Raw genomic sequence first — 144,179 nt, forward strand, 5'->3', positions numbered from 1 at the left:
ATTTATCCTTGTTTTTAACAACAAGGGTAGTTTTTGCTATGTTCTAACTGTGGAGGGCATTTTCTGCAATTACATCAAACCCTAGGAATGGCCAAGGTAATTTACTCTACTTTATTATGCCATTAAAAATATAAAATAATTATTTTGTTAATTATCCTATCTCAAACATATCATCTCTTACTTTTTAAAAAATATCATGTCCTCGTGAAACTCTTTATAGTCAGAACGTGTGGGTACCACTGTAATTAGGCTAAACCTTAGGGGTACCAAGTATAATAGTCTTAAAAGTTTGAAACATGAAACTCTGTTTTGAATTTTGCAACAGCTAGTGGCAGTAGAAAATTTAAATAGTGAATCTGGTTTAGTGCCAAATCTAATTGGTTTCATTTGATCCAGATCCCACTCAATAACAAATGGGTCAATTCTACCAGGATGTAAAAGGACTAGATTTTGGTCGAATCCATATTAGGTCCAAGTGCAACCCATTAACAGCCTCAATTGTAACTGGAACACTGCTTTAAGTAGTACAAATCAGTTAGTTATATCTCTTAATCCAATTCAAAACATAACATTCTTTTATTATTTGAAATTGCTATCATGATGAATTTTTATATCTAATATCATGGCAAGTTACAGAATTAAACAAGAAGATGAGCAATGAACTACAGTAAATGTACCACACATTAAAAGTTGTTTTAGCTGATATCTTTGCATGCAAGATAAATCTATCTACCTCAAGCCTGTGACCTAGTGCTTCAAAGAAGAGATTAACCACTGTTTCACACACAATTTGGATGCCATTAAAGCAGATAGATAAAGAAGAAATAAGCACAAAATAAGACACAATTTTGCTGTTAAATCATTACTTCCCTTTCCCTCTTTGTTGGCTGCTAAATGTAGCCTAAGTGCAGATGAGAGCAACTTCATACTAACAAGAGACTGGTAACTGGGGCTTGGGGCAATGGCTCTCCATGCTCAGACTGACATGAAACCGTTCAGCATACATGTTCCAGTTTGCAGAAACCTCATCAGTTTTTAGGAGGTCATGGTAACTCAACTACATGAATGACACATTGATAATTTCATTCAAGAAACCATCTCCTTTTCAGTGAGCATTACTAGAGATGGAAACTAAGTAGACCCAAAATCCTGGCAAAACCCCTTTTGTTTCAAGGAAAAAAGCTGTCATTTGTTCTTCACAGTATTAGATAAGGACAGAAGAAATGTAGAATGTTTTGCTAGAAAAAATGAAGACTACAAAAATGCAAATGTTCTCGTATTGGTGATGAGCAATCAAAGTACCTGCATCAGGTGTCAATAGGATTGCATGATTCTTTTTCTTCTACATTTAACAGAAAGCAAAATGGGGCCAACAGACTAATGCTTTGGGTCGATAATATAGCACAGAAGTTCCACTAAATGACATATCAACTAAGATATGATTTATTTCTTCCTGTCTTCAGCAAAAAATTCTTGTATGATCTCTATAGTATACTTCTAAGCACAGATATCATAATGCTAAATACCAGCATGAATTGTGAAGGTGGCGGGGCAAGGCTTCATTGTGTTTGTCGAAACCTGATCTGATGATGCCTTAATCGCTCCATCAATTGCAGATGCAGGAGATACAATGGAGTTTGTTGCATCCCCTCTTTCTTGATCTTTTGATACTTTTTCTTCAGTCACACTGGAAAACTCTTGACTGTCAATCTCCTCTGACCAAGACGAAACAAGGGATTCCTCCTCTGAATCAAAGCTAACATCTTCAGAGAAGGAGGAATAACCAGATTCCCCCTCAGTCTCATCCGAATAACCAGATTCCTCACCAGTCTCATAAGAATAACCAGATTCCTCATCTGTCTCTTCTGAATAACCAGATTCCTCGCCAGTTTCATATGACATAATCGACAACACAATCTCATCTGCAACTAAAATCTTTTCTCCCTCTTCAACTTCCACGTCATGATCAGCTAATCCTTTTACAAATGAGTGATTCAAGAGCATTTCAGCAGTCAATCTATACATGGGCTTCCTAGCAAAACAACCCTTCAGAAATTCCTTCCCCTCAATCGATAAAGTACTGGGAAGTTTAGGCAATTCATTACCTTCACCAATCTGTCTCAGAAGAGCCTCAGAATCCAATTTTTTCTCCCCATCCCAGGGCGACTTCCCAGTGAGCATCTCAAGCACGATACAGCCAAAAGCCCATATATCAGAGGGTGGCTCTTGTATATTATCGGCCACAGCCTCCGGCGAAAGATACATAGGAGTGCCTCTCAAGTAGGGATCCAGCTTCTTCTTCTTGTTCTGTTTCACCTTCTTTGCCAACCCAAAATCACAAATCTTCACCCTGAATTCGGTACCGGCACCTGTGGAATTAGGCAAAAGCAGCATATTCTCCGGCTTCAAATCGCGGTGAACATAGCCACACGCGTGAATGTGATTGAGCCCTCGAAGGATCGACCTAGCATAGTACCTGACATCGGATTCAGGAAGCCCAGAGACGCCCGATTTCTTGATCAAACCATCTAGGGTTCCGCCAGAGCCATACTCCATCAGCAAATTATACACCATCTCACCATGTGAACCAGTGGTGATCTCTTCCCCAAAGCACCGAATTATGTACGGACACCTCCCAATGTTGTTCAGTACCTCTCTCTCCTTCTGAATCGAACCAGAAGCAGAGACCTCAGCCGACTTCACCGCCATAACCACAGGATAAAAGCCGTATCGCGATCTAGGTTTCTTCGAATTCGCCAAATAAACAGAACCGAAACTCCCCTTTCCGATCAATGCACCTCTGGACCACGCCAGTCCGCCTTCACCATGCTTGCTGAATCTCGCCGGCTCCACCTCATCTCCTGATTCTCCTCGCTTTCTCTTCATCTCTCCTTCACAGCACCGACCTCTTCACCCGCAATTCTTGCGAATGTGTTCTTGACCTCAGGGATTTCTTGGTGGTGAATTGGAATTAGGGTTTGGGGAGAAAAGTAAAGCCCACCAAGTGACACACGCGGCTTGGAACGATTCACATAGAGACCCAAGAACAATGCTTTAGGGTTAGAAGGGAGAGCTAGGTTTAAGAGTTGTTTTTCTCGGCTGTTTCCAATCCTCCCCTCTCTCTCTCTCTCTTATACGCAGCCGCGTTTTGCTTTTCCTCCTTAGGCTTTCGGGAATTTTAATTTAACGGAATAACGGTCATGTCTTTATATAACGTGCGGCAGGTGGAATGGTATGTTTGGTAAAATGGAAAAGAATAGAGAAAATATCCCCTCAAATTTTCTCTCCCGATTGCCTTGCAAGGGAAGAAAAGAAAGAACAGAGAATGTTTTGAGTGGAGATCACCATTGGGCTTTGGAGAATTATGCCTTTTCTTCTTCCCCTTCCTTTCATTTTCTGCCTGCCAAACAAGGAATAAGATTTTATCTCTCCGTCCAATGGCTGGTCCAATGCACCACATTCATAATGAATGTTAGGAACGCATTTGATGCTTGTATTAGATATTATTAAGAAGGGGGGCCTTTTTAATCTTGTGCCTAATAAGGAGTAGTTCATATTTTTTTAATTAATTTATTTTTTTTAATGACGTGACAAGTGATGATTGACTCATTTGCGACAAATCTGGCTATATTTCAAGGACATTTCAATTAATTTCACTTGACATATTATTACACAGACAAAAAATAAAGGCAATTTAATAGGAGGTATATTAAAAGAACTTTAGTCATGTGCTCTATTAAATAAGTAAATAATAATATTTATTAACTTATGCTTGTGCTATATATAGGCAATTTAAACGTGTCACTGCATTTTAAACTAATAATTAAATTAATGATGAGTATTCCACATGTTGAGTTGACCACATTCTTCTTAGTCTCCTATTTTTACAACAACAACAAATACTTTCCTTGTTTTCTTGTGTTTAGTATGAGGAAACAATAAAAAAGGAAATCATTTTTTAGTCAATAAATAGTGAAACGCTAAAACTTGAAAGAAATTTAGAAAGTGACTTCTAGAGTTCAAATTGAGAAGTCACTTTCTAGAGCTTCCAACGCCTTTTCCATCTCTATCCATCGGGCTCCTACTCACTCTGTCTACATTGATCAACCTTTCTTGGTCTTTGTCACATTCCGTTAACCTCCACTTTCATCGTCGTACTCATTGTCATCTCTGTTTAGCTCTGTCTATGTCCATCTCCTTTCAAATCCGACTTTCTACATCATCATATTGGTCATTGTCTTCGTTCTTTTTTACCTTTGTTCGTGTCCACCCCGCATTGTCATCATCATTCTCATTTGGCCCTTTATTCACCTTCCTCTTCCTTTTTTTGGTCTTTATTGTTAGGTATTTTGGGGATGAATTTATTGTGTTTAGTGATCTATTATTCATTTTGTTCTTCACTATCATCAAAACTTGATAATATTGTCTAATAATCTATTATTGATGTTGTTGCCTATTAGTGATCTATTATTTCTTGGGAATCTATTATTGATTTTTGTTGTTGTTATTATTGATGCTCTATATTGTTGTTGTCTGTTGGTGATACTTCATTCTTACATATTTTGTCCAACGTTGTTTTTGATTTGTGATGCTTTTGATGTTCTTATTGTTGCCTTAAAATACTGAATCAAAACTCTTTTTGATGTTTTATTATGCAAATATAATAGTGTTGGTCTAATTTGATCAAGTTTTAATGATAGTTTGTGATCTTATATTAATCTATTTGATATAGATGGATGGCCAATCTATTCGTTCCATATGCAAGATGGTTGTTGCAATTGTAATTGTCGTCAACGGTTTAGTCATTGATGAGTTTGTAATTGTTTTAAATGGTTTAGTCATTGATTGGTATGAAAAAAGTAATAGCATACCAAGACAATCTTATTAATGCAATCAATTTCAAAAAAAAAAATATGTCTTAGCTTATTAAATCGAGATGATAAGACATTATGTTGAACAACTCCGTATGACATTAAAAGCATTTCACCAGTTGTGTAATGTCCCAGCAAATGGTGATTTTCTTGCAAATAATAGGACACAATATTAGATTTTAGGTTTTTGGTGAAAAGTTCTACGAATCGATTAAAACTATACATCGTTATTTTAGAATTGTACTATATGCAATTCTAAAATTATACAAACATATCATTAAATACCTTGAAAGTGTCACACCTACACAAATAGTCAACAAGCTATTATCCTTATTTTAAAATAAGCGGTTGTTTCTATATGTTTATGTTTGCCAATTTAACAAAAGAAAAAGTTCCCACCAAGATATATATATTTTTTTTAATTAAGATTGTGTTGGAGCACTTGATGGAATTCATGTTCAAGTAACTAAACCTCTTGACCTTCAAGGAAAATTTCATAGTCAAAAGGATGAGACCACACAAAATGTGCTGACAACCATCCCTTTCAATTTAAAATTTACCTATATTTTAGCTGGTTGAGAAGGAAGTGCACATAATTCACGTGTTCTAAATGATGCATTATCAAGTGTAAGGGGGATTAAGATTCTAAAAAATATTCATAGAATTAAAAATCATTATATTCATACATATAATTATACAAAAATAGATATGTTTTAGTTGTAACATATTTTATATACGTGCAAGAAAATATTATCTTAGTGGGGCTAGTTATGGCACTAGAAATGGACTCTAATACTTGGTATTATATGGTGATAGAAAATATATAACTTTCAATTATTTTAAAAAGATCTCGAGTGGTTCAGGAAACTCAGAAGTCGGTTTCGAAGAATTATTTAATAAAATTTACCGAATCGAATGTAGGGAAAGCCCGGGACTTGGATGTCTAGGAAAAAAGGTATGAGATTGGTAAGTGTCTCGAGGTGAGCCTAATAACACTGGAAGTAGTTAGACCGGGAATAGTTTCTGAAATAATTTCTGTATAAGCCTGAATGGGTACCGGTACCGAATGGTCATAGGAGACCTCCGAGAAGTTGAGGGGACCCTAAGGGTGGTCTGGTTTTGCGAGTAAAGCAACCTTGAAGCATTTTTGGATGGAATAAAGGTCATGTGCAGGTGTAGGGATGAAATTGACTTTATCGAGTAAAATTGATTATTAATTTTTTAAGAAATCAAGATTTTTAGTGGTTTGAGGGTAATTAATTTAAGGCCTTTGAGGGTTCAAGTGCAAATAATAGATCCTCAAATGAAATTATGAAAAGTTTTTAAGTGTAATTATGGAGAATTAGTGGGATTAATGTGTAATAATTATATATAATTATGGCTTAGGACCTAACAGCATTGGATCCAAAACATGTTCTCTCATTGGAGAACTTAGTCGAGAGAATGAAGCAGAGAGAGCTCGAGTAGAGCTTTTAGCCATGAGAGATGAGAAAAGTTGAGATCGAGAGGGAGAGAGATGATCGGTGGAGGTGGTCAATCGTGGCTAGCCAGAGGCACGAGCAACAGTCGACGGCAATGGCCATGGAAGCAACAGCAGCAGCGAGGGAGGAGACCGTTGGAGGCTGTGCGCAAGGGCTGCGGTGGTCGCGGTGGCATGAAGGACGACTGAAGGCAATTGCAGCGGTGGCTCGGGAGGCTGGCTTAGCTGGTGTCAGTCGCTAGAACGGCTATGGAAGCTGTGCGCGCAAGTGGCTGCTCGCGAAGTGGGGCTGCTCGAGGCGGTGGGTTGCGCGGTGGTGAAAGACGGTTATCAGTGGCAGTACTGGTGGGTAGCAGCGACCGAAGGAAGCCAGGCGGTGGTACCCAATGGCTAGTGCGTGTGAGGGAGATGATGAACAGGGGAGAAAATTAAAGAAAATAAAATAAAAATATAAAGAAATTCTGAAAAAATGAGGAAAATAGCTAGAAGATTCCAGAAAATTGGGAAAAATTATGAAAATTAATTTGAGCCTCAAGGAGCATGCTAGAGGCTCGAAAATGGGGTTTTGAGCACAAGGTGACATCCCATGAGGTAACGCTGATATGGGCGTTTCTCAAATTTCTCCTCCAAATGACTGAGGTAAATTTATTTATTTCTTTTTGAGTTAATAGCATTATATGGGATAGTGTGAATTGTGAATTATTGGTTGGATTAAACCCTCAGTTGGGGTTGATTGGAAGTTGTTGTCGAGTGATTTTGCGGTGTATGGCAAAAATGAAGGCATTGGTTTAATGTTTAGTGTTGGGTTTTTGCCCAATTGTGCCTAGGTTCTACCGATGAAGTAGTGGTTTTAAAAGAGTTCGGAGTTCAGTTAAGCATTCTTGCCCGTGGCAGGAGAGGCTTCGAGCCAAATAAGGGATGACCCCAAGGGTGACGGCCTTGCAAATGGTTTGTAATATTGATAAATATATGTTATGCGTGACGCCCCAGCCCCCACTACCAAGTGTCACCGTAACATGTGGTTACAACCTCGGCCTATCTCGAAGAACGACTATGCCCTAACATCATAAAATATTAAAATAATATGGGCACCCTGGGTGGGGTCCAGGCTTCGCCGCCTTCGACTGTCTAGTATTTGGGTTCAAGTACATAGGTAATGAAAATTTACCCAACTCTCATACCCGACTAAGCCTTTAAAATACAAATCAAATTGATTATCAGCATGCTCAATAAAACACTTTAACAATTAAGCATATCACATACTCTGAATTACTCATAGCAAGAACCTTAACTTGATCCAAAGCAAACTTTATTTAAATCATAGCCGTCTTCCATAGTCAAGTACAGAGAGTATATAATTTACACAACCGACACGTACATGACCCACATTCTCATTACTCGCAATTACTATTAACTGGCGACTCTTCCATCATTACCGTTTTCCCTTTCTAAGACCTCGAACCATGACATTATAGATAAAATGTTGGGTTAGTGGGAGTGAAGAAGGTGAGTCCAAGGACTCAATAAAGGCAATATGCAATGCAATGAATTAATTAACATGACATTATAGATAAAAATAAAGTGCAGCATGCATGCAAGCCCGTCCACCGCACCTATCTTAGGCTCTAGGTGGCCCCTAGTGGTTTCCTCTATGACCTCGTCCTAAGACTCTCATGGTCAGAAATCCACAACCTCATGCCTAGGCACTCCCTCAACATCTTATGCAAGCCATGATAAGAGTAATTTACATACAGAGCATATTAAACCCTTACCTTGAATTATTTGATGCTCGGTGATCAACCCTATTTCGTTGTACAAATTGGTAGCGTACCCGCAACACCCTTATCACAATTATATATATACATAAGACTAAGTAATTTAATTACGAATTAAATTTACTAATTTAACTAATTTCAAATATTATCTACCAATTTAATTTAGCTAACTAATTAATTAACTAATCAAAATAAACTTAATTAATCTAATAAATCAGAACTCTTAAATATTCATACCTTTCTGTTGAACTCTTCCTCTCACGAACTGCTCATTCACCTTATGCTTCCTTCCTATGGCCGAGTTGCCTATTTATAGGCTTGGTCGTCCCTTGTTTTCTCCCAAAATCCATGGTTTTTATCCTCAATTTCTAGGTTGGTAATTACCTTGGCCACTGCTCCCTTACGTATAGGTGTCAAAAGGGCCGGCCCGGCCCGGCCCGGTCCGGCCCGAGTCGGCCCACGGGCTTTTTAAACGGGCCGGGCCGGCCCTTTTACTAAAAGGGCCGGGCCGGGCCCGGGCCCTTTTATCATTGAGTGGGCCCGGCCCGGCCCACGGCCCCCCTACAAAGGGGCCGGGCCGGGCCGGGCCGGGCCAGCCCGTGGGCTAGAGGGCCGGGCCGGGCCCTTAGCCCACAGGGCCTAACGGGCCGGGCCCGGTGGGCCCGGCCCTTTTTTTTTCTTTTTTTTTTTAAATAATTTTTTTAAAAATAATACATATAATATATACATATATAAAAATTAGTTTGTTTCTTTTTAAAATATTTTCTATCTTAATTCTTAAGTTTTAAATATTATTTCATTAATTTATATTCCTTATAATTTTTCTTGTGAATTGATATGAAAAATAATGTACATATAAAAAGGAGAATGTTTATTTATAATTTAAATATATAAAAAATTTAACTTAAAAATTTTAAATAAATTAATTGATGGTTATTATTTATATATATTGCGAAATTAAATTTTTTAATATCCAATATCAATAATTACTAAATAATAACAAAATTAAAAAAAAAAATCAATAAGGGCCTCATGGGCCCGGCCCATAAGGGCCCAACGGGCCACGGGCCGGGCCGGGCTGGGCCCTTAGACGGGCCGGGCCGGGCCGGGCCGTGGGCCCAATTTTTTTGGCCCAGCCCGGCCCCCCAATGGGGGCCGGGCCGAGCCCGGCCCGTATGAACAGTAACGGGCCGGGCCAAAGCCCGGCCCGTCACGGGCTGGGCCGGGCGGCCCACGGGCCGCCCGGCCCTTTTGACACCTCTACCCTTACGTGGTGGTAAATTGGCTACACAATGAGGGTATGGAAGCCGTGAAATGGAGGGGAAATTGGCAACTGGCAGAAACCAAAATTAAGGTCAATTGTTGCTGACGCATGGTTGCAACTTGGCAACTTCTTGGGCTTCACTGAAACGGCACTGTTTTGCTCCATCAATTTGCTGAAAATTCTAGCTTTCTGCCCCAAAATCTGCCTTTAAAAATTTTTCCCCATTCTTGGAACGAACCCATGGCCAAAGAGAAGCTCATGTGAGTGTACAACCAGCTTGGCTGAAAGCCCCTTCAATTCCTTGCTTGCATTTGTATATTTAACTTGTTCCTTGGTTGTTCCTTAATAATATTCCAAAATTTCCAGCATCTTGCGCGTCCCAAGGTTTGAACTTTCCAACATTCCATGCACACTTGCACTTCCAACCATTAAGCTACAAGCTCCCTTATTGCTTTATCTTACCTAACTTAATTTTATATTAATTAAGTGCTCAATTTTCCCACTTTGTAGTCAACCCAAGAACTTTCATAATTTCTTATTTACTTTCCTTATTCAAAACACATTAGATTTAAAATTACTTTCCTTAAAAACAAATATACTCATAAATTACTTTCAATGCACCAGATCACTTATTTTATTTTTCCAAGGTCGAGGATATTACATTGTGTGCAGTTGTGTGCTGTGCATGTTCTATATGTGGTCTAGTGGAGTCTTATTGTAATGACCAAAAACTCCAATACGAAAGGCTCTATCACCAAACTACGAGGTCCTGCCTCCGGAAGTCCCGCTAGCAAAGGAATTCTGAGGGAAAGTCCACATAAGATGGGGCCAGAGTGTAACTCAACCAAGGTTGCTCATACCAATAACAACATATAGAAATGATTTTGCTCTTTTTCATATAGGACAAAACAAACATATCCATCTACATTCCATTAGGCTATCCCAAAGGAGGTACAAAAAGCCCAAATAATAAAATGTACAATCACTAGCATGACACAAACCAACCATGTCCCCAAGACCTTTTGTTCGAGTGAGCTCTATACACATCTAAGCCAATAGATCATACCCCTCTAAAATTCTCCTCATCCTTTACTTTACATGTACTTGGAATGATGCAAAAAGAAAGAATGAGCTGCAAGGCTCAGCAAGTATAATACAACGGAATACAACATGACTATAGCATAATGAAGACTCAATAGGCAAACATAGGCAATACATGGTAGGATCATAACGTAGCGCACTACTGATAGAATAGAAACAAGGAGCACCACAAGAAAGACATAACATAAATCATTGTAGTCCACCCAAACCAGCTCCTGCCATAATCTAAGTATAAACCGGTGACCCTTCCCCCACATAGTAGTATCCAAAACCCACATAATGCTCTAATGCTCTTAGCAACACACTCACTATCTCACCATAACATAGTATTCATGCCACAAGGCACCCTATTCTGGGCCCATAAATCCTATCCATTCTGCAGCACTAGCACATATCTACGGTACCACACGTCAACTATGTAGTGGCCTCACCATAACGGTGCCCTCAGCCTTCTCATAACTCAGTGGCACTAGCACACATCTACGATACCACACGTCAACTATGTAGTGGCCTCACCGTAACGGTGCCCTCATCCTTCTCATAACTCAATGGCACTAGCACACACCTATAATACCACACGCCAAGTATGCAGTGACCTCATCATAGTAGTGCCCTTAGTCCACACCTCAGTCCCCTACTATCCAGCACCCACCTATGATACCACACGCCAAGTATGCAGTGGCCTCATCATAGTGGTGCCCTCAACCAGCTTAGCTCTGCGACACCGACACACATCTATGATACCACACGCCAAGTATGCAGTGGCCTCATCATAGCAGCGCACTCTCGGTCCACTCCCAACTCACCCTCATTAAGCTGGCACCCTCCAATGATACCACACGCCAAGTATGCAATGGTCTCATCGTCGTGGTGATCTAGCCAAGAAGGGAGGTCAACCCATATGTACACCCACATAGTTGTCGCATGCGCATGGACTCATACCTCACTCCATATCTTTTCTTGAAACCACAACTTGACTCATGGCACATACTTCACATTCACACCCACTCTCATGTTCCTGAGCAACTCCCAAGACAAGTATTCTCGTATTACCAGTACATACCCACAAATGCTACGTCCCAACTTGTAGCGTTATACGACCCAACCCTACTTAGACATTGAATACAAAACGCATCAATAATGCTCAAGAAAACCCTTCTAACCTCTCAAGGAATTATATCTAGAAGCATTATCATTTATTCTATAAACGTATCTCATCATAGTCCAATCATACACCAAATTAAGTTATTTATTACCCAAAAATCATATCAATGCAGATCGCTCAAAATGGAAGAAATCTATATTCTAGGCCAAGATTGACAGGGTTTCCATGACTTCAAAACATAACCAAATGATCCAAGATATATACCAAAACAAAGCTTAATAAGTCTAGTTTATGGGACAAAAAGAGGATTCCAATTTGGATAATACCATAGGAAGTTATGCCCCAAAATCGGAGCGCTATCGAATTCAAACAGAAATCCCAGATTTCAAGATGGTACTTCACAGGGAATATAAAGGCTCCATACTTATCCAAATAACCCAAATATTATATCAAAACAAATTATATTGAGTCTAGTTTACAACTCTTCAAACGTTTCGCAAATTCGATATTTCTACAAAAAGTTATGCTCAAAACAGCAGAGCATACGCAGGCTGTAAATGCGAAAAACGGTCGACCGATGGGAAGGAAACGATCGACCGACAATGGCTTTAACACCCAAACTGTTGACCGTTTAAGGCAACGGTCGACCAGCAAAACCCTCTGCACCCAACTGTCGATCGATTATGGACAAACGGTCGACCGGCAGCAAGGAAAAACCCCCGAACACATCAAAAAACAACAAAAATAGGGGAAAAGCACACACAAGTCATCCCTTAACCCAAAATCACCATTCCTTTTAGGATTGTAGGGTGAAACTAACCCTACTTTGAGGCCCAAATAAGACCAACAAGATTAAACCAACCACAAAAGAGATTTACAAAGGTTTCTACATAACTCTCCAACACAACCATACTTTAGGAAAACATAGAATTTTCATGCTTAGATCCCCAAACACCAAAGGTAAAGCTTACACTAGAGATAAGAGGAACTAGAATTTTCCTTAGAAACCTCTCTTGATGATCATTCTTAAGCCAAAAAGCCTCCAAGTCCTTTTACTTTACACACTCAACAAGAAACTAGCAAAAAGAGAAGGAAAATGAGAAGATGAAGGTAACCTTACTCTCCAACTCCTTTGGAAACACAACAATCAACAAGAAGAAGAAGAGAACCCTTACCTTTCTTGATGACTCTCTCCAGAAAGCCCTCATTCCCTTCTCTTCCTTTGCCTTCTCGTTCCTTCCTTCTTGCAAAAATGAAACCCCTTTAGCTTAATATATATATATACATATTTCCTCCAAATGACTTAAATGCCCTTAGCACTTAAATGAAACCCCCTCTATGATTAATTGATAGCTTAAGCTCTAATTAAACATCACCCACACCCTACAAAATTCCCACATATACCTTAAACCATAGTAGGTCCCACTACCATTTTAGTCAAACCTTTGACTTTCCACTTTCATTACACATCAACTAAAAATATCACATATAATTCACCAAAACATTTCACTAATAAAAAAATCATCTCATTCCAATATATAAATCACTCGGACCCACTAACGGGTCATTACACCTATGGCCATGGGAGAGACTAGATGCATGCTAAGGGTAATTTGGGAGATTAATGCCTCGAACAGGTGGGTTCGGAGGATAATCATGCCTCGCCATTCATGCATACTTACTTGTCATTGCATCTCATATATTATCTTATTTACATTCATTTACACCCTTATTGAGTCATTGTGACTCATGAGGTTTTACCTCGTGTTGTACATGTTACGAGTTCAAATGCAAGCATGGATGATGTCTGGAGGTTGAAGTGGTGACTAGCGTTGTTACCCGTGTTGTGAATTGTATTATCTCCTATATGTATTCATGTGGTGGTATGTATATATATCCTTATGGGTGAATGTGTATGTTCTTGGGGGCTGGATGGTATCCAATTTGTTGTAATCGGTATAATGTAGTATATGATTGTGTAGACTTCTTGTTGTTAGTGGCTTGTTTGGTGGAGCCAAGTTTTATGATCAAGTAAGGTTCAAAGAGGTACTTCCCATAAATCCCCAGAACTCAGTAAATATTTGATGTGTTAGTTTTGTGCCTGGGTCACCTTTGGCTTGTGATGAGACGAGCTGAAGAAAGGTGAAGCTCACTCGGGTTTCTGGGTCCCATCCATTGTGCTTCTTTTTATGTTTTGGAACTGACTTCTCGAGTGGAGCGAAGGGAATGACGAAACCTAGTCCCCACCTAGGACGTTTCCTGATGAAACATAGTCCATCTCTTCATTAGTTTGGTGTTATGTGAGTAATCCGGGCAATTATTCACCGGTAGCGCCCGTAGGTGAGAGCGGGTCGTTACCTGGACTAAGGCTAAAAATGATAAACTAGTATTGTCTCTAAGAGCTAAGGTTTCTTGGAGACTCAAAACGTCTTTGAGATACCAGACTGGAAAAATCAAGAGACTGTCAAGTCTCCTAGAGACCATCCCATGAGACTCTTACAGTCTCCCGAAGACTCTAACAAGCTCAAGGAAACTATAATGTCCCAAATCTTGTCTTGTAAACTTCCCTTTGGTTGGAAAGGGTCCTAAATAAAATACAAACGAGATAACTTCGACATCCAAAAATTCATTCGAGAGTTTTGCGAAAATAATAAACATATCCATAAGAACCCTAATCCTAGTGGACCTTAAAATACCATGATAAATATTATCTATAAGAATCCTAATTCTAGTAGATCTCAAAATACCAAGGATACTTATCATAAAACTCCATACTCCTCTATAAATATATGAGCCATTGTTCCAAAAGAGGTACGCTTCTAATACTGATTTCAATACTATATTCAAGTCTCCAATAAAGCTTAGTGTCTAAGTTAAGTATCAGAGTGTTTGCGCGGGAACTGTCCTACCCCTATGATCGTTATTTTTCTTGTAGAGTCTCAATGGTTTGATGACGAGGTTTACAGTAAATAAATTCATTGCTATGTTTGAGTAACAACAATTGGTGTTGTCTATAGGAAATGTTCAAAAAGCCTATGGATACTAAAATGGTTCACACAAGATCTCAAACCACATATAACAAACATGACAAAGAGGGTCGTAATGTTGATAGTCCTCTTAATCCTAGACTTCAAGAGATTGCTCTATCTGAAGTTCATGAAGCCTCCGACACGATTCCTCTAACTGTCCAACTCAATGAATATGGAGCTTTAAAGAGACATCATGAAGAGAATACTAAAGCTCTCTGAGAGATGGCCACATTCCTTCAAAATGCTCTCTCGCATACTCTATTACCTCCTATATTACAAAACTAAACATCATGGCCTTAAAAAAATGAAGTATAAACACATCTCCGGAAGATTAAAGGAAAGTTCCAAGAGATTGTTCATCAAAGGATTCCACAAGAAGAAAATCAAGGGACTATTCTAGAAAGAGATCTTCAAGAGAACCTTCTAGAAGACCATCTTTGGGAGAACCTTCCCTAAGAACCTCTGCAGGAGATTGTTCACCGAGAGGGTCTCTAGGAGATCATATCACGAGAACATTTGGATATACCTCAGGTGACTCTAATCAAAAGTTAAAGAGTCATCCCATATCCAGGGAAAAAATATCATGAAGTGGTTGAAAGTACGACAGTTGGATTAACATTTAAGTTGCAGCCAAATCAATCTAATATCACTGTCAAAGATGCTGAAGATATGAAAAGAATAGTCGAGCAAGTATTGGAACGAAGAAAATTGGTAACTGTAGAAGAAGATTAGGATGGAATAAAAACTCCCTTCACCATAGAAATCATGGAAAACTGTTTCCTATGAAATTTAAAATGTCACATATCAATTCTTGCTCTGACAAGACAAATCCCCATGATCACATACAAAACTATGAGTATGTCATGATGCTACATAGTTGGGAGGATGCTATTATGTGTTAGGCTTTCTCATTAACTTTAACATATCATACTTAGATTTGGTTTAACAGTCTTACTAAAGGGTCTATCTCTTTCTTTAAACAATTAAGGAAAGAATTTATAAAGGCATTCATCATAAATTGTCAATGTAAAAAAAATGTTACTTATTTACTCAGTATTCGATAGGGAAGTAAAGAAACTTTAAGATAATAAGTGGATCATTTCAGAAATGACACATTAGAAATTCGAGATTTGCATGTCGACATGGTGGTTATGGTAATGCTTTAAGGCACTAAGTCTATACCTTTACAAGATTCGTTGGCTTTAAAGTAACCAATATCATTAGCCAATTTATTTGTACACGCCAATGAATATATATTGCAAGATGAATTAATGAAAGTGGTTGTTGGTAATGAAGAAAAAAAAAGAGAAGAAAAGACAGAGACTCAGATGATCCGAGGATTAAAAAAGAAAGAGAGAGAGAGAAATCCAGAAAAAGAGATGGTCCCCAAAAATTGCAATATAAGAACTATACTCGGCTTTCTAAGCCTCAATCTCACATCTTAACTGTAAGTGAAAGATCAAATCTTTTAAGATTTCCCAAAAGAACAAATCGACCTATGGGGAAAGATAGAAATATTTATTGTAGATTCTATAGAACATATGGACATACTATAGACAAATGTCAATATTTAATGAATCAAATTGAATCCCTAATAAGAGGTGAAAGGCTCTAAAGGTATATTCGAACAGAAGACAATGATAAAAGAAATGATAGGAGATATGAAGAAGGGTCAGAAAGACTAGACAAGCATACTAAAGAAAGATGATATGAAGAAGAAGAAGAAGAAGAAGAAGAAGAAGAAGAAGAGATAAAACACAAAATCCCTCTTCCTGACAATGAACCTACCAATCAAGCTATTTATGTAATATTAAGAGGAGAAACCATGGCAGACCATACTTCATCCTCAAAAAGGCTTATGCAATACAAGCCTGTCAAGTCAATTTCGTAATGCCTATATAAGAAAATAAAGAAGTCATTACTTTTACGCATGTAAATCAAGGAAATGTCATAATGCCCCATGATGATCCATGGTCATTTTGATGGTGATTGCCAAGCACTCCATTAGAAAAATATTGATAAATAGTGTCAACTCAATAAATTTGATATATTGGAATTATTTTGAGAAGATGAATATTTTCCTAGACCATCTAAAACCTGTCCACTCACCTTTGTTCAGTTTTACGAGGGAATCAGTTCCTATAAATAGGGCAGTACAACTAGCAATTACATTAGGAATAGAATCTCAAAGTACTACCAAATTGGATAATTTCATATTGGTTAGAACCTTCTACACCCAACTGTCGACCAATTATAGACAAATGGTCAACCGACAGCAAGGAAAAACCCCCGAACACACCCAAAAGCAACAAAAATGGGGGAGAAGCACACACAAGTCATCCCTTAACCCAAAAGCATCATTCATTTTAAGAGTGTAGGGTGAAACAAACCCTACTTTGAGGCCCAAAGAAGACCAACAAGATTAAACCAACCATAAGAGAGATTTACAAAGGTTTTTACATAACCCTTCACCACAACCATACTTTAGGAAAACATAGAATTTTCATGCTTAAATCCCCAAACATCAAAGCTAAAGCTCACAAGAGAGATAAGGGGAACTAGAACTTGCCTTAGAAACCTCTCTTGATGATCATTCTTGAGCCAACAAGCCTCCAAAACCCTTTTACTTTACATTTCTAACAAGAAACTAGTAAGAAAGGAAAAAAGAAGAGGAAGATAAGGATACTTGAACTCCCACACCCCTCTTGAATCATTAACAAGCAAGAAATAGAAAGAAGATAAGGAAACCCTACTTGTAATACCCAGTATTTAATATCAAAGGTATTTTTGGAAGTTATTGGGTCAAAATGGAATTTATCAAAGTTTTGGGCCAATATGTAATATTCAAAACTTGAATGAAAAGGCAAGCGACCAAACCAAGTTGAAACTTGGAGGGTAAACATGTTTAAAGAGTCATAGAATGTCAAAAACAAGATATTTACAAAGGTTTGGGGTCGAAATTGCGCGATTAGGGGCATTCGGGTCAAAGTACAGAATCTAGAAATTGATGGAAGGTGGTCAAAATGAGGGTTTTTCTAGACTTTCAAGGGTGTAGTGACACATCCTAAACTTGAGGGGTCTAATGGAATAAGTGAAAAGTCTAGGGTTTGAGTGATAGGAGCAGAAGCATGAAATATCAAAAATAGGGGGTGAAAATGCAATTACTGAAAATCAGGTGTGAAACCTGCAAACCACAGGCCAACTTTGTGACGGTAGTCGTTGGAACTTGCAAGAGGCACCAAGATGTGCTCTAGGCCATGATGGTTCGAATGAACCTATCCATTGGCCGAGATCTATGGTATATCGATGGGAATTTATTTTTAAAGAAAAACTAAATCTGACTGAAAATTTTAAAGCAATTTCATCGCGATTTAGCCTGATTTCGAGCTTGTAATGATCATATTCGAGGCTTAGGAGGTAGGAAAGCTTGTGATGGTCGAAGAACATGTCAAAATCGGGTATAAATAAGGCTCTTGAGGCTGAGGGTTTCAAAACAAAATCGAAGTAAATTGGCCTCATTTTAGCTTGAATCGAGCCTAAAAAATAAGGGGCTTTTGTTCCTTGGATGCTAGGGAGTGTTTCTGAAAAATTTGGGAGCATTTGGTATAGGTTTCAAGGGGTTTTGAGAGTTGGCTGGAAAATCGGGCCTCGCCGAAGCTAAGACCTACAACTGCCCGTTTGAGGCTTTTCTGGTGGCTTTTTCCTATGGTTGAGGGTACCCCTAGGATCACTTCTTCAAGTACTTCAAGACCCTGTAGCTTGTTTGGCCGTTGGAGTTCGTCGCCGATGGCTGTCGTCGAAGAAGACAATCGAAGGTTGGCGCGTGAGGAACAGGAAAAATTCGAAATTAATTATATTACTTTAGTAAAATTATTTTATGAATATTTATGTAAAAATATTTGGAGAAACTAGGTGTTTGATATTTATTATGGATTTCCAAAGGAAATAAAGGTTTGAAAAAATAGTGAAAAATAAGAAAAATTGAGAAAATTATGGAAAAAATAGAAATATTGATTTTTATAACCATAATGGTAATTAAGAGACGACTTGACTATTAGAAGGAAGGATTACACGATTTTCAAGGTGTGACTAAGGGTGAGCAATCGGTTATAACCGAACTGAACCGGCCAAAAATTGTGAACCGAACCGAACCGACCGACTAACCTCAACAAACCGAACTAACTGAAATCTAAACCGTGCTACCCGAACTGAACCAAATAACAGAACTGAAACATAAAATAACCAAGAAAACAGCCTTGCTGTTGCTGCCGGCCGGCGATTCCGATGATCAGAACCGATCATCAGATTCCCCCAACCACAGTGACCCACGTACCCAAAAATTAAAAGCATTTATTGGTTGGATTTTAGTAGATCTAAGTTTCAAAGTTTCAATGTAAAAGAGAAGTAGCCGAAAAACTTACCGAAAAATCATCGGCATCGTCTTCGTCTTTGTCTCCGGCCTTCATCTTCTTCTTCGCCAACGGCGATGACGACGGATGGTGGAGGAAGAGAGAAGAGATGAAAACGAAGAGCCTTCGGCCAGTGCTAATCTACGAAGCAACGAAGAACCTTCGTCTTCGTCTTCGCCATCGCAAGATCTGTGGGCGGCCAGTGCTGATCTACGAAGCATCGAAGAGGCAAAAGCCTTTGTCTTCGCCATCACCAGATCTGTGAAGACTCGAACTCGAAGAGAGTCTTCGTCTTTGCCATCGCTAGAACTTGAAGACTCGAAGTCGAAGAGAAGACGAAATGGGGTGTCGCGCCCGCGTGCGTGAGGGGGGGCGGTCAGTTCGGTCCGCACGGGGGGGGGGGATTCGGTTCGTCTATTTGCTACATATACGATTCGGTTCGATTTTTGAGTTTTTTTATCAAAATAACTGAACCGAACCGAATAACCAATTTTTAAAAGAAAATATAACCGAACCGAACCACTTTTTATGAAAAACCGAACCGATCGAACTTTTTGGTTCGGTTCAGTTAGTTTGGTTTAACCGAACTTTTGCTCACCCCTAGGTGTGACACGTTTTTCGAGGCAAAAATTAGCTTTTTCAGAATTAAGGTGAGAGGTTCGAATCCAGTCTTACTGTTGTTTTGAAAGTATCTTGATGTGTGTGTAGTGAGTTCAGGTGAGCGGTTATACCCTTCAGAACTTGAGATATATCATATAGGTATTTTACTTATGTACTTGTGGCATCATATGCATATTGTTCATTTGGAATATTGCATCTATTGTTTTATTTATGAAAAGTCGGTGCATGGTACGTGTTTTTCTCATATCATCGAGGTCTTAATTTTGTGTTATTGTTATTGGGGTGGGGTCTTCTTGAGAATGGGGCAAGGTTAATCCTAGTGATCGGGTGACATGGTAGGGCACTCGGGGATTAAGTATGTCGCGGCAAGGTCAACCCTAATGGTGTGTGGAATGGATTTTTCACAGGAGGTTGAGTATCCAAGGGAGATTTTTCAAGTTAGCCGTGTTGAATGTGATATTTGTTTATATATGTCATGTTCATGTGTTATTCATGCATTCAGTAAACTATATCTTGCCATCACTTAGATGTTTTATCATCTAATTTGGGTTATGCCCCTGAAACATTCTACGTTCCAGCCAGGGACTGCTGCAAGGGCAAGGATGTGGCCAGTTGAGGGCCAATGGAGTTTGGTGTGATAGCTGACGTACTGTTTTTGGGTCATTAGTATTTATTTTTGGTATATGTATGGACGGGTGCATGATAGCGTTATTATCCTTTTATAGCATTGTAATACGTATCTTGCTATGTATGAACCCCATGGAAGGCCACGATATTTGATGTTATGATATTTTTTTCTGCTGCGTATGTTATGACTCGTTTAGTTTGAAACTATGGATCTTGTTAGCTAAATGGGCAAGACTGGGGTTTCCGAGATTTCATCTGCATATGAAGATTGTTCTTGAAATTACCGCGGGTGCCGGCCTGTGTATGCATGTGAGATTGTTCGTTGGACCGTTGAATGTGTCAGGCATTTTGAAAGTTGTTCTTGTTGCACCACGCGTGATAATCAAGAAAAAAAAATCCTAGGAAATTTCCCTTATAGTGGCACACTCGACGAGGCGGGGTGTTACACTACCTCTTTGCTCTCTCTCCCGAATGGCTTCTCCTCCTCCTCTTCTCTGCTTTTCTCGTTCCTTCCTTCTTGCAAAAATGAACCTTTCCCCTTATATATATACACAAACCCACACACAATTACTTAAATACCCTTGGTGCCAAAACACTTAAATGAGGATTCCATATGCTTAAATAATAACTCAACATCATATAATATTTCCACACATACCTTAAGCCATTGTGGGTCCCACTACCGTTTAAGTCAACCATTTGACTTTTCCACTTCCATCGGACATCAACTAAAAATATCACATATAATTCACTGAAACATTACTCTAATAAAATAATCATCTCATTTCAATATATAAATCACTCGGACCTACTAACGGGTCATTACAAGAAGTGGCCATGGCAATTTGAGAGCTAAGCAAACAAACACTTATGTTGATGTTCTATTTGAAATTGTGATAAAAGTAGAAGGTTTTGATGGAGTTACCCTGGCCTCTATCTTTCATTACTTTATTGAGAATGAGAAGATTACGAAAGCTTTTTTTGGTCAAGAGTGATAGACTAAGGAAGCTTTAGGCGAAAACATTTATAAAGGGAGATGGTGGATCTGGATCGACATCATAGGAAGTTGATATTATCAATGGTGATACTTGAATTTAAACTTCTACTTTTTTTTATCTTATTGTGGGCATACAATTATTAATATTGTAAAACTTAGACTCAAACTACTTAACTTGTTACTTTTATTATGCAGAACTTTTAATACTGTAGAACTTAAGATTATTGGCGAACTTGTTTGGATGATATATGATATTATTATATTTTGATCTTCATTGCTATTATGTGTTTATTATACTTTTTTGTCTTTATGTTGTGGATTTGATGATTAGGAAAAAAATATTATAATTTTCTAAAGTGCTAGCCAAACACTAGAAAATGTTTTCCGATAACACTTTGAGATTGCAACCAAACAACAGAAAACACATTTTAAGACAACACTTTTCAAGAAACCATTTTTCAAAAAAAAAAATGCTTTTTTTTAGGAAAACACTTTCCTACAAACAAACAAAGCTTTAAACTCCATTAAGAGCTAAAAAAAATGAAAATTCCATTGAGATCTAGCTAGAAAATTTTGGTCTTACAAGTATGAAATTTTGGGATTAAATTGTAGTTTTAATATTTGGGTCATTTTATATAATAAATTTTTATGAGTTTTCATGAGATAAAGAGAGTTTAATTGAGTTTAAATTGAGTCTAGTTTTGAGTTGTTTGAAAACAACTTTTTTCATTTACAACCTCATTAATTATAAAAAATACATTAGCCACAGTCAATGTGCTTGGATATTATTAATTACATTTTAATTGCCATATTCATTCATGAATTTTTCCAAAAGGATAAAATAAGGGCACTTTATGACTTCATGATGGGAGGAGTCCCTCTAAAATTCTATATAAAAAAGATATTTAGTCACTTCTCTATTCAATTTAAATTGACAAAATATATATTTTAACTCTTATACTTATATGTTTTTTTTATTTAGATATTTAAATTTTTCGTTATTTCAATTATATCCCTAAACTATATAATTTTGAGTCAATTGTACCCTTAAATTTTTTATTATTTTAATTACACTCTCGAACTAAGGTTAATTCATTATTCTCAATAAATTTGATGAGATGTATAATTGATTTGAAATTACATAATTCAAATGTTCAATTGAAATAACAAAAAGTTCAAGTGTTTAAATAAAAAAAACATACAAATACAAGAGTTAAAATATATATTTGGTCACTTAAATTTGTATCATCACACCACATAGAGCAAACATTAAATAGAGGAGGGAGAATATTGGACCTTATCAAATTGATGATCATATTTCAAGCAAAAGGAATAATTAACGATCAATAAGAAAATCCAAATCCTTAATCACTTAAATGTATTTGATTATGCATGTTCACAATAAGAAGTATGATTTATGATTTGAGAAGTGTAGCTAAAGATTCTTCGATTTCAAAAAAAAATTGTTCCTTTCAATTAAAAATTATTATTCAATTAAATTCAATTTATTAATTGATTAATTTTTCTATATCTTGTAATCCTAATAAACCTTACTCGAATAATGTTTGAAAGTTAGTTAAAACTAACATTTTCAAACATAATTACTATATTAAAATGAATTTTCACTTGAATAAAATATATATTAATCGATTAAATTTGACATATTTTTGAATTAATATCTTGTTTTCAATTTAAATATATGTTTTGTGAAAAACGTCAAAATCAAGGATTCAACACTTTCATTCCTATTGCTTGTGTGTGTATAATGGCTCGGGTTCATTCATTAAATTCTAGTAATTGTTAGAACTCGCTTAATAATGATCGACACTAGTTATTAGCCATCACTAGCAAAAATTTGTGTTTTTTTTTTTCTATTTTTTTTGAAACAAAAAAGAAGGGATCAGAGGGGTGAGGGCAGAAAGAAAGAAAATATAGGGATAAAATGGTATTTTTCTTCGGGAGAGGTTTTGTAGTTTCTCCAAAAATATAAAAGGAATTTGCAAAAATGTGATTTGCTTCTGTTGTATGTGAAAAAAAGGAAAACATGTTAAAAAGAATTGCCAAAAATGAATAATAAAAATAGGATATGTATGAGTTATAGATTGATGGCTATGTTTTATTATAAAAGAAATTAAAATTTTCTCAAAAGTTCTCATGATTGCTAATTTTGAAGGAGATAAAGTAATTTTTATATTGGTATGATAGGTATTGATATTGGCTTATTTTAATACTATTTTAGATATATCGTTATATTTTTTTGTCTTTTAAAAATTAAACAAGATTAAAAAAATTAATAATTAGTCATCAGTCTTATTCAGTTTGATTCGATTATCCTCTTTCCCCAAATCAATAAAAAATAAGTAGTCAAATCTTGAACTGACAAATCTATCTTGGTTCGATTATCTTTTTTTCCCAAATCAAAAACAATGTAAGACATTGTTGAAATATCGAAACTCATGAAGATCCAGTTGTTGGAAAAAAATTTGATGCACCCGCTAGGTTCTCTAAATCTAGTTAGACTTCGGTAAATTTTTCTTGAATTTTGGACTTTTAGTAAATTTAAACATTTAATAAGTTATTTTTAACATTTAAATTAATAATTAATATTTAACAAATATTAAATCAATTAAAAATACTACATCACTAAATTTACAAACCTGATAACTTCCTATAGCAACATCCCCAATAGTTAGTGTTTGAACTAGACATTGATTAACTTAGAACTAGATCTTTTATTAGTTGTTGCTATTATCGAACGTCATAATAATTATTGTCTGAAAAGGGTTAGATAGAACGAAAATAATCTAACATTTGTTGAGTTCACTCTTTCTCTATCTCTCTCTCGTCCCTCTTTCTTTCTCAACTCTCTACCATTTTTTTTAAAGTTTGATATTCCTTATGTTGGGTCAACTATTTTTTGTATACTTGTTTTATAAAGAAAAAAAACTCGTGTGATTTATATAAAACAAACCTGCTAAGTTCTATAAATCTAGTTAGATAGAGTTTGGTAACTTTGTCTCCAATTTTAGACTTTTAGTATGCTTTAACACTTAATAAGTTACTTTTAACATTTAAATTAGTAATTAATGTTTAACAAATACTAAATCAACTAAAAATACCACATCACCAAATTTACAAACTAAATAAGTTCCTATAGCAACATGAACTAGGAATTGACCTTCAACTATATATATATATTTTTAGTTGTTGCTATCAATGGATGCCAAAATACTTATTATCACAAAAGGGTTAGATAAACCGAAAATAATCTAACATTTACTTAATTCACTCTTTCTCTCTCATCTCTCATTCTTTCTCTCCCAACTCTCAAACGTTATTCTTCAAGGTCAAAGTTCTTTGAGTTGGGTCGACTATTTTTGTATACTTTTTTTATAAAGAAAAATTTTCATGTGGTTTATATAAAACAAATCGGCATTTTTGTACAACATTTTTTTATAAAATTGTTTTCACATAATTTTTATTGTCTATGATCAATTTAAAATAATTGAAGACTTAAAACTAAGAACTAATTTTGCAAACTATTTCAATATTATATTAATAGTTTTTTATGATCATAATTTTAATTATTATATCTATTTATTTATTTGATAAAAAACATTCTAATTTTCTAACCTTTATAATATGATATTACTTGTTTTTATTTTATTCAATATTAAATTATTTTATAGCAATATTATTGAATGTATCATATAGGTAAATTAACAATATAAAAAACATCATCCTATAAAGGAAAAAGTTTATATATATATATGCACACATATAAACAAAATATATATAATTTTATTTAAAAATTAATAAAACCTAGGGCAACAAAGACCTACCCCTACTACTACTCGCTGTCGTTGGAGCCTCCTCTATTGTTGGCAACAACCTATCTTGCAACTCTACCTCATTGCAAAGTCCCCTCCTTTCACTGTTTTCTTCATCTCTATAAGTAGTTTGTGCTGAATATAAAAACCCAACAAATTATAGATTAAACATAATTAAATGATTAAGAAATAAGAAATGGCATTGCTATAATCACAAAACAAGCTAGATTGTTCTGCAACACTATCTTGGAAGAGAGAACACCAAAACATAAATAGGAAAATGAAATCAAGGGAAAGAGTGACAAAATATGAATTTCAACTAGCGAAAAATGGTGATAGAACCTAAAAAGTGGTGCATTGGATGGATCGGTATTGTGATCATTTGAATCACACATGCATTAGAGATAGGGTTTTTGTAACGCCTCGTTATTATGGTACGATTATGTTATTATTTTGGGACATTTCCTCTTACTTGAGATAACACTAATTTGGGAATTTAGTTTGGTAGGTTGAAGTGAAAGAAATTTAAAGTCAAGGGAGGTTGAATATTCAAAGTCAATGAGAGGTGAGCAAGTCAAACCAAGGGTTAAGGTTGAAATAAGGGGTAAGTAGTCTTTAATTCATAAGAAATGAAATAAAAATGAAGGGAAATGAAGAATTAAAGTGGGTTGGAAATTTATTGATTAAATTAAAGTAGAATATTGGAAAGTATAAATAAGAGAGAGAAGTTAAAGAGGGAGAGAATAGTGGGGCGGTGGCGAGCTTCGGGAGAGCATTTTCAACAACTAGGGTTCTTCTTCTCCACTCATCTTCTCTTCTCGAGACAGCTAAAGAGTTCAAGAGGTTGTTCAAGATAGGAAATCTATCTAATAACCCTTCTCTAGCTTAGAGTCCAGCTTGTCCCCTATTTTGTAGCTAAGAGAAGCTGGAAATTTCCATGTTTGGCAGGTTACATGAGGTGTTAAGGGTCAAGAAAGGCTAGGTAGTGTGAGATAAGGAATCTAATGCAAGTTCTAACTCTTGTTTATGGTTTAAAATCTGAAATTTCAGTTGTTAAAAATGATTTCTATCAAAACCCTCTGTTTTGGGGGTAAATTCCTACATACTTGTAACAAACTTGTTTTCCTTCATTTAATCTCTTCTTTGATGCTTCCAAGGGGATTTGTTCTCCCCAGTCTTGCTTGGGAATGATGTGTTTTGTTGGATTAAAGATTTGGTAAGAGCTTAAGCCATCTTGCCTAGGATTCGGGTGTAAAAAGCATAGGAGTCAGGCATTTTTGGGATCTGATAGTCGACATATTGGAAACAATCTGTCGACAGATGCCAAGGCATCTATCGACTATCAGCCTCCCTATTTTGGCTTAAAACCCTCTTGCAAGTTTGATTTCCTTTTTTTTCCCTTGGCTCGGGTTTCCTTATACAAAAACACATCTTATGCATATTGTCCATGATTAAATGAGTGAGCTAGCCTTATACACCTAAAGTGAAGAGATCTTGTGGATGTATCATGTGTACGTCGTTTACTTTATAAATCATGGTTATGAGCATTAAGCATGTTATATGTGTGTGTAAATGTCCCCTACAGTGCTACATCGTCAAGCTTGAGTGGCTTGACAACCGGACTCATTCAAGCTCAAGTAGGCCGTAAAGCCGAGCTCGTGTGGGACCCAGATTACCTTGTTATATGTGTTGTGATGGTAATGTAAAAGCATACATCTTGCCTATGTACACATTATGATGACTTGAACTTACATGTACACGTTTTCCTTCCTCATTCCACGCTTCAGTGAGATATTTATGGTTACCTATGGATGATTCTCCTCGCTCTTCTTGTCTTTTATTCTATGTTACTTGTTGAGCTTTGTAGCTCATTCGTTTTTGCATCATTCCAAGCAGGGTCCAGCGTCTAGGTGTGTATAGAGCCGTCCATGACCAAAAGATCTTCAGGATTTTTGGCGCGTGCTTGGACTGCAGATATATAGTTTTGTGGGCCTTATTTTGTCTTTTGTTGTAATCTTACAGATGTATGACCCATTGTACATGGTAGCTTGTTGCTTAGGTATTTATAAAGTTTTGTTATCTTTTCTAGTCTTGTGTGTATGTATTTCTCCATAGCCTAACAGGTATCGTTTCTTTCTGACACTTTTCCCTTGGTGCCTCGACCGGGGTGTCCAAGGGCGGGGTTGTCATAGTTTTACTTCGACTATGGTGATCTCAAAATGCAAATCTAAACCCAACCTTTCTTGATTAAACTCTCTTTTATTTTTTAGAATAAATTTGCAATTGTAGAAAGAGAAAGAAGAATAACATGAATAGCTAAGGTAGAGGCAAAGAGCTATGTTTTTGTTATCATCTACTCAAATCGTAATTTTCAAATTCAATCAACTCATAACCTTCTAAAATCGCAAATCTTGAAACAAAACTAAATTGCATATGTATCGAATTTGATTGTGTAAAATGAGAGATCTTTGTATGATTCTCTATTTCAATACCTTTTACGAATAGGGATTGTATTTCTCGACAACGATTGACCACCATGGCTAGAGGTTAAAATTATTTATTTTTTTAATTTTTAAATAAAATTATATATTTAATTTAGTTTATATACGTATATCAAAGTTTATATATACACATACTATGTTTATGGATTTAAGTTTTAACTTACGAAAATATAATAATGGTTTAAAATTATAATAAAATTAAAATTGAACACTATTATTAAAAAAAATTAAAAATCCAACCCAAAATTAATACAAAAGTAAAATATGAGTTTTTTTTTTTTTTTTTTGCAATTTGTCCCTAATAATAGTATGTATTAACAAAATATTCAAAAAAAGTTGGTTTGCTAGAAAAGAAATCCCCCTTCCTTGAATGGGAAAAAGAAATTTAGAAAACAAAAAGAAAACCTAACCAAATGAAAGATAAATTTATAAAATATTTACATAGATACAAAGCAAGATAACAAGATCGAAAAGTTTTTATACCGATTGAAAAAAAGTCAAACTAAATTGATCTTATCCCTTTAATTTATGTTATGGGTATACCCAAACTAGTAGTCACCCTTAATTCCTAGGTCGTAAAATTTTGTTTATGAGAAAGATAGTAATGAATGTAATGAAAATGAGTAGAATGAACGTTTATAAGGTATCAACGATCTTGAGTCGGGTTAATTCAATTTTACATAAATTCATATTTAAATTAATTGTAATTAGATTTAAAATTTTAGACCCAAAACTAGCTCATTCAAATTATCAAAACTAAACCAATCAAACTTAATCAAATTCATTCTCAATTCCAAAATATTTATAATTTAAAACTTGTGACATATCAAAATACTAAAATTAATATCATGATGAGAAATAAATAACATATAAGTTGAACAAAAGTTAGACATTTTTGAAATAACTACTAGGGATCGACATTTTTAAAATGCAAAAGTTGAAATGACAAATATTTCTATTTATTTTGGAGAGAAATGGATGAAAAGTAATTTCTTTTTATTCAAGAAAATGATGAAAATTAAAAATAGGTAGAGTGAAAAATTATTAAACAATAAATCACAATTATACACTCGTAATAGATATATAAAATAGATGAATATTGGATTTTTGTACAAATATTCAAGATAATTGTGTGCACAATAACACAACTTTCCATCAATTTCATTCTATTTCATCATTTAAACATACACTAGATCTATTATACGACACTTCATCATTTTCTATAGTATTTTCTATATATTATTTTATTTAAGAAAAATTCAACAATCAAATGAGATGAACATATAACATTTAAGTCGTAATAAAACAAAAATAATTTTATTGTTATATAGAGAAACTCGTCTTCACTTAAACTTTGCCCAAAAAAAGAAAAAAAAAAACTAGACTAAACCTTCAAGTATTAGGTTTTGTTTAAATTTTTTATTCATATGTGTACAGCATAAGCTACCGTTCTAGTCACTGATATGTCTTCAAAATAAGTTAAAAAAAATATTATTGATACATCATTATGTATATCTTGGACTACACAATAATATTAAAATGTCTAAAATACTTCTCATCTAAGAAGGTGAGGTGAGACGATGAGGCGTGAGGAGTATTTTTGTCATTTATATATATTATGTAACTCAAAATGTACATAAATAATGTACCAATAGATAACTCATGAGTTAAACCTTCTCTTTCATTTTATTCTTTGAATTTTAGAAAGTATTGTGGTGTTTTATCTGAAAAAAAGAATTATGAGGGGAAATTTTCTTATTTTAAAGAACGTGAGGGTCAAAATGCAATTCAAACATTTGTGTCAATCGTCTTCGAGCTCGAGAACCAGAAACAATGGTTCGATCAGACGGAGGCGCAACTTCACTACCCATGGAGAGCAAAAGGAGGAAGAAGCTTCAACAGCACAGCGAGGGAAACGACACCGTTTCATCAGCCCCGCCGTGGCAGGCTTTTCTGGTCCATCCGATCTCCGGCCTAGGGCTAGCATCGGCTCTCTGGATGGCCCGCAATTTCTACTCTCTCAATCTGATCTCCGATCCTTTTCGGACGCTCCGTCTGGTTTGGGTACAATCATCACAGTCATGTCATTGTGAAGCTACAACGCTTCTGTTCGATTCAATCTTTCTATTTCCTGAACGTCTGCCTCTCCTGCTAATTTCAGATTATCATGGCCCCAATAGTGATTCTTCTTCACAGTATTGTTCGGCAAAGTCCAGAGAAATGCTCGGTATTTACATCCATCTGTTTTTCTGTTGCTTGTTTTTGATTTTTTTTCTTGCTTATTTTGGCTTAGATTATCATGATTTATGCGACATGACAGTACTGGAAAGCTGTAGGGCGAGGCGTATTGGGACTGCCTGCTGGTTAGTATTTTCCATTTGCTATTTGTATGTAGATATATGTAATGATTATTTACGTGAACTGCGAATTCAATTTTCTATTCTGCTATGTATTTGTATTGCTTTTATGGTTCATAAACTGGAAAAAAAAAAAAACCTTGTTTTCTTTCTGTTGGGAAATATAGACATTGATTTTCTGTTAATTAACTAAAGATTAGAACAATGCCAGTAAGGCAAGGAGAAAATTGACAAAGTTTAAAGAAGGCTGCAAATGAGGATACATGGAGGCGCCCATGCTGCATCATCCCAAGAGTAGGTACGATAGTGGTTTAGAATGTCTCTCTCCCAGATACAACTCTCTGTCTGGCTGCTCTTGTGTTGTAGAACCTCTCCTATATATATTTTTCTCTCGAGTCCCAACATGCTCCAAAAACAACATATGTGTCACGACCCTAGGGTAAATCTGTAAAGGGGCCGGTAGTAGTCGTGACAGTATTATTCTCCAATGATCCTTCTTCTTACTGCCGTAGGATACTTATAGATCCTCTAGCAACTTGTCAGATCTTAAGAGATCTGATGAGAATTCTTTAGAATTCTCCGAAGAATTATGGAGAATGCGAGAAACAGAGAGAGAATGGAGAAGAAATGGAAGAGAATAGAGAGAATTAGAGAGAGAGAGAGAGGAGGGGGGGGGGGGGGGGAATAAGAGAATGATTCAATTCAATTTCTGGATGCCTCCTTACATGTGCTCAGGTCCTTTATATAGGATCCCGCAATTACATTCCCGCCAACCATCTTATTTACATAATTACCCTCTTCTAGAGTTAGCTAGTTGCTTCCCTCAACTACCACATGTATATGCTCCCCTTTTACACGACATCTTTTACTTCTACATATTAGGATCGTGACAAATCCCCCCCGGCTTGAGATAATTCTTATCCTCGAGAATGCTAAGCAGGCTGGCTGCTTGAGGGAATTGCCTTGGCAGGTCAGGCAAATATTCCTAGGTGCTACTATCAGGGGAGAGGTTCGACCATTTCACCAACACCTGGATGATAGGGGCTCCGTGCTTGTACAATACTCGCCTGTCTAGGATAGAGTTGGGAACTGCCGTGACATCTGCATCGACAGAGAGCTGTGGTAAATTGGAGGATGTTTCCTGTGTTCCCACTAATCTATTGAGCAGAGAGACGTGGAAAACCGGGTGAATTTTGGATCCTTTAGGGAGCTGTAGTTGGTATGCTACCTTTTCCACCTTGGCTTCAATCACATAAGGGCCGTAATACGTGTGTTGGGTTTTTGCATGGAGGATTATTTCTAGAAGATGAAGATTAGAACCTGTTAGAATGAAGATGAAGTTCAACTATTTTATTCTAAGTTAGATTAGTTAACTTAGTTATTCTATTATGAGGGATATATTAGTCTTTTGTATAGGCTAAGTAGTTAGCCTTGTAATTACCGCCCCTATAGGTTATAAATAGGAGGCGAGAGGCTTGCAGTCGGTCATAACAAATCATTCTATAGTTTCTCTGTACCCAAGTGATATTGCCGAGAGAGAGAAAAAGGCTTAGAGGGAAAGTTTGTCCTTGCATTCTCTTGTGTGAGGTAGAGAAAGAAGGTTCTTGTATCTTGTTTCAAGCGGTTTCTAGTGGATGTCTCTCGAGATAAGGTTGGATGTAGGATTGCACTTTGCATTTTGAACCAGGATAATTTTGCACCTCTTGATTGGTTTGATTGCTCTTTTATTTCAGTTTCTTTGCTGTTTACATTTCCTGTTATCTATATTCTGTTGTGGGTTTGATTTCCGGGAGGATTTGGGGGTGTTGAGAGAGACCTATATTGTCTAAGGGTAATACCGCACAGTCCTAGGTTAACAACCTGGGGCTTAGTTTGTTCACCTGACCCTTAGCAATGGCCTTAAGGTGGGCTGGCTTGACTTTGAGGTATACTCTTTCCCCCATGTTGAACTCCCTTTCGCTCTTCTTCTTATCAGCATACTGCTTCATACGATTTTGAACTAATGCCAACTCTTCTTTGAGCTGTTGCAAAACTCTCTGTCTCTTCTCTAAGTATGCCTTTACAGTGGCCACTGTGGTGTGCTCCCCATTGCTGGGAGTAGCGGAGGCTGATATCCAAATATTGCTTTGAAGGGGGTTCTTTTGATAGATGCATGGTAGTTGGTATTGTACCACCATTGTGCCAGGGAAATCCACCTGAAATAGCCTTCCACACATTGATTAACCCTTTCCGTCTAGCCATATGTTTGAGGATGGTAAGCTGTAGACATTTTAAGCTTCACCCCTCGGGATTTCATCAGCTCCTGCCAGAACAAACTTGTAAAGATCTTGTCCCTATCTGAAATTATCAACCTGGGAATCCCATGTAGTTTCATCACCTAATCCAAGAATGCTCTAGCTACTTCTTGGGCATAGTAGGGATGGGTTAGGTCAATGAAGTGTGCATACTTAGTGAATCGGTCCACCACCACTAAGATGCAGTCCCTCCCTTCTGACTTAGGAAGACCTTCAATGAAATCCATACTTATGCTCTCCCAAGCTTGTGTAGGTTTGGGTAAGGGCTGTAACAAGCCTGGTTGGGCCACGGTTTCATATTTACATCTGCTACACACGTCACACGCCATCACATGCTCGGTCACATATCGTTTGAGGTGGGGCTAATAAAAAATTTGCTTCACCTTATGATGTGTGTTTTGAATTTCCGAGTGCCCTCCCACTAGATACTCATGAAGGGAACTCAGTATCTTCTTTCTCAATTTCTCATTCCCACCTATTATGACTCTGCCTTTGTACCTCAATATCCCTTAATGCAATGTATATCCCGGCTTTCCCTCGGGACTTAGAATCAACTGTTCCAATAACTCTTTCATTTTGTCGTCTCCTTCATAGCTTGCCTCAACTTCCCGGTACCATTCGGGGGTGACCACAATAAGGGCGGCTACTTCTCCCTCTTCTAGGCTTCTAGATAGGGCATCAATGACTACATTGTCAAGTCCTTGAATTAGGACTTGGCAATTTTCGTAATTTCCGATCGAGAAAGAGAGGGAAAAGAGAATTAGAATAGAGAGATTAGAAAGATCAAAGAGAGAAAGATTTATTCATCAATCAATTGGTAGTTGTCCATGTGCCGTAGGTCTCCTTATTAAGAAGACCTCTAGCTATACAATGATTATTCTAACCTCCTAACTGTTTCCAGAGGCTGTTATAACAGCCTCTCCCGCCTCCTAACTTGCGCAACAGTTTAATAGAGGTAGAGATTACAAAATAACCCTCAAGATCATAACAATCCCTTCCTCTTGAAAGAATTCTTGTCCTCAAGAATTTAGAGAAGTCCCATGGCCCGCAGAAACTGCTTCAACAGGTTTGGAAGGTATTCCCAAGTAGTGTGGTCTGGATGAAGGTGTGACCACTGGACTAATACTTGTGTCAAGGGTACTTTTCCTTCGTACATTATCCTCTTCTGTAGAATAGCGCGGGGTTCTATGATTTCTTCTGTTTCTTCCGCATTGGGTGGTAATTCTGTTTGAGTAGAATCAGGTGCTGTTGTAGCCTTCTTTAACAAAGAAACATGGAACACTGGATGATTTGTCACTCCTTCAGGTAGCTGCAATCTATAGGCGACTGGACCTATTTTGGCCACAATAGGATAGGGTCCAAAATATTTGGGGCTCAACTTAGAGGGTGGCACTGCTGTATAGGGCTGTTGCAAGAACCTCCTTACCTTGAGATAGACCAAATCACCTATCTCGAAAGTCCTGTCACTCCTCCTTCTGTCTGCTATTTGCTTCATTTGGTTCCGGGCATTAGCCAATTCTTGTTTTGGGACAGTTAACAGTTGCTGCCTCTGCTAGAAATAATGCCCCACTTCTGCCATGGTAGGGGAAGACTCAGAAATAGCAGGCAGCAGCATGGGTCTATACCCAAACATGGCTTCAAAAGGACTCCTCCGAATAGCACTGTGGTAGGTGGTATTATACCACCATTGTGCCAAAGATAGCCCCCGATTCCAGCTCTTAGGATTTGTGAAGCACATGCACCTTAGATATGCCTCTAAGCATTGATTGACCCTTTCCGTTTGACCATCCGTTTGAGGGTGGTATGCAGTGGACAAACACAAGCCTACTCCCAATTTCCGGAACAATTCCTGCCAAAATGAACTTGTAAATACCTTGTCTCTATCCGAGACAATAGTCTTAGGAATTCCGTGGATGTTAGCTATTCTGTCCAAAAATACTCTTGCCACCTCTTGTGCAGTAAATGGATGAGATAGACTAATGAAATGGCCAAATTTTGTCAAACGATCCACCACCACCATGATTACATCCTTGCCTTCCGATCGGGGTAGACCCTCCACAAAGTCCATAGAAATTCCTTCCCAAGCTTGATTAGGTATTGCCAAGGGCTGTAATAATCCCAGGTAAGCCACGTTTTCATGTTTACATCGCTGACACACTATGCAAGACATCACACAAATTTCACTACATCTGGCTTTTGTTTAGGCCAAAAGAATAATTGTTTGACCTTTTGATAAGTAGCTCTTATCCCTGAATGACCCCCCACCGGTGAAGCATGAAGTGCTCCTATTATTCTCTCCTTTAATGCACTGTCATCCCCCACTACCAACCTACCTTTGTACCTGATCAGACCGTTGGATAATGTATAATCTGCTATTGCAGTAGGTTGGACTGCCAATTGTGTTAGGATACCTTGAAGCCATTCTGACTGGCCATAGCTAGCTTCTAATTCCCCCATCCATTCAGGTACTACTGCTGTGATAGCTTGGCAGGCTACAGTTTCACTGCGTCTAGATAATGCATCAGCTACTATGTTTTCTTTTCCTCTGCGGTACTGAATAATATAATCCAGCCCCATGAGTTTAGAAACCCCTTTCCTTTGCAGCTGAGTATGCAATCTCTGTTGGCCCAAGAATTGTAAACTCTCATGGTCCGTGCAGATCACAATTGGCTGGCTTTCTAGGTGGTGTCGCCATTTGTCAACTGCTCCAAGCACTGCTAACAATTCTTTGTCATACACACTTAATCCTAAATGCCTTTGAGATAATGCTTGACTTATAAAAGCCAATGGTCGCCCTTCTTGTATTAACACAGCTCCCACCCCCGTGTCACAAGCATTCGTCTCAACTGTAAATGGCTTCGAAAAATCTGGCAGAGCTAATACTGGAGCTGTAGACATGGATTTCTTAAGGGCCAAGAATGCTACTTTTGCTTTCGGATTCCACTGGAACCCTTCTTTTTTTAGCAACTTATTGAGAGGTTTGCTGATAATACCATAGTGTTGCACAAATTTTCGGTAATACCCTGTCAATCCCAAGAAACTTCTTAGCTCCTTCACATTTTTAGGCCACTCTAACATTGCTTCCACTTTCTTTGGATCTGTTCGTACCCCTTCTCCACAAATAATATGTCCCAAATATTCCACTTCCTTCACAGCAAAGGTACATTTGGAGAGTTTAACATACAATTGGTGAGATTTAAGGGTCTCAAATGTAGTGCGGAGGTGTATAATATGGTGTTCAATATTGGGGCTGTACACAAGGATATCATCAAAGAAAACGAGGATGAATTTCCTTAAATAGGGTAGAAAAATCTGATTCATCAAAGCTTGGAATGTGGCAGGGGCATTAGTCAAACCAAAGGGCATAACAGTGAATTCATATAACCCTTGGTGAGTTCTAAATGCTGTTTTATGGATATCAGATGGTGTCATTCTGATTTGATGATAACCAGACCTAAGATCTAGTTTAGAAAAAATTTGGGCACCATATAACTCATCCAATAGGTCATCAATCAAAGGTATAGGAAACTTATTTTTGATTGTATTGGAATTAAGCTGTCTATAGTCTATGCAAAACCTCCAAGTTCCATCTTTTTTTTTAACAAGGAGGGCTGGAGAAGCATAGGGGCTTTGGCTGGGCTGAATAATGGCTGAGTCTAGCATTGTTTTAACTTGTTTCTCAATTTCAGTTTTCTGCACAAGAGGGTATCGATAGGCTCTAATGTTGATAGGTTCTGAATTTGGTTTAAGGTGAATTGAATGGTCCAATGGTCTTTGGGGTGGTAAAGAGCTGGGTTCTACAAATAGATCCTTAAATTCTACCAATAGTGAATGCAAGTTCTCCGATAAACCTACCTTATTTGTGAGTTGGGAACCAATGTCAGCATTGGTGAGTTGCAATTCTGCCTTCACTTCATTGTCATTCTCTATTTCTTTTGCTTGTATAGAATAGATTTGGGCTATCTTTCCTCCCTTCTTCGACATCATTTTCTGTAGCCTTTTCCCTCCAATTAACTTGCACTCTCCTTGCTCCAAATTTCCCAGCAAGGTTAACTTTTGTCCGTCGATTACCACTGTGACTTCTAACTTGTTGAAGTCAAAAGTCAGAGGACTTACAGTCCTCATCCAATCTATGCCAAGGACTATGTCACATCCACCCAAGTCTAAGATCCTCAAGTTAGCCACAAATTCTTGCCCTTGCATGATCCATGTAAATCCGAGACATTTATAGTGACTGTACATTCTATTTCCATTGGCTATCGTTACCGACAAAGGTGTTGTGGCTGTCATGGGGCACTGGAGGCTTGTTGCTGTGGCTTCACTGAGGAAGCTATGGGTGCTTCCACTATCGATAAGCACCATCAGTCTTCGTTTTCCCACCTGTCCTTTTACTTTTATAATCTGCCCCATAGGGCTTCCTTTCAATGCATGGAACGAGATCTCTCCTCCTTCCTCCCTTAGCTTTTCTTCTTCTTCTTGCTCCAGTAACTCTTCACCAATGGTTTCCCTAGTTTCTATTTCTTCTTCCATCTTTTCTCCGTCAACTCCTTCCATGTTCATCAGCTGTCTTTTGCATTGATGACCCGGACCGTATTTTTCTCCGCATTTGAAGCACAACCCTAGCTGCCTTCGCTGCTCTATCAAATTCCCTTTACTCCCGTTATTATTTACGGGTGTTTTGGAATTTTGTTGACTATGCCATGTTAGCAATGGCCTTGCGTTTCCCCCTCCATACTGTCCTGCTAAAATACTGGGTTTATAAGGAACCTTATGTTTCTTGAAGATGGCTTTTAAGGCCAATTCTTGAAGTCTTGCTTTTTCCGCTGCTTGTTTAACGGATGTTGGAGTCATCATCTTCACCATGGGCCGCAGTTCTTCCCTCAATCTGCTAATGAAGACTGATACCAAGTACTGTTCGGTAAGTCCAGGTTGTACCGTACTCACCAGAGATCTCAATTCTTCAAATCGGCTTTGGTATTCAATCACCGTTCCTTCTTGTTTCAACTTGCTGAATTCTTCTACTACATCGGTCATGTTTTTCTCCCCGAACCGTTCACATAACCCTTCAGCAAATTCGGCCCAGCTTCCTTGCATTCCTCCATCTTGAATCTATCCTTGATACCAGGAATCTGCTTCTTCATTCAAATAAGCCGCCGCCAAATTTACCTTTTGCTCCCTTGGAATTCGGTAAAATTGGAAGAATCGTCCACACCTCCTCACCCACCATCGTGGTTTCTTCCCTTCGAACATCGGAATCTCCAATCTTGGCATAGGAACATGGTTCTGAATCCCTAGCTGGTGATTCCTTCCCATAACTCCTTGCACCGTACCCTGGTCTGCTTCCTCAAGAATCCCTTGTGTGCCCAGACGATTGCCCTAGTGTGGTAGAATCGGTTCCGACGACTGTCGTGGTGGATATTCTGGTGGTAAATAGAATTGGGGTAGTGAAGACAGCATGCTTAGCAAGCTGTCCATCCTCCGCCCTTGCATCTCTACCGATTCTTGGCATCGATTTGTTGCTTCTTGCTGTTTCTCCATAGCTGTTTGCATTACTTCCCTCCATTCAGTCAATTCTTCTCGCGTTTGTCGTAGGGTCTCTTGGGTTTGGGTCGCGCCCAACTCTACTGATTCTAACCGGATCTCCCATTGCTTCAGACTTGTGCCTTCCGCCATTGCGCCCTGGAATCTGAACCTCACAGCCGAATCGTACGGCTTTGATACCACTTGTCAAGTCCTTGAATTTAGGACTTGGCAATTTCCGTAATTTCCGATTGAGAAAGAGAGGGAAAAGAGAATTAGAATAGAGAGATTAGAAAGATCAAAGAGAGAAAGATTTATTCATCAATCAATCGGTAGTCGTCCATGTGCCGTAGGTCTCCTTATTAAGAAGACCTCTAGCTATACAATGATTATTCTAACCTCCTAACTGTTTCCAGAGGCTGTTATAACAGCCTCTCTCGCCTCCTAACTTGCCCAACAGTTTAATAGAGGTAGAGATTACAAAATAACCCTCAAGATCATAACATACATTTTCTCTTCCCTTCTTGTATTGTATGTTGTAGTCTAGACCCATCAGCTTAGACATTCCCTTCCTTTGAAGGTGGGTAATGAAGCTTCTGTTGTAACAAGAATTTAAGACTTTCGTGGTCAGTTCTAATTATGAGCTGACCTCCTTCCAAATAATGCCGCCACCTTTCAACCGCCATTATTACTGCCAAGAGCTCCTTTTCATATATACTTAGTCCCAAATGTCTAGGGGACAAGGCTTGACTAAGATAAGCCAACGGTTTTCCTTCTTGCATTAACACAGCTACCACCCCCGTGCTACATGCGTCAGTCTCTAGTATAAATGGCTTACTGAAGTCTAGTAGCCCGAGCACTGGAGCCTTGCTCATAGCTACCTTTAATTGCTCAAATGCCTTCTTCGCCTTTGGTCCCTAATGAAATCTCTCTTTTTTTAACTGCTCTGTCAAGGGGTGACTAATAATACCATAATTCTTTACAAACCTCCTATAGTACCCTGTCAAACCCAAGAAACCCTGCAAGGCCTTAATGTTGGTAGGCCTTGGCCAAGCCATCATAGAAACCACTTTCCTTGGGTCGATACTCACCCTTGTTCCCAATATAACATGCCCCAGATACTCCACTTGCTTCTGACCGAAGACACATTTAGACCTCTTAATATACAATTGGCTGTTTCTGAGAACCTCAAGTGTAGTCCTTAGGTGTTTCAAGTGTTGGCTGAAAGTTGGGTTGTATATTAAGATATCATCAAAGAAAACCAGAATAAAGTGGCGAAGGTAAGGTTCAAAAACTTGGTTCATGAGTGATTGAAAAGTGGCTGGGGCATTGGTGAGCCCGAAGGGCATCACCAAGAACTCATAATGGCCGTGATGGGTTTTAAAGGCTGTTTTGTAGATATCATCAGCATTCATGCGGATCTAATGATAACCTGAGCGAAGGTCTAACTTGGAAAAATAGGTGGCATTATTTAATTCATCGAGTAGGTCTTCGATTATGGGAATGGGAAATTTATCCTTTATGGTTAAGGCATTAAGCTTTCGATAGCTTATACAAAAATGCCACGTTTTGTCTTTTTTCTTGAAAAGGAGGACAGGGGAAGCGTATGGGCTTTGGCTAGGTTGAATTAAGGACTGTTGAAGCATGTCCTTAACCATTCTTTCAATCTCAGTTTTCTGGTGTGGGTGGTATTTGTAAGATCTGATATTAACGGGCTCAGAGTTGGGTTAAAGGTTGATTGAGTGGTCAAAGGCTCTTTTGAGAGGTGGGGAGTTAGATTCTACAAATAGGTCCTCATACTCAGCCAAAAGCATATTAAGTTGGTGTAAGAATGGTACCTCCGATTTGTTTGAATCTGTAGTGTGGGTGGCCATTTTCAGCTCCCCTTCTTGCTCTTTCCCATCTTCCATCTCTTCTAGTGTTTGTATGGAGAATAATTGGGCTACCTGAGCCCATTTACTTCGGAGCAATCTTTGAAATTTCCTTCATGTGATCATCTTGCATGTACCATTCTCTCTGCTACCGGTAAGGGTCAGCTTCTTTCCCTCATTTTCAAATGTTACTTCCATCGATTGAAATCAAAGCTGATAGGGCTCACTTGTTTCATTCAATCCACCCCAAGTACTACATTGCAGTCCCCTAGCTTAAGCAACCTTAGGTCAATCTCAGACAACTCCCTTTGCATCTCCCAACAAAATCCAGTGCAAGCTGATTTGCTTAGCACCCTATGGCCATTAGCAACTGTCACAGATAGTGGCTGGGTCCCTGTTAGCTTGCATTGGAGTCTCTTAGTAGTACCCTCGCCTAAGAAACTGTGGGTACTCCCACTATCGATCAGGATCATTAGGCTCCTCTCCTGAACCCTTCCTTCCACTTTGATAATTTTATTGTTGGCTAGCCTCTTACGGGTGTGCAACGATATTTCTCTGTTATCATCCCCTGCTACTTCTATCACTTCTTCTACTCCATCTCCTTCTTCTTCTACTTCTTCATCCTCTCCATTCAGTAAGAGTAGCTGCCTCTTGCATTGGTGTCCTGGGAAATATCGGTCACCACATTTGAAACAGAGTCCTAGTTACCTTATTTGATCTGTTAACCAATCTGTCCTGTTGAGGAAGGAACAGGTGCGGTAACTGTGACTTCTCTGCCTTGGATTCACCTTTACCATCTCCCTATTGTACCCTTTCACCATCGGTCTTGCCAATCTTATACCGACTCCCCTACTTTGCTGTCTCTGCTTTTTCATGATGGCTTCTATCAAAACCTCCTGTAGCCTAGCATCTTCAGCTGCCTGTTCCACCGTCGCAGGTCGTAACATCTTGAACATAGGCTTGAGCTCCTCACTTAAGCCACTCATGAAGCTGGAGACAAAGTAAGCTTCAGAGAGGTGGGGGTTTAGGGTGACCATTATTGATCTGAGCTCCTCGAATCGGGTCTGATAAGATTACACTCCTCCTTCTTGTCTGAGTTTATTGAATTCCTCCACCACGTCCATTCTATTTCTATCTCTAAACCTCTCACACAGTTTCTCAACAAACTCCTCCCATAGACATTCTCCTCTAGCCTGTGACCACCCTTGGTACCAGGCCCCTGCATCATTAAGGTAGGCAGTCGCCAATGCTACCCGACGCTCCTCTGGAACATTGTGCCAACCAAACATCCATTCACATCTTCTTACCCACCACTTGGGATTACTTCTTCAAACAGGGGAATATCTAATTTAGGCATAGGAAACCCCGGTTGATTAACTGTAACCGGTCCTTCCCACCTTAGATCCATCCCTATTTCCCTTTCTTCTCTTGAAGCAACCTCAATTTCAGAGAGTCTGGCATTCTCATTCCTCACTCCTTGCCCGGTTAGCACCGGTTCGGTTCTTTCCCTAGGGGAAAAATTAGGTGATAGACTTACTTGATTCTGGCGTGTAAACATCACCATAAAATTCTACAGTTGGTCTTTGATCTGAGCTCCAACTTCATCCTTGATTCCATCCAATCTTTTCTCCAAACCCCCTAACGATGCGTCCATCTTTCGATCCATCGCCAGTCGCCACGATTGCTTCGTGATTGCAGTTAGATCCAATTTCCAGCAACTCTACTCGAGCTTGCAAGTCAGTCATCGTCGAATAAAATTGGTGCACCTGCGACTCTAAGTTCTTCATTCGAGTTCCCTTCGCCATTGCTATTATCGACTTCTCTTGGCTCGGATTTGCTCTGATACCAAATTGTCAGATCTTAAGAGATCTGATGAGAATTCTCTGAAGAATTCTAGAGAATGAGAGAAATAGAGAGAGAATGGAGAAGAAATGGAAGAGAATAGAGAGAATGAGAGAGAGAGAGATGAGAGGGAAATAAGAGAATGATTCAATTCAATGTCTGATTGCCTCCTTACATGTGCTCGGGTCCTTTATATAGGATCCCGCAATTACATTCTCGCCAACCATCTTATTTACATAGTTACCCTCTTCTAGAGTTAGCTAGTTGCTTCCCTCAACTAACGCACGTATATGCTCCCCTTTTACACGATATCTTCTACTTCTACATATTAGGACCGTGACACAACCCTAACAACAAGTACAACAATGTAACAACACAGCTAACTAATCATAACAGTAAAACACTAAGCTGTTGCAGAGTCAACTAACTTAACTAACCTCCTAACCCCTCAGCTAGTTAACAACTAACGACTACTATCGGCCCCTTTACAAATTTACCCCTAGGAATATGAACGAAAGAAAAATTGAAAATTGTGTGTAGGAGTTTCTTTAGCTGAAGAAAAGAAGGAATCGGGCTTCTTTTGTGCTCTCTTTAGCTGCTGTATTTTACAGGGTTCAAGTAACAATGAATAGGCCATTTTTTAAGGAAAAGTTGAGATTGGGAAGAATAGGGAAGTGATAGAGAAAAAGTAAGATTTTTTAATCTTTAAAAATCTTCAAAATTTAATGCAATCCCACCTCTTTCTGGATCCTATAGTTGTATTTTATAGAAGACGAGGTTTAAAAGTCTAAAAAACAAGAATGAAGTTAAAAATTTGGATAAGTCCAAGCATAAAAATTTCAAGACAGGACCTAATAACACTAACAATAATAACAATAAGGTGAAAGAAAAAGTAGTTTAGAAAAACAAAGTAGCTACTTTGCTAGACATGTTAAACTTTATGTTGATTAGTTCTAATTTTTCCTAATAATTTATAGGGTGAGGCTTTATATTCTACGTGTCATATTTTGAGTAGAGTTCCTTACAAGAACCCAAATAAATTTCCACATGAGTTTTAAAAAAAATAAAAAACACAATTTTAAATGCCTTAATAGTGTGGGGATGTTTATTGAGGTTCTTTCCCACTAATAAAAAGTGAAAGTTTGGTTCTAGAGCTATTGATTATGCTTTTAGTAGACATTCTTTGAATAATAGTGCCATTGAAAAAGACTTGCTTATGATATTTGCGTACTTGGAAAGGGCCTATGATAGAGTCCCTAGAGAAGTCTTATGGATGGAGTTGGAGAAAGAAGGTGTCTGGATTGTTTATATACTAGGTATCAAGGACATGCATCATTAGGCATAAACATAATTTAGAACTTATGGAGGATATACTATGTCCTATTCAATTACAATTGTTAATTGATTGCATCATGGATCTATATTGATTCCTTACCTTTTTGCTCTTGTGATAGATAAACTCATAAAATGCTTCCTAGAAAAAAGTGCTTAGGTGCGTGCTATTTGCTGCTAATATTATTTTGGTGGATGAGACAAAAGATGTAACAATCATAATTTTCACCTCGATTTTTATTTACAACAGCGGAAGCAGACTGACAAAAATTACACATTTCAGGGGCTTGTACATACGTGCCATAGCATCAGCTAAACAAATCTAACATAACACTCCATCTGAGCCCCTGCCCACACTCACCTCCAAGGATCTTTTCGGTCAGGAGAGCCCCGTACATAGCTATCGGCAAGGATCTGATACCACTAAACTTGACCTCGAACTTTCCCTTCCTTAACCTGTAATGATGTTAAAACAACATCAGCCACGAGACTCAGCAAGCATATCTAAAATAAATGGGCATCATATTCATAATTATGGGAATGGCCAATCAGGTCGAGTTCCAATTGTGTGTCGTGCACCGACATGCACGTTCATGTTCACATTACTTTTTATATCATGCACATGCTTAATAAAATACAAATAGCCCTTAGGCTCAATATGCTCAACAATATCATGTATAACATCAAAGCTCATACTATTCATTAATCATACGTCACCCTCTTTGGCATGATAGCACACGCCTAACCTGCCCGAACGTCACCGGCACAGCGATAACAGTGCCCTCGCTCAAAGGCCGAGAAGACAAATACCCGTCATAAACTTCACTTGATAACATATATACAATATCATGCATGATTATATGCAACTCACACCACCATGCATATGCAAGGTCATTTTGATAGTTCCAGGCAAAAGCCCATATGTTCCACGTTATGCAAATTACATCATTGATCTCATATTGGTATGTTCCCAACCCATTTATGGCATAAGGCATTAGCTCCAATATTTGCAGGCCGACATATTGATATCCTATATGATTCTGGGGTCAAGGTAGGAACCCCTATACGACGTAAGTATTTGTACCACTTTACTTTCGGGATTACTGATAACGCACTTTGTTACTCACAATATTGGCTGGTCCCATATATTTGATAATATTAAATATTGAACGGAAGCTGGTCAGTTGATTGCCACAATTATATCGAGTCTCCCCAACTCTCTAAGAACCTAGCCCCAACGGGTTTGACATCATTCCCAAGAAAAGTAGGGGGTGATACAAAACCCCGTGACGGTTAGAAATAAATATCTCTAGGAGTCACGTATATAGTTTCAACAACAACTCGCATATTATAAGATGGTTATCACGCGTATTTACATAATTAATACGTGAAACCGAATCATGGTAAGGGGGAGAATAAATTATGGAAAATAACGGAGATTTGCATAGGGATTACAAAACATAAAAAGAGGGTAAAGAGCTTGCCTTCAAATGACCAATTCTTACTTTCTTTGCTTTCTCGCTTAGTGCCAAAATTCCTTCTCCTCAAGCTCTACTTCTTCCAAAATCCTCTTTGCTTCCTTTTGATCTCAATTTCACAGCCGCATACCTCTATTTATAGGCAAATTTGCCCTGGCCATCAAGCCTCAGCCCATAGTTTTCTCCAATTTACCACGGATTTAAGCCCCTTGATTTCCTTCCTAATCATGACATTCATGTGTAGCCCATTGATTTATGTCATTTGCTCACCAAGCACACATATACATATATATAATATTATAATATGGCCAAACTTGGCCTTGATGCACACCACGCACCATATTTATATGTAAATATAACTAGCCCATTGTTTCCCATTTATTTTAAGTCACCATTTGCCCACAAATTCCTTGGTTCATGCCCACATAATGCATACACACATACATGAATAATATATTTATATATTGCTTTCCAATCTCCTTTTCATGCTTTCAATTATGCTTCAATGTGCTCTCAACCCACAAAATCTCTCCTTGGTTTACGCACACATCATTACACACACACACACACACACATATATATATTATGTACTTTTATTTATATATAATTTATTATATAATTATATATAAATTCATAAATTATATTCTTAATCTCACTCCAACCTTTCACTTTGCAATTACACCCTCAAATAACAATTTTATTTGGATTAAACTATCAAAACCCAAAATTAATAATCTAAGGTTACTCGATAAGGTCGATTTTGTCCTTGCGCCCTCACGGGACCCTTGTTTCATCCCGAAACCACCTCAGGGTTGATCGTCACAAAAAATCGGAGCCCCCTCAGGGTTTCGTTGACTTCTCGGGAGTCCCTACGATGATTCAGTTTTTCGGCCTAAATCGAAGTTGTATCGAAAATTGTCTCGATTCCAATTTATTTTAATACCGTAAATTCTGACTCAGGACGCTCGTCAATACCGTATTATTTTCCTTAGACATCTAGGCTTTAGGACACTCCCTGCAGTCGATTCGGTACTGAAAACTATAAAAAGATTATATAACCCCAATATTCCAAAGTAAGAGTACCTGTTTCTCCAAAGAAAAATAACTTTTTATTTTCTTCTAAATTCTCAAACATTCATTAATTACCTCAAATACTAGAATTAATAATTGCTATTTATCTCCAAAATTCTGGGATGTTACAATTCAAACCTAAAGAGTGACCCTATGGCGCGAGATGCCGGGTGAGATACTGGAAAATGATGATATGGAGTGTCCTAAAAGAGATGTTGGGTAATATCATAGGAGCTGCGAATGTATCTCAAGGAAATGGATCGAGTACGAAATTAAATTGGGGGGGGGGGGGGGGGGGGGGGGGAATTGTAACATCCCAGAATTTTGGAGACAAATAACAATTATTAATTTTGGTGTTTGAAGTAATTAATGAATGTTTGAGAATTTAGAAGAAAATAATAAGTTATTTTGCTTTGGAGAAATAGGTACTCTTACTTTGGAATTTTGGGTTTATATAATCTCCTTACAATTTTTAGTACTGAATCGACTACAGGGAGTGTCCTAGAACCTAGATGTCTAAGGAAAATAGTACGGTATTGACGAGCGTCTCGAGTCAAAATTTATGGTATTAAAAGAAATTAGAATCAAGACAATTTTCGGTACAATTTCGATTTAGACCGAAAAATTGAATCATCATAGGGGACTCCCGGGCAGTCAACGGAACCCTGAGAGGGCTCCAACTTTTTGTGACGATCAACCCTGAGGTGGTTTCAGGATGAAACAAGGGTCCCGTGAGGGCGCAAGGACAAAATTGACCTTATCGATTAACCTTAGATTATTAATTTTGGGTTTTGATGGTTTAATCCAAATAAAATTGTTATTTGAGGGTGTAATTGCAAAGTGAAAGGTTGGAGTGAGATTAAGAATATAATTTATGAATTTATATATAATTATATATAAATAAAAGTACATAATATATATATAAATGTGTGTGTAAACCACTGAGAGAATTTGTGGGTTGAGAGCACATTGAAGCATAATTAAAGCATGAAAAGGAGATTGGAAAGCAATGTATAAATATATTATTCATGTATGTGTGTATGCATTATGTGGGCGTGAACCAAGGAATTTGTGGGCAAATGGTGACTTGAAATAAGTGGGAAACAATAGGCTAGTTATATTTATATATAAATGTGGTGTGCGTAAAGGCCAAGTTTGGCCATATTATAATATTATATATATGTGTATGTGTGCTTGGTGAGCAAATAACATAAATCAATGGGCTACACATGAATGTCATGATTAGGAAGGAAATCAAGGGGCTTAAATCCGTGGTAAATTGGAGAAAACTATGGGCTGAGGCTTGATGGCCAGGGCAAATTTGCTTATAAATAGAGGTATGCGGCTGTGAAATTGAGATCAAAAGGAAGCAAAGAGGATTTTGGAAGAAGTGGAGCTTGAGGAGAAGGAATTTTGGCACTAAGCGGGAAGGCAAAGAAAGTAAGAATTGGTCATTTGAAGGCAAGCTCCTTACCCTCTTCTTATGTTTTGTAATCCCTATGCAAATCTCCGTTATTTTCCATAATTTATTCTCTCCCTTACCATGATTCGGTTTCACGTATTAATTATGTAAATACGCGTGATAACCATCTTATAATATGCGAGTTGTTGTTGAAACTATATACGTGACTCCTGGAGATATTTATTTCTAACTGTCACGGGATTTTGTATCACCCCTACTTTTCTTGGGAATGATGCCAAACTCGTTGGGGCTAGGTTCTTAGAGAGTTGGGGAGACTCGATGTAATTGTGGCAGTCAACTGACCAGATTCCGTTCAATATTTAATATTATCAAATATGCGGGACCAACCAATATTGTGAGTAACAAAGTGTGTTATTAGTAATCCCGAAAGTAAAGTGATGCAAATACTTACGTCATATAGGGGTTCCTATCTTGACCCCGGAATCATATGGGATATCAATATGTCGCCCTGCAAATATTGGAGTTAATGCCTTATGCCATAAATGGGTTGGGAACGTACCAACATGAGATCAATGACGTAATTTGCATAACGTGGAACATATGGGCTTTTGCCTGGAACTATCAGAATGACCTTGCATATACATGGTGGTGTGAGTTGCATATGATCATGCATGATATTGTATATATGTTATTAAGTGAAGTTTATGAGTATTCGTCTCCTCGGCCTTTGAGCGAGGGCACTGTTATCGCTGTGCCGGTGACGTCCGGACAAGTTAGGCGTGTGCTGTCATGTCAAAGAGGGTGACATATGGTTAATGAATAGTATGAGCTTTGATGTTATACATGATATTGTTGAGCATATTGAGCCTAAGGGCTATTTGTATTTTATTAAGCATGTGCATGATATAAAAGGTAATGTGAACATGAACGTGTGTGTCGGTGCACGACACACAATAGGAACTCGGCCTGATTGGCCATTCCCATAATTATGAATATGATGCCGATTTATTTTAGATATGCTTGTTGAGCCTCATGGCTCATGTTGTTTTAACATCATTCCAGGTTAAGGAAGGGAAAGTTCGAGGTCAAGTTTGGTGGTATTAGATCCTTGCCGATAGCTATGTGTACGAGGCTCTCCCGACCGAAAAGATCCTTGGAGGTGAGTGTGGACAGGGGCTCAGATGGAGTGTTTTGTTAGATTTGTTTAGTTGATACTATGACATGTATGTACGGGCCCCTGAAATGTGTAATTTTTGTCAGTGTGCTTTCACTGTTGTAAATAAATATCGAAGTGAAAATTTATGGTTGTTACAAAGTTGGTATCAGAGCATTGTGTTTAATTTATGGTCGTTACAAAAGAAGTAAATAATAAATTTGAATTATAAAGAAACACTCTAGAATCCAAAAATTTTAAGTTCAGTAGATTCAAGATTGAATATGTGGAATGTAAGTTTAGTAAAAATAGAAATGTGGATGATTGCATTGTGAGACATAGTGATTAAGTTACCCCATGAGAAAATCAATTTCAATATCTTGGAACAATTGTTTAAAAATGGAGGGAGATTGTGGAGAGGATGTTATTCTTAGAATCAAGACATGATAGTTAAAGTAGAGAAGTGTGAGTGTCCAGCATTTGATGCCATTGTAAAGTCCTATTAAAGCTAAAAGGAAGTTTATCCAATGCTATAATACCATCTTTCTTATATGGCTCAAAATATCAGGTAATTAAGTACTAAAATATGAGTGTAGCTGAGATGAGAATGTTACGATAGATGTACGCGCATACAACAAAAAGAAAAATAAAAAATGATATCATACATGATAAGGTTGAATTGGTGCCTATTGAAAATAAGATGCGGGATATGTGATTAATTTAGACATGTGAGAAGAAGACTGATAGATGCATTTGTGAGACAAGTGGATGGAGGTATATAATTCATGTGTCTAATCCCTCCTAGAGGGATTTAAGGCTTGTGATTGTTGTAATAGTTAGTACTTATAGATTGTTGGTTATTAATTTTGAAATTCCTGACATTAGTAAGAATTCTATTATTGAAGCTCTTGATGCTTTTTTTTTTTGGTATGATATTATTTTGCAACATTCTCTGCTTGTCAGATCAAGATTACCAATAGAGTCAATAGTATTAGTTGCTAAACTCTGTTTATCTAGATAAGAAATTTACAATCATTAACAAAATCAATACGCATAATTAGTACACATTCTTGAATTTTAACAGTTTCTTTTTCCTTGAGAATCCCATAGTTCAATAGTAGCATCTATTGTCTCATTAGAAGTGAAATTGGCATGTGAGGCTATCCTTCATATAATTGAAAAGCTAAATTGTAAAATTACTTGTCTAACTAATTTTGTCTAGAAGTTTGATTACCAACTAATGAGGAATAAAAAATTTCTTATTTAATTATAATCTCTGTAAAGAAGTCATCATATGCATCGAGTGCAAAATATTCAAGTGAAAATTTACATGTAAAGTAATGCTTAAGTGGTTAGTCAAAGAAGTGATAATAATGAGGTGATACTCTATTTGCAAGTTAAGTGAAGAGGTCTAGTTTATTTCCTCAGAGAAAACCTCCGTTGTATTTTACAGGCACTTGTGTTTATCTTTTTCCACTTTGCCTCAAGAATATTTTCCCAGTTATTCTTTGCATTTGATTTTCCCTTTGAAATTTTTAGTGGTTATCAAACTTGTGGGGCTAGAATATAAAGCTGCATCTACGATTATGACATGGATTTTCAATGCCAAAATTTGAAATCTTTTTGTGCCCTTAATCTATTTATTCTGTTTATTTACTTTTTATGTGGAAGTTAGCTTAGTATGAGTTACATTTAAACCTGTAGGGGCAGTAGTGAATGCGCTTGGAGCTATTGCTTTGGGAGCACCTGTTGGCATTAAGTATGTGAAATAAGGGGTTTATCAGCTATTTTTTTTAAATATATTATTTATAAAAACTGAAGTCATATGGAAGTAAATGATTTTACGTTTGGAACTGACATTGGATTCCTCATTTGTTTTCATTCATCTTTCCTACTTTTTGTTTTTGCTACAAGCAAACATGGTGTAGCAAATCATTTGGGATATTTACTTCTTGATCAATTTTTCTCTCTAACCTAAACTATGGCATGTTTTCAAGGTACAAACAACCGAAACATATTTTATGTAACTCAAGTAATTTCATGCTTGGTACTGAATGTACGCATACAATATTTATTGATTTTTAATTTCATATTTTGGACACAGGTACTTAATGAGGACCCTTAACTGGTCAATGTTGATGTCATTGTTCACTGTAAGTTAGTTGTCTAATTAATGCTTATTGTTCTGCAGGAACGTTCATCCATATATTATTCATAAAATTTCCTAGGAAATTTTTATCTCCTACCCAAGAAGCAAGGAAACTTCTTGAAGATGTCTTATTGTATCTGAAACCTTGTTCTTATTGGACAGTTCCAAATGCATGTATGACATTTATCTAAATTTATCTCATTATTATTTTAATTCTTTTAAATTGATCTCTAAGGGGGGCAACATTTACATCCCAGGAACTTGCCTGTTATCATGACCCTAGGAGCAATAGAGGGGCAATACTGTAATAGGGTTATAATAGTTTGTTAGGAGATATTTTGTAATATGTTAGGAGCACATGGGTGTTATTATGAATTCAGTTAACAGGCAACTATGCCTATAAAAGGGCTACTTGTAAGAGGATGGGATATTATGTGAAATGATATTGAAATCCTTTTCTTCTAATTCTCTCCATCCCTCTCTCAGTTCTTTTTTATTTCTCCCTCCCTTTCTGCTAATTTCTCTCCCTCGTTTCAATTCTCTCGTTCCAATTTCCCCCTTAATTCTAGTCTCAACCCTAGGAAACCCTAGGAATGTGATAATTGGTATTAGAGCTAATCGATTCTCGACTATGATTCCTGCAATTCATGGTAGTTCTTGGCTTGGAATTGAAGATGAACTAAGCCAATCGTCCACAGCTGTGAACCCTGGTTGTCTTTGTTCAACTTTTGAAGACGAAATAGGACAATGATCATCGGCTAGGAAATTTGGAAGTTTCTAGTAGTGATTGAGGTCTGCATTGTGAAGGCGAAATAGACCCATCAACTTCGATGGTGATTCTGGAGCGACTAGATCTAGGTCGCAACAGCTGACTGAAGTGATTCAGTGAAGCTCATTCAGGTCAATCCTTCGACAATCTAGGTTGCGAAGCAACACCTAGGCGAACTCTCATGAAGTTACATTAGAGCCGGTGGTCCTCGGCTATGGATTTGAGGTAGCAGTGAGAAGGGAAGCACGGTCGGAAGCGAATTTGACAAATTGAGGAAGCCAAGCCAGGTGATTCCCAATCAACGCTTGGTTCAAACTTGAAGCCAAAATAGAGCCAACCGTTCCTTGGTTGAGATTTTAGGTGGACATCGACTACTGAAGTAAAGTAGAGTTGGGCAACGTCTGGTAGTGATTCCAGCGACGTTTTTTAACTACGTCAGTGCTGATCGAATAGGAATCCGGACTTGATGATTGATCTCGGCTGATAATTGAGGCTCACATTTGAAGGCGAGTAGGAGGTTCAAACTCAGTTTTGAAAGGCAAAGCAGATCAAAGCAAATTTTAGCTCGGAATTGAAGGCGAAGCAGGCCAAGCACCTATAGGTTTGAATTGCGAAGGTGAAGTAGTAGGATTTCTTGGCTATATAACCTGGGCGACTGCTGTGAGGTGGTCGATTCTCCTAGGCGATTACTGTGAGGCAATCAACTATCCAACGGATCTAGGTAGCTGCTTGCGCGGCGATTTCGAATGGAATTTTGGTGTCTTTGGAAACTAAGGGTAGGCGATGGAGAGCATGACAAATTCTTAGGTGAACTACAGAAGCTTGCCGTTCCCTAGAAGCTGATCAAAGATGTTTAGATTAACGATTTTCAGAAGTAATTGTGCAATGGAAGTTTTGGTTTCAGAGTTGCGCAGTGGAAGTGTTGGTTCAGAAGTTGCGTGGCAGGTTTCCGAAGTTGATTAGAACAGGTTCTCTTTTGAAACTGTTCAAAGCCAGTCGGTTGTTTGAGGTTGACTCGAAAATTGATTTGGAGGTTGTTCAGCAGTAGCTAAAGGCTGATTTAGATCTAGGCTACTGCTAGCGACAATGTTTGAAGTGGATTAGGGTTACTAAACTAGAAGCAACAATTGCAGTGGCTTGGGTTTACTGAATTTTAGTACCGGAACAAGTTTTTGAAGGGTCCTTAGAACTTGATCAAGAGGCTATTATAGTGGTGAATTTTCAAGGATTGAACCTATCAAGATGGCTGAGGGACTTATTGAAAGTGCACAGCCATTTGGGAAAATTAAGGAAGAATGTGATGCAACGAGGAAAGTAATCAAGGACATCAGTAGAAAGTTGGACGACTTTTTGATTCTATTTTCACATAAATTTCAGGTTAGTATTCCGGCCGAATGCTTTTCTAAGGAGTACTCTGCTTCCTTAAATCAACTTAGAGATGAATTCAAGAACCTAACGCAAGAAGGGTCTGTAATGGATTATAAGGTCAAATTTGAGGAATTGAAAGCATTGATGCTTAATTCTCAACCGACCTTGATGGAATCTTACTTTGTGTTGAAATTTATTAATGGTTTTAACGATGTGTTGAGACCTATTGTGAAAATGATGTGTCCTGCCATGATAGAACAAGCGGCTGAGAGGGCGAGGCTTCATGAAACGGCACTGGAAGCCATTTCTAGAAAGCAAAAGCAGTAGCCTAACAGTTATACTGAGAGCAACCAGCAAATTGGAGGTAATCCTAAGACTATTGAGGCCTTAAGAATGGGATTGGTTGTTGCAATAAGTGAGGAAAGACTTGAAATGGAGCAGGCCATTCCAGATGACAAGGGAGGAAGGGCAGCTATTGGAGGAATTATTGAGGCTCCACTGGAGGAGAAATCCATTGAATTGAATCCTGTTACAATTGCCAAGAAATTTGAAGGACAACTAATAAATCATGATGAAGTAGCATGGGAACAAAACACTGATTCAATTGTGATGTAGGCTAAAGATCAGGCCAAAGATGAGTTGGACTAGGGTCTTGACCCTCTCGAAATGGTTGGAGTTTCTTTAGATCGTACTAGCCAAGTTGGTGCCTATTTTTACATTGCATTGGAAATTAAGGGGTGGCCAAAGATCGATGAAAAGGTTGACATACACAGTTTAAGGGTTGTCTTCTTTGAGTTATGGCAACCATTTGGAACAGCTATGGAGGGGCATATTGTTCTTTTTTTATCTTAAACAGATGGGTGAACTTCCTCCAGCAGGGGTTGTTGAATTTCCAGATCCGGTATCCTTGTTACAACGCTTGATTTCCCTAAGTCCTACAGATCTTCCACTTGCCGTTGAACTACTCCAACATGCTTTGCCTTTGCGAATGGAATATGAATTGTTAGACAATATTGTCAGATCCTCGATCTGATTAGGGTCTCTCTCGTAATTGAGAGAAGGCCGATTAGGCGGGAAAGAGAAATGAGGGAGGGAAAAGAGAGAAAGAGAGAGACAGAATTTGAGAGAGGAAAAGGAGGGAAAAGATCAATGTAGAATTCTCACATGATCCCCATCCTCGGTAGCCTTCTTTATTTATACGAGAGACGGTTATTACATCTTCTGGAACAACCAAGTTGCCCGCCAAGTGGCCATGTGCAGTTAGCTATGATTCTCTACAACCGTTAGTTCATACACTCAAGTAACTACCCAACTAACTGAAGGACTAATTACAAGTTTACCCCTTAGGCTGTGATAACTCCCCCTCCTTGATTTATTTCTTGTTCCCAAGAAATTAAAGGAGACTAGTAGCCCGAGGGAACCGCTGCAGAACATCGGGGAGGTACTCCCAAGTTGTGTGGTCGGGATGCAAGTGTGTCCACTACACTGGAACTTGTGTGAATGGCAAAGAGTTTGGGTACGTCACCCGCTTCTCCAGTATGGCTTTAGGCTCAGCTTCAACGATGGGATCTTCCTAGAGTTCTGGTAGCTCCTGGCTGATTCCTGTTGTGGTGCCAGTCGCTTTCTTTAAGAGAGAGACATGAAAGACTGGGTGCAACCCCACACCCTCTGGAAGAAGTAGCCAGTATGCCACTGTTTCGACCTTCTCGATAATCTTGAAGGGTCTATAGTACTTAGGACTGATTTTAGATATAGGCCCCTTGGTAAAAAAATGTTGTTGGAACCGCTTAACTTTCAGAAGAACTTCGTCGCCTACCTCAAAGTTGCGGTCCATGCGGTGCCTATCCGCCAACTGTTTCATGCGATGTTGGGCTGAAGTAAGCTCTTGTTTAATAACTTGCAAGGCCGCTTGTTTGGCCTGTAAGTATTGGTCTGCTGTAGTTTTAGCAGGGCTATAGTGTACGATAGCCGGAATTATGGGAGAGGGATATCCGAATAGAGCTTCAAAGGGAGTCCTCTTGTGGGTAGTGTGGTAATTGGTGTTGTACCACCACTAGGCCAATGCTATCCACCTATTCCAGCTCCTTGGTCGGTTAAAGCATAGGCACCTTAGGTATGTTTCGAGGCATTGATTAACCATTTCTGTTTAGCCGTCGGTCTCCGGATGGTAAGCTGATAACAACCGTAACCCAATTCCCAGTCCATGAAGTAGGGTTTTCCAGAATTGGCTAGTGAAAATCTTGTCTCTATATGAGATGATGGCCTGTGGCACTCCGTGTAGTTTGAACACATGGTCCATTAATTTTCGGGCTACCTCTGTAGCCGTGAAGGGATGCACCAGTGTAATGAAGTGACCAAACTTGGTGACCCGATCGACCACCACCAATATAGTGTCAAAGCCTTCAGACTTGGGCAGCCCTTTAATAAAGTCAATGGTTATCTGCTCCCACACTTGGGAAGGTATCTCTAAGGGCTGGAGGAGGCTGGGGTAGGGCACCTACTCATGTTTACATCGTTGGCAGGTGGTACATCTGATGACATGCTGAGTTACATCCTTCTTGAGCCCCGGCTAGTAGAAGAGTTGCTTCACCCGATGATATGTTACATTTAGTCCCGAATGTCCCCCTATAGGGGAGTCATGTAGAGATTGTAGGATCTTTTTCTTCAACTGCTCATCCTCCCCAATGACCACCCTGCCATTTTATCAGAGCAAGCCTTCTTTCAATGTATTCCTCGAGTCCTCTTGGGTTTGTATCGTTAATTGAACTAGTAAATTTTGGATCCAGTTGGTCTTCTTGTAACTAGCGGTTATGCCTTGCACCCAGTCTGGTATCAAGGCTGAAATGGCATGGGCACTACCTTGTACTTCTTTCTTGACAAAGCGTCTGCTACCACATTTTCGCGCCCCTTCCTGTATTGGATGACATAATCAAATCCCATGAGCTTTGAAATCCCTTTCCATTGTAGTTGATTGTGAGCCCTTTGTTGGGATAGGAATTTAAGGCTCTCGTGGTCGGTCCAAATGGTGAAAGGCCTGCCTTCTAAGTAATATCTCCACTTTTCCACTGCCATAAGGACAGCTAGCAGTTCCTTGTCGTAAATACTTAGGCCTACATGTCTTGGAGCTAGAGCTTGACTCAAATATGATATCGGCCTTCCCCCTTGGATTAGGACTGCCCCGACCCCTGAATCATAGGCATCCGTCTCCAATATAAATTCCTTGGAGAAGTTCGGTAGTGCCAAAATGGGTGCCTTGGTCATGGCCTCTTTAAGAGAAGCAAAAGCATGGTCAGCCTCCACTCCCCATTGGAAGCTGTTCTTTTTCAGCAAACTGGTGAGGGGTTTACTGATCAAGCCATATCCTTGTATGAATCCTTGTATGAACCTTCAATAGTAGCATGTAAGGCCTAGGAATCCCCTCAATTCCTTGAGGGTCTTGGGTTTGGGCCATTGGGACATAGCTGCAATTTTCTGAGGGTCTGTACTTACCCCTTGCCCTGAGATGATATGACCAAGATATTCCACCCTTGCTTTTGCGAAGGTACACTTGGACCTTTTCACATAGAGCTGATGGTGTTTGAGGATTTCAAAAGCCTTCCTTAAGTGGGTTATGTGCTAGTTGAGGTTGGAACTATATACTAAAATGTCATAAAAAAAACCAACACAAATTTCCGGAGGTAGGGAGCAAAGATATGGTTCATGAGGGCTTGAAAGGTTGCAGGGGCATTTGTGAGGCCAAAGGATATGACCAAGAACTCATAATGTCCTTGGTGGGTACGGAAAGTTGTTTTGTGATAGTCTTTTGGGTTCATTCGGATTTGATGGTATCTTGAGGTGAGGTCCAGTTTGGAAAAAACAGATGCTCCTGCTAGCTCGTCAAGGAGATCTTCGATAATGGGAATGGAAAATTTGTTTTTGACGGTGATAGAGTTAAGTTGGCGGTAATCCACATAAAACCTCCATGACCCGTCTTTTTTCTTTACTAATAAAACCGGAGATGCAAGTGGACTTTGGCTGGGTTGAATCAAGGATTTGGATAGCATTTCCTTGATTAGTTTTTCAATTTCAGCTTTCTGTATAGGAGAGTAATGGTAGGCTCGAAGGTTTATGGGTGCACTGTTTGGTTTAAGGTGTATGGAATGGTCAAGGAATCGGGAAGGAGGGAGTGTGGTAGGTGTGGCAAATAAATCCTCAAACTCTGTTAACAATGTGTGAATTGGGCCATTAGAATGTACTTGATTTTCTGTCGATGGTATAGATTTGGCCAAGTGCTGCTTCCCACTACCCCATCTACCTGGTGCAACTTCCTCATCTTCACCGGCATCCATTTCTCGGGCATATAGGGAGTGTAACTGCCCTATGGTCGTTCCCCCTTGCTCCAACAGTCTTTGCAGTCTTTTTGCCGTTACTGCCTTGCACTCCCCTATTCCTTGGCATCCCACTAGAGTTATCTTCTGACCTTCCCTGTCAAAGGTGACCTCCAATGTATTGAAATCAAAGACCAAGGGACTTACCGTTCACATCCAGTCCACCCCTAGGACCACATGACATCCCCCTAACCTCAGAATTCGTAGATTAGCAGAGAACTCATGCCCATTCATCACCCATTTGAACCCCATGCATTTTGATTGACTCACCATCCGGCTTCTGTTGGCTATCAATACAGAGAGTGGAGCGGTCTCCTGTAAAGGGCATTGTAACGCAGTGGCTGTTTCCTCATCAAGGAAACTATGAGTGCTACCACTGTCAATGAGGACTACCAACGCCCTTTTCCCTGCTAGTCCCTTCACCTTGAGCACCTTGCCCGAGGTCTGGCCTTGCAGCGCATGCATAGACAATTCACCTCCTTTCTCATTCTCGACAGGTTCCCCTTGTTCTTCCTCCTCAACTTCCTCCCTATCTTCCTCTCCCGGCCTTTCCATTGTCAACAACATCCTTTTACATTGGTGGCCCGCTCCATACTTTTCTCCGCATCTGAAGCAAAGTCCCAGTTGCCTCTTCTGTTCTATGGGTAGAGACTTGGCGGGTAATTGGACCGGTGGATTTCTTCCTGATGTACCATTCCTTGGCCAGGATTGGTTGTTACTTCTATTCATCCTAGTGTAGGAGGTATCCTCCCTCCCGCCTTTCGCCGGCAATCGATGCCTCTTGGCAAAGGTTTCCAGTGACAATTCGTGGAGTCTGGCCTGTTCCGCAGCTTGCCCTACTGATGTTGGGTAAAGCATCTTGACCGTAGGTCGGATCAAGTCATCCAACCCGCTGATGAAGCTAGATACAAAATAACTTTCATCCAGGGATGGGTGAGCTAGCGACAATAGTGATCATAGCTCTTCGAATCGTATCTAGTATTCCTCCACCGTCCCCCTTTGTTTCAGCTTATTGAATTCTTCAATAACGTCCGTTCTGGTCTTCTCCCCAAACCGACTATAGAGTCCATTAATGAACTTTGGCCAACTCCACTCAGCCCTATCCCGGCTCCAATTCTGGAACCAACCGTCCACTACATCGTCCAAGTACGCGGCTGCGGTGTTCACCTTCTCTCATTCAACCACCCGATATTGGTAAAAAACTCTCTCACATCGCATGATCCACCATCGCGGCCTATCCCTTTCGAACGGAGGGATGTCCATTCTTGGTCCTTGTAATGTGAAGTGATTTCCACCTCCTCCACGGTTCAGATTAGGTTGATCAGTTTCCATTCCTTCTTCGATCTCTCCATGTTCGTTATATCTCCGTCTCTCCCTTGGTGTCATCAGAATTGGCGTCGAAGATGCTCTGGGAGGAAAATCCGTGGGTAAGCTAGCGTGCGGTTGTTGAGCAAAGAGGCTTAAGGCAGCACTCAATTGCTGATTAAGCTGTTGGCTGAGCCCCGCAATCTCCTCTCGTAACCCAGTCATTGCTCGATCCACTGTCCTATCCAAATTAGTAGTGTATTCCGATCGACTTCGATTAATCTCCTCCTGTGTGTTTCGAATGCCCAGCTCTAATAGATCCAATCGGTCCTCCACCTGCTCCCGATATTGTCGCATTCCACCCTCCATCGCATCCAATCTAGATTCTGTCTGTTTCGCCCTGGTGCCGTCAACCATCCTCAGCGCTCAGGTCACTGGCTTTGATACCAATTGTCAGATCCTCGATTTGATTAGGGTCCCTCTCGTAATTGAGAGAAGGCCGGTTAGGCGGGAAAGAGAAATGAGGGAGGAAAAAGAGATAGATTGAGAGAGACAAGATTTGAGAGAGGAAAATGAGGGAAAAGATCAATGTAGAATTCTCACATGATCCCCATTCTCGATAGCCTTCTTTATTTATAAGAGAGACGATTATTACATCTTCTGGAACAACCAAGTTGCCCGCCAAGTGTCCATGTGCAGTTAGCTATGATTCTCTACAACCATTAGTTCATACACCCGAGTAACTACCCAACTAACTGAAGGACTAATTACAAGTTTACCCCTTAGGTTGTGACAAATATGTTGCAAACAATGCATAATTCAGAAGACCCCAGTGATTATGATAAAGCTGTGAGTGCTATATTGAATGAGGAGATTCTAAGCACCAAAGACCACCATGAGAATGTCAGAAGATTAGTTTTGTCTAGAAAGGATACTTTCCCTATCTAGTACGCAGATTTTGACACTGAAAACTGGGCCAAGGTTGTCGCAATAGCAGTGGAAGTAATCAAACAGCATTGTAGTAAGCATTTGGAGATAATACCTATGAGGTTGATGGGAGATTCTCCACAGCTAAATTGGAGTGCTAGTTAAACTTTTGATTCATGGGGAGACAAGACTGAGCTTGGCCACGAGCTGCAATTAACCTTTGTGAATTGGGTTGTTGCAGTTGGGAAGATGTTGGAAGAAAAGGTTGTTGCTAGACTATTAGTTGCTACCATGCACTGGCATAGTTCATGTATGAAGATCCAAGACATTACAAGGACTTATAGATCAATGGGAAAAGAAAGACTTTCCATGGAGATATGCGACGACAACATTTTACAAGTGCAGGAAAAACAAAAGAGAAGGAACATAAAAGCAAAGAGGAATGGGCCTAAGAGGAGAAAGAGAGATTAAACAGACACTGAGAATGGGAATTGGGTGAAGAAACAACAGCTCAACTGGTAATATATTTCTTGGAACAAGAAACTTCTTAAGGAAGGGGGAATTGTCATGACCCTAGGAACAATAGAGGGGCAATACTGTAATAGGGTTACAATAGTTTGTTAGGAGATATTTTGTAATTCGTTAGAGCACATAAGTGCTGTTACGAATTCAGTTAGTAGTCAGCTATGCCTATAAAAAGGCTACTTGTAGAAGATGGGATATTATGTGAAATGATATTGAAATTCTTTCCTTCTAATTCTCTCTACCCCTCTCTTGGTTCACTTTGATTTATCCCTCCCTTTATGCTAATTTCTCTCCCCCCTTTCAATTCTCTCGTTTCGATTTCCCCCCTAATTCCAATGTCAACCCTAGGAATGTGACACCTGTCTCTCAGAATAAATCCAACTGTATTTATATGTCAAAAAAATAAGTTGAAAAATCAACTATAGGAAGAAAACAACATAGATTTTTTCATGACCCCCTCTACAGGTTGTGCGACCAGCCATGAACCCTAACTATGATAATCCATATCATCACAATTTTCCCTCTTATTTATCTCTTTCTAAAAATTCAGGTGTTACAATTGTTACAGATTTACCTTTAGTAGGTTTCCATCCTTAAGAGGTCAAACTTGATTTTTAAAACTTTTAATTTGTTTATAAATTCAGTTTTTCAAAATACGTATTTTTTTTATTTATAATATATATCTAAAATAATATTTTGTAAAGTACTCTGTTAGGTGCCCATGTTTTTGGAGTTTGTGTTTATGTTTGGTGTCAGTGTACTCCTACTTCTTAGGCTCCTCAATAGTTTTATATTGCATGTTCTACCTATGGGAACCTGAGGAAGAGAGGCCTTCCAACTTGTAGACCTTTAAGGGTGTGATTTCTAAGTAGTGTCTTAGTTGCACGTGTATCTCAATACTAAATGTAGAATTCATTTTGCTGACTAACTTCAAGTTCATTTTGCTATTGTTGTGTTTTGGCAGGTTGTCCCTGCAGCTTCTGTTTTTGGCTCATCATGGACTGATTGGCAACGAATACTTGCACATACAAAGTATTTTTCTCGTTATATAATGTTTATTGATAGGCCATATATTTGCCATGCTGGGGCTCTTTTTCAATAAGAGATGCATTCTAGTTATTTCTAATTTACTGTTTTTCTACATTTATGATCAGATTGTGGTTAGATGCCAATATTTCTAAGTAACGTGATTAAATAGCCATTGTGATGTTTACTTATAAGAAACCTATTATGATGTTTTGCATTATTCATCCTCAGGCCAATGAGCTCTATCGATTATATGATTTGTCTACCTGCGCATGGAGCTGTCATTGGAGCTTGGTTTGGGGCCTGGCCAATGCCACTTGACTGGGAAAGGCCATGGCAGGTATATTGCCTTATAAACTTGAATTTTCTTCTTCCTTTTCTGTTTGATAAGAAACAATATTATATAATGAGAAAGATGCTGCCTAGAAGGGGCAACCCTGTCGAAAAGAGTAAAACTGAGCCTCACCAACGGAACTAATACAATTGAAGATCATCAAGAAAGAAAAAATGAATCTGAGGAAAAGGGAGCTTGCTCCCATAACTTGAGGTAAAAGGGAACCTGCCTGCCGCACCGCGGGACGGGGGGGGGGGGGGGCGCGTACATAATTGCCAAAGGAATCATTTTGAACTTTACAGTGAGCCGACTCCTAATATTATTAAATAAGCGATAAGATCCTTGGTAAATTTGGTGATATTGGCAATGAATTAATGTTCTACTTATGAAAGAAAGAAAGATTGAAGATTATGGATGGAATGATTAGAAGGTTCTTGCAAAGAGGATGAGGATGAGGAACAACAAGAAAAATTTGGTGGGAAACTGTTAGGCATTATAAGCTTTGTAATGGCCTTGCAGAAGATTAAGCTTTATAGAGATAATTGGTGAGTTAGAAACCATATAGGTGATCCCAACTAGTGGGATTAAGGCTTGATATGTTGTTGTTATGTTCTAGGAACTTAACATAAACACTTATCAAAGAAGGGTGTTATTTCATTTATAGGCAAAGGGAATATAGAATGGTTAGTAAAACTAGAATTGTCCCTCTCTTAGCTTGGCCTATATTATGAGAAAGGTGGATATTTATTCATTCTAAAGGGTTGTTGATTTACTCTTCTCAACTTAATCTAAAACCCTTTGTCCTAATTCATTGAAGTTAGCTTATATGGACCTTCTTCTTGTTGACTTAAATTCATTTAAGTTTAAAAGCAATTATATTCTTCCATCTCTTGTTTTGGTGCAAGTGCTTTCAAAATTGTTCTCTGAAAGTCCCCAGATGTCCCTCTAAATCTCCATGAGAACAGGCAGACTTTGTTGCATTCACTTTGTTCTTTATTCAAGACACTTTTTTCTGTCAGGACCTAAGCTTGCAGTACCAAAAAGAAGGGCATCCCAGTGCCCGAAACAACTTGACCTGTGACCTTCCAGTCACTACTGAGGGTCATATTTATATATAAGTGTACTTTGTATGTAAAATTTGCAACTTGGTTGAGTCAGGTACAAATACAAATCGCCATCTCATAATTGTCAAAGGAGTGCCTAGATGTGAGGTGCAACTCTATGTGCCTAACCTACATGGAGGTGCAGGGCCATACAAAAGGTGTCAGGAAGGCACATGAGGTGCGCTCTTCGACAAGGGTGCAAGGCATGAACTTCATGCCTTTTGTCTGATTGTTTTTAAACCCTAAAACAAATTCAAACTTCTCCTCCTTAAAAAGTGAAAACCCTTGTCAGCTATCAGCTCCTTTTCTTCAGTGACTCAGAACTTCTTCAACAATTTGACTCAACTGCCAAAAAAGCGAGGTCTTTATTTTTTTTGTGTCCGAAACTCTTTAAATCTATTTGTCATCATAGAAGTAGATTCTTGTCGATTTGCATATTGGTGTCAGCCAAGCCTGCTGGTGGCAGCCAGATGTTTGCTGGATCCTTCATGTGCTGGCAGCTTTCTGCATGAGTCACACGCCGATGAACAACTGATGTGTGTGGGCATTTGAGCTTCAGTGCCAGCCACCTGTTTTCATTGTCAAGGTTGCTAAGGCAGGCGAATATCCTCTGGAAACCGATTTTGTAATGCCTATTGTTTGTGTTGTTTTCCACCAATATTTTTGCTGCTGCTACTTGCATCCTGCTGTTGTTTACAGTGGCTGTTGAAGTGGCACTTTGAATAAATGTGTTAATGGTATTCTATAAGCGTTTTGAATAAATGTGCGCCCCATGTGCACGAGGCTTGCGCTTAGCCTCGCACCTATGCCCCAAGCACTCTTTGCAACTCAGTGGGCCTTGTGCTTTAGACAAATAATCCCCAGCTTGTCTCAAGATTATATTTGGGACTAGACCTCTCTCAAAGCTTGACTCGAGTGGTTATGCGATCCCTAACTATATAAAAACTGAAGAGTAAACTCATTGGAAGTTTAATGAATGAAATAATTTCCAAAAAATTCATTGAATCATGGGATGTAAATTTATACAAAGAGGTTCTTAAGAAAACTCCTAAAATTTAGGACTAGATTACATGCCTAATATTTAGGTATAGATTACAACAATCATTCTTTAGATTTAGATCAATTTAAATCAGAATTTCTTTATCTGATTTTAAGGAATATCCTTATCTTTGTAGCTAGATCTCTCCTTCATCTCTATCTTTAATATCTCCTCTTCTTATCCTCTCGGTCATAGGTTAGATTTTTTTCTTTATCTTCTTCAACACTCCCCCTCAAGTTGGTGAATAGATATTTATCATTCCCAGCTTGCCTCGAATAGATTCAAATCCTTGCTTATGCACTGCTTTAGTAAGGATGTCTGCCTCTTGAAACTCGGTAGGGATATAGGTTAGACTTATATCTCCTTTTTCTATTTCTTACTTGACAAAGTGTCTGTCAATTCTCACGTGTTTCATTCGGTCATGTTGTACCAGATTATTCACAATGCTAATAGTCAACTTGCTGTCACAATAAAGAACTTTTGGTGAGAATACTAAAAGTTGCAAGTCTTCCATCATTTTCTCCACCCAAATAACCTCACATATCCCTTGTGCAGTGGCTCTAAACTCTACATCTGCATTGCTCCTTGCCACCACTGATTGCTTTTTGCTTCTCCAAGTTACCAAATTCCCCTATAGTTTTGTACAAAAAAACAGATGTAGACCTGTTGTCTTCAATAGGACCAGCCCAATCAACATCCACAAAACCATTGATTCCTCCATCTTGGTTCTTCTTAAACAAGAGTCATTTCTCGGGTGTTCCTTTTAGGTTCCTAAGAATATGATAGGCTACCTTAAGATGCCTTTTTTTAGGAGAATGCATGAACTAACTTACTATGCTTATAGCATATGTAATATCAAGTATTGTAAGTGATAAATAGATCAACTTGCCTACCAAACGTTGATATCTTCCTTTGTCGACTTGATACTCTTGTTTGTTGTTCTCTTTATTCTTCTAGTTAGGTTCTAAGGGAGTATTAGCAAGTTTGCATCCAAGCTTACCAATTTCTTTCAATAGATCAATAGTATATTTTCTTTGAGATATGCAGATCCCTTTCTTGCTTCTGGCTACTTCCATCCCTAAAAAATATTTTAATTCTCCCAAGTCTTTTATTTCAAATGTAGCCCTTAACTTTCCTTTTAGATGTTCAATTTCTAGTGTATTGTCTCCTGTGATGATAATGTCATCCACATAGACAATAAGAACTCTCTTCTTGCCATCTACTTCAATTTTTGTAAAAAGGGTATGGCTTGCCTGCCCTTGTTTATAACCCAACTAAATAATGGCGTCATTAGATCATTTGAACTAGGCCCTTGGAGACTATTTTAGACCATATAGTGACTTATTTAACTTGCATACCTTTCCTCTTGTGTTTTCTGTCTCAAAACCTAGGGATCCTCATATAAATTTTCTCTTCTAGCTCCCCATTCAAGAATACATTCTTGACGTCCAGCTGATGCAATTTCCAATCTAGGTTAATAACCACTAAAAGCAACACTCAAATAGAATTAAGTTTGGCAACCAGAGCAAAAGTCTCCTCATAATCGAGTCCTTGGGTTTGGGTAAACCCTTGGGCTACTAATCTTGCCTTATATCTGTCAATGCTTCCATTAGATTGGTATTTAACTGTAAATACCCACTTGCTGCCAACAACTTTCTGTTCAACTAGTAGATTGATAATATCCCAAGTGCCATTAGCTTCTAGGGCTTGCATCTCATTCATTATTGTCAATGATTGGGAAGACTGATCTTGTCCTTATTATCTGACAAGATTAGATCAGCATTGATTGACACTGATTATTATTTGTTTCCTAAAATAGAGAATGTATACTCTAGATTTGGATTGTTGTATCTTTCTATTATTAGTTGTATCCTTCCATTAGTTGTTGTATCCTAAAGTTGTATGAGTTTCCAAAACCAGATATGGAAACTCTCTTATTTAGTTTCTTAGAAACTTCCTAATTTAGTAAGGGAGTTTTGTATATAATTTGATCTACTTGTTAAAAGGAATAAGATTGAAAACATTCTTTTCCAGGTCTTCTTTGACATGGTATCAGAGCCATAGATTGAAAACATTCTTTTCCAGGTCTTCTTTGACATGGTATCAGAGCCATAGAATAGTCACCGTTCTTTGGGACTATTAAGGCCTTCATCAATCTTCTTCATTCAATATTATGTCTACTACTCCTAACCCTAATCCTATGTCGGATTTGGCTGATTCTAGCAGTGCAACGGAAATTCCATTTGCTAGAACCAATAGTGTAGGCTCGGGTGGGGAATTGTAGAATATTCAAGTGGCTTACTAATTGAATGGTAAGAACTACTTGAAGTGGTCTCAACTAATTCACACTTTTCTAAAGGGAAAAGGAAAGTTAAGTCACCTTTTGGCGACTGGTCCTAAGGAGGGAGATCCCACGTTTGCAGCATGGGATGAGGAGGACTCTCTAGTGATGTCTTGGCTGTGGAACTCCATGGTTCTGGAGATCAGTGACACTGTGATGTTCCTCACGACAGCAAAGGACATTTGGGAGGCAGTAAGGCTCACCTTGTAGCACCCGAGATTTTTGTTTCTTTTCTTTTTGAGTTCAAATATGTAATATCCAAGAACTTTAAATTGAGATATATACCAGGGATCTTTAAGTTCAGATATATGACGAAATGAGATATTTTCAAGGGGTTACGAAAGTCCTAAGACAAAAATTTAGTTTTTGAACTAGTGGCAAAATCGTAATTACTAAGTCTGGGTAAAAGTGAAATTTTTAGAAAAACTCGGGCACAAGTGTAATTTACTAAAACCGTGGGGTATTAATGTAATAAATCATTTCTCCAGGGCAAAAGTGCAATTAAAAGATGGCTAGAGACCAACTCGCAAGGGTCTAAGCGCAATTACCCAAAAAGTTTGGGCCAAAGTGTAATATTGATAAACTAGCCAAAATATCAACCAAAAATATCAAGGATTAACCAATCAGCACCCTCCAAGTGTCCGTGTGAGGTGGAAGCATCCTATTGGGTGTTTAAGGATAAGATGAACGACGACGTGACACAAATCTATTGGTTCGAATTTCAAATAACTTTCAAATTCAACTTTGGATTTCAAATAATTCTTCAATTCTACTTTGGATTCCAAAGCTTATTTAAATGTAGCTTAAGACACATGTCAAGATTTGATTTGGGCATTATGGCAAGCTTTCATTGCCCACACATGGAAGTAATGATTTTATGGGATACATGTCATAATTTGAATGGAAACACATGGATAGAAAAGTCTTTTCCAAGTCTTTACTTAACCTCCAAGTTTGGGACACATGGCACCCTTTGGATGGAAACACATGGAAGTAATGGTGAGTCCCAAATAATTACGGTGACACATGGCATGTTATGATTTGTCGGGTAATTCTATAAATAAGCTTGAAATCTATTTTCCCAAGCCATTTCAAAATTTTGTGAGCCGAATCCATGCCACTTTGAGAGCACTTTTAGAGAGAGATAAGATATTGAGTGTGAGGGGGAAGTTTTGTAAAAAGAAAGAGAGAGTCGGTGAAAAACAAGGGAGAAAGCGAAAGAGAGGCAAAGGCTTGAAGAAAAACGGACATAAACTCGGAGAGGTAAGTCTGATTTCTTTCCATAATCATATAGAGGACTGAAATAGGAGTTCGTAGCTTCAAACGGAAGTCAAATCGGAGTTAAAATGAGGAAGATATGACAAAAATACGAAAGGGTGTCGAATTTGCCACCAACGCGTGCAAATATGCACCATCTCTTCTTGGGGCGCGTGGAAGCCCTTTTTCCCACGAAATTTTCTATCTTTTCTCCTATTTAAATACCCTACAACTTTATTTAAAAACAATTTAAGTTTGGCTTATGAAAACCCATGTTTTCTGCAGAGAAACAAACCCATTAAGGTGTGAAGGCCTTAAACCTTAGAAAAATCTTGACCAACCAAGTTGAGGTAAGTACATTATGAACTATTTATGATGTTTAAGCATACCTATGAATTATGTTATGTGATCTCTCATGTTATGTTATGTTCACGCAAGTTTCGAGATCGGAGGCTACGCAAGGGTTCGTGCCCCCGTAGTTGGTGGAACCTCTCGTGTCTTCTTATGATGTGTTATGTTATGTCATGCCTTGCTTAAATACATATGATGGTTCTCTTGTACCTACTGAGACTCGCATGAATCTCATCCCATATTTTCCCCCCCAGGTGATAGCAGATGAGGAGATTGGAGGACAGACGTGGAACTTGGTGGCTTCTTTAAAAAGGGATTTTCATAAATCTAAAATTAGTCTTTCTTTCATTTATCAAAACAAGTTTTCAAGGTTAAAATCTAAATGTTATGAGAAAGGTTGTTTAAAAGACAAGTTTATGTTACGTTTTCTGTCTTGACAAATCCGGATATCCTTATCATCCCTTTATGAATGAAAAACCCCGCTTCCTTTGACACTAAATTCTAATTTTATAATCAATTGAAGCTATGGGATTATGAGGGTGTTTTTTGAATTTTCATCTAAGATTCTCAAACAAAGTTTTAAACTTCTTGTATTCCTGATATCTGAAAGCTATATATGTACCTATACCTCTTACTTTTCAAAAAGTATAAGAGTTATAATTAACACATATATATGTATATGTATATGTATATATAACAAAAGAAAAAAAGAATATGAAGAAATTTGACCGCTTGCCCTATGTTTATGTTTACGCAAGTTAAGGGTGTCACACACCTACTCCAAGGTTCACGATGCTTCACAAATTTATGAGATAAAAACCAAAGTTGCAGCCACCAAGCAAGGGGCAGGATCCATCACAAAGTATGCAAATGTATTATAGATCTTATGGCAGGAATTGGATCATTACCAATGCCTAAAGATGAAGTACAGTGAAGATGTTGCATTACAAAAGAGATTTGTGGAGAAGGAGAGGACATACGACTTCCTAGTCGGACTTGACATGGAGTTTGATCCGGTAAGAGTTCAAATCCTTGGTAAGGAGGATTTACCCTCTCTAAATGAAGTGATTTCTATGGTTCATTCTGAAGAAGGGAGTAATGCTGGATAATTCTCCAATAGAGAGTTCTGCCTTAGTGTCTCTAAAGGTTCCTAACAAAGGACCTAGAGAGGAGAAGAAGGCTGGGGATAGAGATAGAGACTCCTTATGGTGTACCTATTGTAAAAAACCTAGGCTCACCATAGAGAAGTGATGGAAGCTACACGAAAAGCCATCCAAAGGAGGACAACTGAGGGGCCAAAGTCAAGTCTATATGGCTAGCAGCCACCAGCAAGCTAAACGAAAGGGTTAGAGCAAGGAGATGGCTTAGAGCTTAACAAGGCTGAAATTGAGAGACTGAGGAGCTTTTTGGAATCCCTTGACAAGAAAGCTAAGAAAGGTACATGTTCTCTCATACTTACAGGTATTTCCTCTCATTCTCTTACCCTACATGCTTCGGGAATAACCCAACCTAACTCATGGATCTTAGATTCTTGGGCAACAGATCACATGACCCCTTCCTCACATCCTTTTATAACCTATGGTCCTTGTTCAAGCTCTAGAAAAATTGTTATAGAAAATGGTTCTTTAACCACTGTTGCTGACTAAAGGGTTGTTATCCTTAATGAACATCTCACTCTTAAAAATGTCCTTCATGTTCCTAAATTATTCACTAACCTCATCTCTATCCAAAAGCTTATCCTAGATACCAATTACAGTGTTCATTTCTATTCTACTCTCTGTGAGATTCAAGAATAGGACGCGAAGAGAATGATTGGGCTTGCTAAAGCTAGGGTTGGTCTATACTATCTTGAGGAATCGGGTGAGCAGGAGAAAAAGGAGGAGGTTCCCCTTGTGTCATGCTTGGCCCAATCCAACAAAGATCAGCTATGGTTACATTACTATCGTCTCGGTTATCCTTCTTTTTTTACTCTTAGGGTCATGTTTCCAGCTTTATTTAAGGGTCTTGATGTTAAGACACTTTCATTGTTTTGTATGTGAACTTACTAAGCATAAAAGAGTGACCTATCATTTATCTAATAAAAGAACTTCTCTTCCCTTCTCTCTAATTTATAGTGATGTTTGGAGCCCTTCAACTATCCCCAATATTTTTGGGGCACGATGGTTCATAGTCTTTGATGATGATTGCGCTAGGGTAGTGTGGCTATACCTATACTTGCTGAAAAATAAATTTGGAATGAGTACAATTTTTCCTATGTTCTATAACATGGTCAAAAATCAGTTTGGGGTGAAAATTAAGAAACTTAGGTATGATAATGCCAAAGACTTCTTCAATCAAACCCTATCAAGTTTCTTTCAACAAAAAGGGATCATTCATGAGTCTTCCTGCCCTTATACTCCTCAACAAAATGAAGTGACCGAGAGGAAGAATGGTCATGTACTTGCTATATCAGAGCTCTTATGTTCTATCATAATGTTCTTAAACATTATTGGGGAGAAGCAACTCTAATAGCCACTTTTCTTATCAACAAATTGCCTTCTCAAACTCTCGAATCTCATAGTCCCATTCAACTCCTAACCAAACACTTTCCTGATGTTCATGTTACTAGCTGTTAGAAACCTAAAATCTTTGGGTGTGTATCATTTGCTCATGTCCATACTCCTAATAGAGGCAAATTAGATCTTCATGCTCTAAAATGCATCTTCATTGGATACTTCTCTACCTAAAAAGGTTATCGATGTTATCACCCCCCTTCTAAAAAATTCTGTGTCAACTGATGTGACTTTTGCTGAAAACATGCCTTTGGCCATTCTCATCAAAGTCAGAATCTATTGTTAGTAGAAAGGGATCAGATTCCTTCTCTACCTGATCCTGACCTGTTATCATCCTTCTTTCCATCAACTGGTCCTAAGGATTCATCAGGTATGATCCTGGAGAAGCCCTTACCTAGTACTCCTCGCCCACTACAGGTATACTCAAGGAAGAAATGGCTGGTTTCTTCCCCTATGCAGGTTCCAACATCCAATTCTAGTCCTGAACATGCTGATGCCAACACTGACAAGTCCAACAGTTCTCTTGACAACTTTCCAGGTAATTCTTCTGCTGAACATTATATACCTGTTGATGAGCCTATTAAACCCTCGCATGAAACAGAAACCTCTAAGTCTAATCTTGATTGGCCTATCACCCTTAGAAAGGGCACTAGAACCTGTACCAAGCATCCTTTACATCTGTTTCTATCTATTCTAGATTATCATCTCCACATAAAACCTTTCTGACCAGCTTTCATACCATTCCTATTCCCAAAACTTTTCCTGAAGCTATAGGGAATGAGAATTGGAAGAATGCTATGGAAGTCGAGATGGCAGCCCTAGAAAAGAATCAAACATGGGAGCTTGTTCAATTGCCTAAAGGGAAACACCCGGTGGGTTGTAAATGGGTTTATATAGTGAAATATAAGTTTGATGGGACATTGGACAAATATAAGGCAAGGCTGGTGGCCAAGGGATACATTCAAGTGTATGGGGTAGATTACCTAGATACCTTTGCACCAGTTGTAAAGTTAAATACAGTCAAGGTTATCTTATCCTTGGCTGCTAATCTAGGATGGCCATTGCAGCAATATGATATAAAAAATGCATTTTTGTGTGGGGATCTAGAGGAAGAAGTTTACATGGACTTACCACCAAGATATGGCCTAACCACTCAGGAGAATGTAGTGTGCAAACTGAAAAAGGCTCTATGTGACCTAAAACAATCCCCAAGGGGTTGGTTTGGCCAGTTACAAAAGTGATGCTTACTCTAGGGTATAGACAAAGCCAAGGGAATAAACTCAGAGAATGTTTGATTAATGAGTTTGAAATAAACAGTATTCTAAAACGCGCTAAGCGTTAGTCGGGCGCCAAACCAGGGCCTAGTGCCTAGGGGGCCTAGGCGGAGCCTAGGAAAACTGCTATTTTCAGCACATAAACCTGCATTATTTTGTAACATTGGTTGCTTTCTTGCATTATTTTGTGCTTTTCATCTAATAGTAAATCACAGACAAATTAAATTATTATATTAACAATAATTTAACCCATGTGTTGTACTTTTCTTGACTTTTTTTCCCACAAATTTCTCCCAAGTTTCCTACCAGCTGCCCATTCAACTTTTTGACCAATGCTTGCTTTGGTCTCTCTCTCTCTCTCTCTCTCTCCCCCCTCCCTAAATTTCTCTTGTCTCCCAGACGAGTTCCATACTTCCATCTACTTTAGAAATTTCTCTCCCCTAAATTTCTCCAAGAGATCCATTCTTCTCTGCTTCCTCTGTTCAATGACTACTATAAGAGGCAAAGAGCCCGCCTCATCCTCTTCCGTTTCTCGGAGCAGCAACAACTATGACGTGTCCTTGAGATTCAGAGGTGAGGACACTTTGTCCACCATCTCTACACGACTCTTACAAATCGTTGCAGCCAGGTCGCGCGCGACCCAGGTAGGTAGGGTTGCCTGGGCCGCCTAGGTGCCGATTGGGCCAGATTAATTGGCCTGGTGCCTAGGATGCTAATTAAGGCTTAATCACGGCGGCCAAGGGCCACCTAGCACCTGGGCGGCTGCCTTGGCTGCATTTTAGAACACTAGAAATAAAGGAATTGGGGACACTAAAATACTTCTTGGGCATAGAAGTAGCACACTCAAAGGAGGGCATCTTTATTTCTCGACAGAAATATATTGTGGACCTCCTAACCAAAACTAGATTGCTAGGTTGTAAGGCAACAGATACTCCAGTTGAACCTAATCACAAGTTGGGAGAGGTTCTGAAGATAGTGTGATTGATAAGGGGCTCCTATCAAAGGCTAGTGGGAAGGTTGATTTGCCTAGCCCATACTTGGCCAGACATTACATATGCAGTAGGAGTGGTTAGCCAATTCATGCATAATCCTAAAGAAACTCACCTAAGGGCAATGTATAGGATACTGCATTACTTGAAAAGGACACTCGAGAAAGGATTCATGTTCAAGAAAGGAGAATGCATGTCACTTGAGGCCTACACGGATGTAGATTATGTAGGGTATAGTGGATAGGAGATCCACATAAGGCTATTGTACTTTCCTAGGGGGCAACCTTGTGACATAGAAGAGCAAAAAACAAAGTATAGTGGCTTGGTCAAGTGTAGAAGCCGAATTCAAATCTATGGCTCTAGGAGTGTGTGAGTTACTTTGGTTGAAAATATTGCTTGATGATCTGAAAATCAAGTGGACAGCACCTATAAGACTTTATTGTGACAATAAATCAACAATAAGTATTGCTCACAATCCAGTCCTAACATGAGAGAACTAAGCATATTGAAGTAAATAGGCATTTTATCAAGGAGAAGTTAGATAGTGGCCTGATTTGTACTCCATACATCTCCACTAATGATCAGCTGGAAAATATTTTAACTAAAAGGTTACATGCAGCCATGTGTCAAAGGATGATCAGCAAGCATGGAATGGATGACATCCATTCTCAGAGAGAGTGTCAACGATTGGGAAGAGTGATCTTGTCCTTATTCTCGGACAAGATCAAATCAGCATTGATTGGCACTGATTATTACTTGTTTCCTAAAATAGAGAATGCATATTCTAGATTTGGATTGCTATATCTTTCTATTATTAGTTGTATTCTTCCATTAGTTGTATCCTAAAGTTGTATGAGCTTCCAAAACTAGATTTGGAAACTCTCTTATTTAGTTTCTTAGAAACTTCTTAATTTAGTAAGGAAGCGTCAAGCCCTTGAATTAGGGCTGGCAAATTGGTAGTATATGAATGTAAGAATGAGAGAGAGAAAGAGAACAAAAAGAAAGAGGGAGAGAAATAGAGAATTGAAGAGAGAGGAATTGATTATTCATTTCAACGATACCTCTCAAAGTGTCGCAAGTCCCTATTTATAGGACCTCTAGCTATATCAACAATCTCCTAACTACCTCAACAACCACAGTTAGCCATTTGAACAGTTCCCCACTCCACCTAATAACTCCCTGATTTCCTCATTTCGACCCTATCATCTTACAATATTACACACTACTCCCTAGGGTTGTGACATTAAGTTTTGTATATAATTTGATCTACTCGTTAAAGGGGAATAAGATTGAAAACATTCTTTTCCAAGTCTTCTTTGACAATTACTGCTTCCTTCCACTTTTCATCTTGTAACACATGATGTATATCCTTAGGAATCACTACATCATCAATGCTGACTCTGAAGGCCTTGAATTGTGGAGATAGCTTTGAATATCCCACATAATTTGCAATAGGATGCTTTGTACACGATCTCATCCCTTTCCTTCTGTCATGACCCTAGGGTTTAGAAAGGGAATTGGAAGAATTCGGTAGAGAAATAGAGAAGAATTGGAAGGAGAGACAGAACATGAGTAGAGATAATTGAGGGATAAGAGAGGAAGAACCGAGGGAGAGTTAGGAAAATTAATAGAGAGAACAGAATTCCAATTCATTCATTCATCAACCTAACCCTATCCTTCTACAAGTAGCCTTTTATGGGCATCAACTAACAGCTAATTGAAGCATATTCTAGAATAACAGCACGCATGTGCTGCTAACAGAATTACAAAATATCTCATAACAAACAATTGTAATTCAATTACAATTTTGCCCCTTTAATACCCCTAGGGTCGTGACAATTTCCCTTCCTTAAAAGGTTTCTTGTCCCCAAAAAACTTATTACAATTGAGCTGTTGTTGCTTCACCCAATGCCCATCTTCACCATCTGGTTTCTTCTTCGCCTTTTTTTATTCTTATCTCTTATTTTCCTTTTTTTTTGCTTTCCCTTTTCTTTTTCCTCAACACTAACAGTACTATGTGTTGCTGTAACACCAAGTCCAGCCATCCACCTCTTCCCTATACCATTGAAAATGGTTCCAATTGATATGTCATTCCTACAACCATATCATTTCCAATCATAGAAAGGAATTCCAACTTCTCTGTGAGCCAAAATCTAATTTGACGCGATAGCTTTCCAACTGAAATAGGAATAAACAAAACAGCAAGAGTTTTGTTCCCCTCAACAAGAATTTCTTCCACCATTTTCTCTTCATCTCGTTTCGCTTTTTCCTTCTTCATCCTTCTCTGCTCCAGATCAAGAATATAATGCTGGAAGGTTTCAACATGATCAATTTCTTCCAAGTGCGAGTATCCTTTTTCAATCTCTAACCACCTCTAAACTGTACTCCATTGGTCATTCACTTTGATTATAGCATCGATTCCCTCACCATTGTCTGCTTTTTTAGTCAACATTACCCGATCTAATGTAGGTAATTCAGCAACTTCTTCTAGTCTTGGTGATTAAAGGTCTATGCCTTCACGAAAAACAGACTTACAATCTTCAAACTCCAAGATCGGTGTAGTCGTATCCTCTCCCATCTTCACAACCTCTTCTCCTTCCTCATCTTTAGTAGAGACCTCCTCAAGTGGAGTGTCTTTTACTTTCTGATTGTTGGAGTACACCAAAGGCTCACCTTTAGTAGATTTTTCCTCCAATGGAATCTCAATAGCTTCTTCAACAATTACCATTCCTTTCTTGTTATCTTGAATTGCTAAATCCAATTAAGGTTTTTTCCCATTCTTTGCATCATCCATTCCTAATCTTAAGGACATAGCAGCCTTAGGAATACCTCAAATCTGCTAGCTGCTCTTAGTATAATCTTTAGGTTGTAGCCCATGCTTTTCATTGCAACTTTCATCTCCAATCTGACTTAAGGAAGCAGAATATTCCTTGGAAAAATATTCAGCTGGAATACTAATCTAAAATTTATGTGAAAATAGGATCAAAAGTCATCCAACTGTCTCCTAAGGTCCTTGATTCCTTTTACTGTCGCAGTGCATTCTTCCATGATTGCTTTTCTTGTTGCGGCGCATTTTGCTCAATAGCAAATTGCCTTCACTCGGAGCTGCTTGACACCAATTACTAGACTATTCATCCTAGTTTCCAATCGTTCCATCCTCATTTCCTCTGCCATGGCCACAAATCAACAAGCCCTCAATCCAATTCTAGAACCGAGGATTGTTGGAATGAGCTCCACTGAATCACCTTAGTAACCTACAACGACCTAGATTTGAATTTCCTTTTTTTTTTTTTTTAAACAAACCTAGATCTGAATTTCAACGCCTCTGATCTAAGTCCTCTTCTTGGATTGCACTGTTAGTTGTTTTGTTAAGCAATTGCTCAATATTCGCTTCCACTGAGCCACTCTGATTTGCCTTCGAATTCAACTCGGTATCCTGTCGGAACTCTTTTAGGCCTATGTTGTCTTCAATTCGAGCCGAAGTTGGCTTTGCTCAGCTTCACTCTGATTTGCCTTCGAATTCAACTCGGTATCCTGTCGAAACTCTTCTGGCCTGCATTGTCTTCAATTCCGAGCCAAAGTTGGCTTTGCTTAGCTTCACCTTTCAAATCGGATTTCAATTTCGATTAACTGGATCGGCGATAGACCTCGATTAATTGGATTAGCGATGGAAATTACCTCCTCGTTCGATCGACACTAATCTGGCTCGCTGAAAATCGCTCAACACTATTTCGACTAACAACAGAGAAACAACCTCTAAATATCACTCCTATCCATTTCAACAACCAAAATTCTAGCCACGAGGCTACCACCTGCTTCCCCCTCAAGATTCAAACAGGAGTGCCCAAATTCACAGGCGACAATCGCCTCTCATCAGTCGCCTAGGGGAATTGCTCACCCAATCACCGTCCAATGGCTCTGGAATCACCGAAATTCACTTATCTTTGCTTCGTTGGATCAGTTGATAAACATTGCCGGAATCACTGCTAAAAGTCACTGGCCTTGATCAACCAATAATCAACTTCCTGTGATTTAATCGGCTCTGTTACAGTTCTTCAAGTCGCCTCTAAAGTGAGTCTTGTCCTGGTCTTCAGCAACCTAATTCGCCTCCGACATTGCTACTTGAATTTGCCGAAAACGATGCACAACTTCTAAAACAAACTTGCACTTCGCAATTTTAAAACCAGCATTTGATAAGTGCTGACCTATTGAATTTTCGAAAATCGTTGATCTGCGATCAGCTTCTAGAAAACGGCAGGCGAAGAGCTTTTGAGAACTGGTAGCTTTGATACCAAATGTCATGACCCTAGGGTTTGGCTAGGGTTTGGAAAGGGAATTGGAAGAATTCAGGAGATAAATAGAGAAGAATTGGAGGAGAGACAGAACAAGAGAAGAGATAATTGAGGGAGAAGAGAGGAAGAACCGAGGGAGAGTTAGGAGAATTAAGAGAGAAAACAGAATTCCACTTCATTCACTCATCAACATAACCCCATCCTCCTACAAGTAGCCTTTTATAGGCATCAACTAACAACTAACTGAAGCATATTCTAGAATAACAACACCCATGCGCTACTAACAAAACTACGAAATATCTCCAAATAAACAATTGTAATTCAATTACAGTTTTTCCCCTCTAAATACTCCTAGGGTCGTGACACCATAGAGCTATTGGGATATCAAGATCATCAAACATGTTGGAAGTAGCCTTTTTCATGCTATCATTGTCCTTAGTTTCTATTTATGAATAGGGTTCCATTGTTCCTTTGCACTAGACCTTTGTTCGGGCAAAGAAGTGGTATGAAAAAATGGTTGATGTTCAAGGAAGGACACATCACATCACATGATACAAGGAAACATCTTGTAGAAGGATGGTAGCACTTATAGCCTTGTTAAGTGGGAGAATACCCAACAAATATGCATTTAAGGGCTTTAGGTTCAAGTTTGGATTGAGAGGGTTGATATTTATGAATAAACACAGTGCACCCAAAGACTTTTGGTGATAAGGAGTTTAGAACCTGTTTGAAATGAGGATAGGAATCAAGGACACTCAAAGGGATTCTAAATGAAAGAACTTTGGAGGGAAGAAGGTTAATAAGGTAAGAAGAAGTAAGAACAATTTCTCCCCAATAGGCATTAGGGACTGAATTGGTGAACAAAATTGCCCTTGCAGTTTCAAGAAGGTGGCGGTTTTTCCTTTCTGTCACCCCATTTTGTTGGGGATTGTAAGGGCATGAATTTTGATGAATGATCCTATGTTTAGTTAGATAATGATTGAATTCATTCAAGAAATATTCTCTACCATTATCTGAACGTAAAACATGGATTGAGGATTGAAAAATATTTTTGATCATTTGATGAAACCTTTTAAATATAACATAGGCTTCAAATTTGTCTTTCGTTAGGAACACCCAACTAACCCTTGTGTGGTCATCTAAGAATGTGATAAACCACCTAGTGTTAGTCAAATTAGAAGTTCTTGCTAGCCCCCAGATATCACTATGAATCAAATATAATAGTTTGGTAGGTTTATATGCATGAGATGGATAAGAAATTTTGGTTTGTTTGGCAAGAATGCATTGCTCACAATGGAAGGAATGACTTCTTTTATTAATGAAAAGATAGGGATACAAGACTTTGAGAAAATTGAAAATAGGGTGTCCTAAACGCTGGTGTATAGCATAAGCTTAGAATCTAAAATAGTAGACAAAGAAGTTAGGGTTTGAGACCTGGACCCAAGGGATTGACCATTCTTTTGCAATATAGTAGAGGAAGCAGGGACTAACCATTCTTTTGCAATATAGTAGAGGCCTCCTCTCTCCTCAGCACTACCAATCATTCTCCCCGAATATAGATCCTGAAATTCACAATAGGAAGGAAAGAATGTCACCAAACACTTCTCTTCTTTGGTTAACTTACTTACTGATAGTAAGTTGCACTTTAAATTAGGTATAAACAGCACTAATTTCAGTTTTAGGCCTACCACATTAGCTATACCTTTCCCTTGTGCCATGGTTGTGGTACCATCAGCCATTGAGATTGATAAACCTTGATCACAAGGTTCATAGGCTGATAGTACTTTCAAAGATCCAATCATGTGATTTGAGGCACCTGTGTCGATTATCTAGCAATGTATAGGTATAACTTTCCTTACTTCATCAAGATCAGAATTTAGACTATGCAAAAAATCAAACTCTCTTTTTTTTCTATCATCTTTTCATACTTCTTTCCTCCAACACACTCCCATTTAGTCTCATGGAATAAATCCATTTCTTGTCACAATTCAGTTAAGGCATTATAATACTCAATAACTGAACTATTACTTTGCCTTGTTGTCCGGATAATAGAACGAATTTCGAAACTTTGGGCAGTGTTCTCCAAGTTCGAGTAGATTTCTTGCACAGCTTCTCATATCTTCTGAGCAGTCTTGTAGAACAAGTAGGTCCTTCCAATCTTTGGCTCTATAGAATTGACTAACCATGCCATTATAATCGAGTTTTCATCCTCCCACACACCATAATTTGCCTAATTAGCACTTGGCTTAGAAATCATCCCATTTAGATATGCAATTGTTACGACGCTAGGGTTTGACTAGGGTTTAGGAAGTCAATTGGTAAGAATGCGAGAAAGAAAGAGCAGAAAGGGAGAGAGAGAGAGAACAGACAAAGAGAATTGAGGGAGAAGAGAGGCAAATCTAGGAGAGTTAGGATAATTGAGAGAGGCAAATAGAATTCAATTGTCATTCAAATCATGCCTTCCTCTAACTACGCCAGCCTCTTTATAGGCTTACAATTGAAGGAAATAACAGAAAATACAACTAATTAACTACTCTAACAGCCCTGCTAACTATTTATACAGGAGTTAGTTATTCTTGCCTAATCTCTAAACTTCTACAGTTAGCCCTAACAACTTATACACCATAGATTTCCCCTCAATTACATTCATATCCCCTAGGTCGTGACAATCCCTGCCTCTTCAAACAATTCTTGTCCCCAAGAATTGACAGTTGTTGACCATTCTCTTCATCCAATTCTAGCCTTAACAATCTGATTTATTCTTCTCCTTTTTTTCCTTGCACTCCTACATCTAAGCTTTGTCCCATCTTCCTTACATTCTGTTGCTTTTGTTTTTCCTGCACAAATGAAGTGTAGACTCCAAGGATCACCATGTCAAGGCTCCCCTATCCAATGTCAAATCTCCCGAACCAGATGGTAGCAACCTCCTCTTCCACAATATCAAAACTCTCGAACCAAATGGCAGCACCCTTCTCTTCCTTCACCTTCCGACTCTTGTCTACACCAAGTAACATGATAGCAATACTGTCATATTGCCTGATATCAAAATTATTCACAACAGCAGGAGAATTTTCTTCGGCTGGAATTATCTTAACCTATGACTCTTTCGTCTTTTCCAAAATCAAAGGCAAGGAAGCCATTCTCTTAGAATCTGCTTCGTCAAAACCATTCTTGCCTTCAACCTCCAGTTTTTGCCTTTGGTTTAAGTCCTCATCGATTGCTTGTTCCCCCTTAATAGCTTTAGTATCAACTTTCTTAGAGTTGTTGTAAAGTTGTTTCAATCTAGATTGTTCCATTAAAGCTCCTTTAGCTACATATGGTCCTTTACAAACTTGAGAGCTGCTCTTATGATAACTTTTCGGTGGGAGTCCATGCTTTCTGCAAATGACTTTTAGTGCCAATTCTTGCAGCCTTGCTTTCTCCACTGCTTGTTCCATCGTAGTTGGGCAAAACATTTTCACATTGAGCCTTAACGCATCATCAAGACCATTAATGAATCTTGATACAAAATAATCCTCTGTCTGGTCTGGCTGAAAGCTCCACATTAGGGACCTTAGCTCCTCAAATCTAACATGATAATCTGTCACTGATCCCCCTTGCCTTAATTTGTTTAACTCCTCAATCACATCAATCATGTTCTTCTCCCCAAATCAGTCACACAGATCTTTAGCAAAGTCAGTCCACCTGACCTCCCCTTCCCTAAGCATTGGGGTATGACTGGGAGTGTGGGAAAATGATCATCTTACCTGAATTTCCGATTCCAAGGCCCAGAGTTCCTCTATCTCTTGTAGTCCATAGATCATAGCAAGGATGCCATGGTTAGGCAAAATTGGATCAGCTATTGCCTTGGGGAGGAGAAACCAGTGATAAGTGGAATTGAGGTAGCGAAGACAGCATGTTGATCATGTTGTTGATCTACTGACCCTGTTGCTCGATCATCTTCGGATGCCTCTCCCAGTCTCTCTGCACTCCTTCTTGAGAGGCAACTAGATTCTCCTGCATGTTTTCTTTGTTGGCCGCACTTTCCTCCCGGCTGTGGGTCACCTTCTCCTACGTTACCTGAGATTCCTTAGCTTCAGAATTCCTCTTTTTAAAATGACCAATAGCCACAGAAAATCAATCTTCCACAGATCGTTGTTCTATACAATCTTCCTGAATCTTTGGTTTAGAAACAACCTCCAAAGTTCAGTTGTTGTTGAACAGCCTCCAATAATCGCCTGAATCACCTGCGAGACCAATCTTCGAGTCTGATTTTCTTCGTTGAACTTTTTGAATTTGCTGGAATTGCAAGAATCATTACCCAATCAATATCGTCATCTACTACGATGTAGCAGTCGAAAATTGGCTGCTACGAATACGCCTTCCCAGAATCTGCTTCGCTTACTATTTCCAAATACATGTTACTTCTTCAAATAATTCTCAATCTGGACCTAGCGTTGTGTAACGAACGACTGGAGCTACTCCTTGGCCTGATTGCCAATTCTAATCGAAATTGCTATAGATCAGCAATAGCCCGACCTCTATAATAGCTTCCAAAGACCACAAACTACTTTTCGAGAAAAAGAAATCGATTCTCTTCTCAACACTTCCACCGCACCTTTCTTCTCACCTCAACCTCAATTCAATATCGGAGGACCTCCGGAATCTGTCACGGTCTGAGAATTCGCTGGCTCTCAGTTTCACTTCTTGACCCATTTTTTATCCAATATTTGTTACGCCACTCTAATTTGACTTCAAATTCAACTCAGTATCATTGTCGGCACTCTCCCGGCTTGCGTTGTCTTCAATTTCGAGCCGAAGTGGCTTTGCTCGTCTTTGCTTTTCAAATCCAAGTTTGCTTGCTCGGCTACGGCTTTCAAATCCAAGTTCAATTCCAATTAACTGGATCAGCGCGACGGAAATTACCTCGTTCAATCGACGCTAATCTAGCTTGTCGAAAGTCATTCTGCACTATTTCGACCAATCAGCAGAGAAACAACCTCAATATATTGCCACTATCAATTTCAACAACCAAAATTCTAGCCACGAGGCTACCATCTACTTCCCCCTTAAGATTCAAATAGGAGTGCCTAGATTGACAGGTGACAATCGTCTCACATCAGTCGCCTAGGGAATCATTCACCCTATCACCATCCAATGGTTCTGTAGTCACCAAAATTCGTGGCTTCTTGAATTGTCCAGAACCAATTCAATAGTTGAGGACCGACGCTCAGCTGCAGTCGAACTGATCAAATCCTCAGGCTGAACAAGATCGCTTAATCATCAATTGCGGAAATTGTTGTGGACAGTTTCTAATCTCAATTGCTCTAGACTCTGCTTCAATCGTGCCTTCACTACTCGCCAGATCGAAGTGATTCATGATCGCCACCCAATCATCGTCCAATTCAAGCCTGTATCGTCGGAAATCACTACTTCAACTCTCAAACCTACTGACCAAGGATTGTCAAAATTACTCCCACTTTTGGAAACGCCTACCGCCTTGATCAATTCCGCAATCACTCGTCTAAACTCGCTTGCTGCTACCGGATTCCATTATAGCCTTCAAATTCCGAGAATCAACCTCTATCAGAATTTGCTGCACGGAATCCCCTTGGCCAATTGCTACAACTTCTCGATCATAGCCAAGAATCGTTGGCTCTGATACCAAATGTTACGACCATAGGGTTTGACTAGGGTTTAGGAAGTAAATTGGTAAGAATGCGAGAAAGAAAGAGCAGAAAGGGAGGGAGAGAAAGAACTGAACAAAGAGAATTGAGGGAGAAGAGAGGGAAATCTAGGAGAGTAAGGAGAATTGAGAGAGGGAAATGGAATTCAATTGTCATTCAAATCATGCCTTCCTCTAACTACGCCAGCCTCTTTATAGGCTTACAATTGAAGGAAATAATAGAAAATACAACCAACTAACTACTCTAACAGCCCTGCTAACTATTCATACAAGAGTTAGTTATTCTCACCTAACCTCTAAACTTGCACAATTAGCCCTAATAGCTTATACACTGTGGATTTCCCCCCACTTACAATCATATCCCCAAGTTCGTGACACCAATCTTGCCCTTTCCTCAGATCACCAACAAAACTGATTGGAACCATTCTCTGTAGTTGGTTCCATTCAGCTTCTAGGTGATCTGGAGAGAATAATTATCGAGAGTGATTAGAGGTTGTGGAACTTGAGGGTTCCTTGTTGTGGTTGGTAGATTGGTGGCAGTTTCACTCGCTGACAGATTTTCAACCATAGTGTGAACTTGCAAAGTTCTACCAACTGAAGGAGAAGAAAAAATAGGTGCAAACCCTATTATGGATCTATGGCTCTGATACCATGAAGAGTAAACTCACTAGAAGTTAAAAGAATGAAATAACTTCCATAAAATTCATTGAACTGTGGGATGCAAATATATACAAAGAGTTTCCTAAGAAAACTCTTAAAATTTAGGACTAGATTACACTCCTAATATTTAGGTATAGATTACAACAATCATTCTTTAGATAAAGATCAATTTTAATCAGGATTTCCTTACCTGATTTTAAGGAATATCCTTATCTTTGCAGCTGGAACTCTCCTTCATCTCTATCTTTAATATCTCCTCTTCTTATCCTTTTGGTCGTAGCTCAGATTTTCTCCTTTATCTTCTCCGACAAAAACATAGGTGGACTTGATAAGCTGTTAATGTTACACTTACTAAATTCACACGGTTTTAAGAAATATGAGTCAAGCGCAACTACATTTCTCTAGAAGTTCTTGTGAAGCTATTTATTTTCTTAGGTTTACATCTTCTTCTTGAAACTGTTTAATACGTGTTCATTTTCATGTGAAAGGAAGCACATCTAATGACACATTTTCAAAAGTTTCCTCAACCTCTTTAAACAGCATTCACAATGATGTTTTCCAATTTGAGAAGTTTAAGTTTGGGCACTAAAGCTCCAGGGATTATTATTTTTACATAAAAAGTAACCACTTAAAATTTATACTGTAAGTAAACAATCAGCTAAAATGTCTAAAGAGATTACAACTTGGCCATATCAATTGCCATGACAGCATATTGTTTTCTGACCAACTAGAGGTGCATGACAATCCCAATGGACAAATATGGAAATTTATATATGCAAGTAGAAACAATTAAACCAAATGTGCATACGAAATAATCAAAAACCAAAGCACGCAAAGATTTACATGGAAAGTCAATTATCTAGAGAGAAATCAAGGATAATCACACCGGATCAAACAAGCCTTCTAAGGCATACAAGATGAATGACTTGTAATCTAATCTGATTGTTAAAATCCGCCACCTAAGGTAGAAAGTTCCCACTTATTAGGTTAAGGCTTACAATTCAACGTTGTCCATGCTTGTTGAATGCTGTTGCCACCTTTCTAGAACCAACAAGATGAAAGAAAATTTGTGTTATGTTCATACCCTTTGTAATATGAAGGCACCCTTTTCTTTTCAAAGATCTCTCTGTTGTTGGTGATCTTTTTGTCTGAATCTAATGTTAGCGACCTTCAAGAGTTCATCCATATTTATATACTTTTAGACTTTGGAAGGTTTAGGCCTGTGAACCAAGTTTTGAAAGTTGGTTAGGAGTGGATTTAGGCCCTTGAAGCAAGTTTTGAAAGTTGGCTAGGAGTATGTTTTAAGTTAGGTTCCTGTTTTTCTATTTTAGCAGAATGTTGGTGCATTTGAACATCCTAAAGAAACTACTTTTGCTGTGCTGTTAGGATTTTGAGACTATCTGAACATCCTGAGAAGGTGCAATTCCAATTACCATCCAAACATTAGATGAATCTTTCAAATGGCTACATTAACTAATTTTGCATGCTCTCAAGACTGTTTGAACATCCTGAGGAGTTACGCTCCAACAGTGACCATCTCTGCATATCTCGAGAACATCCTAAGAAGGTGTGTTCCAACACTTACTATCCAAACGCATAGAAGCATTCAAATGGTTGCCTGAACTAATTTTGCATGTCCTGGGAAGGTGCATTCCATCCAAATGCATAGATGAAACGTTTGATCCTAATGTGGGAACACCCAAGATGGGTTCAGAAGCATTGAAACATCAGCCAATTTCCAGCTTATTCTTCAATCTCCCATGTTGCACCTTTTGATTTCGAGAATCAATATAATGATACCTTCTACATATTACAGAATTTTCAGTCCCAAAATTCAAGTTTTTATACACAATTTGCCAACACTGTTATAGCAATATGTTTTAACTTTACTATAAATTCTCAGCTGACAATTGCAAAACTTTAACAAAGTCAATGAATATGCTAGAAACATAAATGCATATCCTTAAAAATTTAAAGGATAGAGTTGGTTATCAGTAGTTTCTACTACTATACTTTTTTATTCCAGTTTGCGTCCCTTGGTTGATGATTACTAGGTGAGTTAGCTGAACCAATGGTAGTTTTCCTTTTCTTTTTTCTGGTTTTATGATGCTTCTAATTCCTGGCACCATACGCACTGCCTGCCTCCTTTAACATCTGTTTATTTGCTACAGTTTTTTGCATCTTTACTGCAATACCTCTTAAAGAAGTTTAACAGGGATGTATATCATTTGAATCAGCCCTCATTGGCTATCAATTAATCTTTCCAGATGCATTTATCCAGTCTTCCAGTTCAGTTAAACTTGAAATTTACCTCTTCATTTGTGGTGCTGTTAAGCCTCGAGGCTGAGGCTTGGTGTTCACGGGAATTAAAGAAGATCCGAGAGTGAGAGAGAGAGAGATTAGAAATGGAGGGAGAATTTGAAAGAAAGGAGGGAGAATTCAGAGAGAGAAAAGTGAGGGAAAGAGATTTTAGAGGGAAAGAATTTGTTATTAATCTCAACATAATTCCCATCCTCTACATTGTAGCCTTTTATAGGCTCTTCTTTTCAGTTGTAAAGCTTAACTGAAAGGGTACAAGCAGTTACAGCAGTAACTATCAATTGCAAGTAGTTTATGCATTGGCAGCCAAAAGACTGGTATGCCCCTAGGGTTGTGACATTCCCTTCCTTGAAAATTTCTTGTCCCCAAAAAATTATAGCAATTGAGCTGCCTTTGGGAACTGTTTCAGCAGATCTGACAAGTACTCCTAGGTGATATGGTTGGGGTGCAGGTGTGTCCATTGTACCAGCACTTGGGTCAGGGGTAGTGTGTCTTGGTATATCACCCTTTTCTCTACAATAGCCTGGGGTTCCTCTACTTCAAGATCTTCATCCATAGGTGGAAGGCGAGGACTGGTGGTTGCATTAGGTTCCACCTATTTCTTCAATAGGGACACAGGAAACACCAGATGGACTCACCTCGGCAAGAAGCTACAGCTTGTCAGCCACTTTTCCCACTTTGGCCTCTAAGGGAAAAGGCCCAAAGTATTTAGAGCTCAGCTTGGAGGTTGGAGTGGCAAAGAATGAGTGCCATTGAAATCTTTTTACCTTCAAACACACCTTATCCCCTACGTTGAATGCTCTGTCACTTCTTTTCCTGTCAGTAGTTTGCTTCATTCGATAATAGGGGAGGGTTGTATCCAAGCATTCTCTCAAAAGGGATCTCTTAATGGCATTGTGGTAGCTGGAGTTGTACCACCATTGTGCCAATGATAGCCATCTATTCCAGCTTTTCGATTTGGAAAAACACATGCACCTTAGATAGGCTTTTAGACATTGGTTAACCCTTTCGGTTTGCCCATTGGTTTCAAGGTGGTAGGCGGGAAAGTTGTCATGTACCTAGGGTTCAACCTAGGGTTTAAGAGATAATTGGAAGGAATTGGAGAGAGATAGATCAGAAGAAAAGGGAGGGAAATTGAGAAGAATTGAATCAGTGAGAGAGATTAGGGAGAACCAAGAGAAAGAGAGGGAAATTGAGAGAGATTGAAATCAGATTTCATTCAATAATGTTCTTGTGTCCTTGAATTAAATTGGATCAAGCTTATATACTGATCTAGTAGCTAAGGTTTGGCGCCAATAGGGCTGCCAAATATTCAAATCTATACAACTAAAGGCAGTTGTCTTTTTAGGTAGTAACCACTACAACTAAACTACAATGCAACTAAAAGAAATTCATCTATTATCTAATTACTATTATGTCTGTGGGTTATGACAAATGTGCTTGTGAAGATCTTATCCCTGTTTGATACAATAGATTTTAGGATCCCATGGATTTTTGCTACTAAATCTAGGAACGGCTAGGCCACCTCTTGTGCTGTAAAGGGATGAATCAATTGTCCACCTCTACCAAGATCACATCCTTCCCTTCAGATTTTGGTAGTCCTTCTACAAAGTCCATGAAAATTCCCTCCCAAGCTTGTTCGAGAATGGCCAATGGTTGTAGTAAACCCAGATAGGCTAGCTGCTCATGCTTATAGCATTGGCAGGTTGCACATGACAACACAAACTCCACCACATCTTTCTTTTGACCAAGCTAAGAAAATAGTTGTCTCACCTTGTAGTAAGTTGCTCTTACTCCTTAATGGCCTCCCAAGGGGGAGTTGTGTAGTGTTTGTAAAATTCTTCCCTTCAACAACTTGTCATCTCCCACTACCAACCTCCCCTTGAACCCGATCAATCATTCAAGAGTGTGTATCCTAGGCTTGTAGCTAGTTGGACAGTTTGTTGGGTTAGGAGGTCCTTCAACTAATCTGTCTGCTCATAGCTTTCAACTATATATTTCACCCAATCTGGCACAACAGCAGTGATGGCCTAACAGGCTCCCTTTTCTTACCTTCTTGAGAGAGCATCGACCATTACATTCTCCTTCCCCTTCGATAATGTATGGTATAATCCAAACCCAATAGCTTTGAAACTTCCTTCCTCTGTAATTGAGTGTGTAACCTTTGTTGTAACAAGAATCTGAGGCGTTCATTGTCTGTTTTGATCATAAATCAGTTTCTTTCCAGGTAGTGTCTCCACTTGTCTAATGCCACCAACGCAATAATGAGCTCCTTGTCATACACACTTAATCCTAAGTGCTTTGGGGCAAGAGCCTGGCTAATGTAGGCCAATGGCTTTCCCTCTTGCATTAGTACAACCCCCACACCATTGTCACAAGCATCTATTTCTACTACAAAGGGTTTCGAGAAATCTGGCAATGTTATAATTGGGGCTTGGGTCATAGCCTTCTTTAGTGCCAAAAAAGCTGCTTCAGCCTTAGGGTTCCAATGGCAGTTGTCTTTTTTTGAGCAACTCTGTTAGGGTTTGCTAATCACACCATAGCGTTGTATAAATCTTCTGTAATACCCTGTCAGTCCCAAAAATCCCCTTAACTCCTTGATTGTTATGCGCCTAGGCCACTCCACCATGGTTGCTATCTTTATGGGGTCAGTGCTAACACCTTTGCCCGATATCACTTGGCCCAAGTATTCCACCTCCCCCTTAGCCAAGGTACATTTCAATAATTTGACATACGGTTGATTAGATTTAAGGATCTCAAAGGCTATCCTTAAGTGGGATAGGTGTTGATCAAAATCGGGGTTGTAGATGAGAATGTTATCAAAGAAAACAAGTATGAACTTCCTCAAGCACGGGCTGAAAATATGATTCATCAATGCTTGAAAAGTGGCCGTGGAATTAGTGAGCTCAAATGGCATAACAATGAATTCATAGAGGCCCTGATATGTTCTAAAGGCTATTTTTGGAATGTCAGAGTGTGTCATTCGAATTTAGTGATATCTAGTCTTAGGTCTAATTTGGGGAAAAAAATGGCGGCACTAGATAGCTCATCAAGCAAGTCCTCAATCATGGGCATAAGGAATTTGTTTTTAATGGTGTTGGCGTTGAGTTGGCGGTAGTCAACACAAAATCGCCATGTGCCATCTTTTTTTTCGACAAGGAGAACGGGTGAAGCAAAAGGACTTTGGCTGGGTTGTATTATAGAGGTTGCTAGCATGTTCTTGACTTGCTTTCCTATTTCTGCTTTTTGTATAGGAGGGAATCTATAAGATCTGATATTCACAGGTTCGGAGTTTGGTTTAAGATGTCGAAATGGTCAAAGGGTCTTGTGGGGGTAGGGCATAGTTGTTAAATCGAGATTCGAATCGAGAATCGAAATCCTTATTTTATAAATCGTGAATCGAGAATCGAATCGAATCGTAAGATTCAATACACATTCTCAATTTCAACTATAAATAATATATATCTATAGAAAATAAATAATGTGCCCACCATGATCAATTCTTTTAAATATAAATAGATAAATAAACTTCTAAATATATTTGCTAAGTTTAAAATTATACCAAAAGGTAAAAGTATATTCATGTTGCCTTTAAATTCAAATTGTACCAAGCCAAACCACTTTCAAAATAACAAGTTAGAAAAAAAAAAACCTAACACTATAAGGTTACTAATAAACTCCACTCTCCATAATCTTCACTAGTAATCAATCATCTTCATCATTTCTATCATCTTCTTTGTTTTCAAAGATAGCCAAATCGAACGAATATTTGATTAAAGCACACATGCAGACGAAGTCGGACGAATCGTGCTATTCATGCGATTCACGGTCGATTCGTCCGATTCATAGTTGATTCTAAGGGATTTTCGATTCACCCTATAAATTCGACTCGATTTCTATATGAATCGAGTCGAGTCGTACGATTCGAATCGTGAATCGTACGATTCTAAGAGATTTTAGATTCACCCTATAGATTTGACTCGATTTCTATATGAATCGAGTCGAATCGTACGATTTGAATCGTGAATCGTAAGATTCTAACAACAATGGGGTAGGGAATTTGGCTCAGAAAACAGATCCTTAAATTCTATTGAAAGTAAGTGCAAGGCATCAGAAAATTGTACCTTCCTTAAGGAGTTGGAGGACAGAAGAATTTGCAGCGAGGTTGTGCTCCTCCTTAACATCATCTCCTTCCTCCAACTCCATAGCCTGTATGGAGTACAGCTGTGAAATTTCCCCCCCTTTTTTCTGTTTCAACTTTTGCAATTTTGTGCCGGTTATCATCTTGCATTTCCCATTTTTTAGGCTCCCAACCAAAGTCAACTTCCTGCCATCAATCTCTACTGTGACCTCTAATTTGTTGAAGTCAAAAATCAGAGGGCTAACAGTCCTCATCCATTCTAGCCCCAAAACAATGTCACATCCTCCCAGCTCCAGGATTCTCAAACAATATTGCATCAGCCATTTGAAGTCAGCACACTTGTAGTGGCTGTATATTTTGTTCCCATTGGCTACAGTCATCGAGAGGGGTGTAGTGGCTGTTAGTCTGCACTTCAACTCTTTGGCAGTGGCTTCATTCAAGAACCTATGGGTGTTGCCACTATCAATCAACACCATGAGCCTCCTTTTCCCCCCCAGTCCTTTCACCTTGATGATTTTCCCTGTTCGGGCCCCCTTTTAATGCATGAAAGGAGAATTCTCCACCTTCATCCCCTTGTACTTCTTCCTGAGCATTTTCTGCCTCCACCATCACGTCTTCTTCTTTTCACTCATCCGACCCTTCCATGTTAAGCAACTGCCTCTTACACTGATGGTCGAGGCTGTACCTATCCCCACATTTGTAGCATAGTCCCAGTTGTCTCCTCTGCTCCATGGTGGGATTCTTGGTTGCACTAAGGTTAGTGGACACCTTAGGAGGGCCTAGATTTAACCCCACAGCTACAGCCCAAGAGTTTCCTCCCATTGGTTGACTGGTGGCAGGACTTGGACTTGGCAGAACCTTGTGCTTCTTGAATATGGCTTCCAAGGCAAGTTCTTGCAACCTTGCCTTATCTGCAGCCTGTTTCACAGTTGCGGGCATCATCATCTTGACAACGGGCCTCCAGCTAATGAAACTAGATACAAAGTATTGCTTCGTTAAGGCTGGCTGAACTCCACATTAGGGACCTTAGTTCCTCGAATCTAACTTGATACTCAATCACTGATCCATCATGTCTTAATTTGTTGAACTCATCAATCACATCAGTAATTTTTTCTCTCCAAAACGGTCATGCAAATCTTCAGCAAAATCAGCCCAACTAACCTCAAATCTCTGTCTTGGTCCACCCCTAGTACCAAGAATCAGCCATATCGTTTAGATAGGCTGCTGCTAGGTTAATTTTCTGCCCCTCTGCCATGTTGTAAAACTAAAAGAACCTTTCACACCGGTGGATCCACCACCTCGGCTTCGATCCTCTCAAACAATGGTATCTCTAACCTTGGCATTGGGGGTGTGATTAGAGGTGTAAGAGAAGGATCTCCTTACCTGAATTTCCCGTTCTAGGATTGGAAGTTCCTCTGTCTCATCCACTCCAAAGACTCTAGGAAGGATGTCATTGCTGGGCAGAATCAGATCAGACTGCTCATGGAGGAAAATCCGGTGATAGCCGGAATTGTGGTAAGGATGACTGCATATTGAACATGTTGTTGATCCTTTGGCCATATTGATCCTTCGTCTCCTAGTGTTTCTCCAATTCTCTCTGCATACTCTTTTGAGATGCAGTGAGGTCCTCTCCCACATTCTCCCTTATAGCCGAGAAGTCCTCTCTGCTGCAGGTCACAGTCTCTTGAGTCTGTAACATCCCCAGATCCAGTGCCTCCATCCTCGACTTGGTTGCTTCATCCTTGTGCCTTTGGCCATCCCTCAACAATCTGCACTGAATTCGCCTTCAATCAACGACCCAATTCCTCCTACCAATTGTCAATCAAAGTCGCACCAACTGCAGCTTCACAATTCCCAGCCCAACTTTGATTCCTCTTACTGATCGCTAGGGATTAGCGATCCTCTCCAACTATTCGCAATTCACTGAGATCCCGATCTCAATTCCGACACTGGGGATTGCCAACTCTAATATCAGAATATTAAGCCTCGAGGCTGATGCATGGTGTTCACGGGAATTAAAGAAGATCCATTAGAGAGAGAATAGAAATGGAGGGAGAATTCAAAGAGAGAAAAGGGAGGGAAAGAATTTGTTATTAATCTCAACATAGTTCATATCCTCTACATTGTAGCCTTTTATAGGCACTTCCTTTCAGCTGTAAAGCTTAACTGAAAGGGTACAACTAGGGGTGGCAATACGGGTTGGCGGGTCGTAATCGTATCGTGTTGAGACACACGTAAAACACATATCAGGCTAACCCGAACACGACCCGTTTAATAATCGTGTCAAATTCATTAAATCCGAACACGACATGTTTATTAAACGTGTAACACGTGTCATGTCGTGTCACCTGTTAACCTGTTTAACCCGTTTAATTTAAACGGGTCATGCTGTGTCACTTATTAAACGTATTATTTAATTTTAAACGGGTTATTTCGTGTATAATCGTGTTAACGTGTTCAGATTAACCCACTAACCCTTTTAATTGAACGTGTCATTTTGTATATAATCGTGCTAACGTGTTCGAGTTAACTCGTTAACACGTTTAATTAAACGGGTCATTACGTGTCTAAACGGGTTAGACGGGTTCACCCGTCTAAGACACGAAAATAATCGTGTCATAAATGGGTTGACCCGTTTACCCATTTATGACCAGAACTCAATTAACCCTAACCCTAACCCGCTTAACTCCATGTCGTGTCGTGTCGTGTCATGTAATCGGGTTGTGTCTAAAATTGTCAGCCCTAGGTACAACCAGTTACAGCACTAACTAACAATTAAAAGTAGTTTATGCATTGGCAGACAAAAGACTAGTATGCCCCAGGGTCGTGACAGGTGCAAATGCAAGCCAAGATCTGACTTGTGGGAAGAAGTTATTGTTATGTTTGATACACCTTCATTTTAATGGAATGGAATGGTAAAAATATTCAATTGACTAAAATGCTCTTTTATATTATAAAAATTGAAAAATCTTATAAAAATGATATTTAATTCCGAAAAATCATTTAATTATCGAATTCATGTTAAAAAAATTATTTCCCCTTCATTTAGGTAAAATGAATAAAAATTTAATGAAAACAAAATTTTGTTTAATTTTCAAATAAAATTAACATGCGGACGCAGCGAGCAGCAACAAGCTTATACGGCAGCAAGCTTAGAAGAAAAATGTGAAGGTAAAAGTGTAATAATACCTCTAATTCAATGGAATGGGAAGGCTTTCCATCACTTTGTGGGAATGGGCATTCCTAAGAAATGAATCATTCCATTCTTTCGAAGCAACCAAACAGCCTTTTGTGGGAATTCCATTCCCATTCCCTTACCCTCCTTTCCACCCAACCAAACAGAACCTACGATATATTCTTCTTATTAAGGTGTATGATTTTAGGAAGTCTTTCTATATTTCATTCAACTGCAGCAGATTGTCCCTTTATCTAAAAACTTGGCACATTTGTACCTTTCTGCATAAGTACAAGGAATTGAATCACCTTGCTTGTGTTTTTCATTTTTTTAATTTTTGGCTTTTAGAAAAACTAAACTGAACAGTTAAGTCAAGCTCAAGTGCACTTGATAAGGCCAAATAAGATAGATACTCTAATCCAAATCACAGTTTTTATTGGTAATAATAAGGGCAGAACAAAATTTTCTTGTTATATAATCTTGTCTAGTCCATAATTCTTTGCTTTTCAGCTATGCTTGCTTAATATCGCTCTACTTAGCTACTTCCTAGATCGCAGTTATTTGGTTCTCTTTCCATTTGAACAGAATGAGTCCATCTGTTGTCCTCCCATTCTGACTTCTGAGTCCTCACCCAATTGAATTTTGCTTGTAGGAATGGCCTATTTGCGTGAGTTATGGAGCTATAGCCGGGTACTCGATTGCAATGGTGGCATCTTTCGTGTTGTTACTGCTGTGTGGAGACCAGCAGCATGTCAAAGGAGAATAGCTGGCTACAAAAACTCTCTTGTGTGCTTGATTGCAATGGTGACAGCATGCGTTCTTGGATGGCTTGGACAATATTGTCAACATGTTCTGATCCCCAACTGGTGGAAAGTAATAGGCTTTAAAGTTCATGCTCTCTGTCTACATTCTCATCAATTGGGCAAATAGCAGTTTGGTTGACATTCTTTTGTGCACACAATTTTGATGCTAACCTGAGCTTTTTACCACTCACGTGTTTCTTTGACTTTCATTGTACTGAAATAGTTTACCTGTTTGCAGTAGAAGCTCTTTTACCCTGAACTGATAGGAAGTCTATGTTTAAATCTCTCACTCAAAAGGTGAATCCACCCGAGATTTGCTTCATTTATGAGCACCTCGGTCTGAAAAGCACTTTGGGTGAGTTTGATTATAAGGGTGGAATTTAGGTAGAAAGAAAATAAATTTTAGGAAATTAAATTATCTAGAATTAAATTCTAGGGAAAATATCAATTGAAGGCGTTTGATTGGCTTAATTTTTTAGCTAAAAATTACTTAAAAATAAATCAAATATATTATACAAAATATTCAAAAAATCAAATATATATACACAAATATACATACACACACCTAACTTCAGAAAAACAGGAGAAGAGCTGAGAAGAGGGAAGAGGCAACGATGGGAGCGTCGTCTTCAACCGAGCAAGTTCTAGCGGAGCAACACGAGGCCAAGAGCCTAGCAGCGTCAATCGGAGCACTTTTGATGCTTCGAAATGCTTTCACCGTCCTCACCCTCTCTCTCGCTCAGTCCATTGTTGCCATCACTAGCCATGATTGTTATGCCAAATCGCTAACTGCGCTTCCCCTCCTCGCAAATACCGATCGCGCTTCCCCTCTTTTTCTCTTGACCTCCTCCTCCTCCTCCTCCTCTTCTTCTTCTTCTTCTTCTTCAAATGCTTGGAATTTCTTTTCCAACCCCCCTCCCCTCCTAAGAATTGATTTTTCAGCAAAAGTTAGAATTGGGCATCACGTGAGCAAAAGTGGAAATTTGAATTACCTAGAAAATATGGTCTATCAAACACCACCAAAATTAGATTTACGTGAAAAAAGACTATTTTTTATGAAAAATATAGCCAATCAAGGAGGCCTTACTTTTTGTATTTTGTCATGACTCCAGAGTGCTTGTCATTTTTTGATACTAAGATGATGACACTCTCGATTTGATTTAAAATAGTGCCACTTTATTTTTCTCTAAAATAGTCTGTTGAAAAGGTAACGATATTAAATGTTATGTATATTCATTTTACGAAATATATCAAATTCTTCATTGGCATCGCTCGAATGTCTAGTTTTGTCCATCTCGTTTAGCATGCAAAAGATTTGGAGGGATGCAATGTGGCATTTCAAGTCACCATGTTCAGTGAATTCATTTGTTTTTTGATTGAGAATGATGTGTCGACAATTAATTAACGATCTTTTTAGATGAAAAATTGATAGCTGTACATATTTGATGCAATTTAAAAGTCTTGACCTAGTATTAAAAAAAATAAAAATTCAATGCTTAATTGAAAATACAGTGCATCATGGGTCTTTTTTATAATTAGTCTAAAAAATAAATAATTAAAAATTGAAAGTACATGTTTTTACATATGTTGCGGGGTGCCTTAAGAAAACTAAAGTCACGATTTCAAAAAATTCATAGAAAAATTTCAAGTAGGTTGAAGACCTGAATGACCTTGAAGAGTCACTTAGAGTCTCTCGGGCTCAAGTTATCTGATGGCTCCAAAGAATTTTCAAATCCATCTAGAGGATACTCATCAAGAGATTCACATTTGCATGGCACATGTAACGTGGACTTCACAACCAAGTGTTTATAAATATTCGTCTATTCCACAGCAAAGGGACTTTTTTTGGCCTAGACCTTTTTGGATCCTTTAAGACCTTCCTCTCTCACACATAAACTCTAAACTCGAAGATTTAGACCCTAAACCATACAAGACCCTTCAAGAGATAACCCATCAGAACACTCCCATCTAGAGCGTACATATAACATACAACATACATACATTTGCACTCATACTGCAAGACACCATTGCCTGACTTAGACATCTAAGGGTCTGCATTGAGAAGTCCTCGCGTGCCTTCTTACCATCTCTATGTTGCAAACCCTTCCAGAGACCCTGTGGAAGACTAATCATCTGAAGACTCTCAAGGGAGCAAAGCCCCCGGAGACTCCCAAAAGCCACCTGAAGACTCCCAATGTCCTCTTATCTCTCCTGAACAACGAATTGAGCCTAGCACCTGTTGTCTTTCCTGCGGTGCCTTCGAACCTTGTGACTTTGTTTGGACTTTGTTCGAGTTATTTTCTAAAACAAATAAATTTAATTGTTGTAATTAGAAAATAACAATATACAAGACAAGAATAATATGGGAACCTTTAGTCTCTAGTAGAGTAGAATTCACATTTAACAGCTACTCGATGTATTTTTTTTTAATCCAAATTGAAAGACAAGATGTAAATAGGAATCTAATACATATATTTAAATGGGATAAATTACAAAAAAAAAAATATTTATGTTTGATATACTTTTAAAATGAATTTTTTAATTTTAGTAATTTACAAACCAAATTTATTTAATTTGTTATAATAATAAAATTCCATTAGAAATAATTAGTTTTTACCATCAAATGATAACTTGGTAAAAAAATACGCTTGTAAATAAATCGGAATGCAATTTTGAGCACCCCATTTAAGTGGGGTAACTTTACCTGCCGTGAACTTTCGTTAATTTGAAGGCAATGAGGAGAGTTATTAGAGAATTGGTTGGGAAGAAAATATGTAATTGAATTTTTTACTCTCTAACGTGACCCAATATAGCACCTGCCCATTTACTTTCTTCTCTTACTCTCTCACTCAACTCTTTCTCTCTTTCTCACTTTCTTTCTACTAGAGCTCTCTCTCTCTGAGGCGAGCTTCCATCTCCAACATCTATTCAACCCTCTCACGCAACTTTCTCTCTCTCTTTCACTCTTTCTAGTAGCTCTTTCCCTCTCTGGCAATGACCTTCCATCTCCGATGTCCATCCTATAATGACCCATTAGAGGGGCTAGAGTTTTTATTGAAGTTTATTTATATGTGTTTGGAATTTTTAGTTTAAGTAGAATTTTAGATTATGTGAAAATTTTGAAAGAACATAAGAAAGGCAATTTTGAGAATTAGAAAAAAAAGAAATATGCATGTGATATGATAAGGGTATATTTTGAAAGATAAATAATGGGCCAAATACATGAGAGATTAGGATTGTTGAAAAATAAATTAATTACGATTTGGAATTGGGAAACAATTAGGATTTAGGATTGTTGAAAAAAAAATTAATTACGATTGAGATTAAGATTTATGTTGAAAAGCCAAAGTAATATGGGATTATGATTTAACTTGAAAGGCCAAATTAAGATGGGATTATGATTTATGTTAGAAACCAAAAAAAAAAAAAGGAATTATGATTTATATTGGAAATTAAGCCAAAGTAAGATGAGATTAGGATTTATGTTGAAAAGTCAAAGTAAGATGAGATTAGGATTTATATTGAAAAGTCAAAGTAAGATGGGATTATGATTTATATTAAAAAGTCAAAGTAAGATGAGATTATGATTTGTGTTGAGAAGTCAAAGTAAGATAGAATTATAATATATGTTGCAAATCATAGCAAGATGGGATTATGATTTATATTAAAAAGCTAAGGTAAGATGAGATTATGATTTGTGTTGAGAAGTCAAAATAAGATGTGATTATGATTTATGTTAAAAAGGTATATATATATATATATATATATGTTAAATGTTGTATGATAGTAAAATGAGGATTATTACATGTATACATATTGGATAAGAATTAAGATGTTAAGTAGAAGATTGGATTATGAGAGATGAATTGCAATGGAGAATGGACAGCTATATATATTTTACATATAAAATAATGAGCAAGTAAGAATTTCAATTGAAGTAGGAGTCCAAATTAGATGAGGACTTGGGTGCATATAATATATATAAGGGTAGAAAGGTCAATTCAATAATTTAAATAATAATTTGAGGATAATTAGAAAAACAAGGAGATTTGAAGATAATTCGTGCGTAAGGATATTAAGAGTTTGAAATTGTGAAGTTGTTGAAGGATTATGAGTTTGAAATTGTAAAAGGATTAGAACTTATGGGTTTCTCCTCTATATATATACCCATATAGTCCATGTTTCTCTCCACGCCGCAAGAAAAAGATGAGAGTAGAAGAAGTTGTAGCATTATGAGGATTTCTATAGGAGAGGTTGTGCTGCAATTAATTAAGTCCAGTCAAGGAAATCATAAGGCAACTTCTCTTCATGTAATCCTTTTCTTTAATGGATTCATGTTTGCAAGTTCTTCATGTTCTCAAATTTTTCAAGTTTTTTGTTCTCACAATCAGTATATATATATATATGCATATATGTCCAGTGAGTTATCTTAGTCCTCGATTTTACAAGTTTTTCTCCCTGTAGTCCTTCTTTACAGGAATCATGTTTAGAGCAGTGATCTTTGTATACTGCAATTTCTCAGATTTTTTTTCAAGATTCTTCATTCTCAGATCTTTATCACAGTTAATAGATACATATAGATATATATATGTATACATGTTTAGTAACTCCTCGTCTTATTGGGCAAGTCATGTATCATCCTTTACAACGATTCTTTTTCAATACAATCCTTGAATCATTCTTGAAATTGTTTCATATCGATTGGGATTTATTTTCCCAAGTTTCTTTTGGAATGGTGTAACTATGGTAGATTTGCATTGGAACAAGAATACTAATATCAAACATTTGTTTTCATATAATGGTCCAAATATCCAGATGAAATCCCCCACATCCGAATGACCTAGGAGTCATTCAAATGGGTGCAATTTGTATTTGTGAGTGAGATCTAAATGGCCTTGAGAGACATCCGGATGCCTCTTATGCACATCCAGATGCCTCAGCCATATCCAAAAGGAAATATGTATATATGTGTGTGTGACATCTGGATGCTTTGTGATTTCATCCGAATGCGTCCCACATCCCTTAAGCCTTCATACCCAAATAGACTGTGTGTATCATCCAAATGTACTCTTGTAGCATTCGAATGTGAACTGCTATATCAGTGGCATCCAAATATCTTTTTGAGACATCTGAATGCCTATATATAACATCCAAATGACTATATACAATATCCGAATGTTTTCCCTTGTGATATCCGAATGCATGCTTGATGACATCTGAATGCCATAATCATATCCGTATGTCTTTTCTTCTATCCGAATGCTCTTCTATTCCATCTGAATGGTTTTTATGATATCCGAATGGTGACTTCCAATTTGTCCAAATGCAAGCTACTATTTGAATGAAAGGTTAAATATTCACAAACATTGGAATCTCATACCAGAATATGATAAGTCCAACATGCCCATACCATAAATCATAACTCGTAAAATTGTTGTATTCCAATATGTTGATGATAATTATATGTTATGTTTAGCAGTATTATGTGAGATGTTATGGTATTATGTGCATACATTCTAGTATGAGCATGGAGCATGACTTTATGTGGGGCATTCCATATTGTGTGCGAGTATGTATATGTGCATTACAATGTATTTTGCATGTGAGCTAACTTAGTCCGCGGGGATCCCGTAAGTTTCAGTTTCAGTTCAAGGGTATAAGGGCTGGGCCGCAAGGCCCACAATGCAGTTTCAGTTTCGTTCGCCTGATAACAACCAAGGGGCTAAGGGCACAAGGCCCACAGTATGTGCTTACAGTTTTTATAATTGCAGGTTTTAGTTCAGGCAGATATATTTCAAATTATGTGGGTTGAAGTTTCTTACTTGCATTATATAGTTTTTGTCCATTGATACTAATCATATATGTGTAACCATACAACGATTATTAATCCCTCAATACAAGAACAGTTAATACTTGATGAGTATCGATGTTTTACGACTCAACTGTTATTTTATTTCATGTTATTACTTGCTGAGCCTTGTGGCTTACCTTGTATTCTTCACCATTCCAGGTTCTAGCAGGGGAGTTCCAGACGTTGGGCCTAGCGGTGTCAGGCAGTAGAGTGTATACGGGGAGCCGTTAAAAAATAAAAGATTTTTGGGAGTTACTTGTGTCTTGAGATTTTTAGAGTATTTTATAATTTTAGATGAGGGATTTCCTTGGCCAGTATTGTCAGTTAAATGCATGTCCCTCAGGGACTAGTGACTATTGTTTCAATTTATGTCGAACCCTCTCATAGTTCAAAATTTTGTTATAGTACAGTCTAAGGTATTTTTCAGTTATGATGTGTTTAGATTAGTTAATTTATTTATGATACCAGATTTCAGATTTATTGTGAGTATTTATTTTATCTCTTTTCCAGTAGCACCTCCTTCTCAGCAACTCTAGGAAAGAGGGTGCTACACATCCAGCAGTGACCCTCACTCTCTCGCACAACTCTCTTTGTCCCCTCCAGCAGCAGTTATGACATCCCGTCTACCTCTGGTGTCCCCTCCACCCCTAGCGTCCTCTCTCTTTCTCTAGTGTGTCATCTGCCTCCACTTCTAGTGTCGTCGGTCCCCACCAATAGTGGTCGTAGTGTCCCCTCCACCTCAGATGTCTTCTCTATCTCTCTTGCGTGTCCGCCTACAACAACCCTCCTTTCTCTCTAGTGTGTTATCCACCTACAACGGCCCAACAACAACCCTTCACTTTCTCCAGCGTCGATCCCCACCAACAGTGATTGCAGTCCTTCGACGTCCCCTCAAACAACGGTTTCTCTTTGTCTCCAGGCGTGTCGTCAGTCTTCACCTCCGACGTGTCTTCCTCAAATGATCAAAGAATCAGGTAAGACACAAAACCACTCTTATAACAGAATTAAAAATATTAAAATATTTTTCTATGGATGAATGTTTTATTATTTATACATTTCTACAAGTTAACATGGATAATAATAAAACTCTAAATATGAATGCAAATATCAGTAGTTATGGTGAAGAAATGAGTAATCAAGATTTGGATTTTAATGATGATAAGAAATCTCATGTAGTTGATAAAGAGTGTGGGGGTTCAAATGATGAGGTTAAAGTAGATATAGATCGTGAGGTAGACCCAAAAATTGGAATGATGTTTGACACAACAAAAGAAGCATATGACTTTTATAATAGATATGCAAGACAGGTTGGTTTTAGTGTGAGGATATTAAGAACAAACAAGGACAAACATCAAATCCAATGGCAAGCACTAGTTTGTTCATGTGAGGGCACTTCTAGAAAAGTCAAAACACTTGAAAGAAAAAGAAATAGTCGACGATTTGATTGTAAGATAAAATTTGTGATTAAACAAATTCCCAACGATAAGTATATACTAATTGAGTTCAAGTCAGAGCATACTCATGATCTTGTCCCACTTGAGCATTCCCATTATTTGAGGTCCCATAGGAAAATAATTTTTTCACAAGCTGAATTTAAACAAAATGCGTTCATCTGGAATAAGATAAGGAGAAATTTTCTCTTACATGTGTGAGAAGCTGGTGGAGCCTAAAATCTCAATTTCACAAGATTTGACTGCAACGATTTAATATAAAGAACACAAGCTAAATTTTTCAAGAAATGTGATATCAAATGTCTCTTTGAATACTTCAAACAAAAGAAAGGGGAAAACAAACATTTTTTGTACTCTTTTCAAACTCGGGAAGATGGTGAGATACGCGGTGTATTTTTCTGTGATGCAAAATCGAGACGAGATTATGGGTTATTTGGTGATGCAATATGTTTTGATACAACATTTCGGACAAACAATTATGACATGTTATGTGCACCAATTGTCGACATCAACCATCATGGACAAACATCACTTTTTGGATGTGCTATACTTAATGGTGAAACAACTGATGTAGTAATGTGGTTGTTTGCTACTTTCTTTGAGGCTATGGGAGGGAAAAACTAAAAAGCATATTTACATATCAATTTACAGCTATATCAAGTGTTATTGATATGGTATTGCCTGAAGCCCACCATGGATTGTGTTTGTGGCATTTATGTCAAAATAATGCAAAGAACTTGAGTAACAATGGATATAAATCATTTACACCACAATTCAAAGCTTGCATTCACAATCCTGAAATAGTTGAAGAATTTGAACAAAGTTGGGACAAATTGTTTGAAGATAATGGGCTAAGAGGTAATGAGTGGTTGCAAAAAACATATGAGTTGAGAAAGAAATGGGCTCGAGTGTACAGTCATGCTCACTTTTGTGCTGCGATAACCACTTCACAGAGAAGTGAGAGCATCAATAAGTTTTTGAAGAATTATTTTAATCATGGTAGAATTGTTCTTCAGGAGTTTGTAAGTTTGTACTATAGGGCCATGGGTAATCACTGTGAAAAAGAAAGGGAGGTTGAACACTTAACACAACAAATAACATCTAATTTGGTTTGTAATTGGTCTGTAGAATATGAAACTACAAAAAAATACACACAAAAAATATTTTATTGGTTTCAAAAAGGTATTAGGCAAATTATTGATTTATCATTAGAATTGGATAATGATGATAGAACTATTCATACCTATAAAGATAAAGAGATTGAAGGTCGACAAAGGATTCACACACTTACATACAATCACTTGGAACAAACAGTGTCATGCGCATGTAGAAGCTTTAAGTTCAATGGAATCATTTGTTCGCATGCATTGAAGCTGTTCCGCCACTTCGTTCAAAAGTTTACCTCTTCAATACTATTTGAAAAGAAGGACATGAGTAACAACACATGAAATTATTTGTGACTCCATGGGAGAGATAATTTCAAATGACAATGACCCAATGTTGTCAGCTCATTATAGTGAGTTATCACAAATTTCGTAAAGAATTGTTGTCAAGGGTTCAAGTGTTTTGATTTTTTTCGTTAAGCAAGTCACTATTGCTAGAAGTGGAAGAAAAAATTGAGGCATTGACTATAGCCTCCGATCAAGATGTGAACAAGAGCATTCCAATTAACACACATCATAATTTAGAATTAAACATGCAGCGGGAGTTACAATTGAGACACCCAACAAAAAGATGCTCGAAAGACCAATGTAGTAAAAGAATGAAAGGTCCAATGGAAACCAAATCACGAAAGAAGAAAGGTTCAAAAGTAATGGGTCAGTTGTTAACCAAACTTACTTGTATTATTTCATTAATATATGGACCGTTCGGGCCCAATCTTGGCCCCCTCCTCGAGCCCAATCTCAGCCCTTCCCCTGGGCCCAATCTCGACCCAGTGCTAGCCTTCCACGACATCATTGCAACCCCCACTGGGTATCCGCGCGGCCGCATCAGATCTTATCCTCATTAAAGGCAGATCCCATGCACATTAATGAGAGTCCCATCACCACCATGCTACCACCTGGGAACCTCTACCCGCACCGGATAGTCAGTCCCATCACTGGCAAACGCACGACACATGCATACAAGAGGACGTCTCCTCCTCCTATATCAGCCAGCTCTTTTTAGAGCCAATGTATGTTTTGACATCTGACCTACTGATACACTGCCCTTTCCTTGCTCTCTTACTCACTCGAGCGTCGAAGTACTTGCTGGTGCCAATCGCCCCCTAGACGCCCTGCCGTTGCGATCCTACCTCTGATCGTCCTGTTTTGGTTAGGAAAGAACAATATATATACATATATACTCATGTATGTATGTGACTAAGAAAAATAACACGGTATATTTTTTGGATGGCAAGACAAATAATAGGAATGCAACCTACATCATGAATCTTGGAGGCTTGGACTCTAATCGTGTTGTAGAGGCAGTAAAGCAAAAGGTGGTTGTTAATTATCTTCTTAAATTTATTATATTTATGTGAATAATTAATATTTTTCTTTTAAATTTATGTAGGGAGTATTTGGAATGGCCCAACAAGCATATTATAACAATAATAGTTGGCAATGGATGTATCCTGGAGGTACGTATCCACATATGCAAGCTTACCACCTCAAGGCATGTTTCAACCATGGAATATTGCATCTCAACAAAGGGCACTCATCTCAAATGATTTCTCAATGTCACATGATGTATGTAAATTCTATATGTTTTGGTCTCTATTTTGCCTTTACCAACCTAACTTATGATTTTTCCATCCATTTTGTGGACTCTCATCAGGCTTCTTCATCCTAAATGTTTGCACCTCCAAAAATAATTAGAAGTCAGCAATTTCAAAGTTCGTTAACATCAAACTTCATGAATTAACCGACATTGTAGAAAGCAGTGGTTCATTAAGTGTAAGTTATTATTTAATTAATTAATTATTTTATTTTATTCTTTTATCCATTACTTTTATGCATCTAACACATGTTATATATTATCAGGTTATCAACGAAGAGGTTCTTTTAGCTGGCCAAAATATTTTGAAGTTCAAAAAGTTGTGAAGTGAACAATGCAATGTGTTAATCTTCATTATTTTATGTAGAACAATATGTTGTGTGGGGAAACAATAATTTACATATTTATTATTACTTTTGTTGAGACACAACGAGCATTTGGAGTTATTACTTTTATTGAGAACACACAATGAACATTTGGAGTTACTATTGGAGTTATTACTTTTGTTGAAACACATAATGAGCATTTGGAGCCATGTTATCCATCTTTAGAGTTTTTTGGTATTAATGTTGTCCACTTTGTGTTGTGCCCTGGGATTTTGATCTAAAAAGTAACATAATTTGAGCAAGAATTAACTTGTGTGCATTGGTTACCAAAAGCATGTATGTTGTTATGTGACAGTTGATTAATATTTCTAAAGTCAAATTAATATTTATAAGAGGCAGTCCTTGAATTTTATTCTATGCCTGTTGAATAAGTTTTGGCTAGATGAACATTGTAAACATGTAATCTTTGAGTATTGGCTTATTGTTTTTTATTCAATTGAAGCTTGAGGATTCTTTTTTTTTTTTTTTTTTGCTTGTCAAAGTCAAGCTTGAAGGTTTATGAATGATGCTCTTAGATAATTTGATTGGCAAGTTTGTGGATTTCAAGCAATTTATCTTAGTGGTTAAGGTCACTATTTTCCCAAGTTAACAATAACGTATATGTATATGCAATTGTGTATCATGAAGCAATAGTAAGCCCTATTTCTCAAGCTATGTTTGACTAGAAATTTGACATCCACTTCTAAACTGAAAATTTAAAAGATACTAACGTTCAAATTCAAAATGATATTTTGGGAACACAACTTTGATTGACTGCTTGAAATTTCACAAAGAAAATATGTTGAAAGTTGCCTTAATTTGAAAAAATTAGATGCCAAATCTGTTAAATACACATTTTATGTTTTGTTATGCACAACTTTGAAGAGGTTACTGATTGAGATTATGATAACAGGCTAGTGTAGCCCCATGAACAAAATAGTTTTGCCTTGCTAATTTGTAGTGTTACCTTTTTATTCTATTATTGGCTAAATTAATCAGTAAGTGCTTACTGTTTCAAAATCAATTAGATCAATATTACCTCACTAGTACTTTGAAAAACATCATAATGGTACCAATCCAACAAAGAAAGCAATTTTTATTTTATCATTCATGGAAGTCCTGTTTAAAACATAGGGTAATGATGCCTTCACCAAGGACCAACACTAGGTTGCAACCAAGGCATATGAAAACAACCTGTTGGACTGAGAGTTATTCAATCAGAGGAATCAAATAGAAGGCAAGGTCAAATAAGCGGGTAACCATTAAAAGTAGCTACCAATGAGCATTTGGAGTTACAAGGGCAATAGAAAATGAAAGACCACTCGAAGTTCATTGCTAACAGAAAGATCAAAGCTTCTAGTTATAAACATTGATAGATCCAAAATCAAAATAACCAATTTCATGCCCATACTTACTGTAGAAAAATCAGGTATTGCATGTTCTTAAATCACCTAAATCACTTCTTCATTAAAATATTTTCCAATTCAATTTGATCCCTTACATCCGAATATAGCTACTGCATGTTTTTGGATTGGTCTTGTACAATTTGGTTTGAATGTATGTTTAAACTTTCAATAAATGTGATAACACATTAGCACTATGTCAATTGTTACATTCAGATATGTCATGTGAATTTGAGTGTCATTAATTGTCTCTTGATTCTCTTCTCATTCTCAAGCTCCCTTAATAGATAATTTTTATTCCTCATTAAACCATGCAGTGCTTCAACAGACCGATCATTGATGGCATTATTAAACCACTCAAAATATTCGTAGCTACGCCCTGCAGGGTCATAATTGTCACACCCAAAAAATCTTCTTCTTGCATTTCTAGAGGTCATTGTTGTAATCAATGGAACAATCTGGCCACAATAACAAACTTTTATTTTTGGTGATGCACTTCCATTGTTTAAAGTGTTGCCCATTGATTGAGACATTCGATTGTGATATGATTGTGAATAGGGCATTTGTCTGCATAGTAAGAATGATGTCATATTAACATATTCATTACGAATATACAATACCTCACAAATGTATGGTGTTGATGTTGTGTTATGGTTATTGTATTATGCTATGGAAGTAGGCAAATCATCTTTGAAGCTACACAATTTTTAATTTAAATTTAATTCTATATTTTTGTAGCTCGGTCAAAATTTACTGTTAATTTTATACTCGTCCTACATGAACCATTAATTAATTTGATTAATGATAACTAACAATTAATCAAAGGTAAGTAGTAAGCCAGGAAATTTCAAAACTTAAGAACTGAAAAAAGAAAGCTAAGAAATTAACAATATATCAGCCCAAAATTTGTTTTTTTGACAACTATTTACGAAAAAAAATATCCATAATATTATCAGCCCCCAAAATAGTTAACAATATATCAAACATCCAATTATTTTTTTTCTTGGATTGACAAGCAATTAATTAAAAATGAATCGAGCAAATTAACTTCTCTTACATTTATATTCCCGTGCCATTAACCCCAAGTTCGTCTATCATATGTTCAAGAAACTGTTAGAACAGGTAGGTTCTATGGCACACACCAAGAGGGGGGGTGAATTGGTTATTTTAAAAACTTAAATGATAGAACATCAATATAAAAACTTTTTGATACAGATTGAGGATTTAGAGTTTTAAAGCGTAAACCATAAAAATGACAAATGAACAAAGATAAATATGAGAACCGAGGAGGAATAATGAAATGCTTGGAAAGATAAATATATCAAAGAACACAAGCATAAGAAAATACAAGGATTTATAGTGGTTCGGCTTAACCAAGCCTAATCCACTACCTTAGCTCCTCACTAAGGATTTTTTAAACCATCCACTAAAACCCCCTACTTAAACCAAGTAAGTCCTCTAGTCCAAGACTAGGAATTACAATCTCTTGCTTATACAAGCAAGCCCTCTAGCACCTAGCTAGGAATTACAGCCACTTGCTTTAACGAGCAAATCTTCTAGCACAAAGCTAGGAAAGTAAGAGTGATACAAATGTAAACGAGATGCTAAGAGTGGGCACTCTTAGTTACAAGTTCTCTCACAATAAAAACAAGGCTTGAATGAATTAATATAAGTTAAAATCAAAGCCTTGAAGAGAGAAAAAAATTGAAGCACAATCACTGTAAATACAAACGAGTAACAGTAAGCTCAAATTAATTCATTCCCGTCCATTAGCCTTCTCTTGATCTCCTTGATATGTATATATAAGCTTCCCACAAGATTGAAGAGAAATGAAGCCGTTTGTGACCGTTGGAGAATGAGAAACTAGCCGTTGGAGATTGAAAAACTAGCCGTTGTAAGTTTCTGTGAAACACATAGTCGACAGATCAAATAGGTTAGTCGACTATTTTATCAAATAAAACTAGCCATAGTCGACAGACAGAAAAGCATAGTCGACTATCTTATAACACAAAAATCCCATAGTCGACAGATACATATGCATAGTCGACTATTGCAAAAATGTGAACAAAATTTTGAATTTACAGAACAAAAATAGTCGACAGATGAAATAGCATAGTCGACTATCCTTTCACCATAGTCGACAGACACAAAAATAGTCGACAAATGCAAGATATAATCGACAGATTGAAGAAGCATAGTCGACTATCCTTATGCATAGTCGACAGATTGAAGCACACAGTCGACAGATGAAGAAGATTTTCAACAAAATGAATTTTGAAAACATTACAACATATTTACATTTCTTTAGTTTAAGTAAATGTCCTCATTTTGTTTAATTTATATTTTACCTTCCATTTACTTTAATACATAAATGTAAATAAGAAAGTACCCCCTATTTGGATTCAATAAAAATATCAAAAAAATCAAAATCCATAAGAATAAAAAAGTAGAATTTGGATTTTAGTAGGAACTTAGGATTTTGCGATTTTACCACCTCCAAGATATACACTTTCTATTTCTTGAAAAATTCGTTAAAAATCATTTTATCACTAATGAATGTTAGCTATTGAATTACTGGGAGTTACTTTTCTAAAAAGGAAACATTTTCATATATGTCTCCTTATAAGGTGCTAGTCTTCCAGACTTAGAAAAATATTGAAGCGTTATCAAAACGAGTTTCAAGACATAATGCATGAACTAAAGGATTTTTTCATACGATTAAGTTTCAAACCAAAACCTTTCATGCATGCTTCAAAATATGAAAGCTTATTCTGAAGAATGAGATTAACATAAATGATTTTCATACTTAAGATTGAATTTTCATCAAACACATTTATGTTCAAGTTGGTCTTTTGCCTTAGAACAATTTTAGCTCTATGTTGACCAACGACTTCAAAACTAATTTGAAAATCATTTTAGGAGATTCTTTTAAGACTAAAAACTTGACTTTGCAAATCTCTAACTAAAATAGAAAATCATAAATCTTTTTGATTTTCATTTTAACAATGCACTTAAAATTGATTTTTGTTGAAAACCACCACCTTGATTCATGACTTAGGGATTTAATAACATATGTTTTTCATCATCAAAACTAAGCACAAGGGTAGAACATCAATAAACATCCGTGTGCAAAATCAGGAGCCATACTTGAGAACTTAGATGTTTCAACTAGCCCTAGAAGGATTTAACAATTTAGCAACATCCAAAATATAAATACAAAAAATATCAAAGAAATTTATTTTGGCAGCCAATTTTTCTTATTTTTTGCTTCACAGAACCCCGGTCTAGGGTTTTATAACTCATCAATGAACTACTGATCAAGCAAAGAGGTGAAACAAATTTAAAGAGAAAGAAAAATTGATCAAAGCAAAAATCAAGGGACATAGTGTTATAAACACAAACTTGAGAGAATCTAAGAACCAACACCGGAGGTGGAGTCGAACAACACGCCGGAGAAAGTTGAGGGTTATTGTTGGGGCATTGTAAGCAGACGACACCCCGAATTGAGAGAGAGGACGCCGGAGGTGGCAGGGATGTGTGCGGCAACTGCTAGAGGGGACGCTGGAGGTGGAAAAGACACCATGACAACTATTGGAGGGGAGAGAGTTGCGTGAGAGAGTGAGGGTCACTATTGGACGAACGCTAGAGATGGAAAGCCGCTACTAGAGAGAAAGAGAGGACGTCGAAGGTGGAAAGGACACCGCTATCACTATTGAAAGGGACGCCGGAGGTGGACAATAGGTCGTGGTCGTTGTTGGAGGGGACATAAAAAGTTGCATGAGAGAGTGAGGGTCGTTGTTGGATGGACGCCGGAGAAGAAAGGCCGCTACCAGAGAGAGAGAGAGAGAGCTACTGGAAAAAGAGAGAGAAAGAGAGAGAGTTGGACGGATGTTGGAGATAGAGGCCTGCCTTCAGAGAGAGAGAGCTGCATGAGTGAGTAAGAAAATCAATTACATATTTTATTCTCAACTAATTCTCCAATAACTCTTCTCACTGCCATTTAAGTTAATGAAAATTCATGGTGGGTAAAGTTACCCTAGTTAAATGGGGTGCACAAAATTACACTCAATAAACCGAGTTAATCTACTTTTGAATCCAGTTCCAATCCATTATTTAGAGTCTAGTAATATATTTATATCTAATTACCCATATTAAATTTTGAATCCAATTATAAATATAATAAATAGTTTGAATGTAAATTTATTAGTTCTAATCTAATTAGGATCCACCTATTTAAAATTAAATATATAATATATTATTTATACTATAGATAAAAATATAATAATAAATATAAATAATTAAAAAAATTGACCAATTCATCTTAAATACTCAAATTCATTAAAAAAAATTTGATTGCCATTATCTTCCATCTCAAATTTATTTTATTCAAAGTAAATCCTTATGTGTTGTTATATAAATATCGATCTCTCTTTATAACTTGTTTCTTCTCATTCAACAATCTCATTCACTTCTCTTGATATCTCTCTATATGTACACACACATTTATATATACATATATACATATATACACATATTGGCTATTATGTTGATAATTGATAAACCTATCGATGAATTGGTTAAGGTCTAGATTGGGTTCAATTCCAATCTATCACATGTTTGGTACTAAATATATATCCGATCACTTGACCCGATTTCGGATTTGATTACAAATCTAATAAATGGTCCAAATATAGATTTGTTAGTTTCGACTCAATTAGGGATCGCTTATAATTATCATGAGCTAGAAGATGTTCCTTCATGATAAAAAGAGAATGATCAGAGGCAGGGTCGTAACGACAGGGAGCAGGTTCCGGCGACGAATCCGTCCGGGAGGCGACTGGCACTTGCAAGCACTCCGACGCTTGAGTGAGTAAGAGAGTGAGGAGAAAGAAATGTATTAGTAGGTCAGAAGTTAGAACATACCTTGGCTCTGAGAAGAGCTAGCCGATATAAAAGGAGGAGACGTCTTCTTGCATGCATGCGTCGTGTGTTTGCTGGTGATGGCACTGGCTATCCGGCGTCGACGGAGGTTCCCATGTGGTAGCATGGTGGCGACGGGACCCCCATGAATGTGGATGGGATCCGCCATTAATGAGGGTGGGATCTTAGGTGGCTGCACGGATACCCAGTACGATCGAAATAATGCCGTGGCAGGCTGGCGCTGGGCTGAGACTAGGTCCCGAGGGAGGATTAAGATTGGGCTTAAGGAGAGGGCCGAAATTGGGCCTAAGGAGAGGGCCGAGATTGGGCCCTGACGATCCATATCCCCTCAGGTCAGATGCTCGAGTAACGAGCGTTCAAGCTAGAAAAAGGAGGCTTGGGTGATTTTTGCTGCATGTACTAATTTTGGAGAGTCGTATTAAAATATGATCGAGGCGGTTGGCCAAGCTGATTTCGACTTTGCTTAAATGGTGGTCCTAGAGTCATTTCGAGGTCGGCGTGACCTCGAAAGCAAAGTGGTTTTCCCTGCGCGCTGACCTGTAACGTGCATGGTTTCGGGGTTCGAGCTATTCCGCTTATAATATAGGGGGGCTACCTATGTAATTACTGCTGACTCTTTTCGATGTGTGACAAGTGGCAGCTTTGTGACAGTAGATCCATGGGACGTGTCGTAGGCACTCTTTGACGATCCTTATAAGGATCTCTCTTTTGGGTGAGGGTTTCCTCACTTTCTCAGTGATAGGATGAAGAAGGAACGCATGGGGGTTTTTGGTGGACTTTGTGAGCAACGGCCCAATAGATTATTCTTGCGCCTGATTGCTTTGTAGGGCAAATGGCTTATGCATACATCAAGAAAGATATTGGGGAAGAGATGGATTTGCTTTGCAAGGAGGGAGGTAAAGTTGCGTTGAATCCCGCTCATGCGGATAACGCAGTTGGGAGTGCCCTACCTACACCGACACCTGCTACTCCTATCACGCAACCTGCTATTGTGGTTGTTGATACCATAACTCCGGGCGCTGACCCTGGGGAGCCCACAATTTCTGAAGGGTTGGCCTGGCATAAGAAGCGCCAGAAAGGTGCTGATGGGGAGGCTCAGTCACCTTGTGGCTCGAATCCTGTCGAAATTGGTGGCTGCTCGGTTTCGGTTGAAGACCCAGAGTTTCGGAGTGACCTCTTCATCGACACCTATCTTAACCCATTGTTGGATCAAGGAAGGTTACTAGGAGCTGGCTCGTCAGCCACATTTCATTGTGTTGAGCACCAAGCGCTCCAACTAGCCACTGATTGCTATCTGCTTGAGGCAGGGGTGGCAGCTCATTTTTTTGAGGTGGAGGCGAATCACCAAAGAAATTGCACCGAGCTCAAGAGTTAATAAGCGGATAGGTTCAGAAGGCCGTGGAGGCGGCTATTGTCGAAGTAAAGAAACAGGTTGATGAGGTCGGTCATAAAGTTGTCGTTCTTTAATTGTAGCTAGATGTTGCTGGCGAGGAGCTAAAGAAGCTGGATGAGGAGGTGACGCTAGCAAAATCTGAGGTGATGGCGATAGGGATGAGAGTGAGGGTCGAAGTGGCCATTACTCAGTCCGAGATGGCAAAGGCGAAGACAGAAGTGGAAGAGTTGAAAAAGGAAGGGTATGAAGCGACCCTGTCCAATGTTCGAGCTGCTTGCCAGGAGCTAGATCTTTAGGGTTTTGGCCTTCCCAAGAAAGGTCGAGTTGAGCCGTGATTTTGCATGGTAGCATAGGTTTTTGACGTCTGCTTTGTAATTTTGTCGAGCGCTTCTTGGTTAATAACAAATCGCGCTTCTTTCCCTATCAATGTTCCTTCATGTCTTTCTCTTCGCGCGTATCTTGTTTGGTCCTTATGGTTTGATGTCGTGACTAGTTACCTCGTGCCCATAATTTTGGTTCGTGGGATGGGGCCGAGCTGTCGTTCCTTTGAGGGGGCGTCTTAACTTTGGGTTTTTGTTTTGGTGGCCTTGTTTGATTGCATGGGGCTCCATGGGTTCTGGGAATCAAGGCGCCTACCCGTAGGCGGGAGGCGTTGCTTGCAGGGACGAAAGAATCTGCCGCCCTAGGTGTGGCAAGTCCGTTAGGGTTCTTATTACGATACATGCGGCGGGTTTTCGTTGGCCATTGGCCGTCTGTTAGGCACCTCGTGCGATGCCTATTTATATGCGCTGCCTCACGTGTGTAGTTCCCTTACTTTCACTCTCGAGCCCGTCCTCTGTCTTGGGATTCTTACTTCGACACTTGATTGCTCCACCTGACCAGCTAGCCTACTCGTAGATGACTATCTCTACTTCGAGTTCCGCTAGCCCGTATGACTGGGTAAATGAGGATGTTACCCAGATTGCGTCAAAGTTCTCTACGGATTCATCTTTGGGTGCGGTGAAGGAAGGATCGCCTCCTGGAATGGAGAGGGAAATGAGAAGGATGGAGAAAGGGAGGTTTGGAAAAGAAAATTCGCCTGCCTTCCCTATGGTCGGGAAGAAAGCGTTTACCATTCGGCCCAGGATTCTAGGCTCCTATATATGTACGAGGTGCTATTTATGAGGCTACGGTTGCGACTTCCTCTGACCGAGTTTCAGAGTTTGGTATTGAAGGCGATGAACGTTGCCCTGACGTAGCTGCACCCGAACAGTTAGGGTTTCATCCACGGTTTTGAGGTACTAGTCGAGTTCCTTGGTCGCAGACCTAACAATGCAGTCTTCTTCCACTAGTATCACTGGAAAGGAGCTTACCAAGGTGGTTGGATTTCTTTGACCAGTCGTACGGGGAAGTCGGTGCTGAAGGCTTTTACTATGTCCTTCAAGCATTTTAAGGACAACTTCTTCAAGGTGGACTCGAGCGAGGAAGAGCTTAGTTTGTTCCTGAACGAGGAAAGTAAGGAGAAATACCCTTTGTTCTGACAGTCGAACTGAATCCTCATTGGATGTGGAGTATGGAAGTCTCGATCTGGAGGACCAGGCCCTAGCGGATGCCTTCACGTTTTCCCCCAAGCTCGAATCTGCAAAGCTTGTGGAACTGGGAGAAGACCCTCGGGCTCTAGCTGAGTATATGGGTACATTATCACTGTGCATCTTCGCTTTTCCTTATCTTAATGATAGCTCTCATCGGGACTTTATGTTTCAGGGTGTTAGGCTTGACGGCGGAAGAAATGGCTAGGCACACGACGAAGAAGGGGGTCAGGGTACCATGTGGAGTGTTTATAAGTGGGGAAAAAGTTACTGCTACGAAGCTGAGGGGTCTCATTCATGCTCGATCGATTGACGCAGTCACCGCTGGCACTCCCTCCCAGCTTGAGGCCGAGGAGGTGCCCCTCCAGCAGAAGAGATGCAGAGTAGCTGTCGAACCGGGGTCTTCTAATCAAGCTTCTGACACGTTGGGCTTCCTAAGCTAAGCTGCGGATGTACCAAGCTCTTCGGGTCCTAGGCTAACTACCAACATCATAGGCCCTTCAGGTTCAAGTCCATTCGCTAGTGCCTCAAGCTTGTCGAGCTCAGATCAGGCTAACAGCGAGTCAGCACCTCCTCGCTTGATACGCTCTCTGCGGCCAGGCTTGTGGGGCTGCAACGATGTCGAAAATGACCCACGTAGTCTTTAGAGCCATGTCTTTTATCCGGGGAAGTTTGTCTAAGACCAACTTCTTATGAAGGCCGATCGAAAGAGGCTCGCCTCTCTTGGGGAGGAGGGGTTGTTTCAATTGGTGGAGATGTCACAACTTCGTGTTGCCAGCGCCACTCCCCTGTTATTCATGGAGTCAAAGCTGAGGAAAGCTAAGGCTAAAGCTGACTCTGACAGCCTTTATGGGCGAGTTGCTTCGGCTGATGAGGAGGTGAAGGAGCTGGTGTTTAGATATCTGAGAGTGGCCAGTCAGAGGGATGAGCTTTGATAGAAATTGGTCGAATGGGACGAAAAAAATTAAGGAGTTGGAGTCAGAACGAGATGCTTCCTGCCAAGAAGTTGCCCGCTTGGAGGCGTGTGCAAGTTAGGAGACCCTTCTGCAATATCTGGGAAGCTTTGATGCGGCATTGGCGCAAGCTTTGTTACTCCACCCGGGGGTGGATTTTGATGGGTTTGATCCTGCCAAGGAGGTAGTAGGTGGTCGACTTGTGGATCTGGGCTCGGCGGATCCAATCGTCGAGGGTGAAACTTCAGAGGAGGTTCAAGGGGTGACCGATCTGGAAGAGAGGAGTGCTGAGCAACAAAGTGGGGCTCTTGACTTTACTCAGTAGGATCATCCTGTCGTAAGTCCTTAGGGCGGCTCCCTTTTCTTTTCTTTTTTTTTTTTGTAATTGGCTGACATTGTGACCCTGGCTTTATTTGAATAAACGAGACGTTTCCGAATATGGCTCAGTTTACTCTTCTTTCTTTTCGCCCTGCTTTTCCTTGTTGTCGCTATGGGCCCGGGACTGGGGGGCCCGATGTTGATCGGTACCTATGGGTTAGTGGGGTGCAAAGTTGCTCCATCCTATCCCTGATTTTCTTTGGGATACCCCTCATGCAGCGGTTTGGGCATCGTATTGCGGGAACTTGCATGGCACGAAATCGGGGGCACGTGGCTATAAGGGAGAAATAACACTCGGTGGTGCAGAACATGCCGCTTTCCCAGGAAGAGTTTTCAATGGAGAAGGGGGGAGCTTCCCCAGGAGGTGCACCGGCTCCCTAGGAATGGGCATTAATTGCTTGGGTACGTGGCTCTTTTATCAATGAATGCAAGGCATTAATGTTGAATTGAGCGGCATTATCATAGGCGAGGTAGATGATGCTCGGCATTCCTTATTACGCCTATAAAAAGGGATTGTTTCTGCTTCATTTTTGCGTATCTTCTACTTGGTGTTCGAGCATCCTTCTTTTAGCTAGATATCTTGGGGTCTAATGGTTGGTGATGTAAAGTTGAGTCAAGATTCTGTCAATTTGCGGTACTATCTCTAGCTACGACGTGGTCGATTCAGGCGATACACTAACAGTTGGAGTTAGCCATGACTTATGCTTCTGGGGGTTCGCGGTATACGGGTTGGTAGTTCCAGGTGGTCGCGGTATAAGGGCCTATTTACTCCTTAGCCTTGAGGAGTTTGCCCTCTGTCGCCTTCGCCTTTCTGCCTTTCCTAAAATTTTGGGTTCTCTGGGGCCCGCGATCGTCACGCTCGTGTTGTCGCATTTCTTGGACCTCACTTTGGAGTTCTTGCTCATGCCTTCACTTGCGTGGGTCTGCATCGTTAAGATGCAGCCCGCGGGGGGGGGGGTCATTAATTCGGAGTATGACCGAGGGGGCTCCTAGCCAATTTTTGCCCTGGGTTATCAACTCCGACATAGGTCATGATGTTAGCGTCGGTCTTCTGGCTGTTCATGCTAGGAAGCTGCTAAGGGCTCTATGAAAGATGGACGTTCGACAACTAGGTCGACCTTGTTGTGCTAAGGCTTGACTAGCTGTGTTGGGCGACTTGATTAGGGTAGAATATTGAGCTAGTTTTGATTGTATTCTTACTGTGAGTGAACCACTGAAAGTGTAGCAAAAGATATTGTATTGTGGACATGTCTTATAATGGAATGGAGTAATAAGATGAAAGTTTTCCAAGTACGAGTACCTTGCACTTTTCTTTACTTTTGTTTGTTGTAGTGCTTGACCGCCTAATTGTTGTGAGTATCGAACTATTTTAGGGTCGCCGCATCTGTTTACCTTATGGTAGGTTTTAGCGAGGCTGACAAAGCTTCTGATTGGCTTTATTTGGATAAGCTTTGTGCTATTTACGAGGCGGAGGTAACTCGAGGTCCGCTTGTGCTTGTTTGTTACAAAGCTTTGCTGTAGATATGCTGAGGTAACTCGAGACCAAAGATAGCAGACTGAGGTAACTTGAGATCCACCAGGGTTTGTCTGTTACAAAGATTTTTTGTAGATAGGCCGAACTAACTCGAGGCCAAAGGTAGATGACCAAGGTAACTTGAGGTCCGCAGGGGCTTGTCTATTACAAAGCTTTATTGTAGATAGGCCGAGGTAACTTGAGGCCAAAGGCAGCAAACTGAGGTAACTCGAGGTCCGCTGGGACTTGTTTATTACAAAGCTTTGTTATAGGTAACTTGAGGTAACTCGAGGCCAAAGGCAGCAGACTGAGGTAACTAGAGGTCCGTCGGGGCTTTTTGTTACAAAGATTTGTTGTAGATAGGCCAAGATAACTCGAGGTCTGCGATAAGAAAAGAAACTTTGGGTCTAGACCCTCATGAGGATTTTGACAAGTAACAAAAAGAAGTATATTTATTTGAATGATACATGAGAATAGTCGCTCAGCTATAATACTTCTGCAGGCTTGTTGCATTCCATGATCTGATCAAGGGTCTTTCAGAGAATTCAACCAAGTGGTAAGTTCTTGCATCGAGGTTGCTGGTAACTCAATAAGGGCCCTCGCAGTTGGTGTCGAGTTTCCCTTGGGAGGTTTGCTTTCTTGGGCCTTTGATCTTTCTTAGGACCAAGTCTCCTTCCTAGAATCGTTTGGGATGAACTCTTTTGTTGTATTTTCGAGCCATCTTTTGCTTGACAGCCTGGTCACAGATTTGAGCCTGGTCTCAGATTTACTAGACAAGGTCGAGGTCAACTCGCTGCCCTTCATTGTTGGTGTCCTCTTGAAAATATTGCCGCCTGGGGCTAGGTTCCTCGATCTCGACTGAGATTATAGCTTCTGACCTGTAAGTGAGTCGAAAAGGCATCTCCCCAGTCGAAGTCTAAGCGGTGGTGTGGTACAACCATGATACCGTGGGGAGCTCTTCTGGCCAAGCTTCTTTGGCGTTGTCGAGTCGTCTTTTCAGGCCAACCAAGATGACCTTGTTGGCGACTTCAGCTTGACCATTGGTTTGGGGTCAACTGAGGTGAAGATCTGGCAGATACTAAGCTCTTGGTAGAAGTCCTAGAGCCTGTCGTTGGTGAATTGAGTCCCATTGTCCGAGCTTAGCACCTCAGGGAGGACATACCGGCAAACAATATTTTTCCAAATGAATTTTCAAATCCTTTCGGCAGTGAATGTAGCTAGGGACTCAGCCTCAATCCATTTTGTGAAGTAGTCAACTGCTACTACCATAAACTTAAGTTGTCTCGCTGCGGTTGGAAAGGGTCCTAAGATGGCTATCGCTCATTTGTAAAATGGCCAAGGGTTGTCGAGGTTGTGGAGTTCTTCAAGCTGGGAATGATGTACATTTGCAAATGTCTGGCACTTGTCACAACGTTTAACATAGGTCAAATAGTCGTTCCTCGTCGTTGGCTAATAGTATTTGATTCTTAGCACTTTTGCTGCTAGATGGTCCACCGAGGTGGCCTCCGCATACTCCCTCGTATATCTCAGCCATGATGTGGGTGGATTGGTCGAGGTTGACACATTTGAGAAGTGGCATGGAGTAACCTCTTCGGTATAGCTGGTCATTGAGCAGGGTGAAGTAGCAAGTTGTTCTTCTGAGTCTTTTGGCTTCTTCAGTGTTGTTAGGGAGTGCCCCATTTTGTAGAAATCGGATAAGGGTTCCCCAAAATTTTGGCATCGTTTCTACTATTTGTATGTTGGGAAGATCAATGGTGGGTAAGTCCAGGGCCTCTTGTATGACCGACTGATTATTTTTGGGCTTCTTGGTGCTGGCAAGTTTTGAGAGCAGATTTGCTCATGCGTTTTGTTCCATGAGGATATATTCAATTTGGAAATAGTCAAAGGATTAGACTAGGGCTCTAACCTTGTGGAGGTATCGGCCAAGCTATGGCTCTTTCGTCTGGAATTCTCCCTTGACCTAGTTGGTTACCAGTTGAGAATCACTCTTAGCGACTAGCTGGGATGCTCCAATTTCCTTTGCCAAGTTTAACAATGCTATAAAGGTCTCATATTCTGCTTAGTTGTTGGTTGCCTTGAAGTTGAAGCAAAGCGACTGTTCTAGGATGATCCCAGCCCTGTTACCCTTTATGTTAGAGGCTTCATCAATGAATAACATCCAAGGGTTAGGCTCCGGGTTTTGATCAGGAGGGGAAAGTTCAGCACAAAAATCGGAGAGTGCTTGGGATTTGATGTGTTTTTGTGGCTAGTATTGTATGCCGAACTCGGAAAGCTCAACCGACCATGCAATCATTCTTCCTGAGAGCTCCGGCTTCTGGAGTATTTGACGGATCGGTTGATCAGTCTAGACCGTGATCAGATGGCTTTCAAAGTATGATATGAGTTTTCGGGTTGCCGTGACCAATGCTAATGCTAGCTTCTCGATCTTCTGGTAGCGTAATTTGGCTACCTAAAAGGTTTTGCTGATGAAATATACTGGTCGCTACGTCTTGCCTTCATCCCTGACCAGTACTGCACTGAGGGCATCGGTGGTGACAGAGAGGTAGAGTGAGAATTCTTCTCCAGGCTCTAGTTTTGAAAGGATGGGGGGGTTGCTAGGAAGGCTTTTAACTCCTGAAAGGCGGTTTCACATTCTTCCGTCCACTGGAACTTGAATGACTTTTTCAGGCATTGGAAGAATGGTTTCTCTCAGTTGGCCGATTTTGGGAGGAAGCGAGATAAAGTTGTTATTCGACCTGTTAGCTGTTGGATTTCCTTTAGGTTGGTAGGGCTGCGCATTGCGAGGATGGCTTCGTATTTGTCAAGGTTGGCTTTAATTCCTTGGCTGGTTAACATGAATCCCAGGAACTTGCCAACTTACACCCCGAAGGCACATTTGTCAGGGTTAAGTCTCATGTTGTGATGCTTGAGGCAATCAAAGATCTCGGTTAGGTCCGAGCAATGGTCCTATTTTTCTAAAGTTTTTGCTACCATGTCGTCCACATAAACTTCGATGTTCCGGCTAATCTATTTAGAGAATACTTTGTTCATCAGTTGTTGATGATGTTGCACCTGCATTTTTTAATTCGAATGGCATGACCCCATAACAGAAGTTGGCATTCTCCATGATGAATGTTGTTTTTTCTTCGTCTTCGGGGTGCATCAGGATATGATTATAACCGGAATAAGCATCCATAAAACTTAGGTACATGTACCCAAAGGCCGCATCTACAAGTCAGTCGATGTTGGGCAGCGAGTATGAATCCTTTGGATACGCTCTGTTTAAGTCGGTGAAGTCGACACACATTCTCCACTTTCCCGAGGATTTTTTTACCATGACTACATTAGCAAGCCACGTGGTGTATGGAACCTCTCTGATGAATCCGGCTTTTAGGAGCTTGGTTGTTTCTTCAGTGGTTGCACGTCGTCTTTCTTCTCCCAGTCTTCTTTTCTCTGGGCGACGGGTCTGGCCTCCGAATCTAGCGCCAACCTATGGCAAATGACAAGTGGATCTATCCCGAGCATGTCAGTGGGGGTCTAAGTGAAGAGGTCAACGTTCTGTCAGAGCAGGCTGATGAGCCTTTCTTTCAACTCACTTGGTAACGTAGAGCCAATGCGGACGATCTGTTCGGGCTCAGGACCCAACCTTATGGGGTGGAGCTCCTTTGTGAGTTAGGGGCACATGTCTGAGAGTTCACTCCATGGATCTAGCTCGACCATATGCACATGGTGCTACGAGCCCTGGGTGTCGACATCTGTTACTTGGTTGCCACTGGGGGTTGTACTTCTCTTTTCGCCTTTGCCAGACTTGGGGCTCTAATTTTTTAGGATGTCAAGGTAACACTATCGGGCCTTATTTTGATCGTTGCGGACAACCCCGACCTTGGTGTTTGATACTGGGAATTTCATGGTTAGATAGGGGGTGGATACTATTGCGCTCAAAGTGTTGAGGGACGGTCAGCCGAGGAGCACATTGTATGGTGCTTGACAATCCACGACCAGGTACCAGGTAGTGATGATTTTAACTAACGGAGTTGTCCCGAGCAAGGTCGACAAGTCAATGTAACCTTCGACACCTACCCGTTCTCTTGAGAAGCTGATCAGGTTTCCGTGAAATGGCTCTAGCTTTCTTTCGAGGGTACCAATTCTTCTCAATGTTGGTAGGTATAATAGGTCGGTCGAGTTGCCTTGGTCCATCAGGACCTTTTTTGCTAAAAAGGTCGCGATGACAATTGAGATTATCATGGGATTGCGGGGGTACGGATTGACTTCCTCGAAGTCTTTGTCTGTGAAGCAGATCGCAAGGTGTCAGGTCATTAGTCTCGGTTTCTTCCTGGAGTTATCTATTGACATGACTGGGTGGGAGCATTGCTCTTATGCCGAGTTTGGTGCTTCGTTGGCAAAACCTCCGGAAAAGGTGTCGATGACTCCGATTATCCAATCAACTGGGAGTGGATCAATATGGGTATGGCTATCGCTTGATTTTTGAGCATAGGCGTTTCCAGTTGGTGCCATGGAATGGCAACGGGGGGGGGGGGGGGGGAGGGGGTAGGTTTGAAAGGCTCTTGCAAAATTATGAGGTAAGTAAGTTTTACCGAGCCCCACGGTGGGCACCAGGTGTTCCTTCCTGACTAAAAGATGACGATCAGAGGCAGGGTCGTAATAGTAGGGAGCGGGCTCCAGTGACTGATTAGTGGTTAATTTTGTAAAAAATTTTGTTATAATTATACCCTTCTTTTGATCTTAAAAATGGTTTAAATTAGATATTAATATATATTTTATGGTTATATGCAAGTTTAAATTGAAAAATGAATGAAATGAAATTTTAAAGTAAAATTTAATAATAATAATAATAATAATAATATATAAAATTATATATAATACATATACATCATTATATGCATGCATGTAATATATATATATATAATATAATCTAATATATATATATGTGTGCCATGTGTAATACATATATATAATATATAATTTATTAATAACATTAAATTATTTTTTTTTAGGCATGAAGAATTCAAGCCCATGAAGATTTAAAGTCCATGAAGACATCAAATCCATGAAGAAATCAAGCCCATGAAAAATTCAAATCCATGAAGAATTCAAGCCCATGAAGAATTAAGGCCCAATTTGAGCAACCCATGGAAGATATTATTTGGAGAAGGCCCAAGGATTATTTTTAATCCTAATAAAGATTAAAAAACCAATTTATAGAAATCTATTTTTATTTTTTATGTGAGAGCTTTATTAGGTATGTTTTTTAGCTAAAATCCATTTAACTATTAGGTGGATATTATAGCTAAAATCCATTTAACTTTATGAGTGCTTTATTAGGTATGTATTTTAGCTAAAATCCATTTAATATTAGGTGTGTATTATAGCTAAAATCCATTTAACTTTAAGTGTGTGAGTGCCCATTAGATATAATTATGTCTAATTGAATAATTGAAATTGTGTGGTTTGTATTGCATCTTGTGGCCTATAAATAGCTCACTTGATTGCATTTGTAAGTGTGATTATTATTCTTGAATCAAAGTTTAGTTATTTCCTTAGAATTCTCTCTTTGAGAATTGCTTTTGTTCTCTCTCATTTTCTTTAGTATTTTCTCTTGTGATCTTACTACCTTCATTTCTTTCTTCTTTTAAATTCTTATGTCATTTATTATTACTTTATTATTCACCGCCTAAATGGACGGTTAGTTTATGCCTTTAAATTTCTGTAATTTTTATTCTTGTATTTTAATTGTTCACCGCCTAAATGGACGGTTAGTTTATGCCTTTAAATTCTTGCAATTTTAATTCTTGTATTTTAATTATCTACCGCCTAAATGGCCGGTTAGTTTCTTCTATTTTAATTCCTGTCATTTAAATTCTGTCATTTAAATTCTATTATTTAAATTATGTCATTTAAATTCCTGTCAATTAATTTAATGGAGATGAGTAGCTAAATCTAATCTTGGGTTAAGGCAAGGACAGTGTCCAACGCTAATGATTCCCAAATAAAGTTACGCTTTAAATGAGTAACATTAGTTTAAACTTCAATATGAGTGTGTTTTGATTATTGAAAAATCACTAGGTTTGGATTGGAGCGTAAGCCTAACTTAGAGCTTTCATGTCATGCATGAGAGTTACTAGAACTGGAAACTCTATCATACCCAAACCCGGATGATTAATTTAGTTGTTTTGTGTATTAATTGTAATTGAATTTATGGTAGTTTCTTAACTTAGAATCCCGCATATCATGTATGGGGATTGCTGAAACTAGAGCTATCATTATCTTTAATTGCATTTAATAACAAACCCTCATATCTGAAATTAAATTAATGTTGCTAATCTTTTATGCTTAAATTTAGGAATCAACGGGTTGGCACTGAAATTGTCTTAACTCAAGTACTATCCAATTTCATATTCTCACGTTCAGTATTTATTTCAACTTCTGTCTTGTTTTATTTTCTAGTATTTGTTATCTAAAAAAAATCATAAAAAATCATGTTATCCATCCTCTAAATGCGTGTGTGTGTGTGTGACATTCTTTTTCTTTTGCCATAAATAAATCTCTCAGTGGACGACCTGGACTTATCCAGAAAGTATAAATTTAAATTTGGACTACAACTGCACTCGTACACTGACGAGTATAAACCTCTCGCCTAAATAAATAAAAAAAAATATAAAATTTTTATTGTGTTTTGTTTTGTGTTTTAAATGCAGGGTGAGAGTGCAGTCAAATTTTGGCGCCGTTGCCGGGGAGATTGAGGCAAAAACAAAAAGAAAAAAAAAAAAGAGAAAGAAGAAGCATCTCCTGATAAATTCGGTAACTCTGTTTCTTTTTACTTTATTTTTGTTTGTCCATTGTGTATGATACTTAGGTCTGGTAGAACTGTAGAAAATCAATCGCTCATGTCTCAACACAATGAGAACATACCACTTGCACACAACATGTCTGCACGTGGTAGTGACCACGGTGACCCTGATCCCATTGATCAGGAGATGATCAGACCCCTCAGAGAGTATCTTCATCCTCCTAGGCAGACAACCCCCTCTTGTATTATTCTTCCCATCAACCACCATAGGTTTAACTTCAAACCTGGCACAATCCAATTGTTGCCAACTTTTCATGGCATGGATTCTGAAAATCCATATATTCATATGAAAGAATTTGAGGAAGTATGTAGCACTTGCATGGACCATACAGTAAATGAGGATGTCATCAGATTAAAACTCTTTCCATTCTCACTGAAAGATAAGGCAAAAATATGGTTAAGCACTCTCTCACCTAGATCTATAGGAACTTGGAGAGAAATGCAAACAACTTTCTTAAAAAAATACTTCCCTGCCAACAGAACTGCTACTCTTCAAAGACAAATCATGAACTTTGCCTGTAAACCAAATGAGAATTTTGCTCAAGCGTGGGAAAGGTTTAAAGACCTTCTTCACACTTGTCCGCACCATGCTTTTGAGCAATGGAGAGTGGTCAGTTTCTTTCATGATTCACTCACTCCACAATTGAAAATGCTAGTTTCTACAATGTGCAATGGAGAATTCTATGAGAAGACTCCAGAAGAAGCTTTCCACTTCTTTGACACATTGGCTGAGAATACAAGAAACTGGGAAGTTGGTCCAACATCTGCTTTTGATTCAAGAGAAAATCCACAACCTAGAGGGAGATACCAACTAAGTGAGAGTGATGATTTAAATGCAAGACTAACTGCTTTAACAAAGAAAGTTGAAAACATGCAACCCAAAAAGGTGCAATCTGTTAATCAAGTGGAAGTAAAGTGTGTTGTGTGTGATGCAATAGATCATTCAACTGAAGAATGTCCTACCCTACCTGCTTTCAAGGAGGTATTGTATGGGCAGACTAATAACAATCATTCACACAACTTTGAGGGGAGACAAAATCAAAATCAGAGTGGAGCCTATTATGGGAATAATCAGAACTACAATTCATACCATCCCAATAATAGAAATCACCCCAATTTTTCTTGGAGAAATGATTTTGGAAATCATTCTCAACCTCCCTTCCCTGCACAACAGCACACTTTCCAACAAAATCAAGGTTCTTCATCCAATACTTATCAACCTCCTCATAGGAGATCTTTGGAAGATACCTTGCACCAGTTCATCCAAAGTCAAACAGGTATCAACAATCAGGTTGCTCAGCTTGTCAAAAATCAAGACCAAACAAATAGAGCTGTAGAAGACATTAGGAGCCAGTTGACCAAGATAACACAAACATTGAGTGTGAGAGAACCCGGAAGGTTTCCATCCCAAACTAATCCTAACCCAATTAGACAAACCAACCAGGTAGAAGCTTCAAATAGTGAAACCAACACTCATGAACAAGTGCAAGCAGTGACTGCCCTAAGAAGTGGAAGAATAATTGAGAAACCAACTGATCCTAGGATAAACCAACATGTTGATGAAGAAAAAGAACCAAAAGATTATGAATCCACCGTGGAAAAAAATGAAAAAAATGAAAAAAATGAAAAACAAAAAGAAAATGAGAAAGAAATTCAATACAGGCCCAAACCACCTTTTCCACAAAGGTTGAATCATTTGAAAAAAGTGCAACAAAATACAGATATATATGAAGTGTTTAAGCAAGTGAGAATCAACATCCCGCTGTTAGATGCAATCAAACAAACACCTTCATATGCAAAATTTTTGAAAGATTTGTGCACTGTCAAAAGAAAAACAAATGTGCATGAAAAGGCATTCTTGACTGAACAAGTCAGCGCCATTCTCCAATTGAAAACTCCTCCCAAATACAAAGACCCAGGCTGTCCAACCATTACATGCATCATAGGAAGTCAAAAGGTTGATCGAGCACTCTTGGATTTAGGAGCTAGTGTCAATTTGTTGCCATACAGTGTGTATCAACAGTTGGGATTAAGTGAGCTTAAACCTACTAGAGTGACCCTTCAGCTGGCTGATCGATCAGTCAAAGTTCCACGAGGAATTGTGGAGGATGTTCTGGTACAAATCGATAAGTTCTACTTTCCAGTAGACTTCATCGTTTTGGACACCCAGCCGCATCAGGGGCCTCAACCTCCTGTGCCAGTCATCTTAGGTCGACCATTCCTTGCCACATCAAATGCCATCATCAACTGTAGGAATGGTGTGTTAAAGCTATCTTTTGGGAACATGACTGTAGAAATGAATATCTTCAGGGTAGCCAAACATCAGGACACTGAGAGTGAAGTGGAGGAGGTAGACTTGATCCAAACACTGACCAATGACTATTTTGAAGAGTTCATGAGAAGACCCAAAGAAGGAAGTCAAGATTTTGAAGAAATAAAAGAAATGGAAGTCATAAGCAAAGAAAGTGAGAAGCCTACATGGATGCCTGGTTTAGAGCCATTAAGGAACTTGGACAGTAAGCTCATGGCTCCTGATAGCCATCAGTCCACGCCTGAGAGAAAGCCATTGCCCAGTGATTTGAAGTATGTCTTTCTAGGAGAAGGGGAAGCATTCCCAGTAGTGATCTCTTCAAGTTTGACACCTCAGCAAGAGCAACAACTGATAAAAGTTCTAAAAGCACACAGGAAGTCATTAGGATGGACCATTTCAGATTTGCAAGGTATTAGCCCTTTGATCTGTACTCATAAGATATTCTTGGAAGAAGGAGCAAAACCAGTTAGGCAAATGCAAAGGAGATTAAATCCCAACATGAAAGAAGTTGTTAGAAAAGAAGTGCTGAAGCTATTGGATGCTGGAATAATTTACCCAATCTCTGATTCTAAGTGGGTAAGTCCAACACAAGTAGTACCCAAAAAGTCTGGAGTCACTGTTGTAAAAAATGAGAACAATGAACTGATTCCCACACGCATCCAGACAGGATGGCGTATGTGCATTGATTATAGAAAGCTCAATTCTGTGACAAGGAAAGATCATTTTCCTTTGCCTTTCTTGGATCAAGTTCTGGAGAGAATAGCAGGCCAAGCCTACTATTGTTTCTTAGATGGGTACTCAGGGTACAATCAGATAGAAATTGCACTAGAAGATCAAGAGAAGACAACTTTCACATGTCCATTTGGGACATTTGCATACAGGCGCATGCCATTTGGGTTATGCAATGCTCCAGCCACCTTTCAAAGGTGTATGATGAGCATTTTCAGTGAAATGGTTGAGCAGATTGTTGAAGTATTTATGGATGACTTTTCTGTTTATGGAAGTAACTTTGAGGCCTGTTTGGAGAATTTGAAAAAGGTTTTAGCAAGATGTGAGGAAACAAATCTGATACTCAATTGGGAAAAATGTCACTTCATGGTGAAACAGGGCATAGTCTTGGGGCACATCGTTTCATCTAGGGGGATGGAGGTAGACAGATCAAAAATTGAAACAATTCAAAAACTCCCCATCCCTAGGAATGTGAAAGACATCAGAAGTTTTTTGGGACATGCAGGGTTTTATAGGAGATTCATTGCTTCCTTTAGCACCATAACAAGACCCTTGTGCCATTTGTTGTCTCAAGATGTTCCGTTTGAATGGAGTCCTGCCTGTCAAAATGCTTTTGATAAATTGAAAGATGCACTCATTTCAGCACCTATCATTCAGTCCCCTGATTGGTCCCTCCCGTTTGAACTTATGTGCGATGCTAGTGATTACGCGGTAGGAGCTGTGTTAGGGCAGAGGAAGGATAAGAAACCTCATGTGATATACTATGCTAGCAAAACTCTTAATGAGGCACAAAAGAATTACACCACTACAGAGAAAGAGTTACTAGCAGTTGTCTTTGCCCTGGACAAGTTCCGATCTTACCTCGTAGGGTCACTAGTGATCATTTTTACTGATCACGCTGCTCTGAAGTATTTGTTCACAAAGCAAGATGCAAAACCCCGTCTGCTCCGATGGATCTTACTCCTGCAAGAGTTCAACATTGAAATCAGAGACAAGAAGGGAGTAGAAAATGTGGTGGCTGACCATTTGTCAAGGATTCCAAGTCAAGATCTCACACAATTTGATGAACCAATTCATGACAATTTCCCTGATGAGCAACTGTTTGAAGTGAATGTTATTCGTGCATCATCTGTTGTCCCTTGGTATGCTGACATTGCGAACTACCTGGCAACTGGTCTGATCCCAGACCATTGGAGTAAGCAAGATAGGCATAAATTTTTCAGAAAAGTCAGAACCTTCTTTTGGGATGAGCCCTACCTCTTCAAGTATTGTCCTGATCAAATCATCCGTAGATGCATACCCGATCATGAGCAACAAAGTGTCATCAATTTCTGTCATACTCTTGCATGTGGAGGCCATTTTTCTGTCAAGAAAACAGTTGCAAAAATTTTTCAGAGTGGATTTTATTGGCCGACATTGTTCAAGGATGTGTACAAGTTCTGTTCAAATTGTGATCGATGTCAAAGGTTAGGAAGTCTGTCAAGGAGAAACATGATGCCATTACATCCGATCCAAGTGTTAGAAGTTTTTGACTGTTGGGGTATGAATTTTATGGGCCCATTTGTCAATTCATTTGGTCATGAATATATCTTACTTGCTGTTGACTATGTGTCCAAATGGGTAGAAGCAATCCCGGTCAGAACAAATGACCATAGGACTGTCGTGAAATTTTTGAAAGAAAACATATTCAGTCGATTTGGGATGCCACGAGCAATCATCAGTGATGGGGGTTCCCATTTTTGTAATAAAGTTGTGGCAGGATTAATGAAGAAATATGGTGTACTGCATAAGGTTGCAACACCATACCATCCCCAAACCAATGGTCAAGCCGAGCTAGCCAATAGGGAGATTAAGCGCATATTGGAAAAGACTGTTGCTGCTAATCGTAAGGATTGGTCCTTAAGACTAGTAGACGCTCTTTGGGCATACAGGACAGCTTACAAAACAATTTTGGGAATGTCTCCCTATAGGCTAGTATACGGTAAATCTTGTCATCTGCCGGTGGAAATTGAGCATAAAGCATATTGGGCAATTCATAAGATCAACAAGAGTCTAACTGAAGCAGGCTTATCCAGGAAGCTCCAATTGAATGAACTTGAGGAAATTCGGAATGAAGCATTTGAAAATGCACGATTGGCCAAGGTTCGCATGAAAGAGTTACATGATCGGCACATCATTCGAAAAAGCTTTCAGGTAGGGCAACAGGTACTCTTGTACGATTCTCGATTGCATCTATTCCCAGGAAAATTGAAGTCTCGATGGGTCGGCCCTTTTGTAATCAAGTTCATCTCAGGATATGGGTCATTTGAGATAGAAAATCCGGAGTCAGGACAGCTTCTAACAGTCAATGGTCATAGGTTGAAACCATACCAGGGTAGTGTTGAGGAGAATGAAGGAGTTGTGGATTTAGATGATCCACCATCATCTGATGAATAAGGGAAGTTTCATGTCGTCTGGGAATCTGACGTTAAAAGACCACATTTCCATTTAGGATAAATGGATGTTTATAGATCTGAAAAAAAAAAATAAATAAATAAATAAATAAAAAATAAAAAATAATAATAATAATAATAATAATAAAGAAGTATATATATAAGTTGTTCATTTTCTGCATTACTTAATTAACTTTGATTCAAATAGTGTTTCTCTGTATGCAGTCTAAATAAAAATTTTTCCATACGAGTTCATGTATTGAAGACCGTCAGGTATGCCTATCTTCTATCCTTTTATTGCCGATTGAGGACAATGCGCAATTTAAGTTGGGGGGTAAGGTGTACTTATTGATTTATTAGTGAAATAATTTTGATTGACTTGATAATATTGTCTTGTGTGATATATATGATTTTATTGGGCCCCTACTAAAAAAAAAAAATAAAAATAAAAAAAAAATAAAAAATAAAAAATAAAAATTTACCAAAAAAAAAAATTAAAAAAAAAAAAATTTTGAATTGAGAGAGACAGAATTGACGCTGGTGGTAGCTATCTTTTCTTGGGCAGTGCAATCACACTGCCCTATAAAGGATAAGGCACACTGCCAAATGTTGAAAAATGAGGCACCAAGCGTTGAAAAAGAGACGCCAAGCCTGACCCTGTAATTGTGACATGTCTCGACTCGAGTGTAGAATAGTGATGACCGTTGCTCTATAAGAGACTCCATATCTGTATGAGGCAAGTCACCCTTCTTGAGCTCAATCTTCTCTCCTTTGTGTTATCCTTCGATCAGGTACTCTCATCCCTTTTGCAAAGTTTATAGTTCTTTACTTTCTTTTCAGTATAGTTATTTAAAAAAAAAAAAAAAAATGGATTTTTATCTCTCAAAAATTCACAAATACTATCCATCTCTCCCACAGAATGATTTGAAAAAGATTTATGCTGCTAGGTGTGAAAGACTTAGGCTGTTGATGCATAATAACATTCCTGAAGATATTCGTTGGCTGATCGAAGCAAAAGTTCGATTAGCTGGTGAAACTTCACCGAGTTTTAAGCACTTTCCAGGTTTAGGGAAGAGTAGTTTTTCGAAGAAAAGAATAGCGAAAAGAGTGAATGGTTGTTACAAATGTGCTCGATGGACCTGTAACACACGATGCAAATCTGTGGGGTTTACGTCCATAAATCGAGAAGATAAAATTAGTTTCATAAAGGATGGGCTGAGTAAGGAGTCTTTGGATGATATCCGATTGACTCTTGAGACGCATCCATGTGGAATAGTGCAAAGAGAACTTCTTGCTTTATGGACCCAGTTCAGAAGTGACCACCAACGCTATAGTCTTGGGAATCTGACTAAAAACGACCCTGTTTGCCAATCTATAAGAAAATTGGATGGGAAGCTTATCCCCGCTTCATAGAAAGTGTTTAAGCCGTTTCTGGACGTAAAACCAGAGGAAGATGTGAGCCACAATCACAACTACTTATACATACGCATGATTTTTGTTTGTATTTATTTCTTGTTGAATTGTTGTATAGCTACTTTTGATCGCTAAATCTCTTTCCAGGGCATACAAAAGGAACAAACATGGAAGGTCAGTTAGTTCGTCGAATCAAAACCATATGTGTACTTTGTGGCTCTCAACTTGGGAGTGATATTTGTTACGCACTTGCAGCAAGCGAACTAGGCAAAAAATTAGGAGAGAAAAAAATTAATTTGGTATATGGAGGGGGAAGTCGTGGATTGAATGGTTATGTTTCACAAGCTGTACATCTTGGAAATTCATCTGTGGTAGGTGTAATGCCATTCCCTTTAGCTGAACCACATATTTCTGGGATTACACGCGGTCAACTTATAGAAACGACTTCTATGTCTGAGCGTATGGCTTGTAAGATTTATCAGTCAGACGCCTTCATTGCTTTACCAGGAGGTTTTGGAACACTTGAAGAAATGTTTTGTATAATCTCCTGGGCCAAGAGTAATCTCCATACCAAACCCATTGGACTTTTAAATGTTAACCATTTTTTTGATGGGTTGCTCTCTTTTCTTGATCAGGCTGTGGATCAAAAGTTCATTTCTCTTTCAGCAAGAAAGATTCTCATTTCCGCATCCACCATTGATGAGCTGCTAGAAAAATTACACACTTATGTTCCACAGCACGATCCTTATGAGCCTTGGATAGACTGGTCTAAGGCAATTAGTAACAAGCGCCAAAGGGGTCCGATTAATTTAGATTTATCACTGTGAGAAATGCTCTTTATTAAGATGGCTGAGTAAGGAGTACTTTTTGTACTCTTGAGACGCATTTTAAGTATTGAACAACTTGCAGGATTTTTCTTGGTTGTGTTCTTAAAAAAAAAAAAAAAAAAAAAAAAAACTAAAAAACTGTGGAATGTTGTTAGGCAAAGTCTTTGATAAGATGGCTGAGTAAGGAGTACTTTTTGTACTCTTGAGAATCATTTTTTTTATCTTATGACTTGCATGGAATTTTTATTTTGGTGTGAAAATATAAATATATATATATGGTATGCTCATTTGTTGTTTAAGTTTTAGCAGTTCACAGCAAATCTATGAACTTGTGGAGTTACAGGTATTCCTAACAACCCTAGTTTATTACTGCAATTCAAGTTGGGGGGTGTAAGGTCTAATTATGAATTATCTGGTTCATATTTAACTGTGAGTTTGCTATTGCTAGTTTGTAGTATTGTGTGATTTTGATTATCTTTATCTGCTCTTATTAAAAAAATAAAAAATAATAATAATAAAAAAAAAAAATTATGTGTTTTAAATAATGCTATTCCTAAAGCTTGAAGTTATGCACTGATAGCCGGTTAAGTTTGCAATACAAAACATGAATGCATTGATTTCTTATTTGAAAACGTATATGCATTAGAATAAGTAATTTGCATTCATCGGGGATTCAAAATTTAAAAATTAGTTATCGGTCATAAAGTCAAAGGTAACAGTAATTAGCTGATTAGTACACTGTATGATCTCTCAACAAAAGTGGAGACTATTACCCAAGTGAGTGTTTGAGCCTAATAACCGTTAATTCTGAGTGAAATAACACTTACTCTAAATATGCTTTATTGTTTATCTTATCTTTTCAATGGCTTCGAAACATCAATTCGCATTGAATGTCTAGTATGATAACGGATAAGTTTGACTGGTTTCAAACTCTGAATTAGATGACTGAGTATCATCGTTTTGTAGAAGCATGATAGGGGGATCAATTTCTTTCATTTTGAGCTTATTAAACCTTTTTCTTTCTTTAAATTAACCTCCTTTGGTAGCCCTTTTGAGCCATTTGTAGTACAACTTTCTTCGCTACCTTCGTTTTACCCAAAACAATATGAATTTTGACCAACCTGGTGTGTTTTTGGGAATTAATCTGTCTATCTATTTTCATATTTAAAGAGAAAGAAAAAGAGAAAAAGAGAGAAAAAAAAAAAAGAGAAAAAAAAAAGAAAGAAAAAAAAAAAAGTGAAAAAAAATGGGGCAACTTCTCTTAGCTATTCAGCATAACTGCTTAAAAAAAAAAAAAAAAAAATCCCGACACACACACTTTCCATAATCTACCTTTTCTTTGACAACCCGTATTAACCTCATAGCCCCATTACAACCCAGTCTGGTCCCATTTTATGCTATAAATCATGTGATCTCAGAATTCGAGTTTGGAGTAGGGAATCATGTTTAAATTCAGAAGTTACTCATCTAGAGCATTATTCCAATCATGAAGCTATGTCAATTTCCTTGTTCTTTCATGAAAATACGTTCCTTGTATTTGGGATGACACTGAGTTTTGAACTTGTTCTGCATTTACTCTTATAACGGTGCACCCCCTGTGTGTACACCTGAGAAATCCTTTTTATTGGAGGGAAAATCCATAGTGAGATTTGAGTCAAAACTTCAAGAGAGTAAGTCTGTGTGTTGGTCATCCTAATTGCTTTTCCTGAGATTGTATGATCTTTAACCAAAAATCTGATTTAGAATGCTAAATTATTTATTCAATTTTATGCATTTCGATTTCAAATTTGAAATTTTTACATTCATACAGTTATTAAAACTTGGCATGTGTATAGTCTGATTGCTAAGGGACTAGCAATGTTTAAGTTGGGGGGTATGATTAGTGGTTAATTTTGTAAAAAATTTTGTTATAATTATACCCTTCTTTTGATCTTAAAAATGGTTTAAATTAGATATTAATATATATTTTATGGTTATATGCAAGTTTAAATTGAAAAATGAATGAAATGAAATTTTAAAGTAAAATTTAATAATAATAATAATAATATATAAAATTATATATAATACATATACATCATTATATGCATGCATGTAATATATATATATATAATATAATCTAATATATATATATGTGTGCCATGTGTAATACATATATATAATATATAATTTATTAATAACATTAAATTATTTTTTTTTAGGCATGAAGAATTCAAGCCCATGAAGATTTAAAGTCCATGAAGACATCAAATCCATGAAGAAATCAAGCCCATGAAAAATTCAAATCCATGAAGAATTCAAGCCCATGAAGAATTAAGGCCCAATTTGAGCAACCCATGGAAGATATTATTTGGAGAAGGCCCAAGGATTATTTTTAATCCTAATAAAGATTAAAAAACCAATTTATAGAAATCTATTTTTATTTTTTATGTGAGAGCTTTATTAGGTATGTTTTTTAGCTAAAATCCATTTAACTATTAGGTGGATATTATAGCTAAAATCCATTTAACTTTATGAGTGCTTTATTAGGTATGTATTTTAGCTAAAATCCATTTAATATTAGGTGTGTATTATAGCTAAAATCCATTTAACTTTAAGTGTGTGAGTGCCCATTAGATATAATTATGTCTAATTGAATAATTGAAATTGTGTGGTTTGTATTGCATCTTGTGGCCTATAAATAGCTCACTTGATTGCATTTGTAAGTGTGATTATTATTCTTGAATCAAAGTTTAGTTATTTCCTTAGAATTCTCTCTTTGAGAATTGCTTTTGTTCTCTCTCATTTTCTTTAGTATTTTCTCTTGTGATCTTACTACCTTCATTTCTTTCTTCTTTTAAATTCTTATGTCATTTATTATTACTTTATTATTCACCGCCTAAATGGACGGTTAGTTTATGCCTTTAAATTTCTGTAATTTTTATTCTTGTATTTTAATTGTTCACCGCCTAAATGGACGGTTAGTTTATGCCTTTAAATTCTTGCAATTTTAATTCTTGTATTTTAATTATCTACCGCCTAAATGGCCGGTTAGTTTCTTCTATTTTAATTCCTGTCATTTAAATTCTGTCATTTAAATTCTATTATTTAAATTATGTCATTTAAATTCCTGTCAATTAATTTAATGGAGATGAGTAGCTAAATCTAATCTTGGGTTAAGGCAAGGACAGTGTCCAACGCTAATGATTCCCAAATAAAGTTACGCTTTAAATGAGTAACATTAGTTTAAACTTCAATATGAGTGTGTTTTGATTATTGAAAAATCACTAGGTTTGGATTGGAGCGTAAGCCTAACTTAGAGCTTTCATGTCATGCATGAGAGTTACTAGAACTGGAAACTCTATCATACCCAAACCCGGATGATTAATTTAGTTGTTTTGTGTATTAATTGTAATTGAATTTATGGTAGTTTCTTAACTTAGAATCCCGCATATCATGTATGGGGATTGCTGAAACTAGAGCTATCATTATCTTTAATTGCATTTAATAACAAACCCTCATATCTGAAATTAAATTAATGTTGCTAATCTTTTATGCTTAAATTTAGGAATCAACGGGTTGGCACTGAAATTGTCTTAACTCAAGTACTATCCAATTTTATATTCTCACGTTCAGTATTTATTTCAACTTCTGTCTTGTTTTATTTTCTAGTATTTGTTATCTAAAAAAAATCATAAAAAATCATGTTATCCATCCTCTAAATGCGTGTGTGTGTGTGACATTCTTTTTCTTTTGCCATAAATAAATCTCTCAGTGGACGACCTGGACTTATCCAGAAAGTATAAATTTAAATTTGGACTACAACTGCACTCGTACACTGACGAGTATAAACCTCTCGCCTAAATAAATAAAAAAAAATATAAAATTTTTATTGTGTTTTGTTTTGTGTTTTAAATGCAGGGTGAGAGTGCAGTCAGTGACAGATCCGTTCGGGGGGCAGCTGGAATCTACAAGCACTCCGACACTTGAGTGAGTAAAAGAGTGAGGAGAAAACAATGTATCAGTAAGTCAAATGTTAGAACATACCTTGGCTTTGAGAAGAGCTAACTGATATTGGAGGAGGAGACGTCCTTCTAGATGCATGTGTTGTGCGTTTGCAGGTGATGAGACTGGCTATCCGACGCCAATGAAGGTTCCCAGGTGATAGCATGGTGGCGACGGGACCCTCATTAATGTGGATGAGATCCGCCATTAATGAGGGTGGGATCTGAGGCGGCCGCACGAATACCCAATACGATCGAAATGATGTCGTGGCAGGCTAGCGCTGGGCCGAGATTGGGTCTAGAGAGAGGACCAAGATTGGGCCTAAGGAGATGGCCGAGATTGGGCTCAAACGGTCCAAAAGAAAAAATGACATGGGCATTCACATAACTGTTAATTATCACATCATTGGTGATGACTCAATAATATTTCACAATATTCTTTAATTTTTTAAGCTTGATATATGTAGTAATTCTCTCAACAATTAAAAAATATGATGTTTAATTCATAATATGTTGTTTTAAGTTCTTACCATAATAGAACGTTATAGTGCATGTGAATGCATTCGTTTCTATAAGTGATATGCACGTGGATGATCAATTGGTAACATTTGAATAGGCTAATTGGTTTGTTGTGCTTTCTTGGTAATTAAAAAAATATAGTATTTGATCTCTAATGTACAAAATCGTCAAGATTCTATTTTTAAACTATTAAAAATTATTACTTTATGCCCTTACCCTGAGACATAAAAGAGGATATAAACAAGATAGTCAGAGAGTGATGGAACCAAGTTCAACAAAGAAAAATAATGGAGATTAATTCTATTATATTTTGTAATTAAAAATAGAAAAAGGTAATATTTTTTGGGTTAGTGATTGATAGATTTAGATGTTTAGGATTTATGAATTTTTTTTAAGTTATGAATAATTTAGTCTTTTCTCTATCAAAGTAAATTTTAATCTGATATGTCTCGCTAATATAATTTTTTTATAACATAACATTTTTTTATTTTCTACGTTTATGTTCTATATGGTGTAGATAACAATTTTATTTATTCTTAGTCATAATAATTATTTAAAATAATAATTTTTAATAGTTGAGATACGGAATCTTAACCTTTTTTTTTTATATTAGGATTTAACATCATATTTTTTTAATTGTTAAGTAAGCACAACAAATCAGTCAATCTATTTAAATATTGCTAATTGGTCATTCACGTGGGTATTAATATTCCGTCACAGTAATGTCTTAAAATAATAATTTTTAATAATTAAAATTTCAAATTTTAACATTTTACATATAAAAAATTCAACATCATATTTTTTAATTATTAAAGAGACTAACATATCTATTATGCTTTTTGTTTCTCCAGTCATCAATTAAAAACCAGTTCATCTTTTTTTTTTTCATTCAATTCATCCATCAAGTCATTATTTAAAGACATTTTTAATATATAGTATATATAAAGGAAGGCTTAGAGGCTAAGAAAGTAGGCACAGAGAGAGAGAGAGAGAGTGAGGCTAATTAATTTAATTGCACTTATTTGTGTAGTGTAATCCATCTCCTCTTTGAACCTTTAGTTGGAGTTGTATCCATTATCCATTAATAGACACCCTTTTTCTCTCCCCCTGTCTCGCCTCCTCTCCTCTCCTCGTCAACTGTCGTGTCGAGTCTGTCCCCTCTTGTTTAATCACCTCAGCTAATCCAACCTTCTTAACATTATTTATTTATTTATTAATAATAATATTCTCACCCAGCAGCACCAGCACCAGCAGCATCTCCACTTCCACCCAGCCCAGCCGATTGAAGCCGACTTCCTCAAGGCGGGAAAAAGGGACCGCCACGTGGCAGCTTCCATCGTCTCTGCGGCTCGGCTCACTCTGGCACCGCTCCGGTCTGCGTTAGTCGCACGCCATGTCATGTTGTCAGCAACCGGTCCCACGCTGAAAGGACGAATGTACCACCGGCCTCCACACGCGTCGGAACCTGGTAGGCTCGACACTGAGACGGAGCTAGGTTCCGGCCGCACGACAGCAGAGACGTCGGACTCGTGTGGGCCATGGGTGTCTACGTGGCACCCTTATGGGTGAGCCGCGTGGGTCCCACACCGAACCCTTTAAAACTCTCACACAGCCCTAAGCGCCAAAAATCCTCTCTCTCTCTCTCTCTCTCTCTCTCCTCTCTCTCTCTCTGTAAGCTCGCATTTGTGCATTCGTCTCCGATCAAAACCATTCCTGGTATGGCCCCTTTCTGAAACCCCCAAATCCACGCATATATACGGTGGATGCATACAGATATCGTCTCAATTTCTGTAATCGCGGGACGTTTTCGTGTATATGTCGGATTGATTGGAATGATGAAACAGCTTGTTTTCTGCAATTCCATCTAATTCGCTTCTATCTGTTGCGAATTTCGAGCTTTCGCTGCGTTCCCCTTTCGAATTTGTACTGTATACTGCTACTGCTCTTTACTTTCTATTGGCGGTTTGTGTTTGCTCATCTCTACTCGTGTTGTTTGCTATTAAAGACGGAAGAAGCATTTGTTCGGATTCTTACCTTGGTTCGACCTTTAAACTAGATGCATCCCTCCTGGTATTTTCACTTCTGCTTTTCATTATTTGGGGGATTTGTGACCTGCCAATCTGATTTCTGGCCTTTTTTAAAATAAAATTATCTACTGTTTTTCACATGTTTTGGATGATTTCTTCCTGTGTTCCTCGTGTTTCTTTGTTTGAGTTGTAAGAAGGTCCTCCTGGTATGCAGAGATTTTATAAAATTCTCTTTTTAGGGTTCAAATGAATCTAGTTGATTGAGTAACAAGCCCAGATGGGGATTGAACTTCTGCATTTACAATCTATGTACGTATACACAAACATATAGATGACTATGCAGTCCACCCTTATGCGGTCAAAGATAGTTTTTTTGAATACTCATTGTAGATAAGAGATATGCAGATGAGATGCAACATTTCCATATAAAATGCAGTGGAAAATCTTCTGAGCTTCACTTTCCATTAGCTTGACAACCTTATGTATTTGTGCAGGCATATCAGTACTATCTGGTAGAAACAGAATATTTTGAGTATTTTCTGGGCTTATTGTTTCATCCAGAATCCTCGAGCAATGGGGAACTTTAAGAATTTGGAGTTAGGGAACCCATCTGCCTCTAGTTCTTGTCTACAGATGAATAATGAATTTGCTATCACCAGTAGACAGAATTATGCTTCTGAAGGCACTGCAGTTTTTCATAATGGCAGCAATGCTAAAGTTGATCCTTTGTCCTTCACATACATGCCATTTTCAGTTTCTCCTTTTCCTTCGAAAAACATGCACGTGACATTTCAACCACACACACAGAAAATTCCTCAAAACTATGGCAATTTGATGGTTGATCTTAACCAGCAGCAGCTCCATAACTTGCAAAATCCCCTGATTGGCCCAAATTCCATCATTGGTGGTAATGTACCCAGCCTATATGGGCAAGAGTTTCAGTGTCCTGAAAGAAATGTGAAGGGGATATCATGCACTGGTGACAACTGTGAGATTGCCAGTAATGTGATGAATGATTCAACTCATCTTAACAGCGTCCAGGTCCATGAAACTAACAGATATTTCACACCAGTAAGAGGTAATGGTGGTGGAGGTAATGAAATGATCTGGCATGATGGAGAAGCAGATATTGGGAATATCCATGGGCTACATGTCAATAATCTTGTTGGTGCAAAAGATAGTGCGGGTATGTTGTATCAGGCCCCAAATAGTGGTGGAATAAGTAACAGTAATACTGATAAGGTATCTCCAGCATCTCACTTTGGTTGTCCGAATACAATTGATGGTAGTTTTCTTTCACTTGGAATTGGAGGTAGCATGGATACTAGATCTAATCTTTATCCCAGTAACAGAAAGATTATTGGGGAACTGGATGGGGCTGCTTCTTCTCAGCTAAATACTTGCCATGTTCAACAACCAGCTGGAACCTCCCTGAATGCAGGTCAGAACTTGGTTGGTGGATTTTCAAGCTTCCAAAGTAACATTCGTGGATTCACAAGTCTGGGGCATCATGTGGGAGGCTGGACCTTGCCTAACAATAATGTTGGAGTTAGACCTAGTAGTAATAGTCATTTGAATTCAAGCCAATTCCATATTTTACGACCACAAGCTTATGTGGAACATGATTTTCCTACATCCAGCACCTGGAACCTAGATATTATTAGTGATGCAAATGCAGGATATGGAAGTGTAGATCCTTGTGAAGGCCTTGTAGGTGGTCTAGGTGCAACTTCAGGACCATCTAATAGCAGCTTAAGTGGGTGGCTTGATTGTCAGCAAACTGGGTCATCTGGATTGGAATCAGAATCTATACTGCTTAGCTGCACTGCCGCTCAACCAACTTTTCACCAGCTAAACAAACACTTCAAAGAAACATTACAGAACTTCCCAAGAGAGTCTTCTATGGTTGCTTCTCGAATGGGATTCAAAGGGAACCCTAATAAACAAGACTGTTCAGGTAAGTGATGACAATCATTCCTCCTCCCCTCCTGATGAAAGTAACACCTTAACATTTAGTTTGTAAGTCAGAATTTTCCTTTCTAGTTTTGGTGAGGAATGTGGTAGTTGAGGCCTTTTTGTCTATGTCATATTGCATTTGTTTGACTATATTAATATTTGTTCTTTGTTTCTTGTTATAATCCTTGGATCATGTAATGCTGGAAAATGATTTAAATTAAGTGCCCATCTGGCCAACCTTTGACCAGTTATTGGGTGATTCCTGTATGAATTCTAATAAATATATTGCATATCATATTATAATTCATTTAACATAAAATAATATTTGTATGTTAAACCACCATCTTCTGAGACACAACAGATTGACCTTCCAGTACAGTGATATTGGTCTTTGCATTTTCTCCTGAAGGCATTTCCGAATACTGAATCAGATTAATGATATGACGTCTTATTATGCTTGTTGTTACGATCCATATCAGTCAATCCATTATAAAATGATACTGGATAAAAGGATACTTAGGTTGTCAACAGTTTTTTTCTCTCTTCTAATCTGCTGGTTAAATGCAATTTATAGAATTGATATTGATCATGTGAAATTTCCCTCACATTTGAGACATGCTTTAATGATGTCAGAGTTATGTCAAGACTCACAAATGTTAAACTATGATCCTGCTTATTTGAATCAAAAGAAAAGATGAATTTTAATGGCACCCAAATTTTTTATATGATACTCTTTGGAAATGATTGAGCAACAATGTAAAAGAAACTGGTAGGAAGTCTAATAAGAGGAATACTTGAGTTTGCAGTTTGTTGGTTCATTGGGAATCCATCTTACTAGATTTTTTTGGGTCCTTGACTAAATAAGACTAATAGTAGAGCTCACAGCCTTGTCTTGTGGTGCAAATATGTTGTGATGAAATTGTGGAATGATTTGTACTTAATGTTCAAAATCTTGACATGGTGTAAAAGCCCTGGTTCTATGGGGTCTCGGGTAAACATCTTTTTTATGTGTTCCCCCCCCCCCCCCCCCCCCAATCATTCATGCTTGTTTTGTACTTTTATTCTGCATTAATGCACATTACTTAAGCTTGTCCATGTGCAACTATGCAGTTCCAATCGGTGTACCCTAACATGCATCGTTGAGCTGCTTTTTCTAATAGCTTAACCTATTGAGACAAGTGGTAAATTAACACATAAATATTGAATAAAATGATACTTTTTCCCTATCTTCTCTCTTTCCTTCTTCTCATCCTCATGCTGGGAGCTTCTCTTTACCTCATTGTGCTACAATGATACAATCAAATGGGCTAGGGCTTACTAAATAGGACTCCCCAAGCAACTAAAGTTGCTCCTACATTGGATTTTCTGTGGCTGCCAAAGTGTCCGTGGCTGGAATTATACCACCACTGTGCTAGAGCTAACCACCTATGCCAACTCTTGGGTTGCAGCAAACACATGCATCGAAGGTAGGTTTCGAGGCTTTGATTCACCCTTTCTATCTACCCATCTGATTGGAGATGATAGGCAGTTGAAAGGTTGAGTTCCGTGCCCATGTTCTTCATTAACTCCCTCCAAAAGTGATAGGTAAAGATCTTATCCCAATCCGATATGATGGACTTAGGAACCCCATGCATAGCTACTACCCGGTCAATGAATGCCCTAGCCACTTCTTGGGCTGTGTAGGGTGCGCTAATCCCACAAAGTGTGCAAACTTAGTTAGCTTGTCGACAACCACCATTACACAATCTTTGCCTTCGGATCTTGGCAGCCCTTCAATGAAATCCATGGGCACACTTGTCCATGACTGTTCTGGGATGGGTGGGGGGTTGCAGCAGCCCTGGGTATGCCACATTCTCATGTTTGCACCTCTTACATGTATCACACCCCAAAACAAAATCCTTGACTACCACCCTAAGCCCAGGCTAGTGGAATAGCTATCGCACCCTCAAGTAGGTATTTTGGATGCTCGAATGTCCTTCTAAAGGGGACTTATGAAGGGACTGCAGAATTTTCCTCCTGAGCTCCTCCTTGTGGCCTATTACTATCCTGCCTTTATACCTCAACATACCATCCACCATCGTGTACCCTTCTGCCTCCCTATTTCCCAGAGCCAGTTTTTTCAACAGGCTTTTCATGTGATCATCTCCCTCATAGCTATTCACCAGCTCCTTACACCATTCGGGAATTACAACAGTCAAAGCAGCTGCACTTGCTTCCTCTTGGCATCTCAATAAGGCATTCGTTGCTAAGTTCTCCTTTCCTTTCTTATATTGGATGGAGTAATCCAACCCCATCAGCTTGGCCATTCCTTTCTTTTGTAGTTGAGTTTGAAGCTTTTGTTGGAGTAAGAACTTCAAAGACTCATGATCAGTTTTGATTATAAACCTTCCCGCCTCCAAATAATGGCGCCACTTTTCCACAAGCCATTAGGACAACCAATAATTCCTTCTCATACATACTCAGTCCGAGGTGTTTAGGACTAAGGGCTTGGCTTAAAAAAGCCAATGGTCTACCATCTTGCATCAACATTGCCCCAATACCAACCCCACAAGTATCCATCTCAAGCACAAAAGGCTTGTTGAAGTCCGACAGCCCTAATGTGGGTACCCTGCTCATTGCCATCTTCAGTTTCTCGAAAGCAGAGTCTGCCTCCTGCCCCCACTGGAAGTTTCCCTTTTTCAATAAGTTAGTAAGTGGTTTGCTCATGACCCCATAGCCCTTAACAAACCTGCGGTAGTAACCAGTGAACCTTAAAAATCCCCTAAGAGCCCTTATTGTAGTGGGTTTTGGCCAACTAAGCATAGCTTCCACCTTTCTTTGATCGGTACTGATCCCCTTCTCCAAAATTTAAGTGTCCCAAGTATTCCACTTGGTCCTGGCCGAATGCACACTTAGATTTTTTAATGAATTGTTGGTTTCTTCTAAGGACCTCAAGGGCAGTTCTTAGGTTGTTAAGGTGTTGGTCCAAGGTGGGGCTATATACAAAGATGTCATCAAAGAATACAAGGATGAATTTTCTTAGGCAGGGTTCAAATATCCGATTCATTAGAGATTGGAAAGTGGCTGGGACATTGGTGAGCCCAAAGGGCATCACCAAGAACTCAAAATGACCATGGTGAGTTTGAAAGGCCGTTTTGTGGATATCCTCGGGCTTCATCCTTATTTGGTGATAGCCCGAGCGCAAATCCAGCTTGGAAAAGAATTTGGCTTGGTGTAGCTCATCCATAAGGTCTTCAACAAGGGGTATAGGAAATTTATCTTTGATGGTTAGAGAGTTAAGTTGGCGATAGTCTACACAAAAGCGCCAAGAACCATCTTTTTTCTTTACGAACAGGACGGGGGAAGCAAAAGGGCTTTGGCTGGGTCTAATGAAGGATTGGTTCATCATTTCTTTTACCATCCTTTCAATTTCAGTTTTTTGAATAGGGGCGTAGCAGTATGACCTAACATTGACTGGCTCCACATTCGGTTTTAGGTTAATGGCATGGTCCAAAGTTCGGTTAGGAGGAAGGGTCTTTGGTTCCACAAAGAGGTCCTTAAATTCTACCAAACCGTTTTGCTTGTGGCTGATAGTGAGTTATAGCTCCCCAAGCCCTTTTCCGTTAGGACTCTCTTCCACTTCCACAATGGAAAACAGCTATGTGAACTGGCTCCATTTGCTCTTGAGGACCCTTTGCAGCCTCTTACCAGTAATCATCTTGCAGGTAGCAGCTTCTCGCCCACTTGTAAGAGTCATTCTTCTCCCTTCTTTTTCAAAGGAGACTTCCATACGGTTGAAATCAAAGCTTATGGGGCTCACCCCTTTCATCCAATCCACTCCTAACACGGCATCACACCCTCCTAGCTACAACAACCTAAGGTTTGCCTCGAATTTTTCTTCTTGCATTTCCCATACAAACCCCAGGGGGGCTGAGTTGCTCAACACTCGATTTCCATTAGCAACAGTCACACTCAGGGGCGACATTCCAGTGAGTTGGCACTTTAGCTTCCTGGCAATGCTATCATCAAGGAAGTTGTGTGTGCTTCCACTGTCAATTAGAATTGACAAACTGCCCTCCTTCAACCTTAATTATCTTGTTGTTGGTGAGTCCCTTGAGGGCATGGAGGGATATTTCTCCATCATCCTCCCCTCTAATTTCCCTGAGATCTTCTCCTTCTTCCTCCTCTAGTCCACCATCTCTATCTCCTTCCAACAACAACAGTTGGTGTTTGCATTGGTGCCCGGGATAGTACCTATCACCGTACTTGTTACATGCGTCGGGTTACCTCTTAGGCTCCTCAAGTCGTCCCCCTTGATATGGATCACCAACATTTCTCCCCCCTACATTTCCCTTAATCGAGTCTTTATAAAACCCCTTGCTGCCAATTTCCCCCGGAGGTTACTTTCTATTGTTGTCTTTTTTTTTTTTTTCATAAGAGCTTCAACCACCAGCTCCTTCAACTTGGCACTCTCCGCTGCTTGTTCCACTGTTCTTGGTCTTATCATTTTTACCATCGATCGCAAATCCTCATTGAGGCCGCTAAGGAAGCTAGAAACAAAGTAGGCTTCCAATAGGTGGGGGTTATGGTTACTCATCAACAACCTCAACTCCCTAAACTGTCTCAAGTAAGACCCCACGTTCCCAGCTTGCCTTAACTTATTGAATTCCTCTATAGCATCCGACATGGTCCTCTCTCTGAACCTTTCACATAGCTTTTCAGGGAATTCCCCCCAAGTATAATTCTCCCTAGTTCGGGTCCACCCTTGGAACCACACATCTATCATATCATCAAAGTAAGCAGCAGCTAAGGCCACCCTTCTCTCTGCTGGCACATTATACCATTCAAACAACCGCTCACACTTCCTAATCCACCACCTGGGATTAGCTCCCTCGAATACAGGAATCTCCATTCGTGGCATGGGAAATCCTGGTTGAGGTGGAGTAAACTTGTCCTCCCGACCCCTCCTTGTTACCGTTTCGACCTCATCGTCCTACTCAACCTCAATCTCTGATGCACCATTTCCCCAGTTCATCCTTTCATTATGTAAAATAGGTTTTGTTCTAGTTCTAGGAGGGAAGTCAAGGGCCATTCTTACCTAGTTTTGCTGGGTGAACATTAGCATAAACCGCTGAAGCTAATTCCCCATCTCCTCTCTCATCTGGTTGATATCTTCCCTCATTTGATTCAAACCACCTTCGAGCCTATGCTTTAGTCCCCTGATTGCCTCATAATTCTTCTCAGATCCCTGTTCCAAACGATCCACGCGATGCTGGAACTCTCCCATGGTCAAAGTGACTTGCTGGAGTTGTGACTCCATATTCTTCATGCGACTCCCTTCGGCCATCTCTCTCGCCGTTGTTACTCCAATTGTCAGGATCGAGGCTCTAATATCAAATGTCACAGTTATGGAATGTGACAATAACAATCCTTCTAATTCAATGTGAATTAGAAGAAATAGTGAAGAACTGTGGAAGAAAAGGAGAGATTGGAAGAGAACGAGAGGAGGAGAGTGTGAAAGAAGTTGAGAGAGTATGGATTGAATTCTTGTTTGATGATCGATAATCTCTTACAAGGGTAGTCTAAGCTTATATAGCTTGCTCTAGGGTGCTGCCACAACAAATCATAACTCTCATAACAAACTATTTGGTTCTATTCTAGCCACCTTTACACCTAGATATTCCTTCTAACTAACTAACAGCTGGAAAAGAGAATTACAATTAAACAATAAAGAGAAACAGTGAGAGTAAATAATTCCGTAGCAAAATTGGCCTGGGTTGGCCTCTATTTTGTGACACACCCTAGAGAGGTACAAGGCACAACTGGTCGCCAAGGGCTATACTCAGTCCCATGGCATAGACTATTTGGAGACCTTTGCCCTCGTGGCAAAGATAACAACAA

At 38.6% G+C, this 144,179-nt stretch overlaps 3 protein-coding genes across 5 annotated transcripts in view; 2 read left to right on the forward strand and 1 right to left on the reverse strand.

The window, feature by feature from the left end:
- Nucleotides 1–1,283: 1,283 nt before the first annotated feature.
- On the reverse strand, nt 1,284–3,166 carry LOC127789602 (mitogen-activated protein kinase kinase kinase 20-like). The gene has a single exon (XM_052318537.1). It carries the CDS (start codon nt 2,884–2,886, stop codon nt 1,519–1,521), a length of 1,368 nt encoding a protein of 455 aa, XP_052174497.1. The 5' UTR covers nt 2,887–3,166; the 3' UTR covers nt 1,284–1,518.
- A 26,232-nt stretch (nt 3,167–29,398) lies between these two features.
- LOC127790099 (PIGF/3-ketodihydrosphingosine reductase fusion protein) lies at nt 29,399–93,001 on the forward strand. Its single transcript, XM_052319385.1, has 8 exons — nt 29,399–29,674; nt 29,772–29,837; nt 29,931–29,973; nt 49,656–49,710; nt 50,056–50,104; nt 60,326–60,393; nt 60,619–60,727; nt 92,532–93,001. Exons 1-8 carry the CDS (start codon nt 29,444–29,446, stop codon nt 92,643–92,645), a joined length of 735 nt encoding a protein of 244 aa, XP_052175345.1. The 5' UTR covers nt 29,399–29,443; the 3' UTR covers nt 92,646–93,001.
- A 42,892-nt stretch (nt 93,002–135,893) lies between these two features.
- The window catches only part of LOC127790605 (uncharacterized), a 19,944-nt gene continuing 11,658 nt past the window's right edge, over nt 135,894–144,179 (forward strand). The window contains exons 1-2 of one of the 3 annotated variants that reach the window (XM_052320182.1): nt 135,894–136,032; nt 136,838–138,300. In XM_052320182.1, the coding sequence (XP_052176142.1) occupies nt 136,917–138,300 (1,384 nt within the window). In that variant the 5' untranslated portion in view covers nt 135,894–136,032; nt 136,838–136,916. Of the gene's footprint in view, nt 136,387–136,837; nt 138,301–144,179 lie in introns of all 3 variants that reach the window. The other 2 variants (XM_052320180.1, XM_052320181.1) reach the window with 2 other exon arrangements.

The sequence above is a fragment of the Diospyros lotus genome, chromosome 14 (genome assembly GCF_014633365.1).
Source record: "Diospyros lotus cultivar Yz01 chromosome 14, ASM1463336v1, whole genome shotgun sequence".
NCBI classification, from domain to species: domain Eukaryota; kingdom Viridiplantae; phylum Streptophyta; class Magnoliopsida; order Ericales; family Ebenaceae; genus Diospyros; species Diospyros lotus.

Bases quoted from the DNA above. Each gene is read 5' to 3' on its own strand.
- LOC127789602 (XM_052318537.1), bottom strand. From the start codon at position 2,886: ATGAAGAGAAAGCGAGGAGAATCAGGAGATGAGGTGGAGCCGGCGAGA.
- LOC127790099 (XM_052319385.1), top strand. From the start codon at position 29,444: ATGGTTCGATCAGACGGAGGCGCAACTTCACTACCCATGGAGAGCAAA. The intron at 50,105-60,325 runs GTAAGTTAGTTG...GTGTTTTGGCAG, and splicing joins TGTTGATGTCATTGTTCACT to GTTGTCCCTGCAGCTTCTGT. The intron at 60,728-92,531 runs GTATATTGCCTT...TTTTGCTTGTAG, and splicing joins ACTGGGAAAGGCCATGGCAG to GAATGGCCTATTTGCGTGAG.